The sequence below is a fragment of the Oreochromis aureus genome, linkage group 13 (assembly GCF_013358895.1).
Source record: "Oreochromis aureus strain Israel breed Guangdong linkage group 13, ZZ_aureus, whole genome shotgun sequence".
NCBI lineage: Eukaryota > Metazoa > Chordata > Actinopteri > Cichliformes > Cichlidae > Oreochromis > Oreochromis aureus.
The window spans coordinates 14,433,393-14,577,571 of NC_052954.1; the positions used below are offsets into that span (position 1 = coordinate 14,433,393).

A 144,179-nucleotide genomic window follows, 5' to 3' on the forward strand; every position below is an offset into this window, starting at 1 on the left:
ACGTTTATTTTTCCTGACATGTCTTTATTACGCATCACCACACACGTAGCCTTGGTGTTCACTCTCCGCAGCCCACACTACAGCAACTCTCCTTGCAAAAGCTGGTCTTTGCCAGTGGCTCCATCTCTCTGTGTCACTACACTCTAAGGACATAAAGGTTATCAGTGCACAACTTTGCATCCAAAAAGTCAAATCCAAAGATTTACATCTGCTCGTCCTATCTGAACACTTGTACTCGCATCTTTTGTTACTATCACAAACCAGTAAACTGACACTGTAGCTGTGCTTACCGGTGGTTCCAAAGGGCTACAAATAGTAGTTGCCATACTCTCAGGTCATTTGCACAGATCCTGTGTATGTCATCCGTCTCAGATGGGGAGAGGATGCATTAAAATCTTCTTTAATAAACCACACTGCCTTGACAAAGCACTCAAAAAATGTACAAATAGCAATTTCACAATTTCCATATATTACACACTCGTATTGCTGTAGCGAAGATGCATAAATCTGACATTAAATCAGGTCATGAATTGGATACTTTCAAGAACTAAAGCACCAGCTCAGAATTTAATAGTTACAATGTTAAACTTCATGCTTCATCAAGTCAATTATTATTTCCCCCTTTTCTAAAAACAACTTCATCCCATCTTTACTTATTTCCAAGTTTCCAACTAAACCAGACTCCTGCTGTCTTAACAGCCATGAACGAGAATCAGATTTAGTCTAACTCACTGCTGTTGGGTCGCCGGACCTTTAAGAATGCCTCACCCCCTCCCATCATTGTCATAGTCGTCTCACACGTAAGAGCTCCACTGATCTGAAATGTAAAAAGCAGTTATTGCTTTTCCATTGTCTGTGCATCACCGGGGAATTTTCAAGTCACAAATAACAAAATACACAAACAGATTCGGGCCCTTTGAGAGTCCATCGAGAGTGAGCATTAAGGTTATGCTAATTACATTAAGCCAAGCCCTTCTGTTCAGATTGTGTTATTCTTTACTCTCTATTGTTTACAGCTGCTCTTTGCATTCACTGCCATAGCATTACTAAGGTTTGGCCAGTTTAATTTGCACATGGAGAAAAGGAGAATGAATTTTAATCTATGTCTGACTTTTGTGCAATTTTATTTATATAAAATGAAATGCTGAATATGTTCGTCCCCTGTGTTTCAGCTTATGCTTTTGTATTTCCTGTTTTCTTCCCTTTTTTTGTCAGTGGTGCAGAAGTGGCTGCAGGGGACTAGCCCTATACAATCATGTTAACTGGGAGTCTGCTGCCACCCATGTCTGCTCCTGAAACCTTGATCTGAACGGATATGCCATGTTAAAGTGGTTGCATTGGACAGACATAGTCGGAGCCTGAGGACAGCATTTCTCTCATTTCTGTTGCAACTCATTTTCTCAACCTGAACTCTGACTACCAGGAATGTGCAAAAGAAAGCATCTAGTTTCAACACTGACACTTAAGATGGTTTCTACTTGTAGGCCTATTGGGTATGTTTCCCCAAATAATGTTGCAAAACCAAAACATGACAAAAAAACATGAAATATTTACTGTAAGTCATAACCTGTGAAAATATCAAGAATCTAGCAGATAACCTCATTCACTTTTAGGGCTGACAACTGCAGACAGGAGAGTAATATCAATATTTAAAATTTGATGTGAAGCTAAGGCAATCATCGCCTTCGGTTAACAGTTACTGGGTTAATAGTTACTGTGACTTGGTGCTATATTATGGAGCCCCGCAAGGGACATGGGAGAAAAAAAAATTACGATGAACTTTTGCGAGATCTCGCAAAAGTTTTGCGAGATCCCAAGTTTGTTTTGCGAGATCTCGCAAAAGTCCGTCTTAATGTTTTTTTTTCTCCCATGTCCCCTGCGGGGCTCCGTACTATATAAATAAAAGTGAACTGAAGGCAGCTGAATTAAAAATCCAGCTAGCTTAATTTAGCTCAAAGATTAGACAAAGTTAACCTGGCTATATTCAGAGGAAGCTAGCTGTTTTACACTCCTGGTTTAGTTGGACACCACAACCTCTGGGCCTCAGGATTAAATGCACTCATAAAAAGCATACATGCTAGCTAACCAAGCTAGCTAGCAAGAATTGTCACTTCTCCCAAAAATCGAGATGGCTACAGCCCAAATGCTAAACTTCAAACTTCAGGCTATGTCCTCTAGCCATGATAACCCATTATGCTGAGCTAACTGGGTGCTTTGGAAAATTTGGACTAAGAAATGAAAACTGCATACATCTGGTATGAATATTTAATTTATTTAGATTGAGCATATTCTTTATGCTACAGTCACACTAGAGTAAACCATGGTTGGAGACTGGGGCACAAAGAAAATCGTTGCAAATATGTTACCAGGTCTGTGCTGTAGCGGCCATCTTCAGTGTTTTTAGTCCATCAGGTTGTGTTGGCAACTGCATGCTATTTGTTTATGATAATAAAGCAATTAACTGTTTTGTTTGTTTGTTTTTTTAATTGTAAAACTTTAGCTGTTTACATAGACAGAAATTCATATTATAAAGAAATTTACATTTAAAACCATTCCATTCAGAGTCTACTAAGAACCCCAGAGATTTTAAAACAGAAATCCAGAAAATCTGTTTGAGAGCTATTACAGTCAGTCTGAGTCCAACGACAAATGTTTGGAGACAGGTTGCCTCCCACAAGGCAACCTGTGCAATCACCTTGCAATCGACGGTGGCCACTCTCAACGTCTACCCAGCCAGCAGGTCTCCACAGCTACTACTTACTTACTTACTACTACTACTACTTACTTATTGCGAAAACAATCAGTGCAAACACTGCGTAACCAAGGCAGTATGTATGAGTCATTAGAATCACCAGTTTCGAGTTAGTTTGATCCTGTAATGTAAAGAGAAAAAACCTTATTATTGGTAGTCTATATTAGCTATTCTATTTTTAAGGCAATAAAAAAGTGTAATTTGAACAATATAATGTTGTCAGTTGGCATCTTTTTTGGCATCTACAATCTGTAATTACCACAGCTTTATTTTCATTATGTGAGAATTTAGTCAACTTAGTCTAAAAAACACAAATTGAGTCTTTTGATTGCTTATCTATATTGAACATGCTTTCAATGTTTTCTAACTCCTAATCTTTTGCCTTAATACTGGATTTAATTGGATGTAAAGTTTTGTTGGAAGTCAAATTATTTGCTTCTGAGGACTTGACCATCATAATGTATAATTTGTTTCATGAAAAGAGAAAGGAGCGGGAAAAATCAACGCTAGCAATAATAACCCCTTTCCCGCTCTTTCCTTGATGACATATCTTTACATTTCTGCTGCCCAGTGTTTAATTTAATCTCATACGTTTTTATAAAACACTGCTCTTCAGAAAATTCACAGCTGAATGTAACAAAAAAGGAAACTGTAGAATTAAATGAGAACTCATGACTTGAATAGGTAATGGGAGTGTGTGTTTGCGTGATCACACACAAATGTAAAAATCTGGAAAACTGCACTCGCAGAAAAGCATATGTGGGTTATATCCTTCATGTCTGCTGCAAACCTCATACTGCAGACCTCCATCTTACTGTATGCCTGTAAGACCTAATCCATCTGGGTGTTGCATGTTGCATAAGGTGTATGATGCAGCATTGTTTCTCATTAGTATCCAGTGTGTTAAGATGCCAACTGACAGCAGTCCTGGGGGATAGCTTTGTGCTGCTCCCTTATTTATGGGTCCAGTGCAACTCAGGAACGTCTCATCCTACATGCTCTCCACATCCCCCATCTTTATACATTAAGCTCAACCTCAGGAGCACCTCTAGCAATGCAGAGGTTGGATATATTTGTCTACCCACTGAAAAAGGCGACAGTGAGGTCGGGGAAGGTTTTCAGTTTTATGTAAATTAAATTCAGCACATGTAAAAACATTTGCATTTGTCTTAAAATAACAGCAGATCCACACATAAATTTTGCTTATGCAGACTTGAGAATTTCACAGTAGGTTTTATCAGAACACTTTAGTTTCTGCGAAGTGATGGGTCAGTTCTGCTGATGCTTGTATATGATTGGTGCTCCTGAAAGGGTACGGAGGGTTGTAAGCCTCATGTAGAGGGTGAGGCTGATTTATTTCTGATTGCCACGTGAACTTCCTCCTGGACCAAATGATGCCCTTGTACTAGTCAGCTGGCCTTAACAACCACTATTCCTGTAATTTCTCTGCCATTACTCACTTTTCTAAAACATCCCAGTGTTCCTTCGGCTGTTATAGCAGCTACACAACAGACAGGTGATTATACACACTTCATGTCAGCCTCAGGCCTGTGGTATGGTAATTCCAGCTGTCATAGTTTTCTTGTTCTACACTGCAAGCAACAGATCATGCTACCAATTATAAGTGTGATGGCCTGCCAGGCTCTTCTAACAATGATATTTCGTCTGAGAACCAATTAAATAATATTTCACTTAAAATGTCAACGCTAACATTAACATTATGATAGCCGTTTGAAAGTACCATCATCACAGGTTATGCAGTTATTATGTTAGTCCACATGTAAAAAACATCAAGGTATAAGCCAGATTTGGCACATTGTGTTACTGCAAACTGTTAAACTTACATATTACCTCACATCTAAAATACACAAACGTACTTACATATATTCCCTCACCTACTCATGCCAGTAATCATAACTTTCTCTTGGACATTCACTTTATTCCCCCAATCCCAAGCCCAAGGTTTGACACAGACAAACATTTAATTCCAGTTCTGGACTGATAACTGTCCATGAAATAGGTCAGATTTCCGGTTTGTCAAGGCAGCTGGATCATTTTGATGTGGTGTGACTGGTTGTCCTGATGCTCCTTGTTGGGAGCAGGCACAGTCCATTTACACTGCTGATGTTACAATGAGGAGCTCTAAGGATACTGCCAGTGCTGCTTGCTGGCTCTCTAGTAGATGACTGTGCTTGCTCTGAAATTTGCTCAATTTAAAGTCTGTCAGAGGGTCATCCACTCGCGCTCTCTTCTAGGACCACTGCAAGATAAATGCCACAAAGTGCATCCATCCATCAATCCATTCATTTTCTTAAGCGCTTGTACAATTCAGGGTCTCGGGGGGAGGGGAGCCTATCTCAGCTGTTATAGAGCAAAAGGCAGGGTACATCATAGACAGGTCGACAGTGTATCCCAGGGCAGCTATTCATGCTCACATTCACACCTACGGCTAATTTAGAATTACCAGTTAGCCTAACATGCATGTCTTTGGGTGTGGGAGGAAACCAGGAAGGAACTCCACACAGAAAGTCCCCAGTCAGCTGGTGGATTCAGACCCTCAACCTTCTCGATGTGCAGCAACAACGCTAATCACTGCACCACTGTGCCACCCAGTTATAAATATAACATGTGAAAAGGGCAACCCCATAATGTTAGCATGACTAAATGTAATTTAGCCAGCATGCAATCAGACACCATTAGCGTTTCAGCATCCTTACATAGCATGTGTCCTTATTGTGACAGCCACGTGATAACGGATAAGCATTCAGGATGTGGAGTCTATTCTTTGCAGACTCCTCCTGTGTGTTGCCGAAGGCCCTGTGTCTGCATCTGACAGGGAGGTCCTAAGTTTATGTGGCGTGGCACCGGGGTAGACACACACCATTACTCCAAAGCCCCAGGTTCACGCATGAACATCACACACAGCCCTCATCCTGCCTCCCTCACTGATGGCCTCCTGGCTTGCCAAAGAGAGGGGCTGTCCTGCTTTTCTAGCCTCATTGATTCTGGAGGGTCTCCATCAATTAAATCTGATAGACTTTCAACTCCAGTGAACCCAGCACACGAGCAATTCAGGAAAGCAGGAGGGCAACTCCAACTTGAGAAACTAACCAAACACTCTTTCACATGAATGCAGAGAGACATGTCATCGCCAGTGAGAAGACAGCAACGACTGGCAGGAGAAGGGACTACATTTGGCTTAGCAAAGTGAATCGGAAGCCGCAAATGCAAAGCTTCCTCTGTGCTCGCAAATAGTATGAATTGTTATTTAGTATGCTGACAGCTATTTTTTCAAATGAACTGCACTGCCTGGGGGCGAGACAAGTTGGTATTCAGTTCACAGAGTCTCAGATCAAAGGGAATCCACAGATCATGTTTGCTTCTTTTTCACCTATTTGCTCCTGTGTCGTGTTTCTCAGCGTGTGTGTTTGCAACAATCGGCTGCCAGATAAAAGTGGCATGTTTGATTTGTGTTAACGGAGTTAGGAAGTCATGTTTATGAAAAATTGTTCTACCTCACAAGTGTTACACAGTTCAGTGTAGATACTTACAACTAATTATCCAGTGCATGTTAATTGATGTACAAGTACATGTTAGTTTACTTAAAAACTGATGATTTTTTTTAGGTAAAATTGTCTAATATCTTAAAGCAATTAGGATTATTAGGTGTTTAGTAATTAGTTACAACTTGTTTGGACTTTTTTGTTTGTTGTTTTTTTTTTTCAAAAAAACAAAAACAAAAAAAACAACAACTAAGGAATTGCCTCTAACATCTTACAAATCAATTATTCCAATGGAATAATATGTGATGCCATGTTAAAATTTGATTAATACCATAAAGTAAGCATATTAAATCTGCTCATCTTGACAATCTGTATTTTTTCTTTAAAGTTATAGTCTATAAATGTCACCACTAGATGTCAGTAAAGTGCAGATTCAATTCTGCTTTCTTGCTCCTCCCAAATCAGGTGCATAATCCTAACTATGGTGGCCGCTGTAGGACAAACAACACTGTAGTGACTGTATAGGACCACAGGTGTCACTATGCCTGGTGTCCACTTCTTATTATCCTGGAGGATGTTGTAAAACTTTATGAAAGGAGTACAATTCAGTGAAGCTAATTTCACTGAAGTGAGTTTTTTAAGATATTCTAAACTTTCCTGTTGGTAAGCGCCACTGTTGGACATTGTTGGACTTGGATAATATTCTCACTTTGTATGAGAGTTCATTCACTAAGCATCAAACTGTTTATCAGAGTAAAACAGTGATTTTGGAGACACTCAAGTCTAACATTAGGTAGAATAATATTATTTATTGCTGTTTAGCCAGCTTGTTGTCAGAAAATATACATGTACAAATTTTAAATGGTCATGTATACATTGAAAGAGCAGCAGTCAGTCTCTAGCCACATAGTTAAAACGGGACTAGGCAGAACTACAAAGCTAATCATGGCCACTATGTCCAAGATGGAAGTACAAAATGGTGCCTGCTTAGATATGTAAGTTTTATGGATTAATTCAAAGTTTATGAGAATGCATCAGTTTGTTTAAAGATGTAATTACACCCTAATCAATGTATATTTATGAGTACAGCTTTTATTTCTGTTGAACAACCTCGAAAATTACTTATTGTACCTTTAAGCTATTACAGCAATGAATTCATTTTCTAATAAATAGTTAAATACGACATCCAGCAATTAATGCGTTTACCTTATCCCTGCAAAAAAATGCAAAAATTACAATACCAATAATAAATTTAAAAGAAAAGAAAAAAGGATTGTCAGTGAACCCAAGTCTGTGATATCTTATTTTTCTGAGCTGCCATAAAGCTCCACTGTTTAAAAACACACAAATGAACTGCACTGCTACACTGGCTGACATGTTCTTTCATTATCATGAGTATGCACACAGTGGTTTACTGTGAGTCACATATATCATCCTGATGCTGTAAATACCCTCTAGTGCATCCAATGTATATTAATCTGCAGCTGAAAATTATGGTGGCCAAAAGAGCTGAGAAAACTGAGAAAAACAAAAAAAACAAGCAACCATGCAAATGGAGAAAAAAGTTACAAGCCTGAACTGAGCACCTTTTGTTCATTTTTGTGTGATTTATTTATTTTTATTTTTTGAAATAATTTAAAGTCCTAGCCTTGCAACCTGTCAGGGATCTGAACTGGATAAATGGAAGAAAATAAATGGATGGACTTTTTTATGCTATAAGCTGGAGAGCATTAAGCACTTATCCCCAAATTAGCATCTATCACTTGAATTAAAAGTTAAGATAATGTTGTCTGTCTGTCTTTCTTTCTTTCTTTCTTTCTTTCTTTCTTCCTTTCTTCCTTTCTTCCTTTCTTCCTTTCTTCCTTCCTTCCTTCCTTCCTTCCTTCCTTCCTTCCTTCCTGACAGTTCTGAGAGACCCTGTTGAAACTGAAACATAGAACATCATGTCATAGAACAACACTGGTCCATTCTTTAAGATGCATGAAAGAATAACGATTTAGTAGGCGGACGTAGACTAATCATAGAAACAACAATAATAGCAATGGCAACAAATGAGATCATGGTGGAGATACAGCAGTATTTCATTAGTTTTTGATGCTCAGGCTTTTTAGCTAAGAAAAGTAAAGTGAGTGAACAGAACAATAGAAATGAATGCACATTGCAATCCAACAGAGCTGACATAAAGAACGCATTTGTAAAAATTAGACTTTTCTTAGAAGCCAATGTGAGTTTAAAATTATGGAAATACTGACAAGCAAATTGGTGTTAATGAACCATAAACTCATGCCACTTTATTTATGCTTCACTTGGCCCTAAAAATCTAAATATATGCATGTTTCTGCAGTTCCATGCATTAGTCTTTTCGTGCTTCTTTAGATATTATCACTGTATTAATGAACGCTCTGTGGTTCTGTATGCAGCCTAACCTGTATATGGTTCAACAGTTGGGAATATCTTCACTGACGTAGTGAGGAGACATGAGGAGTGATGGGTTATTCATGTGTAAACAAACATGGCATGTTTGCCCAGGGGCAATCGTTTGGAAGAAATGTCATTCTGAATTCCGGCGACTGCAGATGACACATGCATTCTCCTGGCAGTGGCAGACCACAGCTACGTTTTAGTGCACATATATTTAGAGTGATCCCTGTCATTCGGAGCTGCATGCGGGAGAGTGAAGAAAGTGGTTGCTCCGCCAGAAACGAGTGAGGCAGGAGGCTAAACCAGGCGCTTACCAACATCCCACCAAAGCCATTTCTTGACTGTTTTGATTCACATGAAGAGGCCTGTTTGCCCCCGGTGCGCTGAGGCAGGAGAGAAGAGAGCTAGTGCAAGGCGATCAAAGAGCCATCGATCGGGTTTGATGCCGGTGGAGCCCAGCGGAACAGAGCCTCCTTCTTCTCAAACCCTTCTAAAAGGCTGAAGATGAAGCCACAGTTCTCCTGAGCAGTTTTTTTTTTTGTACGTTTACTTCTCAAGTTGTCTGCTGGTTTTATTCCATTTCCCATGTTAAGCTTTCATGCCTCACATGTCCCCGAAATGTTTTGACTGCACCTTTTGTATTAATTAATTCTGTGACCTTCTTTAGCTTTGGATTTCAGTGTGACTTAGTAAGCCTGAATATGCTCCTTTTGCAGCAGCTGTGGGTACAGAAGTAGAGAGTGGAAGCAGATTTTGGGGTTTAACCCTTTATTTCACAAGGATCCTTATAAAATAGACTCCATTACCTAAACCTGGCAGTTTTTAGCAACAGTTTCCTCCGTTTAACTGCATCTCAGCGAGTCCTTAACTTCACATCTGTGGTGGAGCAGACAGCTTTTGTTGCCACTTGTAAGAAACTTGTTCCTCCACTATCATTTCACAGCCTGTCCAAGCTGATTGACTGCTGAAGCCTCTCTTGGGAAACTTAAATTGTCGTTCTGCAGCTTTTGAACCATAGCAACTCTACGGCGAAAAGAGGCAGGCTTTCTTTCACAGGTATGAACCCGTCTCTGCTGCTTGTTACGTGCTTACATGCACATCCTGCATTTGGCACTAATCTTGGCCCATGAAAGAGGTTGAAAGCAATTATTCATTATTACCTAAATCTTCTCAGCGAATTAATGTGAAGCTGGATCTTATTTAATTTTTCTCACATTTACACTTTTCTGTTTTTTGACAGGCTGTAAATAAATATATCCTATGTTCAAATCATCAAACTGTTTTTTCCTCTATTTTTGATACAGAACAAACGTCACAGCATGTTTGTGTTTTGATTAATTAATTTCTTTAAGAAATCAGTGCAACTTTGAGCTGGAAAGTTTTCAAAGAAGTGACCTCAGAGCTTCTTCAAATAATTGTATTAACATTTATACACTCGTCCACTGTGTGGATTTTTTCCTGCATTGTGTCAACCTTATTGTTTATCTTCTGATCTGAATTATGTCTGCCTTATTCAATATGACATCCTAATAGCACTGAAAGTAATCCTGTATCTACTGATAAGACTGTTTTCTATCATATAGCCCCTTATGATGCTCCTCTGACGTTTGGCCAGTGATCTGCTTTTTGCATTCTTTGATAAAGATTAAATGTAGGGATGATATAGTGTGACAGGATAACACAGCCTCTCATAGTTCACTTCAAATGGAAAGATATGTTATCAAAGACAGAAGCGGATCTCTTATGAAAAAATCCACATTTTGTTGACTAAAAGAGCTCGTCTTACTCCCGTGAGCATATATTCAGTCGCTCTGTTTTCAGAACAGTGCTATGTATTGTATTGTATTAGTAGTTGCGGTTCATATATTATGATAAAGCACCAATAAAGCTGACAAAATAATACAGTAACCCAAAAAAAATTAATGAAGTATTTATTAAACTGTTGCTTCGGCTAAATTGTGTCTGTTTAATTAGGTGAGTCACAGCAGACAGATCTTAATGGACCTTCTCCAACCCAAACGCCAACTCTGTTTTGTTTCAAAGGTGATCCGTACTTCAGTGGATATGAAAACCAGCTTGATGGGAAAGTTTGGGGGTTTTTTTACTCAGAATTTGAATTTTTTAGTCCTCAAATAAACTTCATAAAATGTTAGTTAGATCAAACATTCTGTGTGTAAAGGGCACTCTGACCAAACTTTAAGCACCCACAAAAGAAGCTGGGCCTTTTGTCAGATTTTATAAAAGCAGCTGCGAAAGCTGTTCAGAAAATGGTTTTAAGTCTATCACATGTACATGTGTACTTTTGTGATATTAAATGTTAGGAGGCTTTGACATTTTGTAGTCTTTTAAAAAACTTGGATGGTTTAAGTAGCTATACTTGTCCTGTAGATGTAAAGCAGGAGCCCCTATATTTAAATTTTTTGGGGAGGTTGAAGTTGAAATCTCAGATTTTGATGTTCAGAATCTTTTTTTTTTAATAGTTTTTTTGTAGCAACTTAATATGAAGTTAACATAGTAATGCTTTATGGCAAAAGACACTTCACCGAAGATTACATGGTAAATAGACTGATTCTTATATAGGACTTTTCTACTCTCCCGGAATACTCAAAGCACTGACTCTAAACCGAGTGCTTTTTCTAACAACATTCACACACATTCACACTCCGATGGATGCATCAGAGAGCAACTTGGGGTTAGTATCTTGCCCAAGGATACTTGGCATGCAGACTGGAGGAGCCAGGTATCGAACCACCAACCTTCCAATCAGTAGGTGACCTGCTCTACCTCCTGAGCTACAGCCACCCTCAGAGATTACAGAGCAACAAATCAAATGAATTGTTCAATGTTTAAGAATTTCATGTGTCTAAAATCAATCACTTCTTCAGCTGTTCACTAATCTCTATGTCATGAATACTTGATAGTTCCTTCAGTAATTAACAGCATTTTGCACAGTTAGTGATCACCATTTTTTTGTTCATCGTTAATAGTTATATAATGTTCAGCTCTAATTTTCGTATTAACTGCAGTGTATTTAATTATGCACTTGTTGAATGCACTTTTACGTTAAGATTTTAGCAAAATATTATATGGATGTGTCATTAACCATCACCATGACAGCCCAAAATGCTAGGCTAAATTGTGAATTTAAAAAATGTTGACTGTAATTGTTTTCTAATGCAAACTGTGGATAAGCTTCTTATGACAGTAAGTGCAGAGCAGTACGCTTGGTTAAGCCAAGCGCTGCACCTGTTTTGTTTGGCATGTATCCTTTTCAGCACTACACAGTTACACGTTGCTGCATGTGGGTAAATGGAGATTGGACAGGATTCGTATTAGTGTGTGGGGGGGGGGCATCACGTGTCTGCTGAGGCTTAGAAAGACGTTCCACAATATTATTTGCTATGTTTCATTGCAAAATATCCATTACTGTGTGGATGGTAATCTGTGCCCTGACAGATATGAATGGCAACAGTTATACAAAACACTTCAAAAGTGCACTGTCACTGTTTGCCATTTGGTAGGAGTTCAAGTTTGGGATTTTGTGGTGTGCTAAGTTGGTGGATGGGTGGGTTGGATTTTGGAAGCAGATGACAAGAAAGGAAGTTTGAGAGCTTCCTACCAGCAGAACCCCCCAGCTGATACCAGGGCTTCCAGTGCCTTAAACAAAGTCCATTCTGGACATGACTCATCATATAAACTCCAAATCTCCAAAATCAAAGTGTTTAACTTAACTTTAAGATACCCGATGGCCTGATGCACTAGAAAAAGTGACACAATTCCTAAGAAACATACCGATGAGGCAGATATGCATGTTTTTTTTTTAATTATTATTTTTATGTTCAATGTATTTGTCACCTAGCTTGATGAAACAGCTGATGGCTCTGTTTGTGATAAAGGAGTGGGAAGTTGAGCATTTGTTTCATCTTCAAATGTCATGCATTAATTTTGCAAAACCAAGAAAGTGGACAAAACAAACTGTATGCACACATAGAATTGTATTTAAATAGCAACAAGAACCAGGAACATCTTTTTTTCTTCATAATATAGATACAAAGCACATAATGAAATGCAGCGGTAGGAAAAGCGATTGGGAAAACGCATGCACATGGGGGAAAACATGTGCACGCTTGCACACCTCATTGCTATTCCGCAGCGTGCCATGAATAAAAGAATTTGCTTTGACAAATACAATGAATGTGAATGAATGAATGAAATAGTTGAAGACACTAAGCCATAAACATATCCATGTTTCTCACGTTCCTATCAAAGAAGAAATCCCTTGCTACTGTAAAAATTTAAATCTACGCTACATGGCAGGAATGCCTCAGCCCATTGCATCAAGCATCTATTCAGTTTGAGACACAAAGGCAGGAGCAGTGGGATGTTGTCAAAACGCCACATAAGCTCTTAGAGAACGTACAGAGCATGTGGTAACAGTGTCAGTTCAGAAAACACTCACGGAAGCAGTTTTTTGATACATTTTGTTAGTGCTGACAAATGACCAGTCATGGCACAAGAGCATGTCAGACACTATAAAACAAGGCCGGTAACTGCACTCACGGCCTTCATGCGATGAGCTTGTGGTGTTTGTTTATTCGTTGTACTGATGATTCATTAATGCAAGTGATGAAAATATAAATGATGTAAAGCTGTGAAAGGAAAGAAAAATTCCTTAGAGCTCAAACAAAAGGGAAGAGAGATTTTTTTTCCATTGAAAGGCAAACAGCACCGCGCTGTTAGACTTTACACTGCTGTTCAAATAAGATTTATTATTTATTGCTCCTGTAATGTCAAAGCGCAATTCAACATGAAAAAGAAAGCGCATTTGTGACCAGTGTCATTTCACTTGCATATCTTATTCATTAAAGAGCTTTTTGTTTTGCTTTGTTTCCAGATCTTCATCAATGAGAAGACAGTGGGTCATTTGGGCTTTTAATTCACAAAGCCTTTTGTAATGCTCGGTGCTTATGAGAATAAAGCATGTGCTCTTTATACCATACACAACCCTACAGTAAATGCCCTGCACAGTGTTTCCTCAAGCACCACTCACATGATTTTATGCGACAGTGCACATATTTTCCAGTTTTCTATGCTATACTAAAGTGAAAGCAAACAGAACATATGGTTCACAAATTACATGTATTTGTAGCTTTAGTGGAATTTTCTTTAACCATATTTATTCACTGAGTTTCCACCAAAGTCCAGACTTGGTCAAAAAGAGAGAGCGATCACACAGAATTGGAATTATTTAAACAATAACAATAAAACATCCGTAGTATGTAGGTCAGTGATTGGTGTGTTGCTGGATGTAAGTGAAGTGTGAGCAGATATCAAAGGAAAAAGCTAAACCAAGAGTTATATGGTGAGGGTGACAGAGAGCAAGACAGAAAGAGGAGTTGGCATAAATAACCTGATAAAGAGCATTGGTTAACATTGCCGATCCCTACCTGCAGGAAAGAGTGGAGACAACAGGAAGAGCACTGACCCTGTCAGAGGCTTTTGCATTATACATTAATTAAAAGCACTACTCACATAGAATTTACCAAGCCTAGCTCAGTCTCTGTTAATACTGCAAAAATGACAAAAACCACTATCCTGTGTTTTGGGCATCTGCATTACATTTATGGTATGTCTGTCCTGCAGGTGTTGCGGATATCCTACATGCTTAGTGAAACAAATGAGCGCATTGCCAAGTTGCAGCTCACTCTGTGTGTACAGGATTGCCCTGCAGTTGCTTTGATGTCACTGACACATGGCTCTGTTCAGCTGTGATTAAATTAGCATATCAGAAACTTTCCTTAGGGTCTTGGAGAGCTCAATAAATCTTTTCTGGGTGTATTTAACAATTCTGTTATTGATTCTAGGCTTTACTGAGTGCAATTGCACAAGTAGATAAACTAAGTAAAGCCAGACTGCCCCTTATTACTCATTATACCTTTTTGGCTAATACTTGCACACATGGAAAACTTTATATAACTAAAATAAATCCGAGTCTACTCTATTCTTGTGCTAAGTTTTTGGGTAAATTAAAGACATTATGGATTTCTCCTATATCTTTGTTTTTTACTGTTGTTGGTTAAATACTTTAGCAGCTTTGGACTTTCGACACATTGAGAAACCTTCACTCAGATGAGATTTGCAGGTAAGGTAAAATGCATCAGCCAGTGGTGGTTAACAAGGATGCAGAACAATAAACCAACACCAGTTTTGTTTCATGCTTGGTTTTTTTGTACTGGTTTTACTGCTTGTTTCATTAATTTGTTAATGTAGCCTAACTGCCTAGAGGAGAACTGGTGTTGCAGTCCAGATTTATCACAATAACAGATGCACTTGGTGATCTGCGGGTCGTGGTGGAGAGCCTAAACCACCGCAATGCCTAAACCACTTGTCAACATCTTCACGGTTAATGCCTGCAGCTCTTGCTGCAGAGAGGGTTTCAGGAGTCCTCACACTGAGGTCAGAGTTTCTGTTCATAAATTTTTTAACCGATAGAACCCAGCTGCTCCGTTCACATCAAAAAACATTCATTTGGTATTAATATATAATTAAATGACAGCTTCTGGATTTTTTTCTTTTATTTTGGAGGGGGTGGGGGATTAAAAGAAAGCCTCTTTGAATATGCCAGAAAATAAGTATGCCACATTGCTTATGCCGAGTTATCTCACACCTGTGAAACAAATTGTTTCATGTAAAGGTCATTTGTAGAGACATTCTAATAAAATGTTTGGCTAGAAGCCCAAGATAAAACAAATAGTCTTGGTCCCATTATGACAGATGTACCAAATTACCTCTTTATCTTTGTGTATTGGAATCTTGTATGTGTATATATTTATATATATGTACAGGGTAGGCTCATATACATGTATGATGGCATGTATGTGTATGTATATAGATGTAAGCGTGTATGTGGAAATATGTGTGTGTATGCATGTACGGATGCAAATATGTATATATACATATATGTATGTATGTGCGTGTATGTTTGCAGGTGTATGTATAACTTGTACATATCTTTCTTGTGTAAATGTAAATTTGTCATTGTGTAAATACTTACGCTATTGTGTACTTCACACACATGGAGAGATGCCAAACTGCCTTTCACTGTTCTTGTAACAGTGACAATAAAAAGCTATTCTATTCTATTCTATTCTATTCTATGTATGATTAAAATAGTCAATTTTACTGGGAATTTATGGTATTTAAACACTTATACAAACAGTACAATATTATGGATAATATGAAGCGGTCGTCCCCAAGTGGGGAATATGCTAAATAACTAGATGCTACTAGTCTAGCCGTGACTAAGGTGTAGAAACACTTGAATAAGCTAGCTTCCACTAGCTAGTGGATGTTACACTACTCAGATAATCATCGGCATAACTTTGTGCTGCACATTGGGGGGGGTCAAGGTCTCTGTCTAAATAAATAAATAAGTCTGGGTACATTCCCAGATAATTAAACATGCAACTATTTTGCTGGTAATACCTGAAATGAGCAAAGAAAATCAACAGCCTGTTTATGCAAGATAATTCATAATTTTATTGAGGGAGGTTATATTGGTTGGGTCTGACTATTGGGGGGGGGTCATAACCCCCCTAACCCCCCTGGAAATTACGCCCCTGCAGGTAATGATATTTCTGACAAAGCTGACTGCAGCCAGTCAGAACACCAGCAGTCGACCTGGTAGACTTACCTTGTTTGTATTAACACAAGATAACAAGCCATCTGGTTAAAGGTCTTAGGCATCGTTACTCCAATAAACATGTGTCTGGCATTTGTAAAGCAATTTTTAACCTGCAGTTTTATATTGTTGTTGTCAGGTTATTTATTACATAATGGTATGAATGATGTTTGGGGGGAGGGGGCTGTGAATCTTTGACCAGAGCCCCGATAGACTCTAGAATCACCGCTGATGGTAACCTTAGGAGAATAATTATGTAACCATTAAAAAATAAATAAATAAAAGTAGAGGAACTATGAAGAAAATTCTTAAAATTCTTAAATGTTAAAATATTTCACAATACCAGATTTGGCCTTGAAGAACTTTTCAGAATTAAGCAGCAATTTATCTTCGACAAGCTGCTTTCATGTCAGCATCACCTCTGTTATCATCCAGTAATTTAATTCCGCTTATCTGTCTGTTTTGGTTGCATTTAGATCCTCTGTTGAATAGCAAGATAAAACTTTAAAGACGGGAATGTTTTTGTCTTGTGTTACATCCCCTGTAGTCGCTTTGCATTCCTCTGACATCAGCAGGCTATTATAAAGAAATGAAACTCCTCAGTCACAGAATATAGTTGACAGAGTGAGACCAGCTCCCTTCATCTTTCAGCATCACTTTGATTTCAGCTATTAATTTCTGACTATTTAGCCGTCAAACAAATAATTAGTGTTATTTAGTAAAACGTAATGTGCCCGTGTGTCTTATTAATCTTCCCCCACTGATTTTGTCTGATGCCCTTTCATTAAACAAAAATAAAAAATTATCATAAGAGCTTTAAATATATAAATATAACATAATTTAATTAACTAAATTAACAATAAATAGATAATAAATATATGCTATGTAAATAATATATTTACAACTCCATTCAAATCTGCAATACTGCAGAGGCTGAAACTTCTGGTGCTATTTTTTTCTTGTTTAACCTGCAATCGTGTCTGTGTGTACACTCCAGCCTGGCTGTAGCTTGCTATTCAAAGATGGAAGAAAAAGCAAATTGTGCACGTGCAAGCTGGAAAGATGTTGTTTTGTATGCCCTCCATGAGGGTGCCCTGTTCACCAAAGTATTTTTCAGCTATAAGATGCAATCTGCTTCCCTTTCAACAAGTGCAAAGACGACTTGTTCATTGGCTGAGGACATGCGGAGGGCACCGTGCCACATGGCTTACAGTCGGCTACGTGAAGAGTGTCACACCACTGTTACCAACCTTGGAGGAGGCAGCTGTCTCCCAGTCACTCAGGGAACAAAAGTTCCTTCCAGATGTTCTGGCGCTTCAAGCTCGGTCTGAATTATAAAATATGAATATGAATAGGGAAATGAACTGTAAGCTGGTTAATTTCAATAATTGTCGCTTGCAGTTTGAAGTATTTGCTTTCAGATCTAAATTGCTGCATAAAAAAACCACAATAAAAAAACTCTGTCAGCCACTCCATGTAAGCTCAATAAATTCATTTTTATGCACTTTAGATTCATGCTATGCTCACGCTGATCTCTATTTATTTTGATTAAAGTGTCACATCACTTAGTATCATAATAGCAGACAGCATATTTAATACATTTTACAGCCACTACACACATGCAGAGGACAGGATACCTGCAATATGAGAACACTGAGACTAATTTAAGAAATTAAATTGGTCAAGTCAAAGGCAGATGATGAGATCAAGTTTCATCAAAGGTGTCATCATGGTCAAATAATTAAACAGAAGTTAAAGAACAGTACTTAGCCACTTAACTGATCTATGACTCATTCAAGCATAAAAAGGCACCTAACCAGTGTTATGTTCAAACATAACAGACAACTTAGCAAAGAACCAGTTTAAAATTGCATCTTTAGCCACTTTGTTACAAGCAGCATGCCTCAAAAACACATCATTTGTTCCCATTTCTTTCTACAAAAAATCTACAAAAAAAGAGCTATTAATCGAAAACTTGGCATATCTTGGCATCGTGTGCAGTGTGTCCACTGAGCACCATTAGTCCTCTTTGAATTGGCCTCTCGAGAGTGCAGACCTCAACACTGCTGAAGCAGTGTGGGATCATCTTGACAGCGAACAAAACAAAAGCCTGAAGAACTATTCCTGAAGACTACTTCAAGAAAACACAGGAAACTCTAAGTTCAGGGTTCAGACTATGTTGAAAAATAAAGGAGAATTGTACACACTCTTTTTTTGCTTATACATTTAATTTACGTTTGCATGTCTCAATGAATTGCTAAATCTATTTCCATTTACCTATCAAAACATATTTTGCAGAGTCCTATGTATCTAAAACAAATTTTGCTCTTGGAGACCAATCTATTTTTTTTCTCTAAGCAACGGGATGATAGCTATTAATATTAAATTGATATACACTGCTGTGGTCTGTGGCGGGTTTTTTTTACTACCGGTATTATTTTTTATTTACTTGCATTACTGGAATTACACTACTTTTCCCCCATAATGCCTTTTGACAGCCTCCAGTATGGTCACAAACTACAGTACATGGCATCCAGCCATAGGTTATCTGTGTGGGTTGGAGTTGTAAGAGAGATTGCACAAACACGCTATAACAGAGCAAGAGAGCAAGACTGTTTGCAGTAGGAAGTGCAACTGGGCTTGGAAATCAAGCAGAAAATGAAACATAGCGTATAATTTACTGTTTTTGGCAAATGAAGGAATCTTGTGAGACTCCTGAACATTTGAGCCAATTTTTTTGACAATTACAAACATTCTTCTCTTTCATCCACGTCCTCAAACAGATCATAGAGCACATTTATTTTCATATTCATCCAACTTTAAAATACACTCTGCAGATGTTTACCTACACTCTGCAAAAATCTAGTGACCTACAACAAAACAGATCCGTAAGCGGCAGTTTAAGATGCTCTAAAGTAAATGTTATCAGGCAAGACCTGCTACAATTTCAGTGCATCACATTAATCTGTATGTTTGTATAATGATGGGTGAATCATGAACTAAAAGTATCTGCTCAGCAGGTCATCTGTCAAGGTTCCTGACAGTACCAGCTGGCCCGTTCTGGCTGCCAGGGGCACAGGCAGGTTAGAGGGTGGGCCTCCCACAATCATGGTTCTCCTTTCTATATCAGGGGCTGGAAACACAGCCAAGCCTCAAGTTGTGGTGAGCCTTCCTCCAGAACAACAGCATAACGGATCCAAAAAAACAACAGAAGGAAAGGAGGAGCAGATTACCCACGCAGCCATTCATGTCCAGCACATTATTGCAGGTTCTGAGTTCAAACTGGGTCAAGGATGAAATATCAGAATCACTGGGCATCCAAGATCAAAGGTGTGCGCAAGTGTGTGTGTGCTTATTAGCCAGTAATGGTATTTTGTGGTCAGTAAAAATGATAAAAGTGTGAGATGATAAAAAAAAAAAAATTCTAAGCCACCTGGATATTACTCGCAGGCAGAAGATGAGCACATTTATGGGTTTTGCGTGATTGGTTATCTGTGGCTCTGCCCTTAACTATTTCCTGCTGTCAGCATGTGTGAGACCACAGGGCAGAATGGAAAAAAGTGTATGGTGTTCTTTTGTTCTAAACAAAGTTTGCACAGGTCATTTTTATCAGATAATTAAAAAAGTCACTGATTTTCTTTTTCCCACTGCTCTGACAAGGAAGTGACATTTAGCAGTTAACAACATGTTGTTGTTGTTTTTTACTAATGTAGGAAAAAAATATCCACTTATTCACACATCTATTATTCATAAACTCTTAAATGTAATACTACAGCTTTCTTGGTTCTAGTGTTTAAATATAAGATAAGATAAGATAAGATAAGATAAGATAAGATAAGATAAGATAAGATAAGATAACCTTTATTAATCCCACACGTGGGAAATTTGTTTTGTCACAGCAGGAAGTGGACAGTGCAAAAGTTATGAAGGAAAAATTAGAATAAAATAAAATAAGAATAAATACAGTACACAACTGTACAGAATAGAATAAAATAAAATACTATATACAGTAGAATAAAATAGAATAAAATATACAATAAGATAAAAATAGAATACAAATGCTATATACAACTGAGTAAAAATACAATATGCACTTTAAAGTAGAGGCCAATTGATAGATTGGTGCTACTGATATATCGGCTGATATTTGCTATTTGCTGATACATCAGTAAGTATTTATAACAGCTGATAAATGAAAAATTTTCATTTTTTCTGAAGTCAAATTAAAAGATGTGAAAAACACCCTTCGACCACTGTTTTATAGTTTCTACACTTGTTTGTTTACTCATAGTAGCCATAGTTTATCTCATCTCCATAAGGTTTTTCTCTATGTTTCAGGATTATTACAGGTCCAAAATGGGCAAAAAGTGGTAAGCAGTCACGTGTCTGCAAAGCCTCTATAGCTCTGATTGCTAAGCATAAGATACAAAAATCACTGACACTGATATATTTTCTTTTCCCTGCCGCATTTAGCTTGGCTTTCTTTTGTTTATGCTAAGCTAATCTACCAGGTCTTCTGTTGTTCACGTTGCTATTTTGCCTCACATCAGCATTGGAGGGCAATTTTAAACTATTAACTAACTGTCTACGCTAACTCAAATTCAATAAATTCACGTAGGCACATTCATCAGTGTGGTAGGGCTTGCAGCGAATAAAATTACTTAGAAAGTGAATATGTGCGCGCCGAAGAATCTATTCTGTTTTGCAGCAATACCAGAAAATATTCCTTTCCTCACTTCAGGAATTAAATCTCATTGTAGTCAGCCAGCCAAGCTAAAACCCCATAAAGTCAAAATTACATCTTAAAAGTAACAGCCACAGCCAAATCCTGCACCTTGAAGGAGGGCATGATTAAGCGTGTCCAAAAGTAAGGCTCTAATTTTCCTACAAAATTACCCGCTGTGAGACACTTTCGGGAAGATTTAAGGCCTGGCAATTAACTTTGGTGATGTAACACAGCCTTCATTAGCTTTAGTATCGGAGGATTTTCTCAATAGATACTTTTAAGAAATGGAATAATCATGTCAAGCACTTTCTAAGTAAAATCAAGTGAAACGAGTGAAATCAGTGAGACGGTGAGGGAGGCTGGAGTTTATTTTGGCAGCATATCTGTGCATCCCACCGGCACCGAGGGTGAGAAGCCAAGCAGTTGGCAGTGAGGCTAGCCCAGGTAAAAACTGAGGTTGCATCATTAATTTATCCCAGTTTACATTGTGGCAGATAGTTCAAAGCTTGCTTCTTTTTTTCTTTTCTTTTTTTGGATCTCCTATATGTGTCTTTTCTCTTCCCTCTGGCCCTGACCAGCTTGGCCTTTTGGACACTGGAGGCAGGTGGAGTAGCAGGTCAGAGTAAGAAGAGAAAGCGGCATAGATCCTGCCAGTCACAAAGGGCCCAGAAGACTGAGTGGCCAGGCCCTGCAGGACAAACTGGCAGATGGCTGCCTCAGGATAATGACCAGGTGACATCTGCAGAGTGAACAAGCCATCAGGCTAACAGACTCACCTTGACCCACCAGGGAAGCCAAGCTGGCCGTTCTCCGCCTCCTCCTCCTCCTCCTGCAATTCCCTCAGGTTACACCCACAGCCCGAGAAGTATAACACAAGTTTATTGATTTACCAAGTTTCACAAGTCCCCCAAAAAAGAGGTGTGAGAATGTCCTGAAAAAAAAAACATTAACAGATTTTACGTGGGTGTTTGAAGTGAATTTTCTTTTATTCTCTGGAGAGACTGGACTGTGAGTAAATTAGCCTCTGAATCACTCTGCTTTTTTTCCCACTGTTATTCTAACCCAGAGTCCTTAAGCACCAGATTATTGTCAGCTAAACCAGGCTACATGCAAAATAAAACTGCTGTTTTCCCCTCTATTTTGCTTACAGTGTTGCTACTGACAAGTGATTTTTTTAAAAGGCAAAGCTTGCCTTGTCTAAAGACGAAGACATTGACTACGTGATGCTGTGCACAAAGGTCATCTTTTGACAGCGCTGAGATCGTGAGAAGGTCAGATTCTCTGTGCCATTTAGAAAAGAGGCAGTGTGATACCAACCTGCCAATATAATTCCAGCACGTCTTTTTCATCTCAGCGTTAACACCATACATTGTTTACTGAATAGTTTACTGTGGCTGCATGACTGCTGGCAAACTGAGGTTTGGAATAAAGTTGGGAAAAACTTTTGAAGGGGCTGAAAAAGGAAGGCGCGTGCTCTTGAATGAAAATGAACTGAAAATAGCACCGCGGCTGCGACAGTTGTGTACACAGAGCAGGGGGGAAAAAAACCTGGAAGACATAGTTTTTGTGTTTTCAAATTCAAGTGACAAGAACTTCAGAAAAAAGCCAAAACATTTAAAAGCATTTGGAGAAGACGATGAATAACTTGCAAACACTACAAGACTCCGAGAGTGCCCTTTCGCAACAGCTAGTACACCAAAATTAATAGGATAACAATTGTACATGATGACATGCGTTGTGGAAATTCTTGACTCTCCGCTTCTCATTTGGCAGAATAGAAATGTCAGTTTAGGATCAGATAGTGAGCCAGTTAATTTGCAGGGGTAGTAGATGGAAAGACTATGAGCATTAAGTGTAGTGGAGGAAAATGCTCTGCATACTAAGTGCAATAATTACTTGATGCCTGCATCATTTGGAAAATGCATGTCATTAAGTGTGGCTAGCATTCTCTTAACTAAAGAGTAAGAAAGAGGAATGTCTGCATATTTCTTGAAGTGGCCTCATGTGCTCAATATTACATACGGACGTTTTTTTAACCAAGGACCAAGTATGCAAACTGTTGTAATATAAATATCTATTACTTTTGGAGCCTTTTTTCAGGACCTTGTTATCTTATATAAGTGTAAAGCTACCGGTCCAATTCTTTGCATTAAATTGCTGCCTTTGCTTGTTTTCTCTTAGTTGTCTGAGCCAAGCCAGTAGACTGTAGTGAACTCATACATAATATGGAAGAAGCCATCATCTCTCACATATCTCAGCCAATTAAACCTATCTGCAGTCCAAATTGGTGCCAATGAAATCTTGTGACTGCATTCAAATGATGATGGATTGTGTGGCGTTTGCTTGAATCAATTACACAAGAGCCGGGTGAATATAAATGACTTGGTGAATGCAGTGCGTACTGTACTTCGGCGGGGATAAAGAACTGTGTTAGGAAAGCAACGTATTTATTTGCTCTGTAAATAGCTTATGTGGGTTGCTGTGGACTGTTAAAGTGATCTTTCCCAGATATGCTAATATAGAGGAATCAATAAAGTATACAGAATCTGCCATCCAGTATTTCACAAGTGTTATTTGCTTGGAGCCAACAAAGTTTTGTCAGCATGTGTGTTAAGGATATTTTAATAAATGCAGTTTAAAGTCATAGCTGCTATTCCTCTTGTTAAGCATATGCTCACTTACTAATACGGCTCTCATTGCACATTATTCCTAGCAGCTGATGTGCTGATATTGATCAAATAGCCATGTAATCTCGGTTTCTGCTCTCCATCCAGTCAGTCGAGAGCTCTGTTCCACACCTCTCCGTTTTTGTGCTGTTCCCTGTCAAACTCTGAAGAGACACCAAATGACTTTCACTCTCAAAGTCTTCCTAGCTTCACTAAGCTCTTCTAGCTTATGCGCACTGCTTAGGATGCATTTTCAAGCAGCTAACCCACTTTCTGCTCTTGCTTGTAGACAAAAGGGACACTTCTGGGGTTTCACTGACTTTTGTATTCAAGTGTGGCATTGCAAGACTCTCTCGAACAGCTTAAAGTCTCAGACAATGAGGTATTATAATGGTATTAACATAAAAATCCATGGTCACCTTTTGAGAATGGCCATGGTGCATAGGGTGTTTTAGTTATGATGAAGCCGCTTCTGGAGGTTTTCCCAGGCTGGGGAGAAAGAAAAGCCTGTAAATACAAAATATAACGTCAAAATAAAGAACAAAGCCCAAGTTTATATTCTCATAAGGACTGGGTCAACCCAGTAACACAAATATGCGTCCTGTCGTTATTGGTTTATACTGCCTGCATTTCAATCCTGGGCTCTTTCCCTTTTCTCGTGTAGGATTTGATCCTCCGTCTCAGACAAATAAGCGCGGACCAGCTCTGTCAGTATCTGGATCCCATCCAGACCCATCCAAACAAAAATACTCTCTCATTACCTTCTCTGCAGGGAGGTGCAGAGCGGCACTCTGATCCACTGGCATGCTTAAATCCATCTCTTTCATGTGTCACTGACTTGTTGTTTTGCCTCTCCAGAATTTGAGTAGTAACCCCTTACAAGATTTCTTTAGCCTATTACACAGTGTTTTAGTTTGATGGAAGTACAACAGGTGCATGAGTGATGGGTAGGTCCATGCAGATTTGACAGAATTAGGAGAGTTTCCTCAATCATCAGCTTTGGGGTGAATATCAAGAGTTCTGACGCTACAATCCTGACACCGGTAAACAGGCCTGCCAGTTTACTGCAGAGTCTTCAAACTGATAATTTTGACACTTACAGTGTTTATCATCATTTAAAAATTCTCCACAAAGTCCAAAGAAACGGTATTGATTAATGAATACCACAATCAATGGTAAACATACCATCTCGCTGATAAATCAACTCTGCTCTGCTCCACTCTGTGTTTTAGGGGAGGAGCTTATAAAAACATGGTGAAACAGAGAGCAAAGCACATGAAATAAAAACTGCCCAAACAGCAGGAGTGTAAGCTCCGTCTGGTCAAATCCTACCAAATTATCAATAGCAATTCTTAACTTAGTAAGGATTAAAACACTAAACTACACTACCAAAAACTTCACAGGATAAATTGATTGTTTCTGGTAAAGAAAGACCAAACTATCTGTAAAACAGTTTAGTGTTTATCATTAATATTTACTTAGTGCTTTCTGAGTCAGAGCTAATTTAAAGAAGTCAGCATGTTGGTTGCAAACTTGCAGGTAGCAGTAGACATACCACAGCTATACGTCGTGACTTATGATCTAAAAACTGTCCCAACTTTCATATTAAAGGCTTAAGGCTTTGAGTGTGAACACATCAGAATTGGCATATTTCAATATATTTGGTATAATAATTGTTTTATAAGAGTATCTGTCAGGCAAAGCAGCTACACCGAGACCAAATTGGATGTGAAGTTTCTTCTATGATCCAAATGGAAAAAATTTTTATCGTGATGGGATTTGTGGAATTTATCGCTCGGGTCATAAGATGTGTCTGCATTTTTCCCTCAGTCGTTCTCGTAACGTTGATAGAGGTTGATAGAAATCATCTAAACATGGACAGGTGCATACTGGTCTGTAGACACATGTTGCTAGGAAACATCATGTTACAGATGAGGTCATGATTGTGTGTGACTTCATTTCACCATTTCAGTTAAGAAAAAAAAAACTCCATAGACTTTGACGCATGCCTTTGTTCAAGCTTCCATGGCAGCACTCGCTGCATTGGTAACTTACAAAGAAATTCAACATGCGCGCTTTACGCAAATCAATACTGAATTTCATTAGGAAAATCAAGCAAAAGTGCCAGTATTGATTTGATTCCTGACATATTCTATGTATATTTTTAGGTGACGGCTCAGGAGATATCTTAATCTTTGCTCGAGACCTTCAAATGCCAAGATTCATTTCTCTCTGCTCCCTTTGGAATGATGTTATTATGGTTGGGGAGATGACAGTTGTATCAATTATGCAAAAGGTGAGGGTGTAAGGAAGGGATCTATGCAAATCGTGTTCACCCCACAGACGACAGTGAAATAAATGAAAATGCTCATTTCAAAGTGGGGAGTTCAGCTAAGTTCCCATCAGTCAGGCTCCTGCAAAGTCTGTTAGTGTTGACTATCAAGGAAGAAATGGTGAAGAAGACTCTCTATATGTATCTATGAAGGCAGGCTCATAAATATTTCCATACGGATACTGTATGGACACAGGAGGCTTATACTCATATACAGGTGAGAGTATAAGCTCTATATATACAAGCAGAGGAACGTGGTTTCAGAAGCTGGATGATCCACTGGCATGTTTTTCTTGCGTGTATCCTTCCCTGTTCCTCTATATCCTAATCCTCTGCCTCTTTGTCTGGAAATCTCTGTTATAATCTGGTCCCTTTCTCCTGGCTCACACACTGCGCATTCTCACATCAACAGCTCCACCAACAGGTGAAAACATGCCAATCTCAAATGAACACTGTCCAACTCGATGTGCATTTACAGGCCGACTCTGAATTGCAGCAGCCACACATTTTCAGGGTCTATGTTTTAAATTCCCTGTGAACTGTGACATTTTTTTTAGGCGCTGTTCAAGTGGAGGAAGACTATTTATAGTCGTTCAACACGCAGCAATGCCGACTCAACAGCGTCAGAGGATTATGGGGCACTTTGGGACAGAGCTGCTTCAGTCATTGCTTCCATAAGTGAACTGAAATGCTATATGCGGAAGGCTCGGTAAATGAGCTTCTCGACATTTGACTCTTCAGTGGGTATCTCCATATTGGCTTTCATCTTCAGTCCTGCGTAGAGCCGCAATTAAAAATAATTGAGAGACCTTACAAACGCAAATTAAATTTCCCAAATCTTCCACCGGGAGGCAGCAGTGAGGCAAAGAAAGTTTATCTTGTGGTGATCTGTGGTCTCTCACAACACAGGCAAATTTGAAGGACAGGGTGACATATTTAAAGTATTACTGCGCAAAATCTGGATGCTTTTATTTTCAGCTTGTAAATGAGATGCACTGGGCATGGATGGATATCTGTTTGAAGATAAAAGCCCTGCTCATGTTCACCAGCATAAATCCGCATCATAACCTTGGAAACATATCTACAGTGCTGCAAAAAAGTATATTTGCTCCCTTCTTTTGCGCATTTGCCATACTTACATATATCGAAAAACAGAATTTTGTATTTACTCTGATTATCTTTGTCCAATATCAAAAGTAGTTTGATGATCTGGAACATGTAAGTGTGACAAATATTCCACAAAAAAGAGAAAGAAATCAGGAAGAACACAAATACTTTTTCACAGTACTGCAGATATACATCATCCATCCTAATGGTTAATAAAATGACTTGCATGAAGCCACTTCATCTTCTTGTGAAAGACCAGATTCAGATTATATGCTTTACTGTTCATAAATGCCTTATCATCCATTTATATTATTTTTGCTTTAAGGTTCAGCAAAAAATCATGTGATTACTACAAAGCTACAAAGTATTGGTGAGAATTTGTAATCTTCAATAACATTACAACTAAAATGTGTTTGGGCTCATGCTGTTTGACTACACAGCATAACGTTATCTTTTACAGTGACTATGTAGTCACTATATAAGCCTTGTTTCACCTCAAGTGGAAGATTAATTTACACAACCTCACTAATGAAAAGAGTTTAGAGACATTATTGCAGTTGTTATAGCCTGGTTACAAATGTTTGCCATTAAACTTGACTTGACTTTCATTTTAGTGTGCATAATAGACTGGGATATGGAAATATTTTATCAGGGCTTAATTATATTTGAAGTTTTGTTATGGTCTTGGGATAGAAAGTGGGATCATTAAAAACAAAAGCCTAATATAACTGTTGAGTAGCACTTTATAATATGACACATGACTAAGGGTGTAATTTCAATGTACTTTTACCTGAAATTACATTGTAATTACGTTTACCTACAAGAGCTTCCCTGTTGATATGTTAGAATATGGTAGTAACAATTAAGGTTTTTGCAAGAGTGAAAAAATAATTATAGTCCAAGTAATTTTAAGTAGTGAATAGTTTCTGGGTATTTTACATGCAAAATTACACAAATTACATTGTAAGTAATTTTAAGTAATACATAAGTAGTAGTAACTGTGTAATTTGAAGTAGTGTGAAACTTCGGGTATTTTAATCTAAAGAATAGCGTTTTCCTAGTGTAAGCACGCAGTATTTACACTGACTTATGAACTACTTAAAATTAATTACAGTATTATTTGTGTCTCCTTTCTTGAAAAGATATAATAATAATAATAATAATAACAACAACAATAATAATAATAATAATTAAAAACAGTTGGATTGTTGCTCTATTATAAAGTGCTACTCTCTGTTGAATAAGAAAGACAGAAATGAACATCTCTGCTGTCATTTGGATCCAGCTGTGTGTCCATGCCAAGTATCGCAGCCAGGTGGCGCTGCTTCTTTTTCAGCCCAAAGCGCAGCCGGAACACGACGTGGCAATTTACTTCCTGTGTATTTTTTTTTTAACCGTATTGACATCCGTCTTGCACGGTTGTGTTATATCTTAGGTCTGTTAAGCCTTTGTAGCAGCTTTTAATCCATTTCCTCCGTACATGAAGAGCGGGCTGTAGGAGCTCAGCAGCCGGGGAAGGAGAGATGATGGCGGGGCTGCTGTTGGCGTTACTCGGGGGGCTGCTGGAGGTCTGCAGCGGCGTTTCAGCCAACAGAGGAGGCTATCCCTCATTCACAGACGAAATCCCTTTCAAAATCACCTGGCCTGGCGCTGAATTTACGCTGGTATGTCTCATCTTTTAGTGCCACTAAAGGAACTAATCTGCTGTAACAGGGTCAGGAGACGTAAATGTCACTTTATCGTGCATTTGTTTTAGACTTCTTTCTCTTTCTGTCACACAAGACCTCAGAGTTAAAGTAACAGATGTTTGTCTCCCGCCCGCAGCCAACTTCAGGTGCACTTTACAGTGAGGAAGACTTCGTCATCATGACCACAACAGAGAAGGAGAAGTACAAATGTCTCCTCCCTTCACTGACGGCTGGAGAGGAGGTGAGCACTCCTAACACTTTCTGGGAATGGCACAGCTGTTTATCTAAAGAGTTATGAGAGCTTGTCACTGAACTAGTTTGCACTAGCAGAGCTAGGGAGGGAGCAATTTTGTGTTGTTTCTGCACAAGTGATTATAACCTACCTGCAGATGTCAGGAAAAAAGATCAATTGTGATACAGTTGCATTTAAAAGTGTGAGTCATTCCACAGAAAATCGCCAAATTCTTCAGGACCTAAAGTTGTTTGATCAATGTGATATGTCCAAACTGTTACATACAACATGTGAACAGCAATGTTTGCTAATAGATTTTTTTAAATATATATATATATATATATATATACATATATATATTTATCTCTAGTAAATTATCAAAAAAACAGACAAAACATCCAAGGTGCGAGAGCTTGCTTCTGTTACTCTGCGTCATTGTTGTCACGTTGGTGCAAACGACAAAAACTGTGACTTATCCTGTGTTACCGATTCTCACTGCTGCCTATGGGAAAGTTTGTCCTGAATGAAAAGAACTCACTGTGGTACTTACTCAGAAATAAGGGCTCAAAAAACTTGAAGGGGGGGGAAAAGGCAATAAAAAGTGCAGCTTTTCCACCGACCCCTTTGTATCTTGAGAGTCTGTGACGCAGGAAATCTTCATGGTGTGAAGGCAAAATTTTGCGTGGTTTCACTAAACATACTAAAAGCATTGTGCCAAAAAATCATCTGATTCTAAGGGGTTTATGTGAAAAGCACTGACTGTTTTTATTTTTTTATATTCTAAACCAGAGACTATGTAACTGTGCCATGACACAGCAACCCTCATAGAAGAAGCACTATAGAGCTGTGTTAAGCAATAAAAGGTTGCTGAAGGTTGTTGTGTCTGTAATTCTGACTTGAATGAAGACCAATACAACCTAATAGGAAGGTATGCTAAAACATCAGTTACAAAATGCTAAATAAGCCTTTAATAAAAGTAAGTTATTGAAATAAAAAAAAAGTTTCAGTTTCCCTCCTTTCCTAGAGTTAAAAAAAGCATGTGTTATCTCGTCTCTCATCACTCTTGTTGCATTTGTTTGGTGCCGCAGGATGATGAAAAGGAGTACGGCGGGCCCAGTCCAGGTGAACTGCTCGAGCCGCTATTCAAACGAAGCAGCTGCTCCTACAGGGTGAGACTTTTCTGTTTTCATCTCATATCCCTCCACACAGAGACTGAAACTGCGTGCAGTTTAAAGTCAGAGTCACACTATATTAGCAGAGCATGACAAAAATCATGTTGTTCGAGTGTATTGCTGAGCGTATATTTATACCAATGCAGATTGAGTCGTACTGGACGTATGAAGTATGCCATGGAAAACATGTAAGGCAGTACCATGAAGAGAAGGAGACTTCTCAGGTCAGTGCTTTGAGTTATTTGAAATATTTTTAGATGGCTGGAATGGAAAATGTGCACTCATTACGGTTCGCTAAGCTTGCATGTTTCCACAGAAGATAAGTGTACAAGAGTACTTCTTGGGAAATATGGCTCAGAAGAGCCATTCAGCAGAGACAGGTAAGTTTCTATATATATGTATATCTTACAGTGCTTTTTTTTTTTTTTTTTAAATTGAACGTTAATCATATTTGTCCTTTCTTTTTCTTTTTTCAGATCAAGCTGAGAAGACAGACAGTGTCAAACCGTCCGAAACCAAAGCAAGTATTCTACTGAGTAACCAAGCAAATCTGCCAGTCTAGTTTTTCATGTCTCACATTTCTTTCCTGTTGCCTTCCCCTTTTCTAACATTAGGTGCCCACTAAGAACCTTGAAGGTCAGCTGACTCCCTACTACTCAGTGGAGATGGGAAACGGGACTCCGTGTTTGCTGAAACAGGACCAGCCTCGTTCCACAGCCGTGCTGTACGTCTGCCATCCGGAGGCCAAGCACGAGATCTTGTCTGTCGCTGAGGTCACCACCTGCGAATATGAGGTGGTGGTGCTGACGCCTCTGCTTTGCGCACACCCAAAATACAGGTAAGATCTGTCAAGATGGTTACACTTTAATAGAGCGCTACAACTGTATTTAGTTTGTTTGTTAGTTTGTCTCATTATATTTACACGGTGGCCCTGAGAGGTCAAACTCGAGCAACTTAAGAAAGCACCAGCAAATAGAAAAATGCTTTAATAGCACACAAAACACAAAAGAAAAGCTGTTTTGTTTCTGCTGATGGATCCGCATGTTTTAAATATCATGCAAAATTCTTGCAACAGATGATGTTCTGATGCAGCGTCCCCCGGGATTTGTGTCTCCTCTCAGTCTTTAACTGCAGATGTTTAGCAGTTTAGGTGAATGTGTTAACTATGGAGGCACTGAGCTGTTTAGTTAAAGCCTGTTTTTGGCTGCTGTAGAACAGTAAGGTGTAGCTTGTCTTTTAACCTTATATTTAACTGAAAGTAGTATAAAGACAACATTTTAAAGGAAAAACTCAAACTGAGACTTTTTATTTTTCATATTTCTCAATAAATGCTATAAAATTCACCACTTGTTCACAGGTTCAAATCCTCCCCGGTGAACGCCATCTTCTGCCAGGCTCTGGCGGGCTCCCCTCTGCGGCCTCAGCGGCTCGCCCAGTTGGACAAAGAACAAGAAGAGCAGCTTAAACCACCTTTTGGTGCCACCTCTGAGCCCAGAGAGGTAAGACGTGCAAAGACGGTGATCACCTGAACACACGAAACGTGGCTTATTTACATTTGTGATATATCACAGGAGGAGACGTCAGCAGTGAGAGAAGAAGCCTTCACCTCCACCCACAAACCCATGACCGTCGGAGGGCAGTCTCAGGTCACTGTTGGTACCACGCACATCTCTCGCCTGACAGACGAGCAGCTAATTAAGGAGTTCCTGAGTGGCTCGTACTGTCTGCACGGGGTGAGGCGTGTTTATGTGTTGGAAGCTGAGCACTGATACATAAACTGCTCAGTGACCACTAATCATCTCAACATGTGCGTTTCAGGGGGTAGGATGGTGGAAATATGAATTCTGTTACGGAAGGCACGTCCATCAGTACCACGAGGTAAGCGAGTGTATTCAAACGTGGAAAAAGTAAATAATCAAATGCACTTCTAGTACCTTTTTAGATTGTACCCTGGCTATAAAGCAGTAAGCAAAAGTATTTTCTGTATCAGCCAGATTATCTTTTCTTTGTGTTGCAGGATAAAGAGCAAGGGAAGAACATTGTAGTGGTGGGGAACTGGAATGCAGATGAACACCTCGACTGGGCCAAGAAGAACGTCGCCCGATCCCTCCAGCTCAGAGAGGACGGAGTGCAGAAAGTCAAGTAGGCCTTTCAGATTTTTGAACACTAATCGCTGTAAACGGATACAAAAATATCCACCCACTACTTTTTCTTTTCCCCTTTACTCCACAATAGGTTGGTTTCCCACTTCTATGGCCACGGTGATGTGTGTGACCTGACAGGGAAGCCCAGACAGGTCATTGTCAAGCTCAAGTGAGTGAACAGTTACCTAGAACTACGGGATGAAGGGGGGAGCACATCAGCCCGAGTCCACGGAGGAGGAAGACTAAATTGTCAGTGTTTCCCATTTTGATTCACTCATATCATTTCTCTTCTCTCTGTCAGATGTAAGGAGTCTGAGTCTCCCCATGCTGTCACTGTCTATATGCTGGAGCCTCAGACTTGTCAGTATGTCCTTGGGGTAAGTTTATGTTTCTCTCCAGAGTGGCACTCAGTGCAAAAAAAGAAAACAGTAAAATTTGCTTAGTAACATTATGAATCTTATGTGAAGGTTTAGTCCTTTGTAAAACACATTTGCATCAGTTTTAGGAATAATTATAAAGCAGAAGCAGCAGATTGTCTAACTGCATGGATAAATGTGATGTAAATGAGCCAATCTTGATGTTATTTTGTTCCCCTTGTGCTCTTTCTCTATAACACATTAAAATATATATAACTTCTGGTTTCTTTAATTAGGAATTATTATAAACATGCCAAGTACTGCAAATATTTGCAGTACTTCCTGTAGATTTGACAAAGGGAATGACACTGATCTAATTATCTAAGTATACTGGCGTTGTGCAGGCATATCATCCTAAATGACAGGCACCATATTCAGGATGACTTTTTTTTTTTTTTCCCTTTAGGTTGAGTCACCGGTCATATGCAGGATTCTTGACACTGCTGATGAATACGGACTTCTGTCACTCTCCAGTTAAACTGGTGGAGATCTTTAAACGGCAGCGGCACACGGAGGACATAAAGAACGAGGACACTTAGTAAACAAGACGCCCTTAAGACTGCGCTACAAGCCAAAACTGAGAATAAACTCGATCCTGAGGCTGGACCTCATGTAGCCCAGGAGCACAGGCCCAGCCCACACTCCCATGACCTGTGCGATGGGTGACGCTACATCAGCCCGACTCTAACTTAAATCAAATTCAGGCAGTGGAGTTATTGCTTGAACTTCATATCTATGCTTCTTTTTGTGATGATTGATTGCAAGCAAAGGAGTGACGAATCATCAGGGGAATTAACAATATTCATAGTGGTTTTATTGTTTGTGTGTGTGTGATATGGAGTGATTAGCTGCTTGACTGTGGCACTTTTTTACTTGTAGATATGAGAGGGGAAAAAAAACATCTGAAAATGCTTCACAGCAGGGAGACTGTGTGCTGTGTGAGTGTAACTTATGCATTAGAGATTGCTGTGGAATAACAATAAAAGTGAGTGTAAGGTTGTAGGATGTACAGAATGTGTGCAGGTTCATTTAAAAGGTTCGTTTTGTGGTTTTGTGAAGATGCACACTGGGATCCGACTACTGCTGTATCTCTGGAATAAAAACCAATGCATTTACAGCAAAGAATTAAAAAAATCAAAACATGAAACCCTATTTTAGTTTTGCATTACCACTGAAAAGAATAGATTTAAGACATTAGGGAAATATATAGTTCGGGGATATCAAACTCAAACTGCCCGCTTTGATTTTAAGTGGGTTGGACCAGTTCAAGACCACATTCAATCCTCAAGGTATCTAAATATAAAAATAAAGTGCAACTTCAACAGAAAGTGTCAGTTTTTTCTACTTGATAAATAAATTCTGCTGTAGTAAATGAATGGCTTGTGCATAAATGTGTTCAACTACAGAAGTTCATCCATGTGAGCAATGGATATGCAATGTACCCTGTGTATAACACATTATTATAGTAGATAATGAAAACACAGGAAGTTTTGTCATTTATTTTTTAATAACCTAATTTGTTTGGTATAGCTTGAATGGTTATATGGGAGGTTTTTAATCAGTAAAACTGAAGCTGTTAAACTTGTGAAAAAAACAGCTAAAAGCCCCCAAACTTATGCCTTTCTCTACATTTTTTCAAAGCTGTCCAGTGGGGCTGGATTGGAGTCTTTAGCAGGCTGATTCCAGCCCCTGGGCCTGAGGTTTGACACCCCTGATCAAGTAAGTTAAGTGTAGAATTGTGTTTTATTTAATAGGCCACCAGAGGGCGCTGATGCTATGTGTGTGTGTAGTGACATCAGCACAGTAACAGGTGTAGATCTCACAGACATTACATTTGTACTTGCCGGTTATTTATTGTGTTTAAAAAAAAGTGTATGAGGCTCAGACTCTTTTTTTCTTCTTGAAAAGAGAGTCCATCCAGGTGCAACCACGTGCCACTCACAGCCATATGGGGTTTCATAGTGGCCTGATGCTGCAGAAGCTGGTTTCACTCCTAACTCCAGCCAGAGAGGAACTGCGATTGAAACTAGCAACTGGCGCCTCTGGCTTCAGTGAAAACCTCAATAAATCAATTCGATATCAATAAATAACTTGCTGGAACATCAACTTTTATTCTAAATCTCTTTCTCGTTTCAGTTTCCAAGGCAAAGTTTATACTGTAATTCTGGTTCTTGTCATTTCTCCAGTCACAAAATTGCAACATCTTTCTACTGTAGGAGAGAACAAAAATGTTAATACCGAGTCCAAAGACATAAAAATGGCCTGTTTACATGTTCCTCCTTTGATTCACATTGGATTTAAAGTCATGGAGAGATTGTCCAAAGCTTTCTGTTCTTTGATTATACCGAGGGCACAGGAATCTGGTGCACTGAGGTGCTTTCAAAGTCCTGCAGAGCATCTTGGTGAGTGTGGTAGTGCATGGCTACATAGGACTTGGCAAAGGCAAATGTCTGAGAGCTGACAGGCTGTAGGCTGGTGGGGGAGCTGGGCCCTGCTGAGGGACTGCTGTTGTATATACTGTAGTAGGGCTCAATCCGGGTGTTGATGGGTGTAGAGGTGCTCGGGAGGCGAGGTTTGCGTGTACCGGTCGCCCTGGGACTGCCAGCGCAATCCCGGGAATGACTGGGTCCACAAGCCTGGTCTACCAGCCTCTTCTGAGGCTTAGGTGACAGCACGTAGGCCGAGTTGGTCTCGTGATGGGAGGATTTATTGCGATTGACTTCCAGGCTCCCCTTCCCCATTGCGTGCAGGCGTGTCTTTTGCTTGCAGCACAGAAATCCAAGCGCGGCCCACTGAATGCAGCACAGCACGCGGCGGCGGAGGCCTGCACTGTTGCGCGAGTACACAAACGGATTGATGCCTGATTTGAGAAAAATGAGCACAAAGCCACACAGTTCGAACTGGTAATGTGCAAAGCTGCTTTCTGGTGACAAAACATCCTGCGCCAGTGAAACTCCCATCGGTAGGCAGCAGAGTAACACAGAGAACACTATAACTACACAGGTGACAACTGCCTTGGAGTCTTTGGCTGTGGCTAAGTTGACTGTGGAGACCAGCTGACAGCAGGTGGCTCCTTGGGCGGCCCCTGGAACTGCCGGCTGGTTGGTCCTGTTGGCATAGGCGTGCGTTTGTACATTCTGCAGTTTGTTGTAAGTCTGGTTACGGTACAGAGAGGGGCCTTGAACGGCACACTGCATGCTCTCAAAGCCTGCTGCAATGAGAGGTGGTGGGGGTGGAGGGCAGGTGGCATCTACAGTGATGATTGGGCATTTCCTTACTTGCGCGTTCTTCCTCAGGGTCTGAGCAATCATCAGATACGACACAGACACCACAGCAACACAAAAGGCAAAATCTGCCAGGTAGACGTACAACACAACCCTGGCCTGCCCACTCCCCAGGCCAAAGTGGGGCAAGCAGGGTCCATCTTTGCGTGGGTATGCACGCATGGTGAGGAGAGCAGCGATTGTGAAGCTGGATGTCCACAGCAGGGCGGTCAGGGCCAGCGTGCAGGGGAAGGAAGCAGTGCGGTTGGGCTGCTGTCCCAAAACCATGCGGAGTCTGTGCAAAGCAATGACAGCCACCGTCTCCAGGGACATGATGATGAAGCCCGAACTGGTCAAGTGGAAGGCGAAGCAGAAACTCTTTGACACGCCGTCCCCTCCGCCTGCATCCAGGAAGAGCACCAGCGCAAACATGGGAGCGGTCACGCAACAAATGAACAAGTCGCAGAAGGACAGGTTGAGGATCATGAAGTCAAAGTTGGTGCGGAACTTGCGAAACGCCGGGTCGAAAAAAGACAGGAACACCACAAGATTGCCGTAAGAGCCCAGGAAGAAGATAAAGATGAGGAGGAGAGAACAAAAAGTCAAGGTAGCAGTGTGGATCACGGCCCAGCCCGAGGGGGTCTGGTTACCCAGGGTGCCATTGAAGGTCTGCAGTCTTGGCACATCCACCAGGTCCGAGGGTGTAAGAGTGGTGTTCATTGTATTCTGATGATTTAGAGCGACTCCACATTCATCAATTTCAGCATTATTCCTCTAAGAGGAAGGAGCACATGCTTCCACCATTGCTGCCACCTTGGTAGAAAACGACAAAGAATATAAATACAATCAGCTCTATGGGCTCGTCTTCAATACAGTTATAATGATAATGAGGAGAACTGGATGGATAACTTACACTTTGATCACAAACGTTAGACATGGGCTATAATAGGCTATGCACCACTGCATTTGGCCAATTACCTTACCTCCCCATCATCCCCCTTAACTCACACACACACACATATATAGCAGCGTCTGCTTAATCAAAAAAAAAAAAAAGAAAGAAAAATCTCTGAATATCAAAACGAATGTTGGTTTTAAGGCTTTAATGGGCTGCACAATCCAGGTTTCACTAATGCTTAGAAAATATAGCATACTACCTGTACTAGATCGTGCGATCCTCATTATTTCATACAGCCCATCTTCATCATTTTTAAGGCAGTGCGATAGTGAACGCACCGCTGCTTCGGAAACAAAGAAGGAAAAATGTATTTTAGCAGCTCACCTAAACGCAACAGTCCGTCGGAAAGAATCGATAATCTTCACGTTTCCTTACATGTCTGTAAATCAGCGCGAACACATAGATGGCAGCTTGTTTGTTTTCTTTACGATAAATCCATTCAAATAGAGGAGCGACGGCCACTGGACGTGCACTGAAAAATGAGTATGAAGTCACTGTCTACGTATCCGGGCATGAGCATAACCACTGCATTCAAGTAGTCGTCTATAGAAACGCTTCCCTCACTGGGAATCAACTGGCGGAGTAAGAAAGGAGAATTTGCGGGATTTATTTCACACATTTGAAATTTGACAGAAGCGCCATTATCCGACATGTCAAATATATTACCGCAGCAATTTTTTTTTTTTTTTTTTTGCTTTCACCATGGTAACGTATTATAGTTTATGCGAAAAATGGCGGCCCCCTATTTAAACAGTCTCTGCCAAGGACGGGAAAAAAAAGATAATAAAATTATACACATACACACACATATCTATATATCTATATGTATATAACTATTAACTACTATTTATCTTGTATCAATTTAGACTGATTTCAACTAAAAATGATGAAATTTTAGAAATTTATCACAAAAATGTACATAATTTTTAAAGGTGTCATTCAGCATTATCAATATGATTAATAAAAATATGAGCATTAATTATTATTTATCCCGTTTTTCACAGACAATACTTTAAGCACGGTCACAAATCCCCCTGTAAAGAGCTGAAACACTGTGAGCAGGTATCAAGTGTTCTGCATGTTGGAATAAACAAGTTCTAAAAATATCAGCACTGAAGCTAATGCTGCACACTTTGATATTTTTTTGGTTCAGTATCTGATATAATATCCCGATAAAAATGTGACAAAAAAGAAAACGCTCATATGCAGATTTTTGTTAAAAACATTTTATTTTCATTTTATTGTCTTTAATTAAGCAAACAGTATATCTAAAAAAAGGAAGAAGAAAAAAGAAAAAAAAAAAAAAGAAGGGAAAGAAAACTCACTGCAGTTTTGGCACTACACTAGTTAGTGAGGTACTAAATGCTTCAATGCTTAGACTGATTTTAAGTCATCAGGGGAAACCATACTGCAAACCAAAGTCATTACTTTTTGTTAAAAAGTAAATAGTACCTGTGATAAAAAGGAAAGGGTTACAATTATAGACAGGCAGTTTTTCTTTTTCATGCACGGAGACACGTGAAACGGTGATCTCACTGTGCTCGAATCCGCACAGCAATCGAATCACACAGCACAGCAGTGGGGAGTTTGTGCTCTCCCTATCTTTGCAGGAGTAGTTGACAACAGGCTCCGCTGCCCACAGCTCAGCCATCTACTTAATTTCAGATATACTCTCTATGAAAAGAAAAAATACAATAATGAAAACTTAGCACTTCAAAAAAAAAAAAAAAAAGAAAATAAATAAATGTTTGTGCATATTTGCTATACCATGATATACACATACATGATGCATATAACCATATATAGATCAAACAACCACACAAACATTGTGTGTTGCAAGTTGTAAGTCTAATCTAAAGAGACCATTGTTCAGTTCTCTCTGGCTTGCACCAAACACTTCACTGCTGGAAGATAGAGTATGTCCTACACTGGACAATGTGTTGGCTCAGAGCTGATACTTGGGATATAATCCTGAGAAATGTGTGGGACACCGGCTGATGTCTTCAAGCATCCATCAACCTTCACACACACGCACACGCACACGCACGCACACACACACACACACACACACACACACACGTGGACATGCACGCAAACCACAAAAGAAAAAGAAAACAAAAAATCTGTACAGTAATGTTACAAACTGCAGGCCATTCATCCCTGCTATGATGGATCCTTAAATATTAAGTATAGTAGAAATGCAAATGAGCTAAATACATAAATACACAACATTTTAATCCTTCTGAGTGCCACTCTTCATCTGACGCTGCTGGGATGTTGTGTATTATCTCAGTCAATCACTCAGGTCCTCTCCCCAATGTAGGCTGATGTCTGCACAGACTGGAGCTGTTCCAAACTGTTTCCAATAAAACACAAACAAAGATTAAATGTAAAAAGTTAGTTAAAATGAAGACAATACAGTCAGGGACAGTAATGACTTGGCAACAGTGTAAAATAATTCTTTACCAGGTTTTAGGCATAATAACAGGGAGAGACCAGCAGGTCAGTGAGGACGAGCAGCTGGTCATCTGTGAACTGCTGCTTATGCTGCTGCCAGTTGTCGTGGTGCGTCCGTCGGAAGTTTGACAGAGTTTTCTTTACAGTCATCTAAAAGGAGACGCCACAGAAGTGATAGTTAGCTTTTGGACATGCCATAATACACGGCGATTAATCACTGACCCAACATACTTCAATGGGTTGTGTGTCATTGAGGTGAGCACTCAGGTCCATCAACAGCTGGGGCATCCAGGTGGGGACGTCATATGGGCTAGAAAGAATGCAAGCACTCAACCCAAGAACACCAGCATGGCGGCGCACCAGGTCTGCAAACACACAAGAGTAGCGATTCCATTCAAATGACATTGAAAAAACACAATCTTTGGTTTGTAGGTAACTATTGGTAAGTTCCTTACCAGCCGATGGGATGGTGTCCACTATAGAGCCAAGATCTCTCTTCCTCTTCTTAGGCAAGCGAGTCTTGCAGAGAGCCTCAAAATGTGCCTGCATTGGGGCATCCATGGACAGAAAATTGCACTGAAGGAAGCCACTGAGTGTAGTGGCGGCCATTTCTCTTACCTAGAAAACAAAGGCCAAAAATGAGATGGACGTAATACCAATTACAAGACACAAAACAATCCAACTGAGGTAACAGATTAAAAAGCTGACGTTTGCTCATAGGTAATGGGTTAGGATTACATCTGGTAACTGGCCACCAACTGATGCATTTAAAAGGCTTAAGACTCATCATCCAATTATGATAATGCCTGGACCCCTGTGTGTTAATCATTACTGGTGCTCCCAGAGGCATGTGACTCCATCAAAGAATGAACGCTTTTTAAGAAGTTCATATTCAAACAACACTGTTTCAAATTCATATTTCCACCCAAAACGATGCCGCAAGAGGAACAGCATAAGTAAAGTTACATACTGACACATGAGCTCTGGCACCTCGATGACTGCTGTACGGTACCAGACATGCCATAGCTGCAGTATCGGGGTCAGAAGCAGGGTGGCCCATTAGCAAATTCACTGGCTACCTGGACTGAAACAGCCAGCTGGGGACTCAGTGCTTTTCTATAATGGGAGCCAAATGCTTCGTAGCATGTTATTTTAGCTCTATTCTGAATGGAGTTCTCAGCAAGAAATGGATACTGTGCAAATCTTAGAGCGGTGTTTTTCAGTGGTCAGGTTTTTTTAAATACAACAAGACAAACGTATTGCATCACTAAGGCCGATAAATTAGGCTCAGGGGACTTTAAGTGGCCAAACAAAAATTCCATCCCCCACTTCTTCTTTGTCTCTACTCCATCCTTCTCCCTTTCACTCTCCTTCAATCCGAAACATTATCTCCATAGCAACAGATTACTGCAGCCTGTGGTTTCCATGGCAACAGCTAGAGGACTGGAAGGGGGAAGAGAGTAGAGAGCCACGAGGAGCGCGCTGAATCACTACAGTGAAGCTGAAAGACAGTGCGAGTGCCTGCTAGCATAAACAAGCACATAGTGGCCAGTTGCTTGGCGAGTGTTACATAATCCGAGAGTCACATGTTTCTTTTATCTTCAAGCTAAGTTCCAGCTCCTGTTTATGCCACTCCAGGTACATGTTTCTGCATTCGTCTTCACATTTCGAGTTACCTCAAGCTGCTCGTCCTCCAGCAGCTTTATCACCAGCGCCCGCACATCATTCACTGCCTTCTGGTCACTCATGAATGTGAACAGGTTGTAAAAAACCATTATCTGGAGGTATGTGAGCACCGTGTAGCGAGCGTGCCAGGAGCTGCTGCCAGCAATCTGTAACACACAGCAACATGCTTCAGGTGTACACAATAATCATGTTTGTCTTTCCAATCCTTTTATTGGAGCAATGATAAATACAGTATACCAGGCATGGACAGATCGAGATTACATAATGTCATAAAGAAATTTAAGTATAATCAGATGCCTTTGATTCTTTTATCTTTCCCATTAAACCTTTCTTTTGTGATCAGTGATGATCGGTAAAAACCCCAGTGTTATGTGATGCAGGTAAAAAGCTGAGCGACAGCCACATTGGCCAGGTGACCTACCTCCTGTAGGACACTGAGGACCATGGGGATTTGCTCTGTGTAGAGGAGTCCCTGAGACATCAGAGACAGGCAGGTCTTTGCATCCCTCTTCAATTCATCATAACTGTCATCATTTTCAACCGGCGCAATCTGAAACAGGACAGCAACGGGTTAAACGTTATAGTGTATACAACACAATAAAAAAGGAAACATGAAGGTGGTAGTGACGAAGGTAGCTAAGCTAAGATTGAATGTGAGTATTTCACCTTGAAGAGCAGGGGAAGCAGCTGCAGCTGTTCTGAGACAGCAGTGGAGAAGGAGCGACCAGCACTCGCAATCAGCCACTTTAGCACTGCAGAAATTCACAGGACGAATCATTTCATAAATGCTTCAGTCGGGTGTGTCTCGCAAACAAACTGATTTGGTTAGTGACAACAGATCAACCACCCACCTGTTTTGAGTAACTTGATTGCTTGAGTCCTCTCATCCTGCACTCCCACCTCATTCTCCTCAATCACGTGGTTCTGGATTTCCTCATCGCCCTCATTTAAAGGTTTCAGCTGCAACAGAATTCTCTCCGTGAAGTCCGAGATGCGTGGGGAGGTGGTGGGCTGAGTGTATGGCAAGTTGACATCAATCATGAAGATATACGTGAGCACGCTGGAAGGATAGAAAAGTAGAGAGGGAGGATGAAAGAAAAAAGATATACAAACAAATTTATAATAACCTGATAACACATTTAAGCTTAATCTGGGTCCGAAATGCGCCTCACCTGCCAATGCGCTCGCGTACATTCTTGTAAACCTGGGTGAGCTTGGGCTCCAGGTATTGCAGCAACCTGTGGAGTAGCTCAGGTACCCTCCACTCCTGCTGAGCTAGACCACCCTGGAGCACGTATAGACGACTGGAAAGAAAAACCATTACAAGTGTCAGATTGTTAAGTCCCACCGACAACAGCATCAGCATCTCCTCAAAGATGTAACGTTTTACTCACCAGGCATCGACAAAAGAGCCTCCCTCTCCATTGACTGGGGACTCCATTAGCATCTCAAACAACCAGTGAAGCTTGCGTGGATCTCTGCTCTCCTGTCAGCGTGAGAAACAACAGTCACTTGGATGGTACGATGACTGACGGAGGTGGAAGGATAGAAAATAATGAACACAAGGCTTACACAGGCTGTAGCGATGCATGTACCCCAGTCTGCATATGTTTCTATTGTGATGTTTGACAGGGCAGTGCGGAGCAATGGGCACAGCAGCTCCCAAAGGCTCTCGACCTGTTGAAGAAAGGGATTGTCCAAGGACAATGTTAACACAGTGTAACTAACCTAAACAACCACAGTAAGAGTGGTGGTGCGATCACTTAAATGGCCTCCACACGTAGTTTAATGCCAATTAAAAAAAAAAAATCTCCACATGTGGATTTCTCCAAAGTTATAGTTTGATAAATACAGAAAGTCTGTAGACCTGAATGATGAGGATCATCTTAATCACTGTATCTGTTTTGGAGCTGTACCTTTGAGAAGCTCCAGTGCTTGCTGCCTCTGATCAGTCCAGAGATTATCTCCGCAACACAACGCTGCTTGCTCTCGTGGGACTCTGCCACTAGACGTTCCATATGTGGCCGAAACAGAGGCAAAAAGTCATCGGAAAAATTACGGAACAATCCCTGGGCGAAAAACAGAAGGCAAATTAGTTGCACGTATTCACTTCAGCTGTTTTTTTCTTGTTTTTGAATCTACTACCTCACCTTAAACAAGCAGAATCTGCGTGGGCTGAACTTGTCTTTGCCCTTACGGTCTTCAAGTGAGAGAAACTCGATGAACTGGTTAATGAACACTGGGTCTGAGAAATGGTCAAAGATGATCTGCTCCCACTGTGAAGAAGAGCGGAAAATAAAAGTTTTGCACTTGCAGTTACCATGATTTTACAGCACTGTGTGTGTTATATTTTTCCCAGGCTTGTTTGTATGCACCTCTGTCATTTCCTCTCTGGCCAGGTTTTGCGTGGGCTGCTCCTCCTGTGGCGCATACATCATCAGGTTTCTGGAGAACAATTACAAAGTTAGAAAAGAAGAAGTATGGAAGAGAATCTCTTGCTAAGCAGCAGATAGCAAAAGAAATGAATGAATGAAAGCTAAAGAGTCACATAAGGAAAACACAAAGAAATGCAGGCATTATAAAATCATAACCTTGGCCAGCAGTAGTATCCCCAGTGGGTTTTCTCCACAAACACACACTGATCCCAGTCCTTCTGTGTGCGTGGAAGGGTACTGCTGTTATACTGAAGCCACTGGTTGTCTTTGCGATCCCCTGCTACAGTGCCACTAAGCTCTTTCAAGTCACCTATCAAAGATAAAATCCAGATTTTGAGATGACCTTTAGAAACAGTAAGAATACACAAAAACAGTAGTGGGGGATAAACAAAAACATATGCTTACAAAGCTCCAAGGGGCTCACAGGGACTTTCTTATGCGGTCTCTTTATTTGTTTCATGATGCCAGCCACAGCTGATATCGCCACCTAAAGGACAAAATGTGACACTTCAAGCAAACTCCTTACAGCAATGGCTGTACTACATCCTTATACTGCTGGGAAAAGAAAAGAAATCACAGCTCTGTGCGTCTCATTCATTGTGTATGCCGCACCTTACGGACATAGAGAGATTCATGGTTGAGGCTTTTCACAAAGAACAAAACAGCAGCTGGAGGGAGTTGGTTGTCATCTCTCAGTAGCAAAGAAAGGAAGCCTATTGCAATGTGTTCAAACTTCCAAGGTCTGGAATGAGAAACAAAACTACAGTGAGAGGCAGTCATAAGTAAACATTAGCACAAATATATGGCATGTGCATTAAAAAAACCCACAAGTTCCCGTTGCTGAGGGAGTCCAGAAGATCGCCAATGAGCTGCTTGTATTTCCTGCAAAAATGTAGAATATTATTATTTACATGCATTTTGTTGTCAAACCTATGATGCTTACAGTAAGGGTGAGTGCAGATTAAAACAGCATTTTAATAGAACGGTTACACCAGTGTTCAGAAGTTGATGTTGCTGCTCAAGTGTTCAGCTGCAAGGATGCTGGTATTTTCATCTTCATCTTTTTGTAGATGTAAAACTTACCCGACAGACTCAGAGTTCTTGAGCTCCTGTCTCTTTAGACCTTCTGCTACTTCTTCCTCAGAGGGAACAAGTTCCTCAGGTAAAGGATTCCCAGTAGTCATAATCTGTTTCGCCAAATCACAGCACTCACTGGGGATCTAACAGGATGGAAAACGATAAAACACAATTTATAGTAAAAATATTTTGTCCAAACATGTAAAGCCCCATAAGGAGGGAGTAATCCGTAAACTCAGACTAACAGCAGATAAAAGCTCTTGTCTTTGATATGCATAATGACTGTGTTGGAGTCAGCCTCATTATGATGGCAGACAGTAAGTAATTCATTATTATCACAATTGTTTTAACAGACAAGTTTTTAAGTTTAAGTGAGACCTTTGTAAGGTCAGTGTAGTTCAAAACTCCTCCAATACATGGACAAATTCAACATGTGTGTTTATTTCAGAGTTGTGCTTTTGTTTTTGCCTTCTGATCTAGTTCAATTAGACCTCATCATGAAAGCTTCAGTGTCTTTTACTGTTTGTTACAATAAAACTTCTAATTCCTTCGACTACCAAACCATGTTAAAGTTATTGTGTCATTAAAGTGCAGCTTCCAATGGGGTTGAACAAAGCCTTAGCAGTAACTGTTGAGGAATTACATGGGATTAAACAATTAAGTTAAAAGTTTTATGGACAGTTCTGAGGCTAAGATTGGCATCTGCATTGGAAAATTGTTGCTGTGAACCCAAAACGTACAACCAAATTCAAGTGCACCATGCTACATCAAATACAAAACAAATCCACCAGATATATAAGTGGGAACCAGTACACTTGGCGGCGTAAAAAGACTCCGATGACCACAGATCATCACTGTTTTTGATGTCTGCCAGATTATTCCCATGATAAAGAAAATTCTTGTCAGGATATACAGTCCAAGAATGAAGACTTCATTAGAGCAAATTGAAAGGTTCCTTCTTCTCACATGGAGCAATCAGTCTCAAGAACACAAAGGGCAGATTAGATAGATTAGAAACAGCTTAAAAAGGCTAGACCAGCTCTGGAACAGCATTCTTTGAAAAGAGAAACCTAAGCTCAACCGGAACTATAACAACAAGACCGTATGGAGAAGACTTGGAATAGCTCATCACGGGAAGGGTACGACATGTATAACTTCCAATTAATAATTATGTGAAAAAAGACAAACAGACTGAGATATATAAATTGTGCTTAGATTCAGCCAAATGCAGCAAAGTTGATTGGACGGTGCCTTACGGTGCAAATAGATCCAAAGCATGCTGCAAAAGCAACTGAGGACTTTTGAAGGTAAAGACGTGGCATGTTCTGCAACATTCGAGTCAGTCACCTGATCTCAGTGCAACTGAAGTGCATTTCACATGCTGAACTGAAATGAAGTGAAAGGCCTGGCAAAGCATAAAAAGGAAGAAGAGCCTCTTTTTTTTAGTGGCACCCTTGTGTCACATATCAGGAAGTCACTGCCCACAAAGATTCTTCACAAGATTTAAAAATGTCATCAGTATGTTAATTTGTCCAATTAAATTTGAGCCCTGAAAATACAAGTGTTTAAAAAAGGATGGAATTCCTCAATGTTTTGTTCAGTTCCCCAACATCTAAGAGTCAGCACGTTAAGCCTATATTAATGATATAACTCTTAACCTTTTGCATTTTTTCAAACATATACATAGAATACGTTTTTGTAAAAGAGCAGATCTGAGTTCAAGATGGGAACTTTGAAGTTATTGTGCTTTTACCACTATAGGAAGGCAAATGCCTCATTTCATGACTCATTTCTGAAAGCGTTCTTAACGCTGAACTCACAGAGAAGTCAATGCCGATGGTCTCATACTGCCGATGGATTTTGTCTGCAAGATCGTCAAAGAGCCGCACAATTGAGGGCTTCTCCAGAGACATGGCTGAGCTGAGGCCAGACCGTACAATGGCAGGCCACGTCAGAGCAATACACTCCCAGTCATGCAGATTGGCCAGGCACACGCCACTGTGATTCCCCAGAAGACAGTACAAGGCACCCTGGAGAGATACAGATATAATATTAAAAATAAATCTATAAATATAAATAACCGTTCAAGAATTTCTGTGGTGCAAAGCTGACTGCCATACTTTGAATTGCTGCTGAGTAACAGCGCTGTTGTCTGGGTTGAGAAACTCGAGGACATGGGGGATGAGGTCTCTGCAGCAGAAGTTGTAGGTTCCCAATGCAGTGAACAACACATTCTGAGCTTTGCTGCGTACCTAGAAGGCAACAAGTCTAAATTATTAATAATTTAAAAAACACTACTCAAATCTCAGTAAGCTAGTAAATCACACTGGCAATGTATAAACAAGATGTAAACTATGCTTTTCCTGAAGGGTGCCATGCAGAACTCACTTGACTGTAGGTGCTTGTGGAAAGCCTTAACAGATCTCTCATCAGTTGCTGGTGAATGCTCCTGTACTGACATCCTTCCACCGTCAGCTTTCGCAGCTGATAAGGACAAAATCAAAGTCAGAAATGCAAAAATGCCAAAGCTAACTTACAATACCGTTACTCTATGAATGACTTACCTCATGCTGAAGCATGACCCTGTCTATTAAAAGAGCTCTGATGTGCTGCTTTCTGCCATGAAGCTGTAAATACAAAGGTGAGGTCACTACAGTCATTAGTGCATTTTCTGTAACTTTTGAAAATGTGTGTGCTTTTTTTTTTTTTTTAATAATTTCTTCCAGGACAACAGCAGTACAAATATACAAGAGCAGTAAAAAAAAAAAAAAAAAAGGTCTCACTCTGTTCTCCATTGATTTCTTCACAAGGTTGAAACTCTTCCAGCGGGAGTCAAACTCGTGCTTGTGAGAACCTTTGAAGTGTAAAAGGTCGCTGATAATCTAAAACGTCACAGACAAAAATACTGATTTGTGTTCGGCGAGACAGGAACCATGATAGCCGATGCCCACACATTATCCCACACCTAACAACTCAGACATTCTCCATTGTGGCTTTCCAAACAGATATAATGCAATCATTTTCTATTTGGCTGTTACTTTACTGGCTGCCCACCTTGATGATGGAGAAAAGAGACTTTGTGTCATCCTCTGAGTGCTCCAGGATATATTCTGCAAGAAGACAAAAACAGAAGTCAGATGGTGGAACAATGATGTTATGGATGTAGCTGTAGAATAAAGAGGGATCACAAGCCTACGAGGGGGTATAAGTGGGTGAAAACGTACGTAGCAGCTGTCTCATCACACTACAGATAGCATCTCTGTAGTTCTCTCTGGACTCATCTGTGGGTGGAGATAATAATACAGTGTAAGTTTATATTTCAACAAACCCTATAATTTATATCTAATGTGAGGGGAAAAAAAAAAAAAAAAAACTTCTTCCAATAGGTCTTAAGAAGAGATTAACACACCATACTTCATTCCTGTATAGAGGGTGGTCTCATCTAGATTCACCATGCTATGAACTCTGGGAGAAAACAAAACAAAAACAAAAAACAGAACTGTTTAACATTTAAAATTAAGCAGATATAAAGTGGGGATTTCTCTGATCCCTGTATCCCCTGTATGTTATTGACTATCACTGATGTGTTTATCTGGTTTTTTTGATTGTATCAAAGCAATTACTAACAGCTCAGGGATACGCTCTCCTTTCAGTGGAGGCATCAGACCCCCGGCTCCTAGGAGACAGTGCTGAACAATGGTGAGGCTCTTTAGGACATCATCTCTGAAAGTACAAAATTACAAACACAAATCTATCACAAACAGAACACAGGGGTTCTAAAATCCACAAAAATAAAGAAAAATGCAGTGTACAGCTAGTGACCTCTGGTAGCAGAGCAGTTCCTTACCTGCTCATGTCCTGTTCGCCTTCTGCAAATCTCTTAAGGCGTTGAAGTTCAGGCTGAAGAATAAGGTCCAGTAAATAAAACGCAAACGAGATCTCCTCAACACTGGGTACATGCCACTGGATTTCCAAATTCCACAAGTCCCCAGGTCGACCCCAGTCCTGCATGACATTAACATCAAACAAGTTATTTAATCTAACAAAAACCTGCCCTACGGCCCTGCAGTGCTTTATCAAGAAAATTCTGCTGTAGATACAAATGTTGATGACATTTAAGTTACGCAGGGTCAACATGCATCAGCAGGGGAATGATGAACAAAAAAAGTCAAAATATCGAATTTAATATTTGCTCTATATGTGATGATGGTCATTTAAGATTGGCACACCTGTAAAGGAGGACATGAGGTACATAGAGACATATATACATGCATACACTACCATCATTATATTAAGAAAGAGAAATCACAGGAATTTGATATTTTCTATTCTGGTTTGGGCCACAGGCACATGTGTAGATACAACAATTTAAGCTGCTATTTGCAAATGCAACTTTGGTCTAAAGACAAAAGATTTTTTCAAGAAAAAAAAAAAAACTTGCATGATTGAAGATTTTATGCATTTTACATACATTAAATCTTCTTTTATTTCTTGGATCTTCACTACTAATAGTTAAAAAAAAAAAATCAAATCATTAGAAGACTGACTGACCCAAAAACTGATATCCCTAATTGTGTTTAGTGGATAAACAGAAAAGCTGACATCAGTATGTGATTTCTTTATTACTGGTTAAAACAGATGCACACAGCACATTTCACTTGACAACTGCACTTAACTTGGTAACCACATAAGAGTCATCTCATTTTCTCTATGGTCCAAGACACTAATCCAGCCAAACTACTACCCCTGCCTCTACCGAGGAAGAGACTTAATGAGATCAAAGGACTAAACAAAGTAGTAGACAATTAATCAAACCAGGTCATTGCTTCACTAAGACTTATCTGGTTAAAGGACAAATGTCTCTAATTGCTAGTGCCTGATTTTGACCTTGACTCACCAGTTCAGTATAGTCGTAGTCTTTGAAGCCAGTTTCTGAGAGTAAACACACTTGACAGCAAGACTAACGTGTATTATATATAAAGCGTGTGGTATTTGTACCTTAATGGGTAGGTAGTCACCAGTTGGTTGATGGAAACCTCCTGGCACACTGCAGTACTCTGTGGGGTAGATGAGGGCTGTTGAGCGAAGGATGTGGTGCAGCAGGTTGCAAGCCAGAGTGTAGCCCTGTTTACACTTGAGGTGGAGTGTCAACTGCAAGATCTGAACCAGCTCAGAGCGATAGGGCAGGATCTTATCACCATCCACACGAGACACCTGCAGGTACAAATAGCAAGAGGGTAAAATAAATATTAAGGCACAGAATTATTTAAGTAAGGAGTTAGCAAACAGAGATGTTAACTGGAATTATAAAGAAGTGAATTCACCTCAGAGAGCAGCTGGAGATTCCACAAAAATTCCTTGTCAAGCTCCTCCTCATTCAACACTTCCTCATCTGTTCAAAAAAAGGGAGTCAGGTAAATAATATCAATTCAGGGAGGGAAAACCTGATTCAGGTATTTGGAAATATCAACTACATATGACTATTCCTGTGTGATCATTACTTACTGACAGCAATTTGATTTATTGCATTGCAGCAGTGTGGTACAAACACCTTGAGTGACTCTGCAGGGTGACACTGAAAACAGAAGCAGAATGAAAATGAAACAAATAAATGAAGGAGTTCCACGAGGAGTTTGAGTGGATGATATTTACCTTGGCTGCAGCTCTACACATGTCAGCAACCATTCTGCCGGCTACACGAGTCTCAAAGATGTTCGTGGTTGCAAAGTTGAACACCTTTTCTAGAGCCACCTATTAAAACAAAGTGACAAATGTGTTCATATGTATAGATACTGTAAAGACACGTAACATATTTTTCATTAATAATAAAAACAAAAACAAAACAGTCAATTAGAAGCAGAGATGCACCAATAGTGAATTTCTGGGGCTGATATCAATGTTCTAAACAACAATGCCTCCATTAGCTGAATGATGTTTCTTTTTTTTTTTTCTTCCCCTCACCTTTGAGGAAAATAAAAGTAACGAAACTTAAAGCCATAATTAAACAGTCTTTGAAGATTCAGCCCTGAGCAAAGCTTCAAAGATTTGCTATTGCCCACTAACATCAGTCACTGTCATTGTTTATTAGCAAGAATCAGTTAATAAGCCAGATATCAGCCACCTCTCAGATGATGTCTAGGGTGAAGTTAACAATAACATATGACAGCTGGCCCTCGGCTTACCTTCTAAGGAGCAAAAAAATGAAGCCCCTGGATAAAAATGTGTTGGTTGTTTAAAGCAAAACAAACTTGCATTGCTATATTTTTGTTATATAGTTTAAGATACTTCCAAATAACATGCCAGGTACATTTAAGTGGGCCAAACTGACAAAATAGGGCTGTTTAATTCATTCATTCAGATCCTCTTCACTATGTCATCCTTTAATCCCATCCAGATGTTGTTGTACATGGTAAGCTTGCAAATGTTTCACAATAAAAGCTCAATTAAACTAACTAAGAAAAACAAACAAACAAAGGATGCCTGTGAACTCAAATCAGAGAAGGTATTTAATTTGAAACCATTATAGGATGGGCTGAGTATAATGCATCAACTTTAATAGGACATCTAGGGACATCTTTCTTCCAGAAATTTGATCAATTATCGTTTTAAATCAGAGGAAACTTCAATTAAAAAATATAAATATGCTTTTAAAACAAAGGCCAGTTGCCTTCTTGCAGTTGAGGTAAACACAGACCTTAATTCACTATAAATAACTGAATTCTTATTCACCAAACAATGGCCCAAAATCCATTATCCTACTTGACAATGACCCAAAACATGCTCTCAGACTCACACGTCATTATTTAGAAAGCATTTGGTTCAATATTAGACTTTTCTATAGTACTATTTATGTACAAGTAAGAGAATGAAAAAGACTGAGTCTTAACCTTGAAGATGTCCAGGGAGCACTGTGTGAGGATGGTGCTAAAGGTTGAAGACAGTCCGAGCTCTACCAGGCTCTCCAGATGAGTCATTTTCTCCGTTTCTGTTTCCTCTCGAGTCTGTTCCAGAGTGCTGCTGTCTATCAGGGCAAAGCATCTGTGCAGGGGGGAAATGAGAAAAAAGAAGAAAAAAAATGTTTAAATACATACTGAATATAGAAAATACTCCTGGTGTATATAGATAAATCAGTTATAAAGGGCAAGTATATCTAGTTATTTGTTAAGAAAAGAGGAAAATCTTTTATCTAAATTTTTACCACACTCATTTTAATTTCCTCTGCCATGATATGAAACTACATTTTGACTACAAGACTACCGAATGGGAACTATCACCCAACAATGGAGAATTGTGCTGCTGCTGAACAGCTACTCTCCTTTAATGTAGACAGTTTTGTATTAATGCTGCACATACCGGTCCATGAACTGTAGCACAAAGTCTTCAAATTCAGCTGAGGCTGAGCACAACTCTCTCTCCACCTTAAAGGTGCCATTAAAAAAAAATAAAGGAACAGAAGTCATACGTAAGGATAACGTAACACTTTTGATTTAAATACAGAAAGATGGAGAAAAAAGACAAAACCGAAATTCACCTCTGTCAAGTCCGTTCTTTCATGCAGGGCAGACGAACAGTCCACCAAAGGCACAAGCGTCACAAACGTAGCAATAAACTGAAATGTGATCTATAGATACACGAATGAAGTTTGTGTCAGTTTTAGGAAGTTCAGCAATAACATAGACATGAACATCAGTGGTGCCCACCATGCACTTGCTGAAGTCATTTGGGTCGACGCCAGGCAGAGCCCTCATGAGCAGGGGTAGCATGTGAGTGGGGCCCTCAGGAAAGCGCTGCCCACCTGACACTAGGCTCCGCGCCACACCAATCATGCAGCTCAGAGTAGCAGTCAGCTGGTGGGGCTCTGTTAGAGTCTCTAAAGCAGGGTATGTTCTGTGGCAGAGCGAGGGAACAATCAGTCTTGTTTTCGTCACAAAATGTAGACTTTTTTTTAAATAGATTACTCTGAAGCACAATCAGGGCCAAATTTTTGTTTTGGATTCTCTACTTCAGTACAAACTTACTTCTCTAGCACAGGAGGGATGACCAACTCGGGCCTCATTAACGCCAGGTTCTGCAGGGCCTGGGCTGCATCGAGACTGCCCGTCTTGCTGAACATGGCCAGCAGAACTGGCTGCATCATGCTCTCCACAAAGTCTGTGATATCCTCCTCTGTGAGCTTGTGACTGTCTGGTATTGGTGTAAGCCATGTGGGCTTTTTGTAGCGCTCTCGGTGAAGCCGCCGAACCACACTGGCTGGGAGACGTTGGAGCAGTTTCATGAGCTTCATCTGCACATGTGAACAGAGGGGGAGAAAGACAGATGCATGACAAAGAGATGACACTGGGGGGGCTTTCATGTTCTCTGGACAAATTGAAAGGTGGAGGGTGCTGTATGAAGATGACATCATGAACATACCAGCTGAGAATTTAGAGATCATGATAGCTTTTTGGCTCACAGCAATGCTGCCATTCTGATTTTCCATCTTATATGTTATATACAATATAATACAAAAATATTTTTATATGTTTGTACATGAGCTCAGGTCCATAAAAATCAGAAGAGTGTAAGTGAAATTTCACAAAAAAAACAACAACAAAACAAAGTACAGTCATGTGGTTGTCTTTTCAACTCTCGGTTTCCCATCCCACCAGATCGTCAGCTGATTCACACAGCAACTCTTTTTTTAGTTGATTGCAAAACAATGTTTACATGTAATAAAACAACATCTCACATCTATCCAATCAGCACCCTTAAATACACATAGTCATGCCCTAATCAAAACAAAGGTTTGTGTACCAGGACATGTTGCTACCTGCCGTGTTTCAAGACAGGATCCTCAAAACAGAAAGGCATGTGGCCCGGGTGCCAGTGACCTTTAATAGCATCACAGCTATCTCATTCACGTGTCCTGCTGTTATTTCTGAACCAGAGTCTGACATAATCCATAAAAAGATTCAGGAGGCTTCCTGGAAAAAGATATGCAACTATTCCCCCTGTTCCTGTTAATTTGATGCTGGAATTATAGTTGGACCAAGCTGGATGAGTGATGCAATTACACTCACTGAAAGAAAAACAACATGACTCAAGATTTCTTTTGATTTAGTTTTTTTATGATGTTATATAACAGCTTTATCTCACTTATTAGGACAGAAAGTTAAAGAATGTCTTCATTTTTTAACCATCAACTGCAAACAGTTCAACACATTTTCAGACAGTTTGTATTAAAAATGTGGATTTTTTCTCATCCTGCATTACCATCAATAGTAAAATAACATAAAAAGTATGGAGTTTGCAGACCCTGAATTTAACTAATAATTTAACTTAGTGCGTGGCAGAATGTAAACACAAAAGTTCTGCAAGCTTAGGTTGTTTACTGGGACAGATTTCTGTATTTAGTGGTCCATGTGTGCCACTAGGTAATTTGCAGTAGCAAGGTTTCAGTTATAAAAACATGGTGTCGTGTTTTTGCATGTACAAATCTGAGCCAAGACACAATGTTGTGGGGTTATTTTGTGTTGCTATTTATACTAAACTAACCTGAACTAAGTTCTAACGAAGGAGAGTTCCTCAATTTTGTTTCATTACTAAAAGGACTTTAACTGTAGAAGTAGTTTATTTAGTTAGGGGATTTCAATATATACTTTTTCTCTATTTATAAGCTAGTTTGAGCCATTTATATAATAAGCTAGTCCACATTTATGGTTTGTTCAGTTCCAGTCATCCAAAAATATGAAGAAATGACTCACCAACCACCGGCCATGATTTGACGGGTGAAAGAAGGATGTAATACTGTTGAAAAGGCCACTGAGCTGACCTTGAGCTTGCTTGCTGGGTCCTCCCTGAAATTGGTACAGTGAATATCACTGAGAATATCACATACGCCTAATTGCAAACTGTACAGTAAATGCAGTATATCTGAAAATAAACGCTATTTTGTAATATGATTTATGGTCTACGAGCTCACCAGGAGGGCTGACACCCAAAGCACCACATGGCTGATGTCGTAGGCATTGGTGACGTATCGTGGTACGATCATCTGACTGGTCCCAACAGGAAGATTCAAGCTCCTCAAAATTCTTGTGAAAATCTGCAATGTGACAAACAAAATTAGTAGGGATATTGTTTGTGTGTTTATCTGGATATTGACTGTTTTTTTTTTTAATGTTTATCTGTGACAGATACTGGTATCACTTGGGGGAAATACACAAACATGATGCAAGAAGGAAAGCAAGCTCAACAAAGAAACCTGATAGTTTGTTTGCTTGATAACCAGCAATAGACATGGCATACAAACCAAGAGAAGACATAGGAGCATGTGCCAAAATCCTAAAAAACAAGCAAGTGCTAAGTTGTGTAATGTGCAGTGGAAAGGAGCAACAAACCTTAGGAATATAAGGGTCCCAGTCAATGTAGCCAATGTTGTCATTGGCCAAGCGGGCAAAGAGATTAACCAGATGCTGCAAAGACGTATGATGACATGTTAAATAAGAAAGGTAAAAAAAATACTGACTGTTGTACATATGAAAAAAAAAAAAAAATACATTTATGCACTTACAACTTCCCAGCTCGGAAGATTTTGCACAGATACCCATAAGCTGACCAGCTCGTCGAACCACAACCTATCAGAGAAGCAAAGTCAGGAAATAAATCTTTCAAGTTCATAACACACGTGTGACATTTAACTGACAAATGAAAGTATGCTTCAGGCAGAGGGAGAGGAGGACTGTTTAAACATGATGTGAATCCCTTACTATAAGCAGAAAAAAATGTAGGGTAGTGTTTTATCTTCTAACTCTATAAACTTGAATTATTTATAACTTTCCTATAAAGAACTTTGTAATTTGGTGAGCATTAATAATTTAAAACTCATTTCCATGTTTGGGTCAATCTCCTGCACAGTAGTTCAAACTAGATGTGATTAGGTTTAAAAATATACATTTATGTGCAATTCACAAATGTTGGAAAGAGCAAAAGTAACATAACCCCCATGGCACAGACGGGCAAAGACAGAATGAATTAACCCTTTCTCAATGCACTGGTACGAAAATATTATTGTAGCAGTTAGAAGTACCCACCGAGTTTGCACTTAGTAACTACTCATCTTTGAAGATGTCAGAGTTTAAGCACACAGCGAGTTCGAGATCTACCCCACAGTTTCAAATATTTTGAAGTCGAGAGGCTGTGAGGGCCAAAAGCTTTAACATGTGGCTCTGACAAGAATTCCTGGTGGATTTTTAGGTCTTCTTTAAATCATTGTCCCTGTTGTATCAGACAGTTTTTCAGCTCTTGACCAACTGACATCTGCATTCAGAGGGAGCTAACTTAAGTGGAATCCGTTTTTCCTTTTAGGAAACCCAACACCACAAATCGGTGTACTCTTAGTGCTGGAGTACTCCTAGTGCTCCCAAGCCCGGATAAATGATGAGGGTTGCACCAGGAAGGGCGTCTGGTGTAAAATCTTTGCCAAATCAAACATGTAGATCATCATCCTTTTATCTGTGGTTGTCACACAAACCCCAGGAGATCACTCCCACCACTAGTTACAATATTACAGTCAATTTCTGCTGATCTATTTGCAGTCCTACTTTGTCTCTCTGATTAGCAGATGAGCAATAACCAACATTTCTTCATTTAAATGAGTCCAATAATTTTTCAGGAAAAAGATTACCAATTACAATCTTTAACCTCCCTTAATTAAGACAAAACAAGGCTTTACAAGTAAAAGGGTACTAAAGAATACTGCTGAACCAAACAGCGTTTAATGCTGTGTATAAGGTGCAATAACGCAGTAAAAGCTACTCAGTACCCATAAAACAGAAGGTTGACATCTTTTATGGTGTTGTAGCTAGTCTTCTTTGCTAAAGCTAAAGCTTTACTAAAGCTCATTAGCATTGTTATCTTGCTTCAGGCTGCCCAAACTTATGCTGTACATGAATGATAAAGTTTCCTAATATAAATTAAAACATTAATATTTACTGAGATTAAAATGGAGCAATTAGTTAAACGATATGTTAAAGGTTATTTTACTGCCGTGGTAGAAGTGCAGCATGCTTTAGACGGACAGATGGCATCTCCTCAGCACTCTTAAACATTGTTAACAGTCAGGATAATAGTCAGTAATGGTTACTGCTGGAGAAATCTCTTTACACTTCTTTAATTAAACTGGATTCTGATTTCACTGAAACATTTTAAAGGTTTGTCTAACTGCAACTACTCTTTTACATGTTTTTGTTTATATGTGTCTATAATGTGCGCTTTTATTGTATTAATGTTTGTTTTTGTACACATCTGCCTCAAAGAAGTTCTAAATCTCAATGAGACTACCAATTTAAATAAAGGATTTATTGTCATTATTATTAATAATAATAATAATACTGATAATAATAATAATAATAATAATAATGATCACGTGCAAGACAGGATACAGCTAATATAGTAATGAATGAAATGGGAAAAAATCATTTTTAAACAAGCATTAAAAATACAGAGTATTAAAAAAGAGTCGACATGTGTCTCACTCCAGTTGGTTAGGATAGAAAAAAAAACACTGTGCCTCTGTTCTCTTTTATAGCACTTGTTTCTATGTCTCACTATGGGATACGCCCCTCGCATATCACAGTCACTTATTCCATTATGCCTGCCAGTTCTGAGTGGCAGTCATGACATCTGTATCGGGACCCTCTACTTTTGCAGAAGGCTGACTCTGTCTTTCCATTCATCTCCTCTTTATTCAGAATAAAAGCTTCCCCCCTCACATACAAAGGCTGATTCTTCATAAAGTCAAGCAGCCAAAGTTGAAAGAAGAGAGCAAATCTTTCTTTATCAACACAGTTTCAAGGACCGCCAACGTAACTGGTGAAGTTTTTTAATAAACTTGAATTACGTAACACAATCTGCCACTGGAACACATGACTGTGTAGGCCTGTGTAGACATACTGTTAAATATCATAGCTCATTTTTGATTACTTTCCCTTTGATGTCGCATCAAACTTTGAATAGCAGTGTACATGCAAGAGGAGAAAAGAGGGTTTATACTTGAAGCCCCTGTGATGCAGTTCTGGAGGCAGAGTTGTTGGTAGAAAGAGCTCAAAGTAGCTGATTGCTCGTTGCATGGTGACATCAAAGGGACAAAGGAGTGGTCTCCACTCATCCAACATCTCCTGAGTAGCCGCCTCTGAAAAGTACCTGTATGAAGGTAGAGAGAAACAAAATCAGAGTTTTGCTTTTTTTGTTTGTTTGTTTTTTTTATATACACATGGTGACAATACCACCAACATTCACATGATTGCTCATAAAAATACACTACCATCCACTTTATTGGAGAAATGTTTAATATGTAATCCAAAGACACAACAAGTTCAACTAGAACCAATAAACTTTTACATTTTCAGTTTTTGGCCTGTCACAGTTGTACCTAATAAAATGGCCAGTCACCGTACATGAACAGTTGAAACATCTCAACCTTCAAAGGAGCTTAAAGTGTGGTTCAAAGATGGACAAGCTTCTTAGAAATCACTTGCTCACGCACCTGAATATGTACATCAGGTCTGGAGACTGACAACTTCTAAGGAGTACTTGAAACCAGCAATGAAACAAGGCCTGGGTCAGAATTACTTAAGACTAGACTATTAATAACCTTCAACACTGCTGATTCTACTTAAGTGACTTAAGATGTATCTATTATGAAATTATCAACATTATAAATAACAGTTTGCTTGATGCTGAATACGATTTCTTATTTCTAATTACTGAATACATTTTATTACTTTTTAATGTAAGAAAAGAATTCTAATCTGTAGTAAGGTTCAGACATTTGCCTCTCATTCATTTTTGCTAATACAAATCCAGACAGGACAGGAGCAGATTGATGATAAACATACAAACACAGATACACAGGCTACTCTTGGGAACAGCAGAGAAAAGAATGAAACATTCAGAGGTGTGGTCAGGTCACATGATTTGATACTGACAATGCACATTATGGCAACTTTAAGGAGTCATTTTTGCATGTAAGGGTGACCATTTATCACAAGTTCGGCCTGAAATGGTCAAAGTATTCTCTGAATTATCGATCAGAAAATCTAATTTAAGAGTGCAGGGGACGAACTGGTAATTTGGGAAATCCAGGCAAACTCTCGTCTTACTTTGTTTTGTTTTCTGGGGGTTTTCTGTAGTAATACTGCCATTTGTAGAAGCACACAAAGTATTTTTCTTCATTAAAACGGATAATATCACGTTGTAAAAATACTGCCAGGGAAAAAAAATCCTGCATTCAATATTTTTTTTCTTTACATGACAGTAATATGCTTACATGGGAAAAACAAATCAATGTAAATTTTATTTCCTCATTATTCTAACTATTCAGAATACCATTAGAGTACGGAATAAGACTTTATATGGCTTCAGAGCAAAAGCATTCAACTGTAAACCATTATCTTCATTTGAGTATCTATTCGTTGAGATCATCTCTGCCATGTTTGTGTTCACATTACAGACAAGTGACTGAAATACCCACAAGCAGCAGCTACTGAAATTCCAGTGTTAGAGCACAATGTCCCACAGATGGGAGATTACAAGTCATACACCTGGCACATTTTTAGCTATTAGGATAAATCCTACGGTTCCACAGGGGTCAAAGACCCGAGAGGATTTTCACTATCAGGTTATTTCAGGTCACCTAGCCATCTCTGTGTTTTTGTATTCACTGGTGGTCCTGGGGAAAAATAAATAAATAAAACAAAACCAAGTGTCCTTCCCTCTCTCCCTCACTGCTGATCCACAGCGTCTCAGCAGCGAACCACAAATCATTCTTGCTTCTCACACTAAGAGGAAACTCTCACACAAGACAGAATTAGATAAGATAATAGGATTATCTGCCTAAGTGCAAACTTAAGGACGAATCCTAGTGCTCACCTAAGATACCTGCAAGTGTACTACTATGGTGAACCTGAAGCTTTGCAATAATAAAATGACACAACATAGAGCTTCTTTGCCCAACTTTTAAACAAAGGGTTAAGAAACGCAATATGCATATAAACAAGAGATTCTCTGACTGACACACAGTTACTAAACCAAACATCTGCAGTACTATTAAACTCCTAAATCCAAAGACAAGGTAAAATGAGGACATTCGTGAATTGATATATTAAGGTGTACTTACGGTCTACAGCTTTTCACAAGTGTTTTCAACACGCTTTCCACAGAGCTGTAATGAAAAAAGGAGTGAAAAGTTTTTTATTAGGCTGTCAGTAAAAGACTGATGTTGGTTACAGTTAATCAGCTTTCACATCAGTGCAATCTCAGTTTAATTGCATGCACACAGAAACGTCTTGACACATCTGACTAACGTGCTGTGAAAAAGGAAAGTTTACAGGTTGGTGTATAGTGATAATACAAGCAGAGTAAATGTTACCTGTACTGTCTGAGCTTACTAACTGGGTTCAAGCCAAAATAAAGATGTACATGTTAATCTGTTTCTAACTGACACCACCATAACTCTTACATAACAGTGTTACAAATATGATACATTAGCGTCGTTTACGAATTTTCCACTAGTTAAAAAGAAATAATTAAAAATTCCTGACGTGATTATCTTCACATAAAGACTGAATGACAGGGAATGATATAACCACAGTTCTTAGGCTCCTTTCTACAATCCCATCTATCTACTGACATGCAAAGTCAAACCATGCCTGGTTGAAAAATACCACTCAACAGCTTGTTATCCGTCTTTGCATCACTCGAGTCTTTACATAGCTGTAGCCGACAGATTTAATTCTTAATCGATAGCCGCATTATGGGTGATGCTGGGCAAGCCAAACGGCAACCTACTGAATGCACTGATCTACTGTTTACACTGTAAGCCCACAACACACCAGCTAAACCCAAAAATATGCAAATCCAACAGCAGAAAAATGTGAGTGAGTGCACTCTGTGGTAAGGACCACTCTATATAACCTACAAATACTAGGAAAAAATGTTTATAGTTTAAAAAAAAAAAAAAATTATAAGAACTTGGGCTCCTAAACGTCTAAACTCTTGTAAATGCTGCTCAGTAAACCAAGGACTTCAAAGCAGGTTAGAGTGGGGATGTGTAACAAGAAAAACAACAAAAAGCTAGACAGCTTATGAGTTAATGAAACTAAAGTCAAGCATAAAACATAATGAATGCTTCACAATGTGTCATAAATACTGTAAACTGTACATCATCTTAATATGGTCATCAAAATCCGATGCCGTCATAAGATAACATGAAAGATTAGAAGCATTTAATAAAACGTGTTAAATAAAATAATCATCTACTAATATGAGCTAATGGTTGCTATCGGGAATAGGAAAATGATACAAAAATTTGTTAGCTGCAGTGCGACAGTCTCCAATATGGGTGAAATGTTAACATTGATTAACTCCTGATTTTTTTTCCTTCTCTCACAAGCTGCATATGGGGTGTCCAGTTTTTACTTTCACATGCAACATAGTGTCTCAAAGGATGAATTCAAAGTAAAAACAAAAAACAAAACAAAACAAAAAACACAAAGAGAAATGTTTATCCTTACCACCTCTGAACCAATTTTATCATTACGTGTTTAGAGGATGAACGAGGCCGTAGATAACTAAATGTAAAAGGAGACAAAGGCATAAAAAACACATTCAGCACACAAGATAGTGCCTATTACTTGTGCAGCAACTTATACAACATATTATCTTTTCGTGTGCATTAATATGGGCTGGACAAGGATTAGCTGACCAACCAAAGCAGCTTGCTTACATTGGCTCAATATGAAAGCATTTTGCTAGCAAATTAGCAATGTTCCCATAGCACCCTAAAAGAGCACCTCGCACTGCTTGCTAAGAACTTCACAGGAAACTTAAACTTCATGGGTGTTGCACAGGACAGACCAACATTGTAACATCTCTACAAAACTATTCTGAAGACATGCTAAACTTTAAAAATCATAGTGGCTATAGTTCCTCATTAAAACAAGCATTACGTGGCATGAAACATGACAAGCTTGTCACCTGAGGTATAACAAACCGAGTCTGTTTGAAAATAACCAGGCCATAATTTGAATTAAACAGCAACTAACACAAGGGATCCTTTTTAATTTGAATTGAGAAAAATAAATAAGTGGATGTTAACACCAGAAAAACAGTCTACTGAAGTTATGAAATGAAAAAAGTAAAAATTTGACTTCTAATGGCCAGGTCATGATGTCTCGGAGCAGGCTTTTTTTTTTTTTTTTTTAGACATCCTTCTTGATAACATTTGACAATGGCACTGGCAGGCAGAGTGAAGAGTTGGCAAACTTAGAGAAAGATGAGAAATGAGTCATTTTAAAACAATAAATATGATAATGCACATTTCAGGACATTCTTTCTCTGAGACAGCGTTGCATAGGGCTGCGCACACAAAAACTGCAACAAAAAGTTGACTAACGAATAGCAGGAGAGTTGGAGGGAATCAGACTTCCTCCAATCTCCACACAGCTGGTCAAGTGCCATGTTAAAGAGGTTGTGAATAGGAAATAGTTGCTTTTTTTTTTTTTTTTAAAGTTACAAAGAAGGATTAATAAAGATGATTGTGTTGCATATTTTAAAACAATGTAGAAGTGGAGGAGCTGTTCAGTGCAATTTGACTGTCACATTTGCAGTTCAGACTAACTGTGAAATAAATGTTGCCTAAAACACATTATCTGCTGCTTTTAAAAAGAGATCCCACCTAATTTGTGAAATCTAACTCAACAGCTAAACCAAAAAGTATACCTCATTTCTAAATTTAAGCAGAGTTTTCATTTGTTTTTATTTATTTATTTTTTAATAACAACATTAGCAGGCTTCACTGAAAACCACAGGCATACTTGGGAAACCAGTTGAGGCCGAGATGCTCCGTCTTTGAGAAAAGAATCCTGTCGTATAGCTCATACAGCGGTCTCCATGGCAACTCAAGGTCCTCCCTTGACAGGAGTTCTCGTTTCCTGTTAAGATGAAGATGACATATGTATAGAAATTGAGAAACACGCAAAAGCTACCTGATCATGCAGTCTTCACCAGACAAATCATCACTGGTGAGCTTGCAGCATGTTTAAATGTAACTTCACTCTTGGAGAAACCAAAAACACATCTGTACAAGTTGTTGAGTAAACCAGACAGGAACCACTCTTACTTGAGGAGGTTAATAAGAAGCCGAGCAAGGCCCTGCATCATGCTGATCTCCAGCTTAGGTATCGTCACTAGCTCGTAGAGCAACTTGATAAACAGCACATGGTCTTCTTTGCTGAATTTGCGCCCATACAGTCTCATGTACCTTAAGAGGAAAAGAATGTGGGACAATTACTCCAGTTTCAGGATGGAGCTCAAAAGTGTTTACATGTATAAGACAATGTAATGAACTTGGTAATCAATAAAATTTAATCAATATAATTTAAGAAAAGTCATATTTAAAATAAATACTACACTTGAATAAAGCTTGTAGACAATTTAAAATGAGAATGGGTTTTTTTTTTTTTTTCAATCAATCTTTAAGTGTAAAGATACTGGTAAACAGAATCTGGGTCAGCCTAACAGTCAACTTTCCATTTGCCTGATGCGGCAGTGAGTCACTTCTGAACAGTGCAATGAGCCAGCTTTTGGGACTGAAACGGATTAAAGCAGGCCCGCAACCACGTACAACAACATGAAACAGCATAATGTAATCAACTATCCATACTGACAATATTTTTTGCTGGTGCAATCAGGGGGTTAAATGTTAAATGTCATGTTTATGCACTGTACTGAGTTAAGCAAGACCATATATGGCCTCACCTGAAGAGCTTGGCACAAACATTCAACAGAAAGCCATGTGGACCACTGAAACATGATCTGAAACTATTATAATGCATATCAAAAGGTGGTTATGCACAAAGGCCGCCTTTGAAGCAGCTTGACAGGAAACCATAAAATTAAAATTTTGCGATATCTGGTGAGCCGTCATCTGACTCGCTGCTTCAAAATAAAAATGTCAGCTGTTGAACAGCAATTAAAATGACCCGCTACTGTGCCGCTCCTGTCTGGGTCAGGTTGTGTATTTGACACTGGCCTGATTATGAAACCCGTAGCGTCCCTAATCAGATGCCCGACAGACTGTAGCTACCGGGCATTCAAAGCTGTGTAGCGTTTTATAAGTCATTAAGCACAGCAGGCCGCGAGGCAACGACCGTGTTTCGTAAAACACGCAAAACAAATCAAAGTTTTCGGTTTGACTGATCAGTGTGCGCACAGTTCCTACAAAACACTTCGGCTTATTATATAATAAACACACCGCATTTTACACTTTACGAGTTAAAGTGTTACAATATCTGTTTTTTGCGTTACTTCTCAATAGGCTCAATGTTGCAAACATTACCAAGTGAGCAACAACTGTTACATTAGGACATTAGAGATTAGTGTTACTTACGTGGAAAGTTTCCTCGTCCAAAACAGGACACCGGGCCATATCTCTCGAAGCTGAACAGCTCGGCCCAAGTTTCCTTTTATCTTACTCAAAATATCATTGGATTCAGCGTCTAGCCTGTCCGCGTACGGCAGAAGTTTGTTGTATACGATGTCTTTTTGAGGAACAAAATCCAATGTGTCAGGCTGTGTCTTTTTCATTCTACGAGTTAAAACTAGCTAGCTTCACTAGCACTACTTTAACTTCGTTTCGATTCTCACTTCACGCTGTAATGCTACCCGGCTAATACAACGGCTAGTTAGCTACACTCTCCAATGAATAAGGTTATTATGGCCCGCACAGTGACTAAGTTATAACATTCACAAGTTGATGACACGGTAGCTAGCCATCTAGCTTAAGTTAAATTAGCTTCCTTTAGCCGAAAACATCATCAGCGTCATCTTATAAAGATATTAAGGCTGACGAATTGTACAACTTTGTTCAAAAATGCCTTGGCACTGAAAATTCTCTCTTTCGGCTAACGCACTCCTAAAGACCTGACAGCCAGCTAACGGTCTAGCTAAAGTTAGCGCTCTACTACAGAAGCACTGTCATATACCATTGACTGTCAACGTCGACTGATTCATCCAACTACAGCAAAGGAGACTGCGGACGACACCCAGCTACCCGCTACACAACACATGCGTCATATCCGCTACCTCAAAGGGAGAACTACGATTCCCAGCAACCCCCATTTCCGCTAGTGCTTTTTATAAATCGTTAGCAAACAGGATGACTCGAAATCCACTTAAGACTTCTTGTCCTCTGATGTCTTCTACTGCAGAAATTGGTTCTTCGTTTCGCCATGAAGAACTTTCTTTTTACAGAACGCTTTAGGCACAAGGGTGCAATGTGAAGTCCAACAAAAGCATTAATAAAAGCGATATCATTATTATTATTATTATTGTTATTATTATGTATGCTTTTATTTTGCTTTAAAAATGCTTAAAGTGAATTTCTGTAAGCAGACTGAATATGCCACTGAGTATATTGTCCCTGTTTATCAGTTTATCATTAAATTTGTAACGAGCTTATTTACAGATGTAATCGGACTGTGTTTTTATTGTATTTTATTTTTTTTAATGCAATTAGCTTGAACATCTTTTTCTCTCTCTGATGGAATCATCTTTTCTGTGGGTCCCCAGCAACTTGTAAAAAAATTATAATAAAATAAAATCCTGAAAAAAAACTTGTGCGCATACTACTACTAGCACCACAACTAACAATAATATAAAATATTTAATATAAAATTATTTATAGCTTAATAATGATGAGCAACATTAACAATATAAACACAAGCTCAAAATAAACTTGTAATCAATAATGCCACCTAAGTTTTCATATTTAATTTGAATGTTAGATTGTTACTCAAATCACTCTATTTTTTTTTAAAGAGAAAGAAGCACACAATCTAACGAGGACTGCCATCTTGCGGTCAAATGGTGAAGTACAAGTACGGATGGTTTATTAGAGAAGCTCCACTCTAACCCTAATTCCAAATACTTCTGGAGTTGGATGCAAAAGCTAGATAAACTGGGCCAAGCGTACAGCTATGATGATCGAAATGTTGCGTGAAGACATTTTAAAAACAACAAACGTGATTAAAGCACGTGAGAGAACAAAACCAGGAATCAGGGCGTGTTTGCGTGCCTAGCATTAGTATTGCGACTTGAGTGAAGCGCTGCTACATAGACGATCTGTCGTGACGGAAATTTGTTCGGTGTCATAGCAACGATCAACATTTGTAAAGCGATTAAAGCGTCGACGAGCACGGACAGTTAATAATAACGACAGTAACTGTATGAGTATGCACACACAGTTAATAATGACGCTCCACCTACTTCTTCCAGGAGATAATTAGCGTTACGATCGTAACACAGCAGGCGGAGGTTCGTGTCACGGTGTTAGCCTGTGACAGATGGCAAAGATGCTGACTGAAAAGCTCAGTTTGACTTGTGACAGACTCCTGTCGCACCGGCAGCTCGCATGCTGTTACTCTTACTTTAGCATACCACGGCACGGCAAGGAAGTGCTCGTTTACAGCACAAAAGACGGAAAGCAGAAGGTTTGTTAGTTTTTAAGTAATTTGTTAGTGTCTGCACCATGGTCCGCACTCTGGCTACAGAGCGTCAGAACAATTTAATATATCTAAAAAAAATCATATATACACAAAAATGTCATTAAAAAGTATATGTTTGAATGTTTGACCTACAGAGATGGATTCCTACTGAAATGCTGCAGCAAAGTTTACAATAAATCTACCAGATTTGCACGTTAGATTTAGCATATCATGGCAAACTAAACAAACAGTTCAGCTGCATTCAGACAACTTTCTTTTTCGCTACTTAATTCACTGGTGCCATGATCGCGAGAACAAGCCACGTCTGGGCAGATCGCTTTTCCTCTTAGATGAAGGATTTTCATCATTTTGCCAGCCAGTTTGTTTCAAGGTGAACTAATCTGGAAGAAACTGTGTCACTAACCCAAACAAGCCAGCAGGTGGCTGTTTAACTTCTCTGTCTTACACATTTACTAGCCCTGGGCCAGATTATGTGGATTCCAGCATAGTACACTTAAAAATGGTAAAACTGCATTAGCATCTTATGAACAAACAGGCAAACAAACTTACACTATCCACTCATCTTTTATATATTTTAATGTTTCATTTTGTCACAATCACAAATGGCCTGGTGTTTTTGTCAGACAGTAGGGAACCTACTAAATAGATCTTCGTTTAAAATTGTGCTAGAGATCAAGGTCATGTTTGTCACTTTACAGGCGATTACCTGTGAATTGTAATGGATCGTGAGATACATGAGCTGCTATGTCATTGACCTTCTTGACCATTGGCCATTCTTTATGCTTTACTAAAGTATTTTTTATAATTCTTTTTTATAGCCCCTCGTGCTAACTGGTCACCATGGTGACATCAGTGCCCTGACTTTTGGAAAAAGAAGCAGTCCTGTTATCCTCTGCTCCGCCTCTGCTGATTACGTCATTGTCTGGGATATTGAATTGTGCCAGAAGAGAACACAGGAAGGTAACGATACATAGTTCCTTGTGTTTGACCCTGAATTGTTGCGTGCTGTGAGCAGTGCTCTGCAGTAAAGAGTTTCTCCATCCCAAATCACACACATTTTTCCCCATTATAAAGCTCTGTTTTGCAATGTTGCAGAGCAACTTTACCGCACGCTTCATATCACGTCATGTAATGAAAATGATCATTTTCCTGAGTTAAGTTTAAATGTAAGCAGACAAAGTTTTTGGTTTGCAGGTAAAGTTGCAGCTGGAACAGTTATCGGGACATTGCTGGGGGAGGTTGTTCATCTTTCATTTTGTTTCTCTGATGCACGAGTGGCTGCATGCACGGGAGCAACTGCATGTATTCTCAGCTTAAAGGTACCAGATGATCATGCTGCACGTCTTCCACTTGGTCAATGCATTTAAGCTAAAGGGTTGTAAATGGACTTGTTCTTACACTTTCTACTCTACCTGATCACTCAAAGCACTTTTAAAACTTGTGCCTCATTCACCAATTCACATTCATACAAGCAGTTTTTTCTATGCTCTGTCTAAAATTCATACACATTTACACTCCGATGAACGCAGAGAGCAACTTGAGGTTAAGATCTTGTGCAAGGATATTTTGTATGCAAGCTGCAGCAGCCAGGGATTAAACCTGACCTTAAGATTAGTAGATGACCTGCACTGCCTGCTGAGCTACAGTCAGCTCATTGACTTTTTAAAAAACATTTACTACAAGACAGTAATCACCACTTGTTCTTACTCAAGTTTTACTGTTGTTTTCCACATCAGAGACCAGAAACGATCCGTACCTTGACGGGCCACCTGGGACCTGTAACATCAGCAGAGTTCTGTCCCTGGAATAACGATATCCTCGTCACCACATCAGAAGACCGTACCTTTAGGGTATTACTTTAAATTTTACACTTTTTATTTAGGCACAGTGATGTGTAATGGTTTAGAAAAACAAATTGTGCACACCTTACTTGGACTTTTAGCTTTTTACTTTTGTCTCGTCAGGTGTGGGATTTAAAAACTGAAGCTGTTTTCTTCCAGTCGTTTGTGCTTTCAGGTATGATGTAAATATTTTAAATCATGTTGGTGAAGTGGTAAACACTCATTCTTTTGAGCTTGGCCCCTTTAGCCTGCAATACTCTTATTCACTTTGTACAGTAGAAATGATAACTCTATTTTAAAATAGGACTGGAAAAACTGGGATGTCAGATTAGGTTGTTGGTTAAGGATTGGTATCTCTTTCTGGGGTTTTCTCTCTTCTGTACCCAGGGTTCCTGTGATAGAAGCCGCCCCATTAGCATAAAGTAAATTAGTTATGATTATTCAACCGTAGGTTTCAATTTGAAGGTTTGAAAATATTGAACTTCTTTAATCCTTTAGCCTCTCCACTGCTCACTGCATTCTTCTTGGAAGAGCACAGGCATCTTATCACCGGTTCAACTGATGGACAGGTTGGTGACTGAAGCACGCCGCAGCTCAAAAGGCTCAGACACTGAAATTCCACAAGCTGAAAGACAACTGTCTGTTTTAGGTGTGGTGCTTTTCTCTCAGTGACGACCACAAGTGTCACCTAGTGACCAAAATGGACCTTGAGAAGATGGAAAAAAGACATCAAATGCACCAAGAGAGTGTGAGCCATCAAGCAGGTGACGCGACATGAAACAGATAGTTCTTTAAACTAGTTGGAAAAGTTCACTCAGTTACTTTGAACCTACTTTTGAATGTTTTCTTCCAGGGTGTGTTGGAAAATCATCTGCTGATAAAGTGGAGACTTCAAAACCTGTTCTCAAAATGGCTTTATGTAGGCCTCTTTCAGACATCAATGGTGACCAAGAAAAGTAAGTACAGCTTAGCTGGAATAGGTGTCTTGACCCTTATTGCAACTTCCTTTAAACTGGTAAAACTACATGAACTAAACAGTGTGGATGGCTGGATTAGTTGTAGAGTTGTAGATGTAGTTTACTTCATTCATCAGTCACAAGAAAAAAAAAGATCCAAGCCTTTCATTCACTCCCTTCCTCCCTCTCAGTGGATCATATTGTTTGATTTTAGCACAAGAAAGATCTGGTTCTCTTCATTTTTGACAGGGAATCTTAATAAAGCATGACTGTCAGCTATATGTATTCTCAAGGGTTCTATTTTGTTCATTATTCCACAAAGTGCAAATTGTATGTCATCCAGGAAAATATTAGCAAAATGACTTATAACACATATGTCAAATAAAAAAAAAAATAGCTGCATATTTTTGCCATTAACACAGTGTCACGAGCTCCTGGGAAAAAAAGTCCTTAACGACATGCCACATCCGTATGGACTAATTGCTGCACGTGTTCACACACTCACAGGAAACCTGAAGGAAACTTCACACGTCGCGGGAAACTGCTGTCTCGAAGCATAAAGTTTCAGACCGTTGAAACATATTGTTGCTGTGACAGGAGGCAGGCACTTGAAAAACACCTAGACATGACTAGATTTGTATGATTCCTAATTGCTGTAAGGAAAGCTTGTGATCTCAGTGCAGAGCTCAGCGACTTACTGACTTCACACTTTACTGTTAGAGTGAAATATAGAACAAGTGGAAGCAGAGTCAGTGTGTGATCATTGAAGCTGTTGAAGTTTCTTTGCAAGCCACATATTCAATGTATAAGACAAAGTAATCATTTACAGTCACTGTTAGCATCAATGTTTAGACACTATTCAGACAGCACACATTTGAAATAATTGATTTATTACAGCAGTACAGTTTGGACTTCCAGCTCATCATTCCCTGCGAGTATGTTTCTATAAATTTGGGTACTGATAAATAAATCTTGCTCTGGAGACTTGTGGATGTTGTGGTGGTGGACGGGTTGAAGCAGCAGTGATGCTGACGTGTCAGAGTGAAAAGGAAAGCTTAAATATATAAATACATTGGGAGTATTTGTGGCATATGACACTAGGGAACTAAAGCATGTTATGTGTGTTTCTCACACTGCAGCTTGATGTGCCAAACTAAAGTAGCACACGGGCTTTGCTCAAGTAAGATTCCACATAGTAGTATGAAAATAATGATGCACAAAAATGTCAAACCTTCCAAACATAAATTGCCCGCAAACTCAAAACCTCAGCATGCAGCCCAGAGCAGGAAGTGGATAAAAGAGCAGAGCTCCTTTCTTCTCTGTGGTATTAGTTTCCAGTGTGCTGAATGTATATAGTTTAGACTACATGAAGTCAAAGGTAACTTGAATCAAAGCCTATACTTTTATGGTGTACATGTCTTGCCACTTCATCACATCAGTATGTTGATCTTTTGTGTCGTTTGTCTGACCCCAAATGAAAAATTCTTTTGCGAGAAAATCCTTTAACATGGTTTTTCCATATGTTTCTGTTTGGGGGCCCTGCAGTGACAACAGCTGGTTTTGTATTGGAAGCTCTGATGGTCTGTATGTGGTCGATCTGGCTACGTCTGAACTGGTAACGGCGCTATATTTCAAAGGTAGGCTGCTGGGGATGTGGCTTCTCCGATCATTCTGTCTTTCTTTAAGAAACTCAGGTATGTCTCCAATAAAACATGTGGTTTCCCCTGAGAGATTCCACTGGTGAGACATTAAAAGATCAATTTAATAGTTGCTTTCATTTCTTTTTTTAAATGTGATACCACATGATGATGAATATGATTTTCATTCTTGTAGATTACCCTAAGCTGAGCATCGCCATGGCTGGGTCATGGACCATCTCTCCAGGGTGTGATAACTCTGTGAGTATTTCCACTAACCTTTTCAGCTTGACTTCTATCATTAATACAGTGTTGCTGGTATTGTTTTTAGTATAAAGGATTTACTAGTTATGATAGTGCGATATAATGTTTTTAATGTGTGTTTGTCTGCAAACCAATTTCATTGGTGTCACAACCATGCAACATGCAGTCACTGAACCTTTGAAGGTTCTAAGTAGAAATTAAAATAAAGTGCAGCAGTCTATTTGTAGGCAAGCCAGAACAACATTATAGAAAAAAGTGGTTTTCCATAGGCTTTTGGATAATTGCCAAATATAATAAACTCTGTAGGAAATAAATGTAAACAGTTATACATATTCCCAGCATTAGAATATTAACAAATTAACTTTTATGATTGTTGGAGTGTAAATGCACCCACCACCTGTCCCCATGTCTGGTACTATATCTGGTATGTAAACATACAATATTTTTGAAAATAGCTGCAGCATTAAAACCAATCCCTAAACAGCTTTGCTTTGTTCTTTTCTTAAAACTTCTACTAAATAACCGAGTTTATGGTTCACCTATGGCTAACTTTTATGTAAAACAGTAGTAAGTATTTAATGTTCTCACAGTCTAGGGCAATGTAAAACACACACATACACACAAAACATTCATTAACAGCTTAAAACACATGTTTATGTATATATTATCACTAAAAGAATACTGTTTTTTCTTTTATTAAAATTTTAATTGATTGAATTTATTTCCCACACAGATGCTGATGTTAGTCAGCTCTTTGTTTACCCCATGTGTGGTCATGTTGGAGGTGCGTCTATGTGACCTAAGAAGGCCCTTGGCTTGTGGCGAAGGATTTTCAGTGTTCCCAAGGTAAAGCTGGCGTTAACTTAAAAATATTAGGTAGCGATTAAATATTTTGATGATCTACAGTGACAAAACCCTTTTTCTTACTCACTTCATCTTACTGATCAAACCAAAATTCAAGTTTATTAATAGAACTTGATGGGGGACACTGTGCCCTTGTAGTGAAGCTACTTGAGGTCTGAAACTGTGTTTTGCTTTTTATTTTTATGGTTAGTATAATAGTAAGCATTTCAACTACTTGTTTTGTAAAAAATAAGATAAAAAAGATGAAAAAGTCTACAAATGACAGACAAAATAAGTGTTTTTCAGCTATTTGAACCAAGCACAAAACTGCTCTGGCTAGTGAGTGATTGCACTTTATACTTTTAAATTTGCATACGTAAGCTAACAGTCACAATAAGATTACTTTTTAAATGCCAAAGATTTTAAATTGTCCTCTGAGAAAGAAGGAACATTCATTCAGCCATTACCCGTAACTCCATAAATGATTACCTAGCAAAGTCCAGCAGCACCAATAAGGGCTAATTTCATCAACTTAATGTGTTTTTTGTCTGCTTTAACAAATTTGCTATTTTTCAGCCAAAGCACAATCATTTGGGATAGTTACAACTTGCAAAAACAATGCCTTTATACAGTTTTGTTAGTCTGGTCATTTGAGCTTACCGGCAGTATTATATATGATTGTGGACTGTTTGTAAAGTTGGCCTCCTGCCTCTAATGCCCTCTGACTCTGACATTTCCATATTAACTTCCTCTATTACAAACATTCATGCCATCTGGTTTTTCATGAGTCGACAATATCATGGCATTGGAAATCAGAGGGGCTAATAATCCATAAGAGTGGAAAATGCTGTGCTCCTTCATTTCCAGTAACTCCCCCAGCCCTCCCCTCCATTTCACCCCTCTCTTGTTTTCAGTTCTCCTCCGCTGCCCAATTCTCCCCTCAATACTGAGCTAAAGAGGAAGGAACCCAGCCATCCTAAAAAGAAAGGTCAGCATCCCCAGACACTCACCTCTCACTTATACTCATACACACAGAATAAAAAGAAAACTACTACTATCTGATGACTTTGAGCTTTAAAAATGTGACCCTTTTTGTAGTTTATTTCACGACTGGCTCATTATCTGTTTTTTTTGCTTGACCACATATAAAAGCTACTTTCAACAGCTCCCTTATTCACATGGGGTTGCCACAGCAGGTAGCTCCGCATGCTTGATTTGGCAATTTTTTATTTGATTTTATTTAACACTGGAGGTCTTTTCTGATGCAATCTCGGGGGATTTGTTCCTCTTCAATTTTACTGTTGGGTTAATAAAAGTCTGCTTGGCAATTTCAGGAGTTACTGAGAACATCTTCATTAACTGCAAACATTCACAATTTAAAGATTCCTTCCCCTCATTTTGTTGGGGTTTTATACGACTGTCTGTTTTCATAAACAGGTACTTCAGTTAGAGCAGCACATGCAGACTGATGGTTTCTTTTATATTAACCCATTTTTTTGACTGGCTGCTTCTTCCTGTTGTGGATTCATAGGTAAAGTGAGCCTGTTTGTGTTTCTCTGGTGGACCATTAGGATCACAGATAAAGTTTATGATTGGGATCTGGCAACTTGCAACTGTTCTCCTGGAGCGACCTACTAAATACTGACATTTACATACATACATCATACAGAGAGGTAGTGCTGAGAGGCAGTATTAGCTGTCTCCTCACAGCTGGAGTTGAGGAATTTGCCAGTGCCAGACTGTGCAGGGGGTGTACTGAAGAGTCTGGAAGTGCCGTGCGGCTGCACTGTCAGACCAAAAACCACAAACGTTTACACACTAACCCAGCATGCTGCTCTCCATGCACCTCTGTATTCTTAAAGTTATCGACACAATTGTATACAAATTATGCAATAAACCTCCAAGATCCGTGGAAATAGAATTGTTCTTCCATTGCATGTGTGCGAGACCGCTGAAGGTGCCTTTAAAAAAGAGCTGTAAGTGTACAGTAGAGGTCTGTGTAACAGAATCATGCACTGAACCCGGACTCCTGGCTTTTTGAGATGATTATAATCAGCTGCTGTTACTTTTTGCATGATGTGTACTATAACCCCAGAGTGCTGTTGCTTGAATTAAGTCATTTTATAGAAAGGATTTCAGGGAACTAGTAAAACAGAAGGACTGAATAAATTGCGAGCAATGCACAACACACATTTTCCATAGAGAGTGATCAGATCAGTCCTATCAGTCAGCATGAAAATACTGGAGATGTGAATCTGATTCATTTAGATTTCTCTGTCAGGGAGAATAGACAGCTTTACTGTTTGAACTGAGCTGTCACAATTTATTAAGAATAAAATGAAATAAAGAAACAATGAAAAGCAGACGATGTGGAGCACAATAGAGTTTCCTTTCCTTTTCACGTCATGCCTACTCCTTGAAGCACTAAAAGCCGTTGGACCCTACAAGTCCCACTAAACTGCTGTGATCTACAGGATCTTCTCTCACAGAATGAACAGAAAATAAAGTGCAGACAATGAACTGAAAATGATTGGACCCACTGTATGAGTTGTATCTCCCACTAAAACATTGTGATCCAAGGAATATTAATTGCCTCCACTGTATTGAAGATGTAAAATCTTGGATGGCAGAAAAAAAATCTTCTGTGAAACCAGATCAAAGAGAGAGAGAGAAACCGAGGTTCTCAACGTCACCTTGGTCTATACCTAAATATGTGGGCACGTAGTTTTACAAGGTATAAATAAAAAAGAGCAGTTACCTTGATGCAGACCACACACTGTGGCCTTACTTTAGCTTCATGTTTGTAATGTAGTTCTGTCACTCTTTACTAAGGTGCCTCTGACACTTTTAGTTCTACTCGCATTGCTGTCTGCTACTGTCTGCTCTTCTCGTCACAGGTCAGTAAAGCTGTGACACAGCTAATGTAAAATGAGGTCTGAGTTGACTGACTGAGAACAAGACTTGGTTAGCTAATTCTTATAAAACAAATAAACAAACAAAGTACTGGACATTTCAAATGGGCTCTCCTATGTGCTTTTTGTAAGCTCAGCTAGAATAGCTTTTATCTGTAGCAAGCCATTTTGGCTCCCTTTAAGTAATTTTGTTTGTATTTGGCTTCCCTTCATTAACAACAGGTTGGTTGGTGGGTGGGGCAGAGATCTGTGCCACAAATGACCATATTAGGGATAAACAGAGACAAGAGTGGAACAACTATCAGATTCTGAGTGTTTACAGCCTGAAATCTGGATCATAGGGATTCCTGACATACACATATGCTGACCTCAGTGTTTGAATATTTGAATAATGTCCTATTTAGTAACTCAGGAGGTAAACAGGTAAACACCTGAGGAGAGCATACAGCTGTCTCACTTTGTGAGCAGAAAGATTTGGGGCGTTGTAGCTGTTCCATTAGACAATGAACATCCTGATGTGCTGAACCAGACTAAAGGATTTGAATATTAACAAACATCTTTGAATAATTTTTGTCATTAGGCTAATTCGTAATGAATGCCGTAAAACAAGCGCACAGCAAACTGCTGTGATTTTACGCACATATGACTTTCCTTGGAAATTTGTCTGAAACTCTCACTTTGCTTCAAATAACTGTCTACTGTAAAGTCAGCGTAAATTATGGGATTTTTACTGCCCCATAAAACTAAAACACCATTATACATCAGCAGGAGATCAATAGGGCCATTAAGCAACGCCAAGTGATTGCGTCTCCATTTAATTGGCCTAAAATGCTTACTTTTCAACATGTAATCTGTTCTGGAGCAGCAAAAGCTACTTAGTATGCTGTCTCACAACACACTGGAGGAGTGGAGGGTGGTTTTGCATGTAAGCCACCAGTCTCACAGAACTTAAAAGGACTAATACTTTGCCTAACATTTAAATACTATGTAACTGTTGTAATACCAGGTGAATTATGCAATTCAGGTTTTGTACACTGAAGCACGTTTAAACATACAGAAGTTTCCATCCTCTCATCACTGGCATGAATTCTTGGCACACTTTGGGCACCTTTGTACCAACTGAGCATCATTTAAATGCTACAGTTTGCACATTTTTAGATGGATGCTTCCAGCGGGATAAGCTTGGAACATAAAAGTGAGCCCACTGTACTCAAATCAACTCCACAGCCACCAGATCTCAATCGAATAGAGCACCTTTGGGATGTGGTGGGGTGGGAGATTCGCTTTAAGGATGTGCAATGCACAAATCTGCAGCAACTGTATGATGCTGTCATGTCAAAATGAATAAAAATCTCTAAAGAGAACCTTGTTGAATCTATATAATCAAACATTAAGGCAGTTCTGAAGGCAAAAGAGGGTTCAATCCAGTATCAGAAAGGTGTACCTAACGTGACCAGAGAGTGTGTACGTATATATATGCCTGGCCCTGGAGACTATATGACCTTTTCCTACTTCCCCTTTGTTTGACAGAAGAACAGTTTTTGGAAGTGCTCACAAATTTTAATGGCTGTGGAAAAAGTGAGCTCATAGTGAACCATCACCATTCATGGCTGATACACTTAATGCTTACAGCATGGAGTGGTCACCCAGAAATCTTGAATCCTCCTTTTAAAATATGAAACTGCTTCACTATACTGGTAGCTATATTGTAATTTTAGCGATATTAAAGAGTCTTACCTCATCCTGCCACAGCACCATCTATTGATTCGTGTTTTAGAAATGCAGACATATATACTCCTTATAATACACACTTCTTCCCTGGTGTCCTAATGAGCATCTTATCTTTTAATGAAGGAGGTGTAAAGGACCAGCCTCTGGTTTTCCACTGTAAAGTGAAGTCATCTGGATATACTAGTGCCCCGAGGTATGATCACAGAATAACTTTTTGCCAGATAGATAATCAGATTACAGTTTACTGGACTGTCCAAAGTTTAAAGCACTTATTCGCTTAATTATTTTTTAATCTCTTATTTCCTTTTTGTTAGGTAAAAATATAGTTGCTATACAACAGAGCAAAATTTGGTTTTGTTGTTTGTATATTTTTTTTTTTTAATTCAGTTTATCCTCTTTTCAGGACGATCATGTTTTCACCCAAAACAAACGTTCAAAAAAATTCTTCCTCTAGAAAAAAGGCTGATGGAAATACGTAAGCGACCTATGCTAATTTCATTTAAAAGACAGTGTTAATAAAATGTGAATAGTGAACATACTTTTGCCATTTAGAGGTTCCCTCCTTAAAGATTACCCACCAGACGGTGCGGCACCGGCTGTCCCGTGTGCTGGTGTGAGCGTGAAGAAGCATGTCTCATGCCTTCAGTATTCAGGTAGGTCAATATGAGTAATTTTGTCTTTTTGTCTATTATTATTATGTCTTTTTTAACGATTATTTAAACAGTTGAAATGCTAAAGGTTGAGGTTATTAATCAGGTTAAATAAAGATAAAGATCACGAGTGAACAGATTTGGGATTATATTTGAAACACCTGCCAATGTCGAACCATTAGTAGATCTAATAACTGCCGACTGCATATAGTATTGTCCATCCTGTGCTGTAAGGGTGAAGTAAGGTAACAATAATTTATGAAAAATAGCTGGCAGTATATTAGAAACAGTTTCACTGTTGCTGTTTTCTCAAGATGAATGTTCCTCTTTCAAACACAACATTTCACAGTTGTGTCTTAAAGGCTGCTTTACTATTTTTGGCTATAATAAATCAACTGTGGACTGAAAAATCCTAATAAAACAATCCTGTGTTTCCTTGTCCCTCCCAAGGTGATGGAAAACAAATCCTGTGTGGTCTTGGAGACAGCACACTGTTACTGTACAAGTCCTGCCTTACTGGCGCTCCAGCTGTCTATATAGGTGTGCGATGCAGAGATGAGTACCCATACTTTTGTTTGATATTTTTTGTGTTTCTAATCAAAAGAGGGTTTTTTTATGTTTGACATACAACTTCCTTAACTGATTCAAATGATGCTAAGGTTTAAGAGTTGGCACCTCACAGAGATAAGAAGGATGTTAATAATAATAAGTCTGCTCTCGGCTTGGATAACTCATTTGGGCTCTTCTGAATAACCTGGACCTACTCTGAAATGGATGTGTGGCTTGACATGAGAGTTTTAAAGAAAATTCTAGTTAACTCACTAAGCTATCACTGTCAAAAACTAAACACTGAGCTCTCTGTTACCAGAATAGTGTGGTTTGCTTATGTTCCAGAGCAATAATTGTTGAAAGGCTCACATTCTCTTCTGAGACCTTTTAGGTTTAAACTAAGCATATGTCGCTATTATATACAGTGTGAAAGATTAAAGCATTTCTGAGACGAGTGGTCCCGGGCAGTAAAATTAACACTGACAGACAAAGAAAGAATCCCCGTGCATGTCAGGCATCACTCGATGGCTGAAGTGCAGCTGGATCACAGGTCTCCACAAGGGGGCAGCAGAGATAAATGGAGAGAAGCTGAGGTGACACGTAGGTCACCACAAGCCTATTCTCTTCTGTCTGCCTGGCTCTCTTAGCAGTACCATAAAAGTAGATGTTGTAGCCACACTCTGTATTACCAGGTTAGTAAAGTCGTGCCTTCTTTTATCTAGGGCATGACAAGCCAATAAGCAGTTTGAGCTGGAGCCTTAGCAGACGGTGGTGGCTGAGTGCATCAGAAGACCTGTCACTCCAAATCTGGACTCACTGTAACTCAGAGCCTGCCATTATCATGGTAACTCCCCAGTGAATGCACATATACTTATACCGGTGTCTTATTTTTCTTCTTCTCTTTTTTTTTATCTTACTTTCACTCCCTGTCACCTTAATCTCCCATCACAACTACATGGCCTACTTTAAGCCTTTATGAAATTTCCCTCATTCCTTGGAAGTCCAAGTTCTAACCATAAAAACCAGTGTAATAAAGACCAGCCAGAGTGACCTCATATTGCAAAAATGTCCTCTCTCCAAAGGTCTAAAAAAAATTAAAATAGATGTAGAAGTTCAATAAAATGACTACAGATAACTAATAGATAGCTCCACACATTTTTCTTGTGTTTTCAAAGATCAGTGTGATTGTTGGAAGGATTTCAGTCCCCTACAGATCTCCTTCTGTCATTCCAATGTGTTAATGGTTAGGTAAAATGCTCAAACTTTTTCCATTTCCATCTGTGGTTCATAAAATTCAGTCATAGCACACCTTTATAATAGGACAATTTCTATGTAACGATCAGATTGTATCTTGGACATGTTTGTACAGAACTTGCTCAATTCACTGTTTCCACTGCTAATTAGAAAAGTAATGGAATTTAAAAACAAGGAGGCCAACACAAAAAGCCAAATTAATGCAATTATGAAATAATGTGTTTCTTGGCGCAGTGATAGCACTTTTGCTATCAAAGCCTCAACTGAAGTTGGAGCATCCAAAACTCTGATCGTATGCAGACCCTCCTTACCTCACTGGGTATCATATTTAATGGGACACTCAGTTGCTCTGTCATGCCAAGTAAAAACAAGGGTCTGTCCTTAAGCTCCAAGGTCTCTCTATAGCTGATGCTTATCATCCCTGCTTTTTTTCACTCAGTTAGACAGTTTGGCTGGGTCTACAGCCTTTGACTGCTTGGTATTTTTGTGAAACAGCTTGGCAATGAATACAAGTCGTTTCAGGGACAAGGGCTATGTCTAGGTGAGCCAGGATCACAAACGGCTTCTGAGAGTTGCAGTTGTGAGAAAAAGTTGGTTAACCACTCCAAATTGTGAGTCTGTGTTTATGAGATGTGGTCTGGTATACAAGTAAGTAAAACTGAAGTCTTGCAAATGTTTCAATAATTAAAAAAATACTATTAAGGCTGATTTTTGTCTCCGCTAGGGTGACAAAATGTTCTCCAAACCCATTAGAGGTGCTCAGTTTTATTATCTCGACAAATTTGTACTTCTGGCATCCGGGCCCTCTCTGTACCTGTACCTGTATAACCTGGACATCACGCGCGATGACATAAAAAGGTAATTGCAAGTGATTTATACATGTAAATAGATACACAACAGTTTACCATGTCAACCTTATAAATGCTACGTAAACTGTTGGTTTATGTATGTATTTTCTTCATTGGTCTTCAGCTGAATTCCTATATAGTCTTTTTTGTCATGAAGCTGTATACACATGGATGTATTGTGAAGAAAGTGAGACAAATTCAAGCTGTCTTTTCTCCTTAGATATCATCAACGGAGTGTCAGCAAATTGGCTGGATGCTTTACGACAACATCAGCAACAGACATCACTGCCTTGTCTGCGATCAATGATTTTTTTTCGCGTATCCTTTCTCCTGTTGTTACTGTTCGCACAGCAGAGGTGTTTCAGTTCAGACTGCACATATACAGACATTTCCCATGTCATCCACAACAGCGTCTATGGTGTCTTTAGATGTTGCCGCAGGGCTTCCATTGTGGATTCTACCTGTAAATGAATGAGGTTTTCTGTAGTTTATTTAGGAATGTGAGGAATATGAGGGTTTACAATGCATTTATTTTCCAATAAATCCACTAATAAGAGGTCCTCTCAGGAGTAGTTCTGCTTTGCCCTACGATGTACAGAACAAAAAGAATATGCATATAGGGTTATGATATATGTTAATATGCAGATATACATGTATTTAAAATCTTTTCAGAATGCATGCAACATTAAAAGCATATATAATTAGAGTGAGGAACACCATACAGCAACAAAATGCATAAATTATTCTTTATGCATTTTAATTGGAATTCAATCAAAATGTTTAGTTTAGTTTATTTATTTTAGTTAATTTAAGAAAAGTAAAAAAGTATTGTACTCATAAATTTGCATTGATAATGTATGTCTTACACTAAATGTATTCCTTCTCATCAACTTAGAATCAGTCTATTAATAATACGTACAAGTAGGATCCAGTAGGTTTTTTCAAACTATATACGACCATTTAGCATTTGTACATGTGCATTTGCATCGTCTCTTTCTAATTATGTCTTCCTTGTTCTCCACCATTGCTCTCTCTTCTCCCTCATTTTCACCTCATCCTCTTCCTCCTCACCTCACCTTATCTCTTGAACCGAAGTCAGGGATCTAACTCATGCAAAGATGCATAAACGTGCTTTTTTATTCCCAGTATTTGTGCAATTAGTTATTGTCAGCAGATTAGACATGCGACCTTCCCGTCTCAGCACAGCTGACAAGCCGGCTAAACAACAACAACAGCTGGTTGTTACAGCATTATGCCAGCAAACATTAGGCTTGAGTGTCCTAAAACTCACAGTTTCCCTCTGAACAGTTTGCTTACATTCGTCTGAGAGTTTATTCACTTAGTGTCTAAAAGTGTTTGATCCATTTTAAAGAAAGTTTCACTAACAGCAGGATTTATTAACAGAAAAGTTCAGGATATCCTCAACAACTCTTATCAGACTCTTTTCACAGAGTTTTACTGCTTCCTCTATAGTAAATAGACATGGACACATATTGACAGCTGAGGTAAACAGTGAACTGACAGCCAACACTCATTGCAGATGAATGGTAGCCAGGGCTATTTGTCCTGAAGTGGCCACTTTAGCAAGGATTATGCACTTGAATTGGGAAGGGTAAGAAAAACCGAAACACTGAAGTTTCATTTGCTGTCGGAGAGCATTTAGACTCATAAGTGAAAATTGTCACGTATAACCAACAACATTTGTGAGCAGTTTTTCTTAGAGAAATGGATCCGTTGCATAGACAGAGTAATTTTAAGTTCTTCTGGAAACTGTCAAGTCTGTCAGAAATAGCGACTTTGTAATGATAGCTGTGGGATGCAACAGGTTTACATCATAAAATTGATTGGTCACATAAAATAATGGCAGCCTTCATAGGTCAAATTGTGTATGAAACATTTAGGATTTTTAAAACTATTAAAATATCTCATGATTTTTTAATACTGTGCTTTAGTAGGAGTGTCCGTGTACAGCATAATAAGGCCTTACAAGGCCTTCTTTTCATTTCTGTCTACTTACATAAAACAGCATGGAATGAATTAAGGAGTCTACAGGAAGGCAAACCATTGTATTCAGTTTTTGACTGAATACATCACATGTCCCTAAAAAGCTACCAAGCTTGTAAATGATAGAAAATAGTTGATTAAATTTATGTTATTTTTGTTTGAGATGCTGGTCCTCTGAGATAAACGTTAAAACATTACTTAACAAGCTGTTTCAGACATTGTTTTGGTGTGTGGGTCAGATCGGTCTATTCAAGTATTTGACATGAACAAAGGCACAGTTGCCTCAGAGGTGCCTGATGCCCACAGCAGAGCCATCCACTGCATCACACAGAACAAGGTGAGGCGATTCGACTGTTCATGTGACAAAAACTACCATTGTTACATATATGCATGTATTTGTCTTGTGTAATAGTAATTCCATTCGATTGTATCTTTGTCTAATACTATTATATATCATCTTGTTAATCACTTAATATCCACCAGCTCACCAGTGAACCACTTAGCGGTAAAGTTATATTTTGTCCACATGCTAAACCAGAATTGTTTCATAAACTGGAAGATGTTGCTTTTTAAATCAAATCTCTTATATGTATTTGGAATGCTGTCGAAATATTTCCATTTGGGTATGCGGTATATTTGAAAATTCAATTTAAAGAAGTAGATGTGAACCCAGCTTTATAACTTCATGTATGATGATTTCAGCCTTTATGCATGATGGATTGTAATTGGTTACGTTGTAATGTCAGTCATCACAGTGTATATAAGCGACTTACAGTATGAAAGGACTTTTTGATACCCACTAGAGCCTTTAAGTGTGGAGTTTGTATGTTGTCCCCGTGAATGCATGGATCCCGTCCAGGAACTCCAACTTCCTCCCACAGTCCAAAGACATGCATGCTAATGTCTGTCTCCTTGTGGTGTACTGGTATGTCTTCTAGGGTGTACCCCACCTCTCGCCCTGCGACAGCTGGGAAACACTCCAGGCTCTAAATGGCTCACTTTTTAAGAAAATGGGTGAATGGTCTTCAAGTGCTTAAACAATTTATTTCCAATTGCTTCTCATTTTAGCAGATAATGTAAGATAATTTAAGAGAAACAGCTTTAGGTTTAAGTGTTGTGTAAATTTAAGTGTTTAAAAATGTCTAACCAGACAACCCAATCCAAAAAAAGGTTCACTCTGTTCATGTGGACGTAACTTTTCCAGTTGGAGAAATATTTCGTCACTCATCCAAGTGACTTCCACAGTGTCAGGTGAGGTTTCCCCAACCTTATAAACAGTACATTTGCATAATCATTGACTCTAGCACAACTGACTAACAATGGGCTGACTGCAAATTGTCATGACCATTGATCACATAAATGGCCTCCTTGACTCCCCACTCAAACCAGCGTTCTTTTTGGGATTTCCTTACCTTAGATCAGTGGTTCCCAAAGTGTGGGGCCCGCCCCCTAGGGGGGCGCAGAGCTATTGCAGGGGGGGCGCGGCATGAAAAGGGAAAAAAAACAAAAACAAAAACAACGCTTGGACACTGCTAGCACGGGGCGCCCACACAAACGCAAAGCAGGAGATGAAGCATAGCTGAATATGTTTCCAAACCAACTTCATTCTAAGCCAAAGACTAGAAAATATGGTGAAGCATATCTTCCCTTTGGTTTCACCTGCACAAGTGCTGAGGTAGGTCTCCCTGCAGAATTAGTTTTCCCTGCATCGGGAGCAGCGCTGGGCTGTTCAAATCACGGACAAACAGTATCCCACAGTTGTTTATGTTTTTGAACCCATTTTGTAGAGGGTTTTTTTGAAAATGTATTGATAGCAATGTTGAACATTATTACACAGGAAAAAAACAACTACATGTAAAATAATTACACCGTGATGCCTCTGCCTTTCTAAATGCAGGGACAGTAATGGCCTGTATATGTAAGCGTGTAAAACCTGCAGAGTCAGATTAACAGTATTTTGTCTCTATCTGCCATTCTGCAATTCATCTCATGTAAACAATAACGTGGCGCACAGTGTGACGTGAAAAAGGCACATACCTTTGACATTGCGTGACAAACTCTGTATTCCTTGTCCACACGTAAACGCAAAAAAAAGGAGTTTTAAAAAATCTCCGTTCTCGGTGATTCGATACACAGCTGCGCGTTCAAAAATACCCGTGTAGGTGCGGACTGAGCGTAAAAGAGTTGGTAGTTTATTTTCTTACTACCTGTAATTTATTGCAGATTATTTGTATTTGCTTAATTGTTTAATAAATGTTTGAGGTGTGAAATAAACCGCAATGGAGCAAAATATGGGTGTGTGTGGTTGAAGGATGTGTTTGTGCGTGTGCGTGCGCGCGTGCGGGGGTGGGGGGGCGCGAACATTTTTCTTGTTAAACAAGGAGGGCCCAGCAAAAAAAGTTTGGGAACCACTGCCTTAGATGATTGAGCATGATATCACAGCAAAGTGTGTAACAGACTGTTTACCATCTCCATTTCACACATGAACGCATGCCGACGTTGCAGTAAGTTGCAGTGAGGTGCAGTGACAGCAGAGGGAGATATTTTATTCCAAGCAAACATGAAAATAATCACGGGGAAGCATCTCCCCCTGCTGGTAATGCAACTTCTTCATGCGTGTCCATTTCACGCGTTGCCTAGCCAGAGCGTGAAATGGTGGACTGGCGTGTTTATTACATGTTTTGCCATGATACTGGGTTGAACCAGATACTTATTCTTGATGGCATTACCTTGGCCCCCAGTAACACTGTGAGGAATTCTGGAGTCATTTTTGACCATTTTTGTCCTTCAGCGTGTATGTTAAATAAATATGTACGACTACATTCACACAATATATCTAAAATTAGAAACATCCTGTCTTAGAGTGATGCTGAAAAATAGTCGATGCATTTATTACTTCATTGTTATCAGGGTGTCCTTAAAACTCCCTAAGAAAAGCCTTCAGTTGATCCAAAATTCTGCAGCAAGAGTACTGACAGAGATTAGAAAGAGACAGCATTTTACTTCCATCCTGGCTTTTCTCAGAATCAAATTTCAGTCCCTTCTCCTCACATACGGGGTGTTGAATAATCAGGCCCCATCTTATCTTAAGGACCTCATGGTAATGTATCATCCCAATAGAGCAGGCTTACTTTCAGTCTCCTCTTCTGTGGAACCAGCTCCTAATTTGGATTTGTAAGACAGACACTGTCTCTACTTTTATGATTAGACTTAAAACGTTCTTTTTTGATAAAGCATATAGTTAGGGCTGGATAAGGTGACCCTAAATTCTCCCTTAGTGCTTACACACCTCTCTGCATTTAATCGTTAGTTATTCATTTCTGGCTCTCTTCCACACTATGTCTTTTGTCCCGTCTTCCTCCCCTCACCCCCAACCTGTCGCAGCAGATGGTTCCCCCTGCTTGAACTTGATTCTGACGGAGTTTTCTTCTTTCCACTGTCGCAAAGTTTTTGCTCACAGGTGGTTGTTTGATGTTGAGGTTTTCTCTCTTGCATTTTAGGGTCTTTAGCTTACAATATAAAGTACCTTGAGATAACTGTTGTGGTGATTTGGCACTATATAAATAAAACTGAATTGAATTATTGCGTGGCCTAAAGGGACAGAACTCTTTACTAAAAAAGATTTTTCACCATAAACATTGCACTTATTCTGATAATGATAGTATTCTTTAATACAAATGCTATTTTTTTAAAAGCACATATTTAAGTTTTTATGTTGCTGAGTGTTGTCAAATCTTTTTCACGTCTTTTCTCATTCATAGTCTGACTAAACCTAGCCTTAACCTCCAATCTTTGATAGAGGCAGAGACGTCTCCTCAGTCCATACGCAGATTGGATGACGTTGAGATCTAACCCACAAAGCGAAGAATTTGCTTGACTTGGAACCGATTACTGGTGTGAGCCTCATCTTCCATTTTACCCTTGAAGGGGCTACTATTTGGCAGATGTAATAGTCTTACATAAGGCATCTATGAGTGTTTCGCAAGTTACGTAAGACACAAGACACGGATCGTTTTTAAGGCAATAAAAGTGTTAAGTTTGTGGTGTGAATGAAAAAGGTCATGGTTAAAAGCAAAAATCATGGTTATACAAACATTTCCGTGACAGACAGACAGGACATGCCATCATCAGTATCATTCATCTTGAATGTTACTCTGTAGCGCAGGAGGATTAAGACTGCCATAGGGGATGGCAGGAGGAGATTCCATGCTGGATGATGGCCTTGGAGTAAAGCTGTTCCATGATGCAGTCTGGGTTTATGTGGCCTTACTTCCACATCACTGTCTTGAACCAATCTGGACTCAATTTGTTGGTGTCTAATAAGTAGACAGCTTGGGCCGGCGTCCACATGTATTATAGTGCTATGAAAGTTATTGCATCACTCGCAGTGAAACTATAAAATTCATTTATTCAAGTCTCATTTATTTATTCAGCATATAGTTAGCATTTTTATTGCCTCACGTTTTACAGTGATATGGAGGGACTGGTATCTCTACATACAAGAGTCATAAGAATGCTTGCCAGCTTTGTAACAGCAACAAACTCATTAACTTTTATTATAAAAAAAATATATATAAATAATTACCTATTGTACAGATGCTCATGTAACTTGCTAGATACAGAAAAGTATATGTTTTGGTGTGAAGGAGGCTTGTACCCACTGACCCTTAGATACTGACTTTGGTCACATTTACCTCAACTTGCTTTACACTCGGGCCAGCCTGGATTAGCTGGATACACTGCACCTTGTGGTATGGATGAAGTGCATTAAAGCATTCAACTGCAATTCACTCTTGCACACAGCTGACTTTATTCCTTCAGCCCAGAGGTGCCTGTTCTTTGTCACGCCAGCTATTGTGTGCATTGCATTGTGGAAAGCCTGTGGTGTGTTGTTTTTAGCTTGGCTATTGATGTCACTATGGGATTCTCCGCCTGGGGGCCTAAGGGGCCTTTGGGTGCCGTAGGATTAGTAGCATTGCTCCTGCTTGGAGTCTACACACATTTTTTTCCCTTCACTATTGGTTTTTCCTCCTGAGGCTCACCAAACATCAGGAACTGCATTTTGAGAAGCAGCTTTTCTTACTTGAAATTTCCATCGCCTTTTTGACAAAATTCACCTGGAACTCATCACAGCACAGGACTTCTCGGAAAAAAAAGAACTGGAAATGCCCTCTCAGGCTGCCGTTCTCACACTTTCAGTGGAAATCTAAACAATCCCCCCCACCGCTTCTTTCTCTCTCTAACTCTTTTTCTCTCCGCCTCTCCCTAAGCTTTTCTCTCTTACACATTTACCTATAGCATTCAATAAGTTGGTCTGAAAGTGCTGTGTGGAATGGATGGATAGATTTGTAGTAGAAGTTCTTTGCTTTTCTATTTAACTAAAAAACAGTGATGACACAAAGACACTCCAACCTAACCTCACTTTTGCTTCCGTTTTTTGTTTTTACAGCCCAGCATGATTTTTTTAAAATATCACCTTCTGTTTTGAAGTAGTATACATTATAGTAATAGTATAATAATAAAAAATTTAGGAAAAAAAAGAAGATTTATATCCATTTTCAGTTAAAGCTTGTGCTGACTAAGCTGTTTGTTCATTGTGTATCATTAAAGGGATCAGCGTTTAGCTCACAGGCTCCAGATTCATACAACCTCTTCCTGACCAGTGCTGTCACTGATGGTATGAAGATTTGGGACCTTCGAACACTTAGGTTTGTATTATTATAACATATTCTGTGCGATTTGTACTGAATGCACTCTTAATGTGATCATAAGGCAAGAAAAATGGTGCTTTATAATCTACTGTAGTCTACTGTAGTCTCTTGCTTCTTAAAGGGAAATCATGTTCAAAACCTATAAGCACTATTGTATCAGTAGCTAATGCATTTACTACACAAGATTTCTTTTTGCAAATGTTTTGAGCAAAGTATATAAAAGATCAAGTCACCCTGATGTCACACATCAGTTTGTCGACTTCTGTTGAAGTTTTTTTTTTTTTTTTTTTAACATTTTAATTTTTTAAATTGGTAAGCACTCTAGCCGACTTTCTAGATCAGGGGTCCCCAATCTCAGTCCACGAGGGCCGGTGTCCCTGCAGGTTTTAGATGTGTCCTTGATCCAACACAGCTGATTTAAATGGATAAATTACCTTCTCAACATGTCTTGAAGTTCTCCAGAGGCCTGGTAATGAACTAATCATGTGATTCAGGTGTGTTGACCCAGGGTGAGATCTAAAACCTGCAGGGACACCGGCCCTCGTGGACTGAGATTGGGGACCCCTGTTCTAGATGGTATTTCACGGGTGGATCACAATCTGTTGTATCAGTAGCTAATGGTCTTGTTGTTGTACCTACTCTGTACATATTGACAACAATTTGAACTAAAAATGTCAAATTTTGAGTCATCAGTATGAAAGAATTTTTTTGGATGCCTCTTCATCTTTTGTGCTGCACTTGGCTAGTTTCCACTGATTTTTTAAGGGCATACTGCACAACATGTAGAGACATGCCAAGTTTTCAGCTAATAGCTCTGTTGGAATCACCTTGTTAGTGCAAAAATACTATTTTATATCTGCAAAACTCTTTTATCTTTAGCATTTTGATAAAGCCAAATAAAGAAATGGAAAGAAAATGTGTGTCTTTGCAACTGGCTGCTAGTAACAAAGTGCCAAAAGATGAAGATGAGGACACTCCTGGTCATCCCTTGATTTAGTGGCTTTTTTATGCTTAAATGATTCATAGGTCAGAGTTAAGTGGTTTAACAAACAAACAAACAAAAAAAACATTCCTCTGAAGACAGTCAGGTACAAGCATTGGACTGAAGCCTGGATAACTCTTGCACAAGACTACTTTAAGAAAGGATTAGAATGTCTCCTTGTTAGCAAAATATAAGGAAATGAGGGCTAGCTCAAGATTTTCTCCTAATACTATACATTGAAAGAAGTAATAGTGACCAATATGCTTGGAAATTCTGAAAACTTCTTTCTCATTATGAAATTATTTTGCCAAAATTTGTAACATTCCCGTTCAACCTTTATCACCTGTTGACAAGCCTGGATAAAGGTTGGCTTCTGAGTCTAGTGTTATTTCACCAAATCCTCCAGATTCTTGTAAGTCCAAGAACGTTAGGGAAGAAATCATTTTTATTACACTTCTTTTGTTGAGACTTTAAAGATTACCTTATATTCGACTAACTTCAACATTTTCTTACACAAACATTCCCCAGTGATAGACACATTAGCAGTTGTTCAATTGACAAAGTAAAGAAAAAGAAGAATATTTCTATTTAGGCCATAGTAGAAGATAATCTTTTAAGGAAGGCGATTCAAAAAGGCCCTTTTGGATCTCTGTTTTGGATTTTTTTTTTTTCCTTTCTTTTTTTTTGGCTGAGTTGAACGGCATTATTGAGCATTTCATTCTTTCATGTCTGAAGCTGCTTCCATGTGTAACTCCTCTTCCGTTCCTCCATCAAATCTTAATGCTATCTGATAAATATTTGTGGCTCGTTTCTAGGTCAACCCCTCATTTTAAGAGGTTTTATCAAACATCCCTCAGTACGCAGAGTTCTTTGGAGGTGAAACATACGCATGGATGAAAACAATTAACCACTACTAACCACAAAACATGGCACCAGGCCACTAAATAAATATTTCAGTCTTCTTTACTGCTAATCAAAGTAATCAAATCAGTGTTAAAACTGTTTATCAAATATCTTTGTGGGGACCCAAAATTCAAAGTTTACTAAACTTGTGGGGACCAACAAGTCCCTTATAGGGACGAAATCTCCACATAAGTTTGAAGGCATTTTTGAGACTCAAAATGTGGTTTTAGTGTCAGGGTTACAATTAGGTTATGGGTTAGGGACAGGGTAAGGGTTAGGGCTTTGCATTCACTTTTGATGGTTAGGGTAAGTGGCTAGGGAAAGCATTTTGTCAATTAGATGTCCGCACAAGGATATGAAAACACGACTGTGTGCGTGTGTGTGTGTGTGTAAGTTTGATGAACTGACCCTTATATGTACCAGGACGTTTCAGATATGTGACGCAAGTGTTGTCTCTATCCCATGATAATTGTAATGGCATTAAATTATTTCAAAGAAAATGCATAATAGTTAAAATGGAAATGTCTTTTCATCGAAAAATTTTATACAATGATGCACTGAATTTGTGCTGACAAGCAGAGAATAAGATTACTCAGGAACTCAATCAGACCAGGCATTTTCTTAGAAGGTGCTGATTAAATAAGTGGTCATGTTTCGTTTGAAAGCTGCAGGATTGTCAGGACCGCTGTTGTCCATCAGCACAAAGTGGTCATGGTCATAGCGTGCTGATGACCATGACCACTTTGTCAAAAAATTAGTTTAATATACTGTATAGATCGAATATATTGGTTAAAGTACTTTTAAAGCCATAACCTTTCAGTCACCACTTGTATTTTGATATGTATGCAATGTTCCAGCTGAAGGGTGTACACACCAGCATTAAGCATCGTTCAAAATCACTGACATGCTGGTTCTAAAAATAGAGAACAGATGGTGATCTGCTTCTCTTTCCATAATTTGATCAGTCCAAATCCATGTGAAGAAATACATAAACAATGTATTTGCATGAAGTAATATTAAGAAAAAGCCAGCTCTGATCTGATATGCTCTGGGGCAGTTAAATATTCTGAAATGTATTGGCAGCATATAATGAGCTAGGATTACCCTGCTGATCACCTTGATGACTGACACCGAATACCCAAGTGGATTCAATAACTGTATCGGCTGTCACTCAAGAGTATCAGACCCTCTGGTGTAGTCATCAGTAAAACACAACATAGAGTGTGTATGTGTGTAACTCATCTCTCCTTCTTCAGTCAAAACATTAGCTCCACACTCTGGCCTAGAAAACCAGATGAGTGCTTACTGTGAACTGCTAAAGTGTTTTTTAAAGTGCAATAGTGACAGTTTGTGTAAGCACTGTTGCAGTGCAGAAATGTTAAGATGTAGTAATGGTGCCCTAGAAAACAGAACAGGTAATTCCCATTTATCTCGCTGTTCATCTAAATAACTTGTATGTGCTACAGTATTGTTTGGCCTGTTTGTGCTGTTGGCTGTGAAATTCAGATGATGTTTCTATGAGGTATTTTCTACAAAAGAGGATTAGGGCCACCTGGAAAAAAAAGTGGGCAAGTCTTTTTTTTCTTCTTTTCCAGAATTCTGAGGAAAAAGTCAGAATTCTGAGATTAAAGTCAGAATTCTGAGAAAAAAGTCAGAATTCTGAGAAAAAATAATTCAGAGGAAAAAGTCAGAATTCTGAGATTAAAGTCAGAATTCTGAGAAAAAACAATTCTGGGATTAAAGTCAGAATTCTTTTAAAAAAGTCAGAATTCTGAGATTAAAGTCCAAAAAATTGGTTTTGTTGCTAGGTTGTTGCTAGGCAACACTATATAGTTATAGTGTATGAGTTTAAATTTAGCTTTGGTGGATATAAATAAGACTTTATCGTCGTAAATTTAAATTGATAAAACACTTTTATACGGTGAAGACTCACCTGTAACTCTAGGGTCATTTTACCCCATTGCTGATATAGATAAGAACCTTCATGGGCCTAAAATGTACCTGCGTGTCAAGTCTGGCTGCTAAACTCCTGATCTTGTAGGAGGAGTTGATGAAAAATGAAGCAAACACAGACAGAAAGTTTGTGTATTATAAAAGAAAATAAGTTTTTTTGTGACAAAAAAGTTCATTATTTATGAAATAACTGTTTGAAATCTTTCCAAAATCTGAAGAGCAAAACCTATGGGCTGTCCCATCTTGTTGCTTCTGTTCTGTCATATGGCCTTTTTATTGAGGGCTACATGAGCAAATGTCATAGTCAGCTGACAATGTCGTCATCCTGAAAAAAATAGATAATTAAGTAATCCCATTGAATATGAGAGAAAAACAATAAAAGAAAGCATGCCATTAAACTGAATCAACAGTTTTCTGGCAGAGTCTTAGCAGCAACTCAACATTATAAGCTCCATGAAGTTCTGGTACTGGGTATATCAGATTTCCTTATGGTCAATGAATATGCCCTACTTTTAGCCCAACTTAATGACATTAGCATGTGAATGTCAAAGACATGCTCTCATCAGATGCTGTCAAAGCACTGGCCTGCCAGTATGCCAGCCCATATAGAGGCACTAGCTTAGTTACCTGTTAGTGGCATTGTAAAGACATTACATGCCTTTGCAAACCAAATGAAACAGCACAGAAGTTGCATGAGGGAAACATTTTTCATTAACGAAGTCTCTTTCCTGTGTTTTCCTTGAGTCATGCTCAACTCCCTGTGCTCAGCTGGTTCGGTTGTTTGTAAAGCAGTCCATGGAGTGCCGTTCTCCTTCTGTTCCATATATTTTGCACCTTCAGCTCAACGCTTCACCATAGTAATGGGTGCACTGTGAAATAGCATGCATACCAAAGATATCCCAGTTCCCAAACATTTATTTTAAGTTTACTAGACCCAGTAAAACCTTTTAGATTGCCTTATAACATACAAACTAATATAAAGGATCACTGGTCAAGCATCAAGTCTGTTCGTCACATAAAGTTGTTTGAATTTATTAACATCAGTGATTTCTTAACACTGTGTGCTTCTTCTCACCAGGTGTGTACGACGTTATGAGAACCATGTAAATCGCTGCCAGCCCTGCTCTTCAGCCATCTCGCCATGTGGACGCTTCATTGCTACAGGCTCTGAGGATAACTGTGTAAGCAGTCTCACTGTTGGGTCCATCAAAGCCACCTGTATACATTGCAAACAGATAATAATTATGTTCACCGTAGGGATTAAAACATTATAAAGTAAAACAGAAAGGTTTTGACCTTTTGCAATATCTAGACTGTTCTTCATCTTGTTTTTCCTATAAAAGTTCAATTCAGTTTTATTTATATAGAACCAACAACAGTTGCCTCAAGGTGCTTTATAATGTAAGGTAAAGATTGTACAATAACTGAAAACCCCCACAAGTCAAACAACCCACTACAAGCATGCATTTGGCAACAGCGGGAAGGAAAAGCTCCCTTTTAACAGGAAGAAATGTCTGGCAGAACCAGGCTCAGGGAGGGGCAGCCTGGTTGAGGGTGAGGTCAAAGTGTCAGACGTTTGGTTTGATTGATTTATTGATCGATAAAGTCTGCAAAGGTTATGCAGAACTAACGTAAAAAGCACTTAGAGCAGAGTTAGCTTTCTCATGTCATCGGACACACTGATCAAGTGCATCTCGTGTCCTTAAGAAACAGGAATACTCCAGCAAAGACCCGACAAAGCACCTGAGAGATGGCCAAGTATTTTAGACATAAATTAGACATAAAATAGATATACATGTCCTGGTTGTAAAACGTTTATGTTACATGATCGTGCATGGTGAAATGCCCATGGCACAGGTATTCAGAATGGTTTTTGGAGGAGTTGGTAGAAATGGAAATTTAAACTGTACCATTACAGGACACTACAGGTTAGATCACTCAAACTAGTGTTAAGAAGGAAAGCATACCAAACACGTGACTTTTGCACTTTAGAACCAAGTGGTTAAACTTCAGTTCGGGACAAAGAAAAAAAGCTATGGCCTTGGTTTGGTATAATGTGATGGCTTCAACAAGACTGATTCTAAATCCACTGATTATATAACACCTCTACTCATTGCAAACTCACTGAGACCTACAAGATTAACTTTAAAAATTCATTCCCAAACCCTAACCTTCTCATATCTCCCAAGATGCCGTATCTCCTCACCGCCTGCTCCCCTGATCCTCCTTCCTATAGATTCACTTTCAGTCTCAGACTTGCTCGCATGGATGTCAGAGCTGCCTCGCATGTGGCACCCCGGTTTTAGAGTTCTCTACCTTCTGTTTGGCTAATAAATGTTGTCACCCAAGTTAAAACGACAACATAACTGACCTTAGGAAGGTAAAAATAGCAGCAAAAATGATTAATATCTTTATCAGTTTTACCTCCATTTAAGGAAAGGACTGTTTGTGCTTGACTCAGAGATTTTTATTTGGATTCAAGCCTTTTTCCAAAGAAGTCAACATTCATGTTGAAGCACAACTGTTTAATTGCTTTTCCAGAGCTTGCCTTACTTTCAAGACGTTTTCAGAAGACAGCCTCCCTTTTCCTTATCCATCTCTCTGTTCTTCTCATATACGTGCTTGTTGAAAGCAGTGGAATAATATATGCATGCTGCTGATTCTTATTAATTATGGGGACTCAGCACAGCGCAGACTTTTGCATCTCTGTTGAGATCGGTCATTTCCAACGTTTCTTGGAAACTGGGAGAGTATACGGTAGTGAGCTACATCGTATTTATTTGTAGCTGCCTTGAGACTTATATGAGCCAGACACATTTGTACTTGTCTTAATATATCAAAAAGCAATCATGGAAAAAAAAAAAGGAACCTGAATAGTCTAAAAAAGACTCCCTAGATCATATTACACATTTTCCAAAAAACTTAGCCCAAAAGTAACCGAAGTGGAATATCATTTTAGCATGGCTGATATTAAGCTTTTCTATATACAGCTGAAATATGTATTATTTCTTATCATGAAACTGTGATAAGCATATATTCTGTGACAGAATATATGCTCAGTGATATATTGCAAACCCTCCTGACCCTGGTCTCTGCTCCGCTTCAGTTACTGTTGACATAAACTGATACATCATGTGATCCATGTGATATTAAAACATTCCTAAGAGAACTTTTTTCTTCCATATACCTAAATCCCTTTCAGGCATCACACACTTCATAAGCCTTAGACAGGAGTCACTCTTTTGACAGGATTCAATTGAAGCGTTTTTTTGGGGGGGGGGTTTTCGGGGAAACATGATACAAAACAGCTGCAGGAATTTGATGAGTCTTCATCTTGTAGCAGACATCCCCACATCTGTTTTTATCTGTCCTTATGGCACTGAGGTTAATACATTTTTCTAAAAACTTACTGATTATATTTAGAAAAAGCATACAATAACAAACTTTCTGTTCTAATGTCTCAAATGAAACAGATCGAGACACTCAATACGCTAACGATTTTTGGGGTTTTCTTTTTTAAATCAACCCAAGAGTAAGTATAAAATCCACAACTCCCACAGGGGTGATTAACAATTCCTAACTACCTCAAAGCAAAATACACTAGAAACACACAGTATCTGCAAGGCTTTGTTATAATTGGTAATGGCAGCTTGATTTTGAAATGCTCACTATTTTGAGATCTGCTTGTGCAACAAACTTCAGTATGAGTAATTTGCACTTAAACAGTTTTTAAAGCTGAAAATCAGCATCCAACACTCAGGTGTTTAAAGTGACCTTCCTCATCACTGTTTACCATTATTTATATCACAGGTTATCTGAGCACTCAGGAATCAGGAATCTACTCAGTAAATATAAGAAGAAGCATAGGACATAAAAAGAATGCAAACAAATAAATTACCCATTTTGTTAATTACCGAAAAATTGCTAAAATCAGTGCTTATTTACTCTGTTGAACTTCAGTTATTTTGAGATTAGTCCAGCACAGAGGATGATTGACTTTGGCATGATTTTTAGTGTCTGCTACATGTCTGATTTCTGGACAAACTCCAAAACTTTAATCACTTTAATACTCCTGTTTACAAGAAATTTGGACTTTGGACATTTACCCCTAGCAATCAATCTTGGCTGGACATTTTACTACATACTGTACTGTATATTAAATGTCCTTTGTGTGTGGAAGTACAAAAAAGGATAAAAACTTACCCTTGAACCTGAAATGATACTTAAGTTGATCTGCATTATCATCATGCTCGGTCAGAACATAATTGTGTGTTGTATGTACAATAGTACACACTAAGCTTCTGTATACATTCATTGTGTCCTTAATTGCAGGCCTATGTGTATGACATCCGTAGCAGCAACTATCTCCACAGATTACAAAAACACTCAGACACTGTGCTTAATGTGGCTTTCAACCCTGCTACACCACAGGTAAGACTCTGATTACTGTTTGTCTTTGTGTATAGATAAATATGCAATGACGTCCTCGATAAAATATCTTTGCTTCATATTCCAAGGAAAACTGAATGATCTCCTCTGGGTAACATCACATGCCACGACTTATTAAGGTGTCTTTGTCTGTACTCACTGGGTAGTATAGTCAACACAATACTTTAATTTGTGACAAATGCTTGACTTGATGTCACCCATCAGTTTGTGGATTGAACTGAGTTTAACATTTTAGCAATATTCACCTTTTTTTTGTAGGGAGCTAACCCTAGCTAGGTTAGTGAGCAAGGTAGCCTATGTAACCATGCAGTTTATAGTGTGATATCTACAATACTATACAAAAATCTTGAGGTACTGCTCATTTCTTTACATTATGCTATGAAAATAAGAAATAGGTGCAGCATTTTTATGAAACGTGAATTCATGCAAGGCAAAAGTACAGATTCTATAATTCCAGTGATTGAAAGTCAATTTTTGGTATGACAATCATTATTCTTCAACACATCTTGAACTCCTCTTTATGTAGTCTTCAGGAATAGTGCTCCAGGCTTCTTAAAAGCATCCAAAGCTCTTCTTCTTTGGATTTTGGCTGCCTTTGATTCCTTTCTCTGTAAAGATGGACGCAAATTGCTTCAATAATGTCGAGGTCCAAGCTCTGGGGAGGCCTATCCATGACTGAAAGTGTTCCATTGATGGTAATTTTCTACATCCATAATTCCGTCAGTTTTGACAATATCCCTAATGCTACTGGCTGAAATCCAGCCCCAAGCCATGGCAGAGCCTTCTGTGTCTTACAGATGGTTGTACCACTCTCTTTACCTCCTTCATACATAGCATAACAATTCATCGGGGTGCCAGTTTAGCTCAGTAAGTTCAGCAAGCCACCTGTATATTATAAGGCTAATGCAGAGGTCTGGTTTCAAATCTGCCCCAAGGCCATTTTATGCATGCTTCCCCTAGTCTTTCACCCAGCTTTCCTGTCTTTTCTGCACTTTCCTATCACAATAAAGGCTAAAAAGCCCCCATAAAAATATTGGATTTATCGTTCCACAAGACCTTTTGCCACTGATTTTCAGTCCAGTTCTTTTGTAAGTTGGCGTAACTCATCCACATTGAGACCATCTGAGTTTTTGGCAAACAGTAGACAACTGAAGGGCCAGATACATCTCTCGGGTCATATGTAAGGTTTTGACTTGTCAAATCTAGTTGAATTGTTCCAATGTCTTGAGGACATAACTTTAAGATATTGTTCATCTACTGTTTTTTTAGGCCTGCCACCTGATTTGTTCTCCACTTGTCCATTCTTGTTGTGTCACTCACTGTTACACAATAGGAGTTAGTCTGTTAGTCTTTAAACTAAAGACATGGGAAGAAAATATGTGTTTTGTGACATGTTTTGTGACTGGTAGCAAAGTTTAAAACTGGTTCCGGTTAAATTATCTGTGATGTGTAGATACAACACTGGTTCATCCCTTGAGTTTGGGAGTTTGGTATTTCTTTGCTTAAATGATTCATAGGCCTGTGTTAAGTTGCTTAACAAACAAAGAAAAAACATTCCTCTGGTGGTTAGGTTCAGGGACTTTCAGGACTGAAGATGAATGAAAATGAGCCAACGAAAGACTACACACAGCAGGGAACCAAAACACTGCAGCCATCAGACCTAAATAAGCAAAAGCAAACAAGCTGGTTTCCAAGCTGCTTGATTGCTGTACACAATATAACACATCAAGACAGATTGCTACAGGATCTTTTGTCATTTGTTTTTTTTATCTTTGCTTCCGGTAGCCACATTTTCATGTCTGATACAGCTAAGTGTTCATTCTGGATTCTAGTATCACACTGGAGACTGGAATTACTATAATGGCACTTCATCCAGTTTTATTATTGGGGCAACCTTCTCCCATTGAAGTGATCATAAGTCAGAAAAACTCTGAAACTAGAACTTCCTGATCCTGCACTTGTTTGACTAGGATAAAACCCTACAGAATCCAATCCTTGGAGCCAGGGCATAGGTGCATATGCATGCAGGAATATTCAGATCATAGACACTGTGAGCTCTGTACTTGATAGCATAGAGAATGAATCGTTTAATGCTAAGTTACATCACTCACAGTTTTATAACCAGTCAAAATGCCTCAGTAATGAAAAATCATGTGACCTGTGATATCTTCACTTACCTGTGACTCAAAGCTGCTTTCAATTACAAAATTACTGAAAGATTTAGTTTGTGCTGCCATCCATCCATCTTCTTTTGCTAATGGTTGGGCCAGAGCTTATCAAAGTTATCACAGATCGAGATGCAGAGTACAGCCTACACAGGTTGCCAATCTGCTGCAGGGGTTGTTCTGTGATCTATGAATTATTAAAAGTTATCCACATAAAGGATTTAAAGCTGTTTGTTTTCTTTGCCTGGCCTGCCATCAATCTAGAAGAGAACAATTCATGGAATGTGGGGAGTTGCACCAAAGAAAAACAGAAAAGATATGTGTTTACTTTGAATTACCATTACAGTGCTGCTTTATACCAGCATGCTTTTAGTGACTAACAACATATCTAGTACCTTTTTAATAAAGCAACGCATTCCTTTGAAAATATCCAAACCGAGAATACTTATAAAAAATAAAATCTAAAATATAGATTCTGTGTTATAATATCACAACCTTTGCTGAACATCTCTTAAGATTTGTTGACTGTGTTGTCAACTCAAGGCACATGTTTTAAATCTGCATGTCCACTTTTGTAACTCAATTCAGCGAAACTTTGGAGCACAATGATACATTCAGATTTCCCAGCTTGAAAGTGGAAAGCTTGGTTCATAGCCATTATCTGGCTGAAGTACAGTGATCTGCAGAGTTTGAAGACACACTTCATCAGTCAGGGCGTGCTTGCTCAACATTAGTACTTCTGTACATTTTGTTTTACTTGATGGGACAAAGCAGAAATTCAAAAACAAGACATGCTGAATCAATAGACTGGATCTTTATCTTACTTTCCACCACAGGTGTCAGGTTGTAGATTGAAATAGTGATATATATCTTATCGGAATGTAAATGTATATAATGCATTAATGATGAACACATACTCTAGTAGTATTTCAATTCTCCGATTCGTGTAACAGGCCTTTGCATACAGAATACATTATAAAAAATGAGGGTTTTGCTGTAAAAAACCAGTACAGCCTTGCCACAAACTAGGTCAAACTAGGCTGAAAGTTGATATAAGAATTATGTTGATGTTAAGACGTACTGGCATCTAAATGTTTAGTTAGGTAATTTATCTGAGTCTTGTGGATTAGTCAAGCCATTTTTGCCTGTTTTGTTGAATTTTAGTGGACGTCACAAGTTTAGCTTACTGGTAAATTGTCCTCTGCATTTTGTCAACCAATTATCTGATTGCGGTTAGTACACAGCTGGGCACAGTTGCATGCATCCACCACAGATCGTAGTTTTGAAAGCTGTTCCCAAAATGATTTCAGGGTGGTTTGACAAAATCCGTTTAGGGAGGCAGTTTTGCTCAGTTGTCATTGGAGATGGGTCTGATGACATAAAAGCTCAGTAAATGTTATGATTCCATCCATAGCACTGGTATGACTTTACTTAATGGTGCTTTAATTTTTCCTCAGTTTTTCAAAAGTTCAGTAACTCCCTTTGTCCATAATTTTGCCAGATGTGATCATTAACAACTCTTGTTTGCTTACTTTTGAAGCAGATAGTTTATTTTAACCCTTCAGAAGTGCCTGTTCACCTGGTGCTAACTTATACTTTACTCAGTTTATCTAGGTTTGTTTGCCTGTGTGGAATTGCATGCTTACCTATCTGTGGTTTAATTTTTGTGAGCCAAAAGCAATAAGTCAAAAGTCATTTTAAGTTCAAGAAGTCCTGAGAAATGGCCGGTTAGTTCTAAAGTTAACCATGTGATATATTGGAAATATGCTGTGCCCATGCTTTCTCATAAGACAAAGTGCTGGGAAAAAATGTCCCTAACCTGTGTTCACCTTGCTGTTGATCTACATTTGAGGGCCAGATGTTCTCCATATTTACAGCTGTGAGAAACTTCTGATGGGAGACACAGACAGATAATGCAATGCATATTTTCCACTCATTTATCACTCATGTTTTCCACCTGAATACTTAAAAGAGAACCAAGCAGACAGATCCACCTCAGGGTTTATTCTCTTAGGTTTATTCCTGTACTTTAGTCTGTAATTAGGGGTTTTAGCTTTATTGTCACTTCACAATGCTGTCTTATAAAATCGTGTGGGAGTTCGCATTGTATGCAGCTATAAATTTGTTTGCTTCCCTGTGTTGGACCTTAATGTACTACTGTGAAAATTAGAGCGGAAGGATTTTCATGTGCAACGGGGTGTTCTTGTCATCCCTTGCATATAATACAAAATAGGAAGTTCTTTTTTTCTTTTTTGAGATTACAATTTAGTAATCTCTATAGTGCCTTTAAACAATGCAGCCATGCTGCTGTATCCACAGGTACCTTTTCCACTGATTTTTGAATTTTGGATCCATATGTAAAGAAAAATGCTTTAGCCAGAAGTGAAGAAACAGGTCACTGGGTCAGACGAGGGGCACAGATTTCATGGCGCTGCGCACTGTTTGGATTACTCATATTTCTGTACTGTGTCATCCTGACCTGCTGATAGCTCGACTATCAGGAGTTCACTACAAAAGGCGGTTCATTATTGGTGAGCTCTTCTAAGCATCTGTTGAACCAGTTGTTACTCTCTTTGTGAAATGTCCCTCTTCTTTGTCTAAAGAGCTTGGAAAGAAAATGGTTCATCTTCTCAGTTCTAAAAGCAGTTGCTCTTAGAACTGAAGGAGCTTCTCGGAGGAGAGGTGAAACGTCTTCAAGAAACTTAAGGAAGTCCAGACGCTTTTCTTTCCAAGCTCTTTAGACTACGATGACCTGGATGACTGAGAACCTTTTCAGACATGTCACTCTTCTTTCTGACACTGATCTTTAAGTTAAAGATCTTATTTATTTAAACCTCAGTGAGTAATTTAGCAAACAAACTGAAGCCAACTGATGCTTAAAGTGTTTTTGTTTGTGTTGCTTTTTTGCCTACTGATGCCTTATCAGTAATTTGATTTAGCACTGAATATAGATCAATATTGAAAGCCTGCATCTAATTCTGTGCTCCTCATTGGAATTTTTTTCCTATAAAAGTTGTTAGTATCAGTTGTAGATAATTCTGTTTCTGTAGACATAAAGTTTTCATTTTAATTACGAAAATTAAAGTTCCCCTAGTCCCAGGACTCCTCTACATTAGGCATGCCAGTGGGATTAGGGCGGTCCTCAAAGGATTCCATGACTGCCTGACTATATCTTCAGCTGAAGTCAGCAGCACCACACTTACACTGTACACCATGTGAGTGGAGCACTACTTTCCCCTCTTTAGTCGCCTGACGGTTTGCCAGAATCGCTTCGAGGCAGTTCGAAAGTCTTGTTCCATGGCCTCACCACACACGAGTTTTTGCTTCGGCTGCTGCCCAAGCCATTCGGCCAGCCTGCCAGTACCCATCAGATGCCTCCGAAGTCCCACAGGCTAACCAAGCCCGATAGGATTCCGTCTTCAGCTTGATTATTCCCTTCACCTGCAGTGTCCACCATCAGGTTCAGGGATTACCACCATGACACCTTGCGGCCAAAACTCCTTGCAGCTGCCTCGGCAATGGAGGCGCAGAACATGACCCATTTGGACTGAATGCCCCCAGCCTCCCTCGGAATGCTGTCGAAGTTCTGCCAGAGATGGGAGCTTAAGTTCTCCCAGACCATGGCCTTTCCCAGACGTTCCCAGCCCACTGTTAGTATACATTTAGGTGTGCCAGGTCTTTCCAGCATCCTCCCCTGCCTTGATAGGTGGTCATCAGTTGACAGCTCAGCTCCTCCCTTCACCCAAGTGTCCAGAACATACGGCTATGTATCATACCATTACATAATCGATCACTGGCCTGATGCCACATGCACTTAAGGACATATTTATGTTCAAACATGGTGTTCATTTTGGACAAACTATGATTTGCACAGAGGTCCAATAGCAAAACACCACTTGGGTTCAGATCAGAAAGGCCGTTCCTCCCAATTACACCCCTTCAGGTATCACTGTCGTTGCCCACACGAGCACTGAAGTCTCCCGGAAGGATGACAGTGTCACTGGAACCCTCAAGAACCCACTCAGTGACGCCAAGTAGGTTGGGAACTATTATTCGGCGTATAAGCAGAAACGTTCTCTGATCCGAAGGCAGAGAGAAGCAACCCTCTCATCCACTGGGAAAAACTCCCACATACTAAGTAGACTGAGGGGATACAAGAATGCCCACCCGTGCCCGCCATCTCTCACTGAAGGCAACTCCAGACTAGTTCAGAGCCCAAAGCTTGCGTTGAGATGAAACCAACTATATCTCAACCACACACACTATCTCAGTGTCTTTCCCCACTAGAGAGGTGATGTTCTATATCGCAATAGCCAGCCTTACTAGCCCTGACTGCTGCTCGGCACACATTGCAGCCGAACCCATATGGCGCCTCCTGCGAGTGCTGGGCCCACAGGAGGGCGGGCCCAATTTGCTCCTTCGGGCTGCACCCAGCTGGACCCTAAGGCTGCTACGTCTCGCCCATCAGATGCTCTCTCTCTGACTCCCTCGCCAGGCCTGGTTCCAGGGTGGGGCCCCGGTAACCCTATCCCAGGCAGGGTACACTGGTCTCTTGATTTTCATCTATTTATAGGGGTAAAAAGATGGAAAAAAAAAAAACCCCATCTGCTTAATATTTATATTACTTCTCTGTTTAGTGCCTCTTGTGACTGCCAGGGGTTGTTGCCAGTTGTTGCTGGTGCTATTGCTGCTTATATGTCTGTTAATTTGACATATATTGCACCATTTCACTTTTGTTTGTCCATGTTTATCAGCGTCTTCAACAATAAACTCTACAAGGTGCATGAGTGCACAGGGAACATAGGAGCCAGATTTGATTGGGCAATCCAGTGTCACTAATGAACAAATGGGCTTCTGTTAGTGCTTGTATGGCCGGGGTGCAGCAGCCCCACAAGCCTGCCTGTAGCCTGTATAATTATCAACAAAGAAAAAAAAATATTGACCCATCAGCCCGCAAGTACGTTGGCCCACCAGGCAAATGCGTAGTATGCTAGATTACCAGTCCAGCCCTGCCCCCTAAACATAATAACTGGTTAACCACTTTGGCAGCAAAAACTGTAATCAAGCATTTGCAATAGCTGGCAATGAGTCTTTCACATCACTGTGGAGGAATTTTGGCCCACTCTTCTTTGCCAAATTGTTTTTATTCAGTGCAATTCAGTTATTAGATTTAGGGGTCGATTACCTTTCTACATATAGCCAGGTAGATTTGGATAGCTTTTCTCTTTAGTAAATAAAACCATAATTTAAAATGTATCTAATTTTACACTTTGTTTGATGATCTGAAACATTTAAGTGTAACAAATGTGCAAAAAAACTAAAAAAATCACTAATGGCTCAAATACTTTTTCACACCACTGTATCTTACTGTAAGTTACTGGACCACCTCGCTACACGTCTGGTCAGTTTCTGAGTCATACATCTGTTTTTGTTTTGTTTTTTGTTATAACCTACTGTCTTCTTTTAGAGTCTTTGGACTAAGTGAACGTTTTTGAACTCTGAGGTACTTGGTTCTCGTTTGCACTTCGTGTGTTGGAGGTAGCGCAGGACCGTGACCACTTGCTGACACAATCAGTTGTCTGCAAAACTTTAACACCTACTATCATCCAAACTAAGATGAACAAAGAGTGAGTCATATCTGTGACTTTTCATGCTAAGTGCTTTTCTTGTCCTTCTATGTCAGCTTTTATCATCTTTACTCTTTGCAGCCGGGCAAAAAAAACCCAGCTGTTGTCCCACTAGACATTTTTTACTGTATCATTTTTAATTCGTGGCCATTTGGCAGCTGTTACTCACACAGCAGGGATGGACTAGGATATAAAAGGATCCCTGGAGTTTTTCCCTGGGATGCAGCACAGTGCGATCAGCACAATTACAGCTGTAATGAAAAGCAATTCAATTTTATATCTTCGTGGTTGCAACTGCTGGTTGGAAAAAGTAGCACATTTGAGGACTCCAGTGAAATAGGATGCACTTTCTGACGCTGTTACATTATTATTTTATTAGTTTACAATGGTTTTCAGGTTATTTAACAGTAAAAATCATTGGTTGTTGCTACCTATTTTACCTAACAGCACCACACAAGCCAATATATCAGTAATTTTGGTGTGTCACGACTACCAATGATGTCAGCGCAACACTTTAATTCATGTACATTGTACACTCACAGCCACTTTATTAGGCACACTTTTCTAGCAGTGGGTTGAACATTATTTTGCCGTCAGAACTACTGCAGGCAGATTAAACAAGATGCTGGAAACTTTCCTAGGAGATTGACATGATAGCACAGTTGCTGCAGATTTGCCAGCTGCATATCCAAATGCAAATCTCCCATTCTGTCACATCCCAAAGGTACTCTGTTGGATGAAGTTTTTTTGGAGCTTCGTGATATGGTGCATAATCCTGTTGGAAGCAGCCATCAGAAGATGAGTACACTGAGAGCTTAAAAGGGATAACACAGTTAGCAGGAAAACTGTGGCAATTCAGTGATGTTCAACACTATAACACCACTCATTTGTTGATACAAGGTGGAATGGAGCTATCCTTTCATGTTGTTTACTTCAAATTCTGACCCAACCTCGCAGCATAAATTGAGACTTGTCATAGGAAGCAACATTTTTACAGTCTCCGGTTCCCCAGTTTTTGTGAGCCTGTGTGTCGCCTCAGCTTCCTATTGTTAGCTGACACAAGTGCTACCCAGTGTGGTCTGGGTGTGGTATTCAGCAGTTTCTCAAATACTCAGACCAAAGCTTCTGGCACCAACAACCATGCCACTTTCAAGTAGACATGTTCAAGTCAACTTTAATGTGTCTACTTGCCCATTGAGCTGCTGTCTATCTGGCTGATTACAGATAGACAGATAGAGAGAAAGAGAGAGAGATATGTTTCCCCTTGACCTCAGACATTACCCCCTTCTTACTGTCGCAGCCAGAGAATAAGTACAGAGGTGGACTGCTGTCTACTCCAGAATGTCACATTACAGTGAGACACAGACTGAGCTGAGACAGCCTGGCCTGTGTTCAGCACAGCTGGAACTGCAATGAACAGGAAGTTTCAAAGTCACAAGAGACATTTTTAAGTATCGAAACCTTTCACATGCATTAGACAGAACTTCTTCAGTTGGCTGTGGTCTTAGGTAATAATGGTGAACTTCCTTTGTCCCAGTACTCAAAATGTTAAGTACAGAGCAGTGAGAGTACAATCAGATTTCTCAATTTGTTCTATTTTCCCTCATTTTATGCAATTTTAATGTTTTAAAGATACACAGATATAAAGATTTACATTTAAAAAATATAAGGGTAAGCAGAGGATATAAAGCATTACATTTTATATAACTACTTTCTTATATTCACCCAGATGGTATTGTCTGTTCTGTAATGTCTAAAAGGTTCTGAGTGTGAATATATCCGTAAGTTAGCAACTATTTATCACCGCGAGCATCAGATGATACATTTCTTTTATTGATCCCATGTCTATGTAAAGTCATGACTGAGATAACCGTGGTGACCGTCTGCCCCTTTTCCCATCTGTCATCTGGATCCTCCTTCACTCTCAGCATGTTCACTACAGAACATCTTGCTACGTTGGCGTTTGTGAAATTTGTGCTCCACAGCTGATGAATGGCATCCTCTGGGAGGGGGAAACACATTGTTCGCCATATTATCAAATCCTTAGCTTTTGCTCATACCGGTTTCTATAGACATATACTTTCTGTCATCCAGAGTGCCAAAATTTGACTCACCATTGAAAATCGAATCCACATTGCGTTCTCAATCGGCATTTTTATTCTGGCTTTGAACTGTTGATTTGTGGTCTCTTTTCCGTGGTGTTGAGCCAGTTGCTAACAATAAATTATGTAACATGCGTGACAAACCATGCAAAGGATTTTCTGATCTTACTCAGAATTCCTAAAAAGTTTGGACTTGGACTTTGTTCAACCAAACCTGAAAACAAATGAACAAAACTCACAAATGGAGCCTCAGGTTATGTGCGTAAGGTTATCTGAAATTCCACAGAAATCAAACTTGATGAAAACTGTGTCTGTCTTGAAAATGAAGCTGTAAGGACAGCCAAACCTCTTGTCATGACCCACAATGACTCCTTTCTGTGTTTCTATAGTAAGTCAGTATTTTTAACAAAAACATCTGATACCAAAGGTCACATAAAACCTTCAGCTACCCTTATTATTTGGGTTTGTTTGGGGCAAAATAAAAGTTTAAGGTTGCGGAGATGGAATGTGTTGGATTCTTTTGGACTTTTCTGTGTTTATCTCTTAACACTACATGCTTACATTGGTGTATTATCACAGTAACAGTGGTTTTGGATCGGAGTTGATCCAAAACCATGGTTGCTACTGTAGCTGTCGTCTAACTCTCATAAGTTTTAGATCAAGGATGTCAAACTCATTTTACATTGTGGACACTATACAGCCCACTTAGCTCTTAAGTGGGCTGGACCAGTGTAACTCCCATTTCTGTCAGTGTAAAGAAACTTAACTACACATTTAATCCCTAAGAAAATGAAAATGAAGTGCAATCTTAACAATAAGTCTCAGTTTTTCTATATAATTACAAAATCCTGCCTAATTGTGCCACAAATCTGTCATATTAAAGAAATATGTCAGAAGTAAATGTGTAAAATTACAGTAAATGTTCTAGTAGTTCATTCCACAGTTAAGTCCTGTAATAATAAAGTAGAAAGTTGTTAATTGACTTTTTTAGCTTTAACTGTTAACTGTGAACCAACTGGAAAAGTTGGAAATGTCTACAGTTGTGAAAAAATAAAAATGAAAAACAGGAATTCTTCTTTCTTTTGCTTTACTTTTGTGCAATGTGAATGGCCATGGTGGAGGTCTTTTTTATTAGGAAAAGCTATAAAACTTATGAAAACACAGTTCACATTTTCCAAAGCCTTCCAGTGGGCCAGATTGGAGTCTTTCCTGGGCTGATTCTGGCCCCCGGGACTTATGTTTGACATCCCTGTTTTAGGCTTTTCAGCTGCCTGGGACCAAGAACCAGACAGCCTGGCTGTTGTTGATTAAGGTCATTGAGGTGGAAGTCATGGTGTACAAAGACTCACGATCACATACTATGCATATGTAGATGTAATATGTTTGTGCTCACGGGGTTGCCTTTATGAGGAAGTTGACTTGTCTCTGGGATTCACGCTCGCCAGGAATTCTTTAATGTGTCTATAGAAGAGAAACTGCAACTTTCACCCTTCAAAGGAAGAATGCATCCAGCCCAGTTTAGTGTGTTTGAGTCATCCTCAGACCTCAGCTATTGTGACTCCCTTTCCCAGCACAGGCATCTGCTTGCTGGTAAAAGATTATTTCTCCCGCATAAAACCTTTTTAGTACAAGGGAAAAAATGTTGGACCATTGTTGTACCAAATGTGTTTTTTATCACAACTTGGCAAATCATTGTTTGCCAAGATTCCTGATGTTAGCATGCTTTTAAAAAAAAAGATGCTGTCTTTACAGCCACCTCACGTCTAGATAATCACCGTAGGTAAAACTCCCTGATGGAGTATTCCCATTTTGTAAAATGTTGGGTTTGTTTGATTGGTTCTTTGTTTTTCTCCACTTACCTACAAAGGTGTCATATAGAAGATGGACATACTGTGACATCATCTATTGGTTAGGGAAGTCTGAGTGTTTTGAGTGTCATCATTGTGGTTTTTGAAAAGTGGATCTTACTGGACACGCTCACATGGTAGCTACTTATCAATCACAAATGAGTCATTACCTGTCTTATTGCCCTTTAAGGCTCTAGAGGACACCATAATTTACTAAATTAACACCAAGGTCAGAAAGAACTGAACTAAAAAAATGAAAAAGAATTGAACAATTAAGACCATCAACTCATCATGTAGATGTTTACTGAGGGTCAAAGGTCAAAGTGAGCCTAAGGTTTGTTTTACCCCTGACTTCTATACAACAAGATGTCTTTCTTTTTTTTTTCAAGCCAGAGGCGTCACCCCCTGTTAGACCATTAGAAAGAGCTAAAGGCACCTCAGCATTCACTTTTCAGGCCCCGGAGGCCGTTACTTTATATAAAGTCTATGCTCATTTGTCCTTTAAGACTGGGTGGTAAAAATACACTTGGGCTGAAGTGACATGAAATAGAGGTTATAACAGCTATTTGTGAGCTATCTTGAGTTATTTTTCCATAATATGATATACTTTTATATTCTGAACAATTGCACATGTAAAAATGTGCTATAAGTCTCACCGCGAAGCCCACATAGAGGGTTTCCCACTGCTTCTGACGGACTGTCAGAGTGCTGAGGTAATGCTTCCTCACCCTCATCTGCTCTCTTGGCTGATAGAGAAATATGATTCACTGTGTACGTCTCACTAAAAATTATAGTCAAGCATTGATTGTCTGTATTTGTGCTCGTCTGTGTGCAGCCTGCACATGTCATCAAGTATGTAGTGTGCGTGTGTGTGTGTGTGTGTGTTTGCCTACAGGGTGTGGATTAATGCTAGTTTATTGTTGTGTTGTTGTGTGGGTGCCTTATTAATCTCCAAATGTTTGACTCACTGAGAGTATTGCTGGCAGGAACCTCAATCTCCTTGTTTGAATAAACAAAGTTATATAACAGAGTTAAGGCCTGGCAACATGATGTTTTGGGGGGGGTGTTTGGTGATAAATGGCAGGTATGGAAAATCAAGAATTTTGGTGGGGAACACAGAATGGTCTTGACCTCAGTGGTGCTCTTCTTCTTCAGGGATCTGGGTGTGCCGTTATGAAACTCTGTATTCTAAATAGAGAGGTGGTAAAAAGAAGAGTGATGTCTGACACGGTTTCAGAAAAAACATGTGCAAAAATAAAAGCGTAATATGATGTCATGCTTTTTCTCTTTTCCTCACAGCTGCTAACTGGGACCCTGGATGGGAAGCTCAGGCTGTTTAAGTCCAGCAGTGGCTCTTCTTTGTCCTGTGACACCAGCGCTGCCGTGCACAGTGTCCTCAACGAGACTGTGTAATTACAGCTGGCCCCTGCAGAGCCCATGCAGGTTTTATTAATGCAGTTCCAACCCGATGAGTGGGATTTTCATTGGGAAAGAAGAATTTAAACGTTTTCTTTTTTTGCTCTTGGTTTAATGAAAAACAGGTAGAGTTATATAAAAATGTGCTCTTGTGTGTTCTTCCTCAGTGCTTAAAATTGTCAGTAGAAACCAGCCATTTCAGATCATTTGTCTTTGTTAAACTTCCTGCCCATGCTTCCAGCGCATTTCTTATTTAAAGGGAGCTCGGTGCTTTGTTTGAACTCGTTTAGCCACATTTTTTGTGATGCACGATTTAGTCAATTAAACATAATATCGCTAGATTTGCCAAAAACAATTATTATTAGCAGTTATTCACATCTGTTGCACATTCTGAATGGTCAAGCATAACGTTTAGTTTATTCAGTATGTGGAACAGATGTACTTCTTATATCGCTGGCTGTGACCTCCACTTAGCAGATCAGCACGTAGAGCTATGACATCAACTGGGTGCAACCTCTTTGGCTGCCAGACACACAGATGCTCCTACTGTTCATACTGATACACCCATCTCCATTGTTTGTGCAGGACGTTTAGTCCTTTCTACCTCAGTCACAACAAACTGTCAGGTATTCTAATACATAGTAGAGGATATAAAGGCTCAATATGAAATTTACATTTGACATGGCTACATTGTTGATGTTAATGTGAGTGTGATGTATGAATAAACTGTTGCATCCTGGTTGTGTGTATTACATTTACTAATTTTTATTGTTGTGTTTAATAATATGTTGCTCTGATACTCTGATGTTACACTCAGGAGACATCAGTACTGGGTCAGACTTATTTTTGCCTTAATTCTTTGTGGCATACATTTAACAAGGTGCTGTAAACAGTCCTCAGAGATTTTGGTCCATGTTGATATGATAGCATCACACAGTTGCAGACTTCACAAAGGTCCTCTGTTGGATTGAGATTTGGTGACTGTGGAGTTCATGAGTACGGTGAACTCACTGTCATGTTCAATGAACCAGTTTGTACTCACGTACAGATGAAGTACAATAATTAATTATTTGTACTATGTTACTTCCTACCTCTGATTATGAATCAGATTATTAAAAACATTTAAAATGTTCCAAAACTCAATAACAACACAAAGATTGTTGCTCAGTTAAGAAGTGACATTTGAACCTGCTACCAGCTGTAGCCACCTGTGTTGGCACACAAACTATTTGTACATACCTTTGAGATGTATTACAAAATAAATCGGTGAATCCTATATAGAATAGTTTCCATAGCACAGTTCAGTATAAAGATTAAATTAGCTGCAGGGACCAAAACTGTTTTTTGCACAATGCTGTAAACATGCTTATTTCAGCTGTAAACATGGGCATTTTCGCATGAAGCCTGTAGGGACTGACTCAATTTTGAAGCAAACCTCAAGTGGCCAGTTAAGGAACTGCACCAATAAATTAGCTGTATTTTAACCTCTTTTAGGTTTCCTCTTTGTTTGCAACAACAGTATTTACAAAAAAGCTGGCAAGCTTAAATTTCTAATGTTTCCCATTTGATGCAAGATTCCAGTTTATTTTCTGTGAGCTTTTTTCAAACTCTTCACTTATTCCACATTTGTGATGTTACAGTCTTATGCCAAAATAGATTCAATTCATTCTTCACCTCAAAATTCTACAAAACAATTTAAATCTATTAAAAATAATAAACTAAAATATAACATGTATATTTGTATTCACAGCCTTTGCCACGACACTCAAAACTGAACTCGGGGGCATCCTGTTTCTGCTCATCAGCTTGATTGGAGTCACCTGTGGTAAATTAATTTGATTCGACATGAAGGCACACACCTGTCTACATAAAGTCCCATGTCAGAGCACAAACCAAGCCATGACGTTTAAGGAATTCTCTGTAGACAGAGGAGAAGGCCCAGAAGGATAACCATTTGTCCAGCACTCCACTAATCAGACCTGTGTGGCAGAGCAGCCAAACAGAAGCCCCTCCTCAGTAAAAGGTGCATAAGCCCACCTGTAGTCTGCCGAAATGCACCCAAAGGACTCTCAGACCAGAGAAATAAAATTCTCTGAAACAAAGATTAAACCCTTTGGCTTGAATGCCAAACATCATGTCTGGAGGAAACCAGCCACTACTCATCAACTGGCCAGTACCATCCCTATAGCAAAGCATGGTGGTGGCAGCATCATGCTGTGGGGATGTTTTTCAGCAGCAGGAACTGGGAGACCAGTCAGGATCAAGGGAACGATGAATGCAGCAATGTACACAGACATCAGACCTCAGACTTGGCTGAAGGTTCAGCTCCAAACAGGACAACAAACCTAACCACACAGTCAAGATAACAAAATAGTGGCTTCAGGACCACTCTGTGAATGTCCCTGAGTGGCCCAGCCAGAGGCCACTAAGTCTCTATTCTTTTGTATAATTCTTATATCTCCAAACAAGGTGACAGATTTAATATGTTTTCTCTTACATTGATTTAGAAATAAGATCAAAAATAATTTTTGAAGTCACAAAGTCATGAATCCTATATCGCATGTCCTCTAAGGCAGCGGTCCCCAACCCCCGGGCCTCGGACCGGTACCGGTCCGTGAGTCGTTTGGTACCGGGCCGCGAGAGTTGAGGCTCAGGTGTGAAATGTATGGTTTTCAGGGTTTTTATCGGTTTTCAGCGTTATTCTGTTATCGTTTTTATTGTTAACTCGGTTTTCCTGGGTCTTTTCACGTGTGTTATGAATAAATCTTCTTTTTTTCGGTACCGGTACTAGTTTTATTTTGTTGTATTTGTCCGCGACACCTTAAAGGCCGGTCCGTGAAAATATTGTCGGGCATAAACCGGTCCATGGCGCAAAAAAGGTTGGGGACCGCTGCTCTAAGGTTCAACATTAAGATATTCTTTCTATCTCAAGTTTAATACCACAGTTTGTTGCTAAGTAACGTTTCCTGGTGATGTTTCATTTAGTTTGGAAAAACAGTTACTATCTCCTGCTCTGCTGCTCCTGTCACCTCCACCATATTATAAGCCTTAACTCAGTCTTCAGACAGAAAGGAGGAATGCTCATCCCTTATCTGCAGAGGGACATAATTTCAAGCATCACTCATCCCCTGTCCATTAGGAAAAGATATCATAGTTGACGCATTATGTGATGGCACTAAATCCACAGATAGTCTGCTCAGTCTTAACTTCCTCAGACTGTTTTCAGAAGACTGCTCATCTGTGTCTTGTCAAATGTCCAGTATTCTGTATTTGATTTACTCTGCCCTTTTTGGACTGCTTGCTTTAATTGATACCAAGGAAGGCTGTCTGTGAAGATGTGCAGCGCGACCCTCAGCTAGATCACGAAGTATAGCTTTGAAGTTGCACAGTATCAGCTGCCAGATATGGATAGGATTTATAGGGTGGTACCTCTTGCTTTGTCATGCATTACATTATGTATGTACTGTGTGTGTGTGTGTGTGTGTGTGTGTGTGTGTGTGTGTGTGTGTGTGTGGTGCCTGTGTTTATGCCACAAAGATAGGTATGTACTGGCAACGCTGAGTTTTCCCTGTCACGGTGAGCTTTAGTGTTCCTGCAAGTAGGAGACACTTTTTATCGGAGCAGAACGATAAATTGTCTTTGGGGTAAATTTACGCAGCCATGTTCTTTCTCTATTTTCGTCCTGGAATGTGTGTATTCAGTGTCTTTCCTTGAATTAATTAACCTGAATTCAGTGAGCATGTGCTCTCAAAACAAAGTAATATATTGCCATATGTGCAAATCCTTTGTCTGTGTGAGGTCATTTTGGGTCCACTCCCTTCATCGAGCTCACCACTAAAGAATGAAGTACACTTGAAAATAAAAAGGACTTCAATGATATCCACACCCAAACATTATGAGTGTCCAACATTCAATCTCTCAGTCTTTTGTCATTGAAACTGACAGAAAGAAGAACTTTGTCTCCAGCTTTGGAATTATCAGACGCTGGATATGACAGCACTGAACATGGTGTAACGCTGGAGGAAGATATGCAGAGCCCTCAGCATAATATACAAATATGTAGATGTCATTCCCCGCTATGTGGTTTGGTGGTCTTTTGGCTCGCTGGTCACAGTCTCATCAGCACTCTGAACACCATTTCCCTTGGGTCATAATGAGGCACGTGAACTTTACTGATGATCTACAGACTTGTGAGGATTTCTGCTCTTTTGTTCTCAACAGTTCAAAGCTAAGGGAGTGGACACGTGTCAAAAACTGCTGTTCTGCTCTCTCAGTTCATTCCAGTATAAGCAAAGCTAACAGAACAACTTATAATTTTCTATAAATTGTGCCAAAGAAATCCAAACTGATGATATCTGTAATGATTTATATTCTATACGTAAATTACAGGAAAAATAACTGTGATTCAGCTCATAAGCAGTCTATTTAATGAGAGTCTTCAAATGTTCCTTCAGACACTAATGATGGTATCAGTCATCGAGCATCAGTGTGTTACAGTGGAAGCAACCATACAACCATAAGCTGTATATAAAAGATGGAAGTAGCTAATGTGACCTTTATGCATTATGTTAGCTACTTCCATCTTAGTTTGTTCCACCTGATGATGGCATTTTGGCATCTTCTTGAAACCAGAGGTGGCTCAGACTGAGAAGGCAGCAACAGAGCATTCTCATACGGAAGCAATTTGGGAATCACAAAGTAGCTACGTGTGGAAACATAACCCAATTTATCTTGTAGTTTACTCTGAGTGTGATTATAATTTACAAAATGAACATAATTCTCTATTAAATAAGACGTGCAACTAGCATCTTAGATCAACAACTCACTGGGAAAATATTTACTGAGGAGATAAATCAAGCGAGAAGTAGGGTCAGTTTCTCATATAATTCTTTTCAAGTAGACCTCTTTTTCACCTGCTGTTGACCATTATGAGGATATGTAGGTTCGTGACACTTATGGATTGGCTATACTTGGACCTGCATGTTACTTCCATTGCTTTATAGCCTGTGGGGACAACATCCATACATCCATTTTTTCCTACTTATGTGGGTCCAGATCACCATGGCAACAGCCTAAGCAGAAATGCCTAGACCTCACTCCTCCCGGCTATCTCACCAGCAGTTCTGGTGGAACACCCAGAACACCAAGGTGTTCCCAAGCTAGTCAACAGTTGTAACTTCACCAGCATGTCCTTGGTCTCCTTCTGGTAGGACATGATTGAAACAAATCACCTAAAAGGTGCCCAGGAGTCATCTGACAGATGCCCAAACCATCTCAACTGGCTCCTTTGCATGTGGAGGATTTGCGACACTCTCCAAAATGGCCATACTTCTCATCCTTCCTCTAAGGGAGACCTCAGACTAGCACGGCGTAACCTATTTGTGAGTCACCCGACCACATTGACAGACTCTCAAGTCTTATCAAAGTGAACCAATCAACGCTCATTAACATGGGGGAGGGAAAAGAGGGAAGATTATTGCTAATGGTGTCAACGCTAGAAGGCTTGTTTTTGATCACCCGTGTACGGTACTTTACGTCGTTTGTGTAAAACAACAAGCTATGGCTGGTCTGAGTCCAATTTACATTAAATCTGTCACTCAGCCAAGTCAAGAACATTTTTGACTTTATCTGACCCAACACCCTTCCTGAAAACCATCTAGTATGAGGCCCTGAGTACATACATTAGTTTTATGCATCAGATATAACATGCTGTGTAGTCACTGCCCTCTGTTTCTCCTTTTGTGGTCCACAAATTACAGATTCTATTTTGAATGGTGCAGCGCATGTCCCAGCCTAACCCCTTCTGACTGCAACATTCAAGGTAACTGTAAATAATGACCATGAAAGATAAGGTTTAAAGTCACTAATAAATATTGGTGAAATATCCCGATGGAGCCACACAGGAAGACAGACAAGCAATTAGCGTCTTTACTGTACTTGACTCTGTCCGGAGCAGCTCTGGGCTGCGTTGTGCAGACGACAACGGAAATACAGATTAGTACCAGATGGTGTCATCCAGGGTACGAGGCATAAACATTGAAACCCTTAACACTCTGATAAATCAACACGAGACCCTTGCGGAGTTAGCGGGATAAATGGGAAAAACAGGAGCACTTAACACAGGATTCCAGATCCGTGAACAAACCCCGTTGAGCTAAAATGCATTCAATACTGTTGATCGTTCAAAAAGGTAAACAAAACATGAAATCCAGAGGTGTCATAATGGCCTTAAAACAAGAACCTCCTCCCTGAGCGCACAGTATTTATAAGGTTAAGGCACTTCGTCAGCTCCATTAAGCTGAGGCGCAAGGGTGAGATAAGATGATAGTTTGGCAAGTAAGTATAAACCATCAAGTCTCTGCCCATTTCTCAGGTTCATCAAACTAACCTCTAACCTTTCGCTGAACAAAGATAGCATTTGAACATTAACCTCTACCATTAGTGAATTCCTTTGTTTTTATGGCTGAATTTATTTCCTTAAAGAGGCAATTTTATGTTTTCCTCTTTAATCATGTTTAAGTAAGCTGGGAAATTACCAGCACATGTGCTTGAGCTCCATTTCAGTGCATGTGTCTCTGTGTAGCCTGTTAATCTGTCATTTTTTTAATATTACTATTGCTACATAACATTAAGCTCTGGTTCTTAGAGTTTTACTCTTGCCATAAAACAAACAATGGGAAAGCTTTGAAGAGGAAGATGTGATCAATATTTCTGCTCCAATTTAGTGTGCCGGCAGTGTTTGAAAACACATCAAAGTAAGAGATATTAAAACACACACACATACATCATGTGTCATTCTTGCGAGCCTAGTTTTAAGCTTATGTGGTTGCCGACTAGCCGTGGCTTTCACCTGCCCGGGTAACTTAAATCTGTGAAAGAAAGTAAGTATATGGCAGAACTCCATTTCATAAGGTGCCAAGTTTTCATACCCTCGAATGAACTCTGGTTCAGCAGAAGGGAAAACATCTCAAAATCGAATTTTGCCCCAGCGCTCATTGAGCTGGTTTTTGAAGGAAACTATAGCTGCGTCACACTAACTCACCTCAAATGTTTAAAGCTTTCGGTGTACAGACAGAGTCAGGTTGCCAGCGATGAAACCTGGAGTCAATAATGAGCAGGAAATTCTCTTCTGGAACATTCCTTCTAACTGCACCGACCCTCGGTGTATGATTCAGTGATTATTTTTTTTCCTGTTATATCAAAAACCAACATGCAGCACATTCTCCCCTCCTTTGTTGCTTTCAAATTAGATGTTAAAACAATGAAGTTATTGTTTAAAACCACATACGTTTGTTGCCTTTTTCAAAAATCCAATTTATCTCCATGTTTCCCCACTCAAATACCAAATAGATTTATTACCTATGGCTCATAAAGCAATTCACTTTCAGTAATGAACAATATATGCAAGTTTTCCATACCTTTCAAACATCTTTGTTGGTGAACTCAGGCCTTGACATTGCTCGCAATTCCACATTTTTACATGCAGCACACAACAGGTAATAGCATGAGATACAGTTTAATTCCTGAAAGTAGTCCCTCTGGTTTAGGTGAGGATGCTCCCTCAGCACAGCGTGCAGGAGTCAGGACTCACGGCGCTGTTGATGTTCCTACATTTTGCCCAGTCACATACAGCACGTTCACGTAATGTCAGAAAAAACTGACTGTTTGTAAAAGATGACTTGACTGGTGCATTTTCAGTGTTGCCCTCTTGATGAAAAACCAAGGAAAATTAAGACTGTCACAAGGGAGGCCTCCTGTGAACCACTTTGTTGTCTGTATTATAAAACCACTATCTAAATAAATGGATAGAAACTGCATAAACTGCTTCTGAAATCCATCAAAAAACACTTCAAAGTTTGGCAACATGGGCCAAAGTAAGCTTTAAAAGGCTCACATTTCCTCCACAAGTACACTACTTCTACTACACATATGCAAAGGTACACACAGGCCAGTTAGGAGTGCCACCACAATCAATATGTTTGGCTCATCCCTCAGAGCACTTAACAGACTGCCATCCTAATTCACCCTATGTATACGGTAAGCCAAGAGAAGGTATGAAGTACAGTTAGAACTTCTGAAATCTCTGCTGCATGCACGTATTAGTGCAACAACATGGTCGACTAATATGTTTCCTGTTCCGGCAGTTGATTTGCTCCTTGGTGACAGGAGTGCGACAATCGTCAGTTTTTAGCATTTTGGGACTTTTTCCATAGATTTACATTCAGAATTCTGGTTATAATGTCTCCGGTTGGCTTCAATTTTCAGATCTGGAATATGAACGCATCTTTTTGGATATAGCCTGAAGCCAAGAGGTTCAAGGCTGCTGTGCATGTGTGAAAATGGCTACTGAAAGAAGAACTTCTGAAAACAGCCGTGAACAGTGACCTGTACTGTAACAACCAAAAAAGACAATAAAACCCTGCGTGGTGCTCATGTTCCTGTTTTTCTGTGTGGCACATTTAACATCTTCCTTTGCAAATGGAGAAAATATTGTGTAGCCCACTACACAATATTTGATTACTCCAACTTTTAAATTACTGGTCAAGGGGTGGATTTTTTTAAATTGTAGTTATTAAATGTTCCGTGGGTACATAAAAGCAGGTTTCTTTTTTGTCTCATGAAACTGTAACTGTCAAAGCATCAAAATGAAAAGTATAATATGAAACAATACTTTTAAACTGTAAGGAAGTAAAACCATAGAGCGATATAAATGAAAAATGGAAGCCATGAAATATTGTGCTATCTACTCTCCAACACTTCTGCAGGATGCCTTGTTGTCATGTATGTACTTTACAGTACTCAAAAACTCAAACCTTTACCTGCATTTTACATCCCTGAGCCTCTAAAATGCAGGATGAGTTTGTATCGGCACTGAAGCTTCAACTATGCTGCAGCACCTTCTGTGCCCAGGGACCCAAGGCCAGAGCTCCTCCTCCTTTCCTCTCCGCTGAAGAGATCTCACTCTCACTTTGTTCACTCTCTCACACAACACTCCTCTTAGTTCTTGCATTAACTGTCCATACCTACAATCTTTTTTTTTTGCAGGTTTCACATTGCTGTTCCCTGTAGATTTCTTAGTCACTCTTGCACAAGTCTTCTGTAAAAAGAACCCATAATTCTCACAGTTCTTAGGCTCTCATAAATTTCCAGTAAGAGATCTTACTGTTCTGCTATAACTCCACACATCCCATCAGCTCAAAGAGGAAAATGGGAATCTGGAAGTCATTACCAAATGATTGCATCTAAGTAATGAAAATGCATTTGTGAGAAAAGAGAGTGAAAGCAAAATGGGGATTGTTCTTGTAATCACTCGCATATTAACCTAAATGTAGGGAAGTGTGAGTCAAAGTAAATTTAGGGAAACACTGCTATTACTTTCTCTTTTTTCCCCCCTTTTTCTTTCATTCTTTGCAAGGATGTCATGTTTATTTGAAGTTCAGTACTCAACGCCAAGCTTGTATTTGAGACCTGGAATTTGGGGACGTTTTGCCTGCGTTCAAGTCCAATGGTTCAAATACACATCTGGGAATAAGTCTTAACCCACTGAGTTGACCGAGGCCGAGTTACATCACTGCGACAAGCAACGCTGCGTAAAGCTGGCAGCGCTCGGCGCTCGCTAAACATGAGCAACCAACAGGCGATTAATGGGGCCGTCACAGCCTGCCATCCTTCAACGGTCCTGCAGGCAACAAAGGAAGTAAACAAGATTCCCTCTGTTCATCCTTCCGCTTAGGATGTTGGCTGAGCACACAAACAAAGGTTTGGCAGGCCAGAACCATCTGATTTTGCTCTTATTGTTTCAATACAATTTAAAAGTTGCCCGGATCCACTTATGATCCCAAGCATAATATCATGCAGGAAACATTCTGTTGTGCTGGATTTACAAATCGTGTGTCAACAAATCCCACCCACACAGGTCACACGTAAACCTTTGGGAGGAGAACAAGTCAAACACTGGCTATCTCACTTTGATGCAATGTCTGCTCTAAGCCAAGGTATGTGAGCCATTCTTACTTGAAAACTGGCTATTAAAACGCTTTGAAAGCAAACTTGTGGTGTCACGTAATGAAACCGACTCTGTTTTTGTCTTGTCATGTTGGATTCTTTGCAGCTGTTGGCCTTTCAAGCAATGACTGCATAAGCCATTCTCATTATAGTATCAGTCCCTGTTTGCTCAGAGATACAGGGTGACCAGCAGGCAGCATTAGCATGTCACTGCACAGTTCGAATTTCCCTCAAAGCCCAAAAGTCAAAACTGGAAGTCTTGTGACGTTGCAATGCAGTGATTAATGGTGTGCACACACGTCTTTGAGTGTTTTCCACAGTCTTCTTGCTCTCCTGTTGACTGCTCAATTGCTTCACAAAACCTATGAGAACAATTCATACATCTCTGTTACTCAAACGCTGTAAATTACTACTTGTTACAATTCATCTCAGTGTGAGAAAAAACTTTTTTCTTTTCCTTTAGGGATGAGATCTGAACCGAGGACATTTTTAGAAACCCAAAAGTTTATCATTTTTAAGAGTTAGGATCTATTTCTGTAAAAGACCTGCATTTTCCATAGCTTTTCTGTCGCCCAAAATGTTTGATTGGTGGGTTGCTGTGTTGTGGCTCTATACGTCACCAACGGTGTAAACCGTAAAGCTTTTCATCAGGTCAAGTAGGAAGACACGTTTTGTCTAAAGTATAAGGAAAGAAAATAAAGCAGAGCTCACAAATGTTTATACGGGCAAAAAACAAATGAAGTCAGTGACAGTCACTGAACCGTGTTTGGCAAAGAAAGCAAGACTGGAAACTGCTATTGTGTGAACTTGAAGAAAACAAATGCAACTGCACATTTACGCTGTGCCACTGAATTGCTTTGAGCAGCGATATTAGTGCTTTTGGCTAAATACCAACATTAGCATGGTAACATCCTCCCAGTCACAGCGCTTATATCCTGATCTTAAACTACAGTCTCTTTCTGAGGTGCAGTCAGCAGACAGTGTAGTCAGACAGTGCAGTCAGACAGTATAATTGTGTACACCTGCATATTTATGACTGGATCATGCTTGCCACTCAGTTGTGACTGAGCCAGATAAAGCTAATTAGCCTATAAAAGTGCAACTTCCGAGCTCTGCCTGAACTAGCTTCATCTTAAGGTAAATGTGGTTTTCCAGCTTGTTTACTAAGAAGGATGTGTGCTATCTGTCCTGCACTAAATCTGTTTGATTCTATATATAAGTATAAAGTTTCATTCAAGAGCCTGCAGCTGAAATGCAGCTCTAGATCAGGCATATCTTACTGGAGATGTGAGCAGCCCCAACTACTAATAGAAATCTGTGAAGTGCACATTAAATGCATAATAATGACAGTACCATCTCATCCCCCTCCCCCCCATCTCTCAGATATTGAAGGACACACTATACAGTATAGTGCAACTGTCATGCAAACAGAGCCCTCACTCCATTTGGGAGATTATGCAAGCTTATTTTACAATGCCAGTCATTCCGGCCAAATGTGTTTCATTAGCATTACTCAGCTTTTTGGCATGATTGTGCTAAAGGGGATATTTAAAGTAAATCTTACGAAGAAAAAAGGGCGCAATCTACCTTCAGCATTCCCAAAACTCTTGTATTTTACAGAAATTTTGAGATTTGCATGTTACATGTGTCACTCTCTCCAGTTCTCAGTACTTTAAACATTTTGGGTGCCAGATTTCCTTTTAAGACTACGATCCTGAGTTACTCTGAACTTTTTTTTTCTTTCTTTCTTTTTAAAAAAAACCCAAAAAACCTCCATGGTGAAGTCACAGCTTGGAGAAGAGAACTGGAAACTATTGTTGTTTATCAGCCTAACTGACATCCATCACCTTCATTTCTTCTTTCCTTCCAGATCTTTGGTGTTTATAGCCTTAATAGACGAATCTGCAATAACGTTTGATCTCCATTGTTTACTAGGTAAGCGCTGGATGTTAATGTGGTCCAACTGACCCAGAAAATGATGCAAAAATGTTGAAAAAAGAACTACTGATGAAAAACCTCTCACCCTTCTTTTTCTTCGTTTCTTTCTTCATGCCGATTTGGTCCAAACAAATATGGCATGGATACAGACACGCTACCTATTCTTCTTCTCTTCCCCCTTGTGAATACAAAATTTTGCAATTTAATTTCCGCTGTTTAGATCTGCCCTGCAGTAGCTCCGTACTTATTAAAGAGATGCCTAGAATGCCAGTAAACTTTTTTTCTGTGCCATTTCCCACCACCCTAGTAAAACCTCATTACTTTTTAAGCCTACTACCAATAAAAGAGGGAATCCAGGTTTTAGAAATTAAAGGTGGTGTCACTTAGAAAAGTAATTGGAATAAAATGTTTAGCAGTTTAGATACAGCTTCAGTAGAACTAACTATATATTTCTCCACAGAAGCCACTAAAACATTTTTTGAACCACAATTAATAAGTCTGTGGTGTATTTTCTACTCCTAAGAGGTTTCTTCTGGTCACTTCATCCACCATCCTTACCATACTCTTGTGTCTGACTGTGAGCTGCAGTTTCTAATATCTGTCAGGTCAAGTGAATCCATGTTGTTGAAAGGCAGCGATTCCATGTGGTATGAAACTTTCTGTTCGTCAACCCTGAACGGAATGCACGTCTCCAACTCCAACTGATGCAAAACCAGATGCCCCAGTTGTGTCTTTTTGGTACACAAAGGCCTACCCACAAGACCCCTCTAAAGCCTCCAGGAATGAGCCGTCGTATCAGCGTTTCTCTCCCGGACACCACAGAGGGGGAAGCCTTGGCAATACCAGATAATTTCCAGACGCAAGCCATTGCTCGCCAGCTAAAATTGAAGCTTCCAGGGCATCTGTTGTATTAAAGGGTCATTTTCATTTTCTTTTTGTCTCACATTGCAGACATAGCTGGGATTCTCAATTTGAATTATTGACATTTGGCAAGCGTTGAGGTTTTCACACTTGAAAGGCAGAAATGAGGCATACCTTTAAGTTTATGAGTGTGGATGAAAAGGTGTTTTAAAATCTACCACAGATCAGTATTACTGAGGAAAGTGCGCAACGGCTTTCCACCTCACGACTGAGTTACAATTCTGCTCTCCTTAACTGCACATTAATACACTTATCAAGTCCACCTGCTGTTAGTGCAGCCGTTTAATGAAGCTTTGGTGTCTCGTCCCTCTAGAGGAAAACAGCCCACATCCCTGCGTGTGTTACCCTGAGAAAGCCACGGACACTGTGGGAAGGTGGGTTTGATAGTGAGGGAGGGCATCTCGGTGAAAAACGGGAGGGGTCACGAATCCTCATACCAGCCTCCGCGTGTGTTCGCGGCTAAGAAAATTACGCAATCGGAAGATAATTATGTAACTGTGTCTCTTAAACAGCCGACCTCAAACTTGCTCAGACCCGAAACACTTGATTGACAGACTTTGTGCGAGCCCCTATATAAGAGGAGGGAGGAGGGCGCCTCGGTCACTGTTGTGCCTCAGGTCCTCCAGACTGTGGATGTAGTGAACCAAAGTGGACTGTACACTTTTGTTTTGTTTTTTTTCTTTTTTTCTTTACGGGCTTTTACAGGAGATACCACTGCTCATTCATTTTTACCCTCGGATCTTTTTGTTTTTACTCTTGTCGCTGGATATCTGACGGATTTTTTTTTTTTTGTTAAGATACTGAATTCGTCAGGTAAGTAAGTAGGTTAGGAATGCATAGACTGCTTATCGTTGACATTTTATGAAGTCAGTACAGGGCAAATTTACCAGGGCTGCTGTAAGTGATTCATTACCTCCAGAGTGCAAACAGATAAATAAATGTGAAAGACTTTCTGGACTGCTGAAAGACTCTTTCCTGCATAACAGGGTATAAAACTTAATCTGCAATGTTGCAAAGTTTAATAAGCTGTAAACTGTGTGTAACAACTAGTTGGCCGGAATTATGGTTATTATCATTTTATTCCTGTATTTGCATGTGGCTTTTTCTCCTCTCTTTTTTCCAGTCATTCTGTGTGTAACTGAGAGACTTGAATGCAGCATTTGAGATGGACCAAGAGGCACAAATCTAACAAAAACTATGTCTTTGTTTTTGAAGCAGATATGATACTCAGGAGAAGTCTCTTCTTGTTGCTGTTGTCATTTAATTACCTTCAAGCTTTAACTGAAGGTGAGTTATAAATGGATTGATTGTGGTATTGCTGTCTAATAATTATTATTATTCAATTTGAGTCACCAATTCCCGTGTTTTGTTTTTTTGTTTTAGCGAAAACTCTGCCAGTTGCTCCCATTCTGCTTTTAAGTTCATGAACTCTTCTTCTAGCTTTCCAGTTACATTTCCTCTTGTCTGATGTATAGATGGTGAGCAGGAGGATGAGACATCATTCGACTTGTTTGAAATCAGCGACATCACACGCAGGACACTGGGGGCCAAACAGTTCAGGGGCCAGAACTTAGATGCCCCTGCCTACCGCTTCATCCGCTTCGACCACCTGCCCCCAGTTAGCCCACCCATACTGAAGCAAATACTGCGTCAGATCCAAAACAATGAGGGCTTTGTGTTTGTGGCCAGCATACGCCAGGACCGTTCCTCACGAGGCACCCTGATTGGTTTGGAGGGTCCCGATGGCCGGCGCCAGTTTGAGATCCTGTCCAACGGACGCGCCAACACTCTGGACCTGGTCTACTGGGCAGACGGCTCGCAGAACGTGGTTTCATTCGAGGACGTGGACCTGTCCGACTCGCAGTGGAAGAACATCACCCTTCATGTTCATGGGGAGAACGCCAACCTGTTTGTCGGCTGCAGCCTCATAGACAGCTTCATCCTGGATGAGCCATTTTATGAGCACCTGAAGGCCGAAGGGAACCGCATGTATGTGGCGAAGGGATCCATTCGAGAGAACCACTTTAGGGTAAGACAGCGGATGTGGATTCAAACGATTTCCCAGGATCTAGGAACTCCTTACTTGTCCAGCATTTGTCAACTCTCGCAGTGTCCAAGAAACAAAATTGTGGTCTTCACTAACCCTGCAATAAAAGTTTAAACAACTGTTTCCAAAAATACAGACTGACATATTCCCTGTGTTGCCCTGGTTTCTCTGTGTGGAAAAGACTCTAAATTTAGACTCTAAATTTGCCCCTTGTGTGTAGAAATGATGGGGAATGTATGTTATTAGGCAAAAAGCGAGTTTCCATGAAATGTTTGCTCCAGTTCCCAGCTCATGCTTGCAGTAGGTATAGAAAATGGACTGTTGCCTGAAATATGTCAAAGTGATTGAGACACATATTTTCTCACCAAACAGGGCCTTCTTCAGAGTGTGCGCTTCATCTTTGACACCTCAATAGAAGACATCCTGCTGAGTAGAGACTGTGAGATTACCAAGCAAGGTAAGAATGTGTCTGTTTTAGTTTTTAGGGTTTATAAAGGCCCTGCTATCCAGGATGAATGACAAACCCTTTCTCTTTTGTGTGATTTTTTTTTTTCATAACCCAACAGATGAGTCAAAATAATTATATTTGCAAAGTGTTTGATGCCTGATACCTAGCAGATGTGATCTAAAAGCTCTTTCACATGCAACACTCCTGCACCCAGTATCTGTGTTTTGTTAAGCTTCGACGACGGCAAACAGTTTAGCATTCTCTGTCAACTCCATTTGCATGGATTTATCTCCTTTTTAATGGATCAAAAAGCTTACAGATCCGAAATGTGGCAAGATATCCCAGTATTACTTCATGTTTACAGCAACAGGCTTTTCACTGCAGTGGCTTGAGGTTGAGCAGTGTGCAGGGTGAACAAAAGGAGATACAGATGCTTACATTTGTTTCCATTGGCAGTGAATTTGGGATAATACCCTGGGAAAGAAAATAGAAAAGACAAAGTGAATGTTATACTGCAAAGTGGGGAGCTTCCACTTCCAGCTGCACACACACAGACGTACACACAAACATACAGGATGAAGTCACGAATTGGCTGACTGGGTTGCTTTTCTCAGCTGAAGGACCTCGCAATCCTCAGCGGGGCTCACACAAAAGACTGGCCTCAGCTCAAAAGATAGAGATCCTGAAGGACCACCAGATCTGGAAACTGAGCCTTTCGGTTTTGCTGTGACAGAGAAAATCACCATGCGGTATGCAGTTGATGCTTTTCTGTCACCACATGCACTTTTGAATTCCAGCTGAATGAGTTTATTTGTTTAACAAATGTCACCAGCGCCTGGAAGTTTTCCGCTGGTTGGCTGGTACCAGAGAGGGTTCGGCACCGTTAGGAAAATTCATGCCGAAAGTCACCCATAAACCCAGGCAACCCTATAACTTGGACAGTATTAAAATTGCCCCAGTTTTTGCTCTTCTTTTTTTTAAAACCGATTTCCTCTTTCTACTCTGACAAATTCGAGAGCGTCCATCGGGGAGAGAAGAATGTGTAACTGCTTTCACAGACGAGCTTTCACGCATTCTCACGCGCACACAGTGTGAAGCCCTCCTGAGATTTGAATGAATCCAGCAGACTGAAGAGGAAAGAAAACATTGCGTTGGCTACAGTAGGACACCACCGGGTAATTTGGATGACTTCTTGATTTAGAGTCCCCGCTCTGCTATTAATCTTCGCCAATTTACATAGCGTGATCCAAACCAGTTGCAGATACGGGTTGCGCCTTGGCTGAAGGACAGGCGTTCTGCGGAGCTTCGATTTGTCTCTCGTGTGTTTGTTTTGGGCATCGAATATTCGTATAGCTAGCTGTGATGTGATTAAAGTTCAGTAGGGTTCTCTGACTACTGAGATCACAGCAGTCAGATGTAGACTGTGCAAAGGAACTTCACATTTGCCCTCATTATGTTCTTCTAATAGCACTGCAGTTTAAAGTTAGGTCCCTTTCTCAATATCTCAACATACACAGCCTTAATAATGACTGATGAATGCTGCAGCCCACATACTTCTTCACATAATTCTTTTGTGCTGATATCAAGACAAGAGTATAACAAGTATAAATCTGTGTGGCCACCCCCAGTCTCTTAAGTACATATCACAAGTGGTCACATATTTGTAAGGTCAGTGAGGTTTATGGTCCACAATATGGTTTTTGCATCACACGGGGAACTCCAGAGATTTCTGCTCTGCAGTGCCATCCTGTCCTGTTCTCCCACAGCCAGCTCTGCCGTCATCTGGGGCTGACAGATTTACCATCACCATTTCAAACAGACACCCCTTTTTTTTTTATGTTTTCCAAATTGAACGACACTGACTGGACATCTGGTTTTAGGAACATAATAAACATTTCAATTACGCCATTGTTGTGATCTTTTGGCCAGCTACAGAAAAACAGGAAATCGTTTGAGTCCTTGCATTTCAACCATCATATCTCTCAAACATGTTTTCCATCAACAGCCTGCGTTATTTTTCCTCCATTTTCCCTGGTATCTGCTATTTGCTCTTCCAGATGATGCCAATATTGTGAGTGAGAGCGGGGAAATTGTGGACGTGAGTCCTTCCATCACTACAAACGTTATAGGTCAGAAGACGGATGACGTGGGCGCAGAAATGTGTGAACGCTCCTGTGAGGAGCTCAGCATCATGTTCCAGGAGCTCAAAGGCCTGCGCATTGTCGTCAGCAACCTTATTGACGGATTGCAAAAAGTGGTGAGTTAAATCACATAAATCAAGCCTAGCCAACACTTGCATATGTCTTAGAGAGGGTTACTGTCTGTTTTGTCGAACTTTACAGGCCAGTAAATGTAAAATTGGTGGCTCTGGTGTGATGGAAGAAATATTTAACTCTTTAAAAAAAAAAACATTTTAGGAAAATAGATGACTCAGCCCTCGGTGTGTTAGCCTGAAGGTAAAGAGCCCTGAATTAGGTTACTAGGTAACCCACATTGGTTTTAAAGTAAACAGTGAGTAGCCACAGGAGTGTTTATAGAGTCGCATGTGATGGCTGAACCCATATGACTCCTGCTATCTGTGGCAGCATGAGTCAGACAGATTTTATGACATGTTACATGTGGATATAGGAAGTGTTCCCCTGGCAGTGATGGGGTCCAGTCTAATGTCTGGCTTTGTTAAAACAGCTCATGTGTTTCCTCTGGGAGCCTCCCAGCAATAAGAGAGTCTGGGCATGAACCTTGGGGGGAAAAAAAGAAACGGCTGGTATGAGAAGGGTCCCTGAGGCTCTTCCAGACCGAGTGGTGTCTTAGATTCTAGTGCTGCACACTGCTTACTCCCCTTTTCCAAGAGGAGGATGAACACACACATACGCACTCATATCCCCCCGAAAATCTTTGGCAGTAGTTTATCCACTGATAGTTCCCAAGTGGTGAGGAGCTCAGCCTGGTCTCCAATTGGGTAGGAGGTAATGTGCGTAACTAAGCAGCACTTTTCAGTGAGCTGTTTTCAAAGAAGCAGTGAGCATGTAAAGAAGTTCAGAGTTTTCTAATCTGCAGCAATGAGAGAAAAATTGAGTAGATTCTTTAAGTGGGTGTAACTTTTTAGTCTTTTTCTGTTGTTTCTCATCCATTTAAGTTATCAGATTTTTTTTGTTTTTCAATGACTAAATGAAGTGAGAGTAAAGCATCTAAGCATGAGCTGAGCTGGACGGGGACATAGCTTGGTACAAAGGATTCCAAGAAAAGTTACAAGGTTGCTACATTTGGTACTGATTTTGTTTTTATTAGCGTGGTGTTGTTTTATCTCAAAAAGAAATGGTTCTGATCAAGCTTGATTTTAAACAAATGTCATCTTTTTTTTATTAGAATAACATTTGCAACAGCACCACAGGCGTTTCTTCTTCCCACCTGGTGAAACTAACCTCAAACATGCTATTTTCAATGAATCAGCTCATCAGCAGGACTATCTTTCCCCCAGCCAGTGGCTTTGCACCTTTGATCTTGAGTGTGTCTTAAAGATTTCTGACTGTTCTTTTCTCGCTTGTTGTATGTTCAGACAGAAGAAAACTCAGTCATGAAAGAGGCCCTTGGGAGGATGAAGAACTCCTCAGAGAAAAACATGTGCTGGCAGGATGGCCGCCTGTTTGACGATAAGGAAGACTGGGTTGTAGACAGCTGCACTAAATGCACCTGTCAGGTAGTGCCAAGTCATCTGGAAATATATGCAGATTTACTGCGGATGTTAAAGACCCTCACATATCATTAATGTTCATTTGTGGCAGGAATCCAAGATCGTGTGCCACCAAATCACATGCCCTCCGGTGGCCTGTGCCAGCCCGTCCTTTATCGATGGCGAGTGTTGCCCCGCGTGTTTGCGTAAGTAGGCAGGACCTCTCACGACATAAACACGCAATTTTATACACGCTATTCTAAATTAATGGTGCAATGTGCTATAAACACAGCATTTCATGCATATTAAAGTTTAATACTACAGGACTATTGCAGCCAGTATGTCTTTGGACGCGAACCACATATTTATTAGCAGACACTCAAAATGTCTAGTGTGGGTTCTTCAGATGATGTCATGTGATAAACGAGTTGATATAAAGAATAAAAACTGCAGTTGTGAACTTTTCACAGTCTTTTCTACTGTTCTGTTCAGTGAGCATATGTGGGAGTGTTTCCTGCGCAAAAGATGGAGCATAAAAGTGTTGCATTTACATGTTCCAGCTATGGACAGTGACGATGGATGGTCCCCGTGGTCAGAGTGGACAGAGTGCACAGTGACCTGCGGGATAGGAACTCAACAGAGGGGCCGTTCTTGCGATGCAACCAGCAACCCTTGCACGGGACCTTCTATCCAGACCCGCAAGTGCAGTCTGGGCAAATGCGACAGCCGTGGTGAGGATTTTTTTTCTTCTTTTTTCAACGCTTTGTCTTGACTCACTCAGTTTTCATTTGAACTGTGGCATCCAGTAGTAGCTGTTTCGCCGATATTATCTCGACCACAGTATGCACCACTGGCAGTAATCTAAAACAAACAGCGTTATGATAAGTGAGAGGAGTGGGGGAAGGAGATGATGAAACTGTGGAAAAACCGAGCAGTGAGTTAAATATGAGATGAGAGCCTCCGAATTGCAAAAGTTTTCTCCTTCATAAATCTGGATCCGTCTTTGAGTGGATGAATCTAAGTGAAGAGCTGGATCTCACGGTTGGGCTGCAGGGTGTGCCCAGTCACAGTTAACTCCAAATAAATCTCTAGCTAAAAGGGTGTTCCACAGTGCAGTGACTCACCGCAGCTTTCCTTGCAATAGCATAAAATATTAATGAATCTGATAATTAATGTCCTATTAAGTGAGGTGTGGTGATTTTGTTAGAAACAAAAACTGCTGAACGGGTTTTTTTGTGTTGTCTTCTTCTTTTTTTTGAGAAGTTATAGAATCAGCATGTGTCATTGCTTGAAGCTAGCAGTACACTCCATCTGTGTGAGTGACTGAATCAGCCTAACCACTAGAAGATAGTTTACCCACAATGACATAAATACTGGCTCAAGCGTCTTAGAACATCTTTGAAAGTGAGCCATCATCGCCAGCATCGCATAATGTTTACTTGTAGAAAATGTGGTGATCTTTTCTCTCTTTTTTTCCTAACTCTGGCAAATTATACATGTCTGTAACTACTAGAATGGAAACCTGGAGGATAACACGACACATATGTGTTTGACTGCTGCGTGACATGTCTGATTTTTGATGCCCAGTTCGCCAGGACGGAGGGTGGAGTTTGTGGTCCCCGTGGTCGTCGTGCTCGGTGACCTGTGGCGAGGGGCAGATCACGAGAATACGACACTGCAATGCTCCTGTGCCACAGCTGGGAGGCAGAGACTGTGAGGGCAGTGGAAGAGAGACCCAGGGCTGCACTGCCAAGCCATGTCCCAGTGAGTATTTCAGCTTGTGAAGGGAAACACTCAAAAGCAGCATCTCCGTTACAGTGGCTAGCATCTGTGCCCAGCAGCCGGACTTCCCTCGTGCCTCGTGGTTACCCTAAGGCAACATCCCCCATGTGTTTCAGACTGTCATCATGTCAGTCTTGGAGCAAAAGTTGGTCCAGAACGGTTCAGTATGTTCGCTCATGCAGTATTAAGTTCCAGGCTTCCGAACTTTTTATTTCTTGTTTAGAAACAACAGAATAAAAATGTGGCATGAATAAAACACTTTATGTCAAAGTGACTTGCTGCTAAGCATCTGTCTCCCCTGTTTTTTCAGTTGATGGTGGCTGGGGACCGTGGTCTCCATGGGCAACCTGTTCAGCGACCTGCGGAGGGGGGCACAAAAGTCGTTCCCGTGAGTGCAACAGCCCTGAACCTCAATACGGCGGCAAGAAATGTTTTGGAGAAGCGGTCGACAGAGACAGCTGTAACAAGAATGACTGCCCTATTGGTGAGCATTAGTCACTCTGCATTATGGTTTTAGCTACTTAGGTGACCGGGTTCACAGGTCCACAGGCCCACACTGAAACATTGTTATGTAGCAGAGGGATTGCACTGACATATGTTCTGGTATTTGTAGTGATTTTAGGATTTCTCCTATAATGCAAACAATTAGCTGAGGTACTTGGAATGTCCTAATGTGTACTGTGCAAGTTGCTGTCAGCTGTTGACTGTAATGATCTGCTTGATTGTTTTAGTCTTTATGATGGAAAAAAACATCCAAACATCTGTTTTGCACAGCCATTTTCTTGTGCTGCCATATGTGTGTCTTTATAAACAGATACTATTTTTTTTCTGAGCTTGTTTAATGATGTGACTTCACCTGTAAACAATGACTGGCAGATGGAAGAGGAAATCATGGTTCTGCCAGCTACACTGGAAAAAAAAAAGATTACCTTACTAGTAATAATTCTGTGTTAATGATAACCAGCACCACACTGATTACCTCGACTGCATTAAAATGAAAAATCTGGCAAAAAAAACATCAAAAACCTTTCCCTTATTTTAATATAAAAGGAAAGTTTTTTGTGATTTGGTTTCAAAACCTGCATAAAACCAGAATATAGTTTCCAGTTCAGAAAAATGAAGCCAATGTGGAAATGCTTTGAACCTCCATTCTACCTGAAAGCCACCAGATGGCAGTAGCTGTGATTGCAAAAGAGACATCTGGTCCAATAGACGTATATGGGAAAATGGGTGTCTGATTGACCTCAGTGAAAACTTTCCTGATGAGTTTATGGTCTCAGTTTGGGTCATATTAAAAAAAAAATTAACTCTATTTTGTAAACCTTGATATTATTATAGTTCAAATATGATAATTAACCAATGATGATTAGTTAATGGCTTATTACATCATAGTTAGACACGCCCACTCTACATCACATCTGCTCATGCCTTCAGAAACCAATGGATGATGTCACGATTGCTACTTCCAATTTTTATATTGTCTATGGTGCTACTGTAAATTTTGGAAAGGTGATTAAGCATTAACTTAAGATAAGCATTACAAATTCAAAGTAAAAATGAAGTTTTCCCTTGTATGTATCCATTCTCATCATCTAAACCTCTTACAGATGGCTGTCTGTCCAACCCTTGCTTTGCGGGAGTGGACTGTAGCAGCTCTGCCGATGGTTCGTGGGAGTGTGGCCCGTGCCCTGCTGGATTTCGTGGAAATGGTACCCACTGTGAAGACATTAATGAGGTAAAAGTTACTATTTTTCATAAGCTAGCTGCACTTTATTCATAAAAAGACCTGCTTGTATTTTGCTGATGTTTTTTTTCTCTCCTCTAGTGTGACATGGTGTCTGATGTTTGCTACAAAGTGAATGGAATGCAGCGTTGTGTCAACACTGATCCAGGTTTCCATTGCTTGCCCTGTCCAAAGCGCTACAAGGGCACCCAGCCTTTTGGTATGGGTGTGGAGGCTGCCAAGAAGAACAAACAAGTGAGTGGATGTTAGCTTTTTTTTCAGTGCTCTTAATAGACCACTGGTATGAAACCACTCAAACAACAATAAAGCAAGATTTGGATAAGCAGCACTTCAGGGGATTTAAAAGCCTTATTTTTAGAGAGAGTTTGTGTATATAGGAATGAATGAATGGGGCTGACCTTGACCCACTATTTGTAAGTAAAATGACAGCGTGAGTAGCTTTAAACTTTTAAAATGAGAGGTGGATATGAATGGTTCTTTTTCCTTCCTTGTACTGTATCAGTTCACTGTCATAAAGCTATGTTTTTCTTTTGTTTCTGTGGCACACATCTCTCTCTTTCCAACCCTGTCAAAACTGCTAAAAGTTTTAATATGACTTGTCAAATATGCCACATTAACTACTTGATTGGAACACAACGGTTTTCATCTCTTTTCTGATCAATGAGTCCCTGGAAAATTGAAAAACGTGTCACTTTGACCACTACTTGCATAACATCCCTCATAAGGGCATTTTGTCACTTCTTGGCCTCTGCAGCTGCCTGTCTTTGATTTGATGCCCCAATTTACAGTAATTGATTTGGGAAAGGGGGAATTGTCTCATTGCTGGCATTAAGAGGCTCCATTTCACAGTTCTGATCAAAGGCCTCCCTGTCTCTTTTGGCTCTATGAGCTCATGCAGTGGCATTCAAACTTTAGGTTCATCATCTGGTAATAAGTGGCAGCTGTGACTAGTTTGTGAAGAAAAAATGGAGAGCAGTAGGTTGTTTTGGAATATATGCTGTACCCATGTCATAAAATCACAAGTGCTCCACACTTTTTTGAGAATCTTTTCTTTAACCAGTCACCTCAATTTGAGGTGTCCCTGTTTGGAGGGCTAGTCCCAAAACAAGCTGCCAGGGATAGTGGTAAAATAAAAACTCTTCACATTTAAAAAAAACAGCAAAATGGAAAATATGTAAGAAAACTGCTCGCAGGTCATAGGCAGAACATAGCAAGTACTGTTGGATATGGACTGTGGTGAACAATCCCATCTAACCTCTTTGTTTTTCTTAATTTAGGTATGTGAGCCTGAGAACCCATGTAAGGACAGGACGCACAACTGTCACAAATATGCCGAATGCATCTACATCAGCCACTTCAGTGATCCAATGTACAAGTGTGAGTGCAGGACAGGTTACGCTGGAGATGGCTTCATTTGTGGTGAAGACTCTGATTTGGATGGCTGGCCCAATCAGAACCTTGTGTGTGGTGCTAATGCCACTTACCACTGCAAGAAGGTATTTCACTGAATATTGCCACATTCGATGCAGTGATGCCAAACTGAACTGCAAAACTCAAAAGTTTACTGCCACTATTTCAGGATAACTGCCCTAGCCTCCCCAACTCTGGACAAGAAGACTTTGACAGAGACGGTCAAGGAGATGCTTGTGACAAGGATGATGATAATGATGGAATTCTGGATGAAAGGGTATGAGAAGTTTTAATTTTTACAAACTGGTGAGCGGAATCCTAAAAAAGGGGAGAGACTTTAAATAATGAATAATTGTGATATAATTTGTCTAAAAAAAACCCAAACAATTATCCATTGGAAATGTATTGCAAGTTGATATTTTACAATAGTTTACGATAGAAAATGGTAAACCCCAGTGCTGCTCGTGATCCATCCATCCATCCATGAAATCCATGAAAAGCCCATCCCATGGAGAGCATGATTGGGGGGAATGTCGTACCACTCGAGTGGTATCCTGTTATTGAATTTCTGTGCCAATTGAAGCCCATAACAAACATCATGTTCAAGCATAAGGATGAACAAAATTCAGTAATTGGCATATAACTTGCAGGACAGACTGGAGATTTGATGCTTAAAAGCAAAGTAAATCTTAGAGAAATTATTGGACTAATTAAACTGGACATAAGTGAAGAGCATATAATGTTATTCTTTTCATCAGCTCATTAAAAAGGAAAAGTCTAGAGGTTTTATACCACTATTTTTAAAGTAAAGAGAAAGAAAGATAAAGTAAAGTATAGACAGTCGTCTATTCTACACATAAAAAATGAAATGATAAAAATAATAAACTTTGAAATACTATAAGCACAACAGTCAGAATACTTAATAATCTTAATTACATTACCTAAGTAACTCCTGGTTACATACAATATTGAGGTGAACTCAAATACTAATTAGAGTATTGTCAAACTACTTTTTTGTTTCCTTTCCAAATGAAAATGAGGCTAAATATGAATCAGATTTAAAGTGAGTTTCTCTGGTTGGCCTTGACATACAACAATACGTCTCATTAAAGTCTGAAAACAACAATGCTGCCAAGTTCTACCTTATAAATCTGCAGTTTTCTAGTTAATTGATGTGTTACACCATTTCCATTGCGCTAACAACATATACAGCCCTTTGTAGAAACCCATAAACATTATAGGAATCTGTTTGACTTTCAAACATATTCTACAGATAAATGTGAAAACATAAAGAAAAGCTACAAACCACCGAATCCTATAGCAAGGGGACTTTTGCTAGCATAGTTTGCTACTAGCATAGTGAACTGGCTTTGAGCCCAGCAGGAGACACACAACCAGCTTGAGCAGCTTGTCTGTTCCTTTTGCTGGTCACAAGGCTGAATAAATGTGGGGTTTGTGTCATGAAGGACATTTGGTGTAAAAACTGTGCCAAGGTAAGTATGTAGAACCATCTGCTGTGGAAGTAAGGAGCACCTGAAAGTTCAGCCACTTTGCTAGCATAAGGGTTCGTCACTGCAACCTTTTGAGTGGTCAACATTATCCCATGATGAAATATTTTCTATAAGCCAAAAAGGGTTACTTACTGGCTTGATGAATAAGTGAAAATGATGTGATTCATATGCTATGACATCTCAACTCAGTAGAGATGCCGTGATATGAGAACTAATGTCAGATTTTGGATGGAAATGTTCACAAAACACCAAATCAGAAACTAACTTTTTGCAAATCCAAATCCGTTCTCTTCAGTGCACTCATTATGATTCGGCTCATGACTGTCAAAACATTACTTAGCTAGCATGTGCTTTCTTCGACAGGACAACTGTCCCCTGCTTTACAATCCTCGCCAGTTTGACTTTGACAAGGACGAAGTTGGTGACCGCTGTGACAACTGCCCCTATGAACACAACCCTGCTCAAATTGACACCGACCACAATGGAGAAGGGGATGCCTGTGCAGTGGACATCGATGGAGATGGTAAAATAGCTAAAAATATAGACGACATGTTGTATTCAGTCTACTATAATTAACTATAGCAACTATAAATTTGTCTTTTTTCCTCAGGAATTCTTAATGAGAATGATAACTGCCCCTACGTGTACAACAATGACCAGAAGGACACTGATATGGATGGTGTCGGCGACCAGTGTGACAATTGCCCTTTGCTACACAACCCTGATCAGGTAACGTATTCACACTGCAAATTATGGCTTATTCCAATACAGTCAATAGATGTTGCATTAACATTTTGATCCTTGTATTCATCCAACAGACTGACCTAGACAATGACCTGGTTGGAGATCAGTGTGACAACAACCAGGACATTGACGAAGACGGGCATCAGAACAATCTAGACAACTGTCCTTATGTCGCCAACTCAAACCAGGCTGACCACGATAAGGACGGCAAAGGAGACGCATGCGACTACGATGACGATAATGACGGTATACCTGATGACAGAGACAACTGCAGACTAACACCCAACGAAGACCAGCAGGACTCTGATGGTGAGCATGGTGCATGTAATAGTCTTAAAGGCAGCAGTGTCACATCCACACAAAAAGTTGATACATGAGCGATATCAACTATTTTTTTAGCATAAATATTCAGTGGTATAATTACTTTTAGTAGTATTCTTAAAATTTGTATTAATAAAAGTCTTAAAATTTTGAGACTACTTGCTTAAATAGTATCTCTATGTGCTCAGACTTATTTCGCATTTCTTCTTCCCTATGCCCTCTCCCAGCTGCTTTTAGAGTTAGCGGTTACTTTCACTGCAGCAGGTGTGAAATTTGGTGGTTGTGGAAAGAGTCAGTGACCGGCTTGGCACGGATGATGTCATTCTCCATGACTTCAGTGAGCTGCCTTGGAGGGCACCATCAGGCTGTGAAGTTTTTATTCCATTTAGCCTTAGCCTGTGATTAGTCCACAGTGCCCAATTTAAGCAGGGTTACCTGGAGTTTGTACAGCTGTCTGTAACTGAAAACAGACTGCAGAGGAGAAAGCCCCTGATGCTTTCACACCCTTTGCAGTTTGTCAAATAGTGTTTATTTGATAGAATCGTTTGCGCTTCTTACTCAATAACAAAGATGATGACAGAAGACGGCAAGCTACTTCCATGCAGTGGCCCTCATTAGCCATTGGCATCCTTTCCCTCATGAGTTCCCAGCCTGCAGTCTGGCTCTAATAGACTTCAGGCTTCAGATACTAAGAAGTTTCAGTGGAAGTTGTCACAGCATGAGAAGATGGCTGATTTGCTTCATCAGACTTGGCCGTGGTACTTGGGACAGTTTTCTGGGAAGAACTGCTATATTTCCATTCATTTTTAATATTTAGTTGGAGGAACTCCTCAACAGTCACTGCAGTGGGAGTGTTGTGATCCTCACATTAGCTGCCGTAGATATTTTTCCAACCCATTCAATAGTTTGTTTCAGATCTTATTTAAATTAGGTGAAACATTTTAAAATGATTTTAATATCATTTTATCTTTTTTTTCCTTTATTAGGTGATGGAAGAGGGGATGCCTGCAAAGATGACTTTGACAACGACAGTATCCCAGATTTCCTCGATGTGTGTCCTGAGAACAATGCCATCAGTGTGACAGACTTCAGGAAATTCCAGATGGTGCATCTGGATCCTAAAGGAACCACACAAATTGATCCCAACTGGGTGGTCAGACATCAGGGCAAGGAGTTAGTTCAGACTGCTAACTCTGACCCAGGCATTGCAGTAGGTGAGAAGCGCACATATGTTTACCTTTGCCTTTTAAAATATTTGAAACTCCATTTAAGTGTGCAGAGCGCTGTGAGTGTAACACTTGCTCACCTCATCACAGGTTTTGATGAGTTCAGCGCTGTGGACTTCAGTGGAACGATGTACGTGAACACCGACAGAGATGATGACTATGCAGGCTTTGTTTTTAGTTACCAGTCAAGTGCGCGCTTTTACGTTGTGATGTGGAAGCAGATCACACAGACCTACTGGGAGGACAAACCATCCAAGGCGTTTGGCATCTCTGGGGTTTCACTCAAAGTTGTGAACTCGACCACTGGCACTGGAGAATACCTCAGGAATGCTTTGTGGCACACGGGCAACACTCCAGGACAGGTGGGCTGCAATCTAAATGCAAAGTGGTGTGTTACAATGCCTGTATCAGTATTGATATTAGTGTTGTTGACTATTTTACAAAAGGTGCGGACCCTGTGGCATGACCCCAAAAACATTGGTTGGAAGGATTACACAGCTTACAGGTGGCATCTCATCCACAGACCAAAGACCGGGTTTATAAGGTATGAAGTACAGCTGATCACAACAGGAAAGCCCATGTTTTTCTGTCTCTGATTACAGGCCACCTTTAAGTCATTTGATGACATGCAGCTTTTTAGTCTTAAGACATTAAAACATTGAAGTTTGTCTCGTGTTTTCCAGGGTAGTGGTCTATGAAGGCAAACAGATTATGGCTGACTCGGGACCAATTTATGATAAGACCTTTGCCGGAGGAAGATTAGGCTTGTTTGTCTTCTCACAAGAGTTGGTGTTCTTCTCTGACCTCAAGTATGAGTGCAGAGGTAAGCACAATTACTTAAAATTATAACCACAAATGTTTCTGTTTTGTTATAAATTACCCATGGATATGTGTGAGCAACTCAAGTGTTGCATAAAGCTGAAATCAGTTCATCAAGAATGCTAGTTGAGTGAAAATAGCAGCTATAACGATATTAAGAGTAGAAAGCAAGGTTGCCAGAAGTGGGGCCCTTCCCCATTTCACTGTAAATAATTACATAAACTAAAGTAAGCAAACATTAAATTGAGAACATTTTTAAGTTTGTTTTAAACAAATTAAGCTAAGCTAACTGAATCTGTTTATTAGATTTATTAGCTCACAACTCAACAATACACAACAATACTGGTTATTACCCAAATCACTTTTTCAATATATTGGTAATCCACCAGTACGCACAAGCTCTTTAATCGAAATTATATTTTTAAAGCCAAAATATAATTATTGTTTTTTGTTCATTAAGTTTTACATTTCCTTTCTTTCTTTTTTCTTTTTTTTTTTTTTTTTTACAAAAAAGCAGAAAAAAAAGCACTTTATTATTTTTTGATTAAGATTACAAATATGACTATTATTTGGTGGCTGATTTAAGTCAAATTTGGGTCTAAAAACATGAGTTTGTTATTTACCTAATGAAAAACAATATCACTTTTATTTTTAAAAAAGTTTTTTACAGATTTTGAAATTTGCACTTAGTGTAATAAATTTGCTAAACATTGCACAACAGAGGACAGCTGTGTGCTCCACTGTTATTTGCCAATGACAATGTGTTATTTGACAGTCATAGGATGCCACTGATTTTAAGCTTTAATGCGTTCTGTCCCTAAAACGTATTTAACAGATCATGTTAAATTGTAGAAATCTTGTATTAATAACATTGGCTTAGTGTTAAACACCAAACGCCTACATAAAAATTTTGAGTTACATAGTTTATTATAGCAGTGTGGTCATTTGAATAACTAAATGCAACTGAAGAGTTAAAAATGTAGAACTCTTTCAACCAACCACATCTTTTTTCAAACCTCAGATAAGCCGGAGTTGCCAACCGTGCTCACAAGGTAATGGTGAGAGGGTTTCTGTGCTGTGTGTTGTTTGCTGTCACGCTATATTTCTGCTTGTCACCCTGCCCATGAACAATGCCCCAGAAGCATTGTGAAAATCCTTGTGTGTTCATCCAAGGACTTCAGATCTTCTACTTAGCGCTAAACTGTGGAAAATGAGTCTGCAGCTTTTTTTTTCTTCTCACAATCACGGCCACATTTACTGAAGACACGCTTTTTTGACGCACACAATCCTCATGTTGTTGCTGCACTCTGGCACTCAGGGGCTCATTGAGTTTTAATTGTAGATGTGGCAGTAATGGAAGATATTTTTCCATCTTTCTACAGATAACTGAATCAAGTAGAAACAGAAAAAAAGAAAACATCTGATGGCAAAAGACAAGAATCTCTCCGAGTAAACATCACGTCATTGCTGAATCCATGTCAATGTAAATCAGACTTCGCATACTTCCATGTTTTCGCCTTGATTCATCCACTGGAGGAGAAATCGAGGCACATTTCAGTTTTGCCGAAGCTGAGAAAGAAAAAAAACTGATCAACATGTGTTTTTTTGTTTATTTGTTTTTAAAAAGCCTCTACCGAATATCTAATTAAAACTATTGTACCCATTCTACATCTTTAAATTCATTGTACAACCTCTTAGATGCTGTTTGTGATTTCCTACAGTTTGATGTAAGTGACTCGGCTGTTCTCTGTCTTTATTCTTCTTTTTTTTGCTGAACTGATCATACAGTGTTTGACAAACATAAACTGTAATCAAATCATAATCATTTACCCGCCTTAACTCCATTATAACTTCTCCTTATTCTTTTCATCCTAAATGTGCTTTTCATGTACAACTTGAGTGAACGACGAGTAAGTGCCAAAGATGTTTATACTAAGTCTGTACTATAATTCCTTTTGTAAATTATTTATGCTCTGCTTGTTTTGTTCGTTGGCATTTTTTTTCCTAGTTTTGTAAATAATTATTTATTTGTTTACACTGACAAAACGTATAATTGAATACCACAGACGTCAAGATAAAACATATTAGCGTTGCCAGATTTTTTAGTGTCTTCATGCACTTCCTGTACTTGTTAGTTTTTCAAATTTGTCAGTCATTGATTTTTTTTTTTTCAAGTGTGTCAGTTAAGTAACTGTAGCATAAAGATAAACACCAGCTGCTTTTCAATAATCACGAAAATAAACACGAAGCAGATGTTTATGTAGGTCACGGTAGCTGCCAAAGAAAGTTAATTCTGGTAGTTTATTTACTTAGCTGTCCAGACAGCCTCGCTGTCCTCAAATGGATTTAACACATTACTGCAGATTTTTTATCTTTTAAATAGTCTCTCACCAAAAAGCAGCTGCTAATTAGGCTACTGGCATCATCGCAGAAACGCCTTTCTGACTCGATTTGGAAACTTTTATGCGCAAACAAAGCAACGAAAGTAGACTGAAATAGTGACATCGCTCAAAAATATTGTAATGAAATGATTCATATTAAATCAAATGTGTAACTTTAACATTTGAGAGTCGGAGGTTCGGAAATAAGCCACTTTGAGCGGTTGATTCGTGAAGATCAACTACAGTGAAAGCATTTTATACAAACTACATTTTCATTTCTACGTTAGTCATAAATATCACTTATACATATTGTGAAACATCATAGTGTTGATTGAAAAGGAATCCAGATGAAGGTCTCTAAAAGTGTGACTGTGTGATTGTGTAGTGTGGATTAAGGATGTGTTTGCGTACAACTTCGCTGTCGTCAGTCTGAACAGCATTCATGTTCTCCATGTTTGGTTTCCATCCTGTTCATTTTTTTTATTTGCAATGCACAAACTGTAAATGTGTTTTTTTGTATACTTGTGTTGTTAGATATACGTTTTCTACAAACAATAGTGTAAGATTGTTCTGTTTCTTAATAAAACACTTTTACACCATGTTGTTTATTATGACAATTGACAGGATTAGAAATACTGTCATAGCTGGGCATTGTTGTGAGGAATTGTGCATTTCTTGGGAATTATATTTGTGCAACAGAATAAGACGTTTGTTGCTGTAGTGGAAATTCATGGCAGCAGGTGTTTGTGACATTGCCGATGCCCATGTGTGTGTGTGTTAATGAAGAAACATATTACCCAGTACAACAGTGTGGTTTATTCATGTGTTTTTGAATCATACCAGATAAAAATATCAGAATCAGGAGGAAATACATCTGGAAGCAATGACAAGCTGGCCAAGCAGGGCATGGTTGTCATGCCAACTCGTTTTGACCATGTATCTGTAAGTGTAGTTAGGAAAGAACTTTTTCTTCCTATTGCAGCCCCTCCCCCAATCTACCTAATAACCTCAGGAAGGAGAGCTAGAGCCAAACAACAAAGTTTTGGTGTGAATGCACAAAAAGCCACCTCACAAATCCTGTGAGGTTTTGTCTGAAGATTATCTGTGAGAATTTTGGTGAAGACTGGAAGTTGGAAAGAGCCGGTCCCAGATACCTGATGGCTCTGTCTCCCATTCTACTTTTGGAAGTGCTCTACTGGGATCATTTGCTACTATAATGTTTTTAAGATTTAATGAAGCCTGATTATTTGGGTCTTTGTGTGTGAGGGAAACAATGAAAAGAAGCTAATATAGGAGAAATCTCTTGAGTACATGTTAGTGCTCCCACTCCAGCATATTTGGATCAGCTCAAAGTTTTTCAGGGAGCTTTTAGAGCAGCTGATGATAATGAATTATAATAGTCCAGCCCAGAAGTAACAAATGTATGAACTAGCTTTTATGCAACACTGAGACAGGCTATTCTTAATTCTGACAACACTGGTGACATTAAAGAAGGAAGTCCTAGAGATTTGTTTAAGTTAAAGGATATATGATGTTCAAAAACTAATTCATGTGTTATAATGAACTCTGAATCCTCACTGAAAAACCTGTCAAACTGTTTTTCAGTTATTGCTTTTTCACATAGGGCCAGGTAGGTTTGGTATGACCAATGACTGTACTGTCATGACTGTGTTTCTACAGTCAGTGGGTATAACAAATATGCAAATAACTCAGAAAGGGGGCACATTTTTTTCAACAGCACTGTATCTTTAAGCAAGATAACAACCCTGTTATATGTCAAGAAAAATCTGTGGTACGCAGCCTGTAAAGATAAATGTATGATATCTAAAGTGTTAATGGTTAATGGTCTTTGAACAGTTTTCCTGGTACAGGATCTAAAATACTTTAACTAGGAAAGAAGAAGTCTAAACAAAAAACAGTTTATAAAGCTGTATTAGGGTCGTGGGGAGAGGACGACCCCAGTGTAGTAAATGGAGGCAGATGAAATAATGAAAAGTGAGCCTTGCTCTTCCAAAAGGAAAAACCCAAAAGGAATCCAGAAAAACAAACTGTCAAAGTAAAACTGGAACACACTGAAACATGAGAACTAACACTAAACTAAAAGTCAAAGTGACACAACAAAACCAACAGAATACCAGGACCACAACAAGACCCTGTGGGAGAGATGTGTTGAATTATTTTCTCTATAACTGTATTTTTATTTCTAAAGAAAGAAAAATAATTTAAATGGATTTTTCTTTCTTTCTTTCTAGAAAGAAAGAAAGAAAAATCCATTTGAATTATTGTAAATTCAAATTTCTACCTGTCTCCTTTTTTGCTCATAAACATGAGATTTGTTTATGGGAAAATGTACAAGAAACACCAAAAACACTGTCCGTACCTGGTCTATCTAATATCCTTGTATTGGTGTTGTTCTCGGATCAACATCGCATTTGACCAATCACACTGTTATGATGTCATAGCTTGGTAACTTGGAAAAAACCTGTCGATGTCCACTCTGGAAAAAAGTGGGCGGTTAGGGTTTGGGGGTTAGGATGGATAGGTGGATAGCCTTGGATAGGTGTAAAACAGCGTATTACTATAGGGTGAATTTATGGCTAGTTTTTGTGTTTTCATGTAACTTATTGACAACAGGAAAAATAAAACACATCACCAGATTTATTAACTCACATAAGACAGAATTTTGAAGTCCATTGTTTTGTTCATCTTAGCGCTAAATTATTCGTAAGAAAACAATATGCCTTCTGTTAGTGTGCTATATAAAAGGGCCCATCACGGATACCAGAACTGTATGTTACATGTGTGGGATGGGCACTGTTTCCAACATTCATGTGCTATTTAGAGTGTCAGCTAGAAAGTATAGTCTACTGTCACTGCTTCAAATGTTTAATAGTGCTTTAAAATGAAAAGTCACAGACTTTGCAAAATCCTTTGGTTAGGACGATTGAAGGGTTTTGTATGTGGTTTTGCACCAAAACTCTATCAGTGCAGAAACCAGAAAGAGAAGGGGTTAAGTAAATGATGGTGAAGCCAGGAAAGAAATGCGCTATTAGGGAAAATAGGGAAGTCAAAACCTTGCTCTTGTAGCTCTGTGTCAGAGGTATTTGGGTTGAGGTTCTTGGAATAGTCCACGTGGCACACACCAAAGACTGCTATATGGGTCTGGCACTGGTAGCTGGTTTCAAGTCCAGAGCACGTTCCAGGGTGGTTCTTAAAGCTTTGCCAGAGGATGTCAATGTGTGACACAGTAAACCAGCAGTTTCTGCCGAGGCAAGTAGTTAGCAACCAGCAGGCATTTTAAAAGGATGAATAAATGCTAGCAATTAACTGAAAGAACATCAAGGAAAGTTCACTTTCACTGGCCATTAGGAGTCTCAAATGCTGAGCTTGTAATCCCATCACTGCTGAGTGATTTAGACACTGGACAGTTTGGTGTTGATGTGTATTTATAATCGATGCGTTGGTGTGCTGCTCATCACCAGATTACCAGTTTTAACGGTAAGAGGGAGAGAAGCCTCTTATTCAAACACAGGATGAAAAGAAGAACTCTTCTCTGTGTGTGATGCTCCACTTCAGTCACTTTGGTGTTAAATACCACCCTGTCTGATGCTTGGCTACTGCAAATATAGACAACATTCATCTCACTGAATTTTTCCATAATCTACTGGCTCTACTTGCCTCCCACTCTCAGTGAGACCGGCCTGGAAACTTACGGCAATTTAAGAAATTAGAACACAATCATGTCTAAGTCAAACAGAGAACTCATAGATAACATTCACTGCTGACAGATAGAAATATTCTCTTTTCTTTTCTTCAAAGACCTGTGTCGGTCTGTTAGTAAGATTACACAAAAATATCATGAACCATGGCAGAGAAAAGGAGCATTACTTTTCTGGCACACGTCTGGATCCCTTTCTTTAAATTTGCAAAACAGGGCACTAATGTCTGTGTGAGCATTGGCACTAGCCGAGGATGAACTTTCCAAGTGTCCTAGTTTTGTCTGTTTTCTTGTGCAAATCAACTTTTTTTTTCTTTTTTTTTTAAATGTCTGTATTGCAAACAGATGTCTTTTTCTGCAGATTTATTGTTTGTTAGATTAAGTGTTTATTCTTTCTGTGTAGAGTTTGCTTGTTCTCCCCGTCTCTGTGTGAGTTGTCTCCAGGTAATCCGGCTTCCTCCCACACTCCAAAGACATATATGTTAGGTTAATTGGTGATGTTAAATTGGCTGTAGGCGTGAACATGAGCGTGAATGATTGTCTATCGTTATGTGTTAGCCATTCAGCAGACTGGTGACCTGTCCGGGGT

The 144,179-nt window shown here is 39.5% G+C and overlaps 5 protein-coding genes across 8 annotated transcripts; 3 read left to right on the top strand and 2 right to left on the bottom strand.

Annotated features, from left to right (window-relative positions):
• Positions 1–28,561: 28,561 nt before the first annotated feature.
• Positions 28,562–34,216, top strand: erlec1 (endoplasmic reticulum lectin 1). 2 transcript variants are annotated; one of them, XM_031732110.2, is made up of 14 exons: positions 28,562–28,852; positions 29,013–29,117; positions 30,197–30,277; positions 30,427–30,504; positions 30,597–30,660; positions 30,757–30,800; positions 30,895–31,118; positions 31,638–31,779; positions 31,852–32,013; positions 32,099–32,158; positions 32,298–32,422; positions 32,516–32,593; positions 32,726–32,801; positions 33,247–34,216. In XM_031732110.2, the coding sequence occupies exons 1-14, from the start codon at positions 28,712–28,714 to the stop codon at positions 33,316–33,318; spliced, it is 1,452 nt and encodes a 483-aa protein (XP_031587970.2). In that variant the 5' UTR covers positions 28,562–28,711; the 3' UTR covers positions 33,319–34,216. The 2 variants fall into 2 exon arrangements, with proteins under 2 accessions (XP_031587970.2, XP_031587971.2); XM_031732111.2 differs by having other exon boundaries at positions 30,600–30,660.
• Positions 34,217–34,964: 748 nt separating this feature from the next.
• gpr75 (G protein-coupled receptor 75) lies at positions 34,965–37,721 on the bottom strand. Its single transcript, XM_031732123.2, has 2 exons — positions 37,386–37,721; positions 34,965–36,916 (listed from the first exon to the last, which is right to left on the bottom strand). The coding sequence occupies exon 2, from the start codon at positions 36,821–36,823 to the stop codon at positions 35,180–35,182; it is 1,644 nt and encodes a 547-aa protein (XP_031587983.1). The 5' UTR covers positions 36,824–36,916; positions 37,386–37,721; the 3' UTR covers positions 34,965–35,179.
• A 561-nt stretch (positions 37,722–38,282) lies between these two features.
• psme4a (proteasome activator subunit 4a) lies at positions 38,283–64,847 on the bottom strand. The gene is made up of 47 exons (XM_031732113.2): positions 64,146–64,847; positions 62,877–63,017; positions 62,572–62,688; positions 59,874–59,918; positions 57,749–57,898; positions 55,269–55,332; positions 55,096–55,170; positions 54,678–54,800; positions 54,460–54,552; positions 52,735–53,000; positions 52,417–52,603; positions 52,248–52,337; positions 52,070–52,134; positions 51,604–51,754; positions 50,369–50,467; positions 50,222–50,291; positions 50,041–50,108; positions 49,715–49,930; positions 48,564–48,721; positions 48,344–48,439; positions 48,126–48,181; positions 47,941–47,997; positions 47,771–47,826; positions 47,500–47,598; positions 47,281–47,343; positions 47,105–47,200; positions 46,837–46,968; positions 46,537–46,746; positions 44,723–44,859; positions 44,468–44,521; positions 44,252–44,381; positions 44,045–44,126; positions 43,796–43,949; positions 43,580–43,649; positions 43,355–43,480; positions 43,121–43,273; positions 42,777–42,881; positions 42,599–42,690; positions 42,377–42,508; positions 42,056–42,264; positions 41,871–41,956; positions 41,626–41,754; positions 41,195–41,350; positions 39,974–40,136; positions 39,750–39,883; positions 39,528–39,668; positions 38,283–39,417 (listed from the first exon to the last, which is right to left on the bottom strand). The coding sequence occupies exons 1-46, from the start codon at positions 64,340–64,342 to the stop codon at positions 39,534–39,536; spliced, it is 5,487 nt and encodes a 1,828-aa protein (XP_031587973.1). The 5' UTR covers positions 64,343–64,847; the 3' UTR covers positions 38,283–39,417; positions 39,528–39,533.
• A 1,053-nt stretch (positions 64,848–65,900) lies between these two features.
• On the top strand, positions 65,901–109,644 carry wdr27 (WD repeat domain 27). Its single transcript, XM_031732124.2, has 24 exons — positions 65,901–66,246; positions 67,080–67,221; positions 67,456–67,580; positions 67,998–68,111; positions 68,226–68,277; positions 68,601–68,671; positions 68,752–68,866; positions 68,956–69,058; positions 70,604–70,695; positions 70,892–70,956; positions 71,693–71,805; positions 72,717–72,790; positions 76,569–76,638; positions 76,849–76,920; positions 76,998–77,098; positions 77,546–77,635; positions 78,367–78,488; positions 79,623–79,756; positions 79,967–80,064; positions 81,966–82,087; positions 87,361–87,458; positions 92,378–92,480; positions 95,632–95,730; positions 108,789–109,644. Exons 1-24 carry the CDS (start codon positions 66,100–66,102, stop codon positions 108,900–108,902), a joined length of 2,436 nt encoding a protein of 811 aa, XP_031587984.1. The 5' UTR covers positions 65,901–66,099; the 3' UTR covers positions 108,903–109,644.
• A 12,588-nt stretch (positions 109,645–122,232) lies between these two features.
• Positions 122,233–140,675, top strand: thbs2a (thrombospondin 2a). Of its 3 annotated transcripts, none has more exons than XM_039621818.1 (23): positions 122,233–122,582; positions 122,985–123,056; positions 123,245–123,798; positions 124,189–124,273; positions 126,322–126,521; positions 127,821–127,961; positions 128,047–128,140; positions 128,495–128,665; positions 129,522–129,698; positions 130,027–130,200; positions 131,324–131,451; positions 131,542–131,694; positions 132,738–132,956; positions 133,040–133,147; positions 134,745–134,904; positions 134,992–135,110; positions 135,200–135,434; positions 136,433–136,660; positions 136,763–137,034; positions 137,119–137,216; positions 137,356–137,495; positions 138,513–138,543; positions 138,874–140,675. In XM_039621818.1, exons 2-23 carry the CDS (start codon positions 122,990–122,992, stop codon positions 138,875–138,877), a joined length of 3,558 nt encoding a protein of 1,185 aa, XP_039477752.1. In that variant the 5' UTR covers positions 122,233–122,582; positions 122,985–122,989; the 3' UTR covers positions 138,878–140,675. The 3 variants fall into 3 exon arrangements, with proteins under 3 accessions (XP_039477752.1, XP_031587975.1, XP_031587974.1); XM_031732114.2 differs by having other exon boundaries at positions 122,234–122,582; positions 122,988–123,056; XM_031732115.2 differs by lacking the exon at positions 138,513–138,543 and having other exon boundaries at positions 122,988–123,056.
• Positions 140,676–144,179: the final 3,504 nt, after the last annotated feature.

Bases quoted from the DNA above. Each gene is read 5' to 3' on its own strand.
- erlec1 (XM_031732110.2), top strand. From the start codon at position 28,712: ATGATGGCGGGGCTGCTGTTGGCGTTACTCGGGGGGCTGCTGGAGGTC. The intron at 30,661-30,756 runs GTAAGTTTCTAT...TTCTTTTTTCAG, and splicing joins GAGCCATTCAGCAGAGACAG to ATCAAGCTGAGAAGACAGAC. The intron at 31,780-31,851 runs GTAAGACGTGCA...GATATATCACAG, and splicing joins CCACCTCTGAGCCCAGAGAG to GAGGAGACGTCAGCAGTGAG.
- gpr75 (XM_031732123.2), bottom strand. From the start codon at position 36,823: ATGAACACCACTCTTACACCCTCGGACCTGGTGGATGTGCCAAGACTG.
- psme4a (XM_031732113.2), bottom strand. From the start codon at position 64,342: ATGAAAAAGACACAGCCTGACACATTGGATTTTGTTCCTCAAAAAGAC. The intron at 63,018-64,145 runs GTAAGTAACACT...TTTCCTCTTAAG, and splicing joins TGGACGAGGAAACTTTCCAC to GTACATGAGACTGTATGGGC. The intron at 41,957-42,055 runs GTGGGTGGTTGA...GAATTTCTGCAG, and splicing joins AATCAAGTTACTCAAAACAG to TGCTAAAGTGGCTGATTGCG.
- wdr27 (XM_031732124.2), top strand. From the start codon at position 66,100: ATGGCAAAGATGCTGACTGAAAAGCTCAGTTTGACTTGTGACAGACTC. The intron at 68,867-68,955 runs GTGACGCGACAT...GTTTTCTTCCAG, and splicing joins GAGTGTGAGCCATCAAGCAG to GGTGTGTTGGAAAATCATCT. The intron at 87,459-92,377 runs GTTTGTATTATT...TCTTCTCACCAG, and splicing joins TGGGACCTTCGAACACTTAG to GTGTGTACGACGTTATGAGA.
- thbs2a (XM_039621818.1), top strand. From the start codon at position 122,990: ATGATACTCAGGAGAAGTCTCTTCTTGTTGCTGTTGTCATTTAATTAC. The intron at 126,522-127,820 runs GTGAGTTAAATC...TTGTATGTTCAG, and splicing joins TTGACGGATTGCAAAAAGTG to ACAGAAGAAAACTCAGTCAT. The intron at 127,962-128,046 runs GTAGTGCCAAGT...CATTTGTGGCAG, and splicing joins GCACTAAATGCACCTGTCAG to GAATCCAAGATCGTGTGCCA.